Source organism: Lepisma saccharinum, chromosome 2 (assembly GCF_977018435.1).
Source record: "Lepisma saccharinum chromosome 2, izLepSacc3.1, whole genome shotgun sequence".
Taxonomy (NCBI): Eukaryota; Metazoa; Arthropoda; class Insecta; order Zygentoma; family Lepismatidae; genus Lepisma; species Lepisma saccharinum.
Window position 1 is genome coordinate 7,794,030 of NC_139230.1, and position 121,896 is coordinate 7,915,925.

Consider the following 121,896-nt stretch of genomic DNA (forward strand, 5'->3'; position numbering starts at 1 on the left):
GAATATGGACTGCGACCAACCGACGATGTTCCCAGTTACATTTCAATCAAGAAGTGGGACAAGTAGCTTTGGGAAATTGGAAGTTTGCTTTCGATGTCATGCCAAGCACGCAGTTCCAGGGGCTACTGTTGAATTAATCCGAGCATCCTTCCAGCAGAGCCCTCGTAAGTCAATCTGACAAGCAAGTAGGCAGTTACAGTTACCTCGTTCAACAGTACACGATGTCGTCCATAAAAGGTTACGCCTACTTGCGTACAAAATGCAGCTTCGTCACAAAATCAAGCCAGAGGACAGGCCACGACAGAAGAACTTCGCGGAGACAATTCTGGCAAAAATTGATGAAAATGAGGCATTCCTCGATTTCATCTGTTTCTCGGACGAGGCTACATTTCACACTTCCGGCAAGGTAAACATGCACAATTGCCACATATGGGGAAGTGAACCCCCCCCCACGTAGTGAAGGAGTGGGAACGTGACTCTCCGAAAGTGACTGTGTGGTGTGGATTGTTGAAGGACAGGGTTATAGGCATATTCTTCTTCGCAGAGCCTACAGTTAATGCAAGAACGTACATCCACATGTTGGAGCTGTATGTTGTGCCACAAGTTCCTCGTGAAGTGATCTTTCAACAAGATGCCGCACCATGCCATTTTGCGAACATTGTGAGGGATTTCTTGGATCATGAGTTCCCAGATCGCTGGATTGGGAGAGGTAGTCCATGGATTGCTTGCCCTCCTAGAAGCACAGATATTACGCCACTTGATTTTTTTCTGTGAGGGTTTATCAAGAATCAATTGTACCAGACAACAGTTCGTGATCTACCAGATCTACACCATCTCATTCGTGCAGCTATCGCTAATGTTACGCCTGCAATGCTGCAAAACACTCTGAGAGAAGTGGAATACAGATTAGATGTCTGTCGTGCCACTAATGGTGCACATATCGAGGTGTATTAGGTATGTAAAAAAACATTGAGTTAACATACTTGTAGAAGCAAACCGCCAATAAATATCTCAATTACTTCTTAAGTTATTAATTTTTCTTTTATTATACTTTTAAGCTGGACACCCTGTATTTTTTTAAAAATTATATAACCAGAATTTTCTTTTTCAGTGTATTTCTTTCCATTACAATGTCTACCATCAGTGATTTGCGAATATCCACTGAAATTGATGTCTCTGTACGTGAAATGACACATTCAGTCTGCTATCTACATAGTTTATGGCTGCAGAATATTCTCCCGACCTGTACCTGAAAATATCAGATTGGCGAGACAAAATTTCCAAGCATCCATCAGAGCTTCAACCTTTGCCACTGGCTTGGAGAATATGAGAAAGAAATCCAATAAGCCACCTGTAAGTGGAAGTGCAAATGGTCAAAACTGTACATCAAAGGACTCAGGACATGTGTCCCAGATGAAGTTAAACAAGAGCTCAGCGTCAAATCATAATACCCAGAATGATATACCAATCAACAACAGAGGATTTCAAGTTGAGAGTAATAGAAGAGACTCCACAAAAACTTAATAATGCCACAAATCAAAGGCAAAGGGTACCATCACTCACTCACTCACTCACTCACTCACACACACACACACACACACACACACACACACACACACACAAAACAAACAAAAATCATGAAATGGCCACATCTCCATCACCTAACGAAGAAAAAGTAAGAAACTAAAATCAGGTAGTTACATTTCACGCATAGAACCTAACATTTCAGTACTTTTCACAAGACATCAATTTTAGTGGATGTTTATGTATAACTGATGGGAGAAAAATGTATTGGAAGAAATACACCCAGACAGATTGTGATATCATTTTATTATCAAAAATATTCAACAATATTGTAAAACAAAACCAGGAAAGACATTAAAGCACATGGATATTCACCTTTCACTAACATTGCCAGAGGGTATATCATGGACATGTAAAATTGATATTGAAATATTCAGCAGTTATTCGAAAAACCTTCTTTTGCAACAGCCAAGAATTTTTATACATATACTCTGAAAAAAAGCTTATAATTTATGAACTTGTTGATGAGTGTCGAACAGAAAAATACAGAAAGAAGAGTAAAATCTATTACAAGGAGGATCATAAATGATCTTCCCATACTCAAAATTCAAGCAATTAAATGCCTTTTAAATGAATCACCAGGAAATGGTACTACTACTCATATCCTTGAATTAATTAAATCAAACCAAACCAAACCCCACCCCACCCCACCCCCACCCCCTCCATCTCAGTTTTCCCCAGTTCTGCCCCCTTCCTTTCCAAAAACCACCCATCATCACTAACCTTTCTGACCCCAAAAACCCCATCTCCCACCACAACCTGACCCCAGCCCAACAAAAAGACCTCCAAAACAAGGGTTGTTAAAGGTCCAAGAACCCATAAATTCTAATGGGTTCTACTGCACGACTGGAACCTTTTGAAATTAACAATCTCAATTTGTGTATATTGTTTCATCGAAAAAGCAAGTTCATGAACGGTATTTAACTTGATCCGGAAAAAATGTTCCTGGACCATATTTAAATTCAGCCAGAAAAAAGGTTCAGTGGGTTCCATAACAGGACCAGAACAATTTTCTCGCACAATTTAAATTTGGTCAAGTTCCACATTGTTTCATTTCAATGTGGAACTTGGACCTTATTTAAACTGATCAGAAAAATGTTTCCTGGACCACATCTGGAAAGATTCCCAAACCCTCAATAAGAACACCAATATCTAAATCCCCGTTGCCAACGAAGATTGGAAACCTCACTCACATCAAGCCCACCAACATATTCCAATATCCCCAGCTCTCATCCCTACAACACCAAAAAAAAGCAATTCCTTTGTCCCTAGCCCTCAGAGCAATGCCTCAACCCACCCCCTCATCCTAACGGAACTACAACCTATGCCATCCCCAATCAACTTTAGGAGGAGGATCATAAATGATCTTCCCCATTCTAAAAAATATTTTCATTAATGCAATGAAAATAAGTTTGCAGGAAATGATCCTTTAAGAGAAATAATATCAAGCCGAACACCCCCACCCCCCCCCCCTCCCCATAACAACATACACCCCAGTCTTCCCCAGTTCTGTGCCCCTCCCATCACTAACCTTTCTGACCTCCAAAACCCCTTCTCCCACCCAAAACAGAGATCACCAAACCCTCCATAACAACCCCAATATCATAATACCCCCCTCCCAGCCCAACACAAACACCTCCAAACCCTCCATAACCCCAATATCAAAATTCTTCCTCCCAGCCCAACACATATCTCCAAACCCCAATATCAAAATTCCCCTTACCAACAAAGGTTGGAAACCTCATTACACATCAAACCCCTCCCCCACCCACCCTCATCACTAGAGATACCTGCACCAAACAATCCAGAACCAACCCCATCAACCAATACCATCCTCCCCTCATCCTGCACATCCAAACCCACAGGTGCAATAAACCCAGATGCAAGACCTTCAACCAAAGGGCACCTGCCACTCCTCCAACACCCTTATCTGCCAAATCTGTGGTAACTTTCACATTGGCAAAACCTCTTCCCCAAGAATGAATCATCACCTTTCAACCCAAAACTCAGACCTCATTGTCGACATCCAAGAATCCCCCCCTTTTACTTCAAGAATTTTACCCACCACAGATATTGTAACATCTTTAAAGTGCAGAAATCATTTGCAATGGACCTCAACCTAAATTACCTTTGTTTTACTTCCTATTAGTTCTAGCTGATTATTTTTCAAACAACTACAAAATATAATATGATAACATTTATGCTGGGAACTGCCAGTATCATAAACACTCATCACACTAACTATATCTAGCAACCATAGTTTACAAGTAAGGATTTAGTTATAGTTAGGTTACAAAGTTGCTTAGCACTGGTTATGTGCCTGATTCTTTCCTCAAGTGGTTCTTGATGCAAGAGATCATAGGCGACGCTGGGCACCAAACATAGGTCTCTCGAGCTATCCAAGGCCATCCAGCTTCATTTACAACAACTGCCATTACAGGTAATTTGAAGCATGGAGAGTATCAAATTCTGCAATAATGCATCCACAGGAAGCATCTCCACTTCTGAGTCTGGTCGGCAAAATTCTGCACGCAAAGCACATCCTAGGGACAAGCCATTTTATTGGTCCACAAGGCCTGAAAAGTACAATTTTACTATACTTGACTGAAAATTAAGATTTAAAAAAACATACGATTATACCATAACACTTAATGCTGGCCAGTGAGTAGGAGTAGAAGAATACTGGCTCGCTCCTACTCCCCCTACTTCTCTCCTGTTTTTTCAACTCCATTTTAACCTTGACAATGCTGATGAGGAAGCTGTGTCATATGGAGTGTTTGATTTTTGTTCTTGCTTACAGACAAGTAACATTAAGGCAACAGTTTTGTGATGCAATAAGATAAATCAAGCTTTGTGTCAGTAACAAATGGCACAAGGGGTGCCCTAATGTGTCCTTAAAAATATAAAAACAAAGCAAAATTCTCATTAAAATAGTGAAAATAATATCAATGTTAAAAAGGAGCATGGGATTTAATTTCACTTGATACACCATGCTTTCTCTGTGCCTCCCTCCTCAGAAGAATGTGATATTTAGAGCCTGAAAGTGCAGGCATTTATGTCAAAAATTGGCACAATAGACAAGAAATCGGGCAAGTTTCAAGTTCTATCCATAATTTCATTCATACTTCACTACTTTACACTACACATACAAACCATATGGGTATTAAAAAATCCCCTACTCCTGGTAAATAGATTCTCTTATTTATTATCATGATTCCAGTCATTGATAATTCTGATAGCAGTGTTACTTCAGTTACTTATTTTTACTATAGTTTTTGAGAATACCATACCTATACAAGTGGCATATCAATTCAAATTTGATATATGAACATTGAAATTAGGGTGTTGCCCAAATTAATTATTACAACTAAACACAAATAAAATTTGGTAGGATTACGTATTTATGTTCACATCAACATATTTTTCTTGAGAATAAATATTTCATTTTTTATAGACTGATATGAAGTCAGCATTTTGAATGAAAAGTACCTGGAGCTCTTTCACTACAAAAGGGCCCCAGGTTTGATACCCAGTGGAGGCACATAGTGGTTAGGATCCAGTCTCGATCAGCTTATCTATGCATAAAATGGACTCAAAACGAAAACTAGGAAAGATGTCAAGTTGGGAGGATGAGATCTTCCTGCTCCTCCATTCCCCACACTGCTAATCATTCATCATTCTTCCTCGTTCTCACAATTAGCAAAAAGTGATTATAGATAAGAGAATAATTAAATAAACCATTCATCTTCATTGTCATGATTGAGAGAAGTGGAAGAATAGATGAGGAGGTAAACAGAAGAGGACAAATTGGTGGTGGACTATATCAAAGCGTTCGAAGATTAATATGGAACAGGGATATACGTACCTATGAAATGCAAGAAGTTAATATATAACACATACTATGTGCCAATAATTACGTATGGAGCAAAGACTTGGACAATGACATAGAGAGACAAAGAAAAGATGCAGGCAGTGGAGATTAAATTTTTAAGGAGTCTTTTCAGGAAGACTAGAAGGGATAGAATAAGAAATGAGGAGATCCAACAGACAGTGGGTGTGGTGAAGCTTCAGGACAGAATAGATCAGGCACAGATGAGATGGTTCAGACACATGAAGAGGATGGATGCAGAAAGACTACCAGTAAGAGGTTACAATGCACAAGGAGTGGAAATAAGGCCAAGGGGGAGACCAAGATGTCGGTGGAAGAATGTTAGTGGAGAATGTTAGAAGAGGACAAGTTTGGAACAACATGGAAAGAGGACTGGTAGAAGACCACAAATAAGAATAGAGAGGCTTGACTTCTATGCAGACCCAGCCAGAGGCAGGAAACAGCGATGGATGATGTCATGATTAGCAAAAGTGACACAAAAGTAGGAGAAATATATAAAATTGAAAACTATGTATATTAACTACAGAAAGTTGTCATTTCTGCAGGAAAGTCAATAACTCGTACATACTTTTTGCAATATGATAAAATTATTGAGGAAACTGTCATGTAAACCCGAGTGTTCTAAACGTATTGTAATTTTAAAATTTGTGAACAAATACTATCGTGAAAATAACTGTAATTCCAGAAACTATAATTCTTGTAAGAATAATTTCTTGCTGGCGAGATCCTATATACTGACGATGATCAATGCTGTTAACGTACTGAGCCATTTATTGCTGGCACTATTCCCTTGTCAGTGCAGTGGAAAATCCATCGCTCGTTTTTGCACTGCAAGTTGTGTCTTACACAGCAATTAATGACATTTTGGTGTCTCTTATACCATGGATATCCAGAGGATTTGTTCCGGGGGTGACGCAAACGAGGCACTTTTTTCCAGTGGTGCAGCAAATGAGGCATATTTCTCCCCAAAATAGCGATGCATCTAAAAAAACGTAGCTGTTAGCAGGAATATATTTATATATGTCAGTTAGTTATCTGGATATCTGAATTATTCAGATATTAATTAAATAAATTACGCAGATATCTATAATCTACAGTCTAGATAATCTGTATCTCCATGTAATAGACTGTCTTTACGAAGCTCCTGCAAAATTAAAGGTTATTGTCGATTTTTTCTGATGCTGTTGCCACATTCAAAATTCAAAATGCTGAGAAAAAATGTAGCTGTACCGAAATTTTCGCTACAACTACAGGAATTTTGTAGCTTTGCTACCGCTACAACTACAATTTTGAAAATGTAGCATCGTTACAGGTACAGCTACAAATTTTGTAGCTAGCTACAGTAGCGACGCTACAAGTAGCTCGCTACTTCTGACCACTGGATATTAGTATATTGTATGGTGGTGAATGAGCAATGGTAGGTCAGTCGATAGGCCATCTAAATGCCACACAGGAGACCCAGAGTTTATTTCCAAGGGTGGGTGATGTAAGGTGGAAATGTTTTTGAAAACATCCATGCATAAGTTGAATGATACCTGGGGACAACCCAGAGATATGAGGCTGATCGCATCACCACCATAGCGGATATCAAGAATATGTGGGACCCTACACCCACACCCCCTATGTGCATGGTTATGAAACATGTTGTTGGTCTAGTGACATGCAAGAATGCTGGTTCTAATGTCAGGACATATGAGGAGTTTTGTATATTAGCCATTATTATTGTCCCATCAGACATGCACTCAACTGTTTCCCAGCATATACTATACTTTATTGCTACTTACCTCCTTAATACAGTACCTCCTCTAGGGCTTTCTCCTTCTCACTGTCCTGCCCTTTTATTAACAAAAGCCAGCTAGGATTGCACTTAAATCAGCCAGTGCAATAGGTACGAAGGTTCCAACATATCTCGCTACCACAGCAAGCTTCCAAAAGTTCCCTACATTCTGAAATGTCAAAATAGTTTTAATAGTTTCAAATTCACTTCATTTTGCAGAGAACAAATGATATATGAAAATACTACTTGGCGTAAGTACAAGTCATATTTATTGATACGATCAACCAATTCTCTCTGTGTGTATGTGTGCATTTGTTTTATTTCCAAAATTTTTAGGGTTGAGCCAATATAAATTTGCACCAATACTCGCAGCTATTCATACGAATGCTTGAAAAAAATTGTAATAATGTAGTTTAAGATTTAGATTAATGCTAGTGTCTAAAAGTATTCCACTGTAATTACATGGTTTGATTCCACTTTAAACCGTAGGTCCAGTTCAGACTAGCCTTTCTACGCATCAAGTGAACTTAAAAACTTGAATCATATCCATCAATTTACCACAATATTTGATTTAAAAATTTAAAATCAGAATATTAAACTAGATGTTACATGATCACAAAATGTATACAAAACTGGTGCAAAATAACATGAAACTTCGAATTTAGGATAAATAAGACTGCAAAAATTGTCGTGCGGCATTTTCGCAGATTCCGTAAAAGACCAAAGTGCCAGTAAATAAATTACAACCAATACTTTCGGACACAAATACATAGGCATCGACTCAGACCTAAAATTTTCCTTATTCTAGCAGCATGGAATGTTACATCACTAAAAATTAATTACGCTCTCAGTAGATAGTATGCCCAGGCCTGGTTGGGAAACACACTTCAAATAATGAGAGGGTTGAATTAAAGATAATTGTGAAAAAATTAGCATTAACCCTCCATTAGTAAATGTGCGAAAGCGGTGCTCATTTTGGGAAATAATTATAAGGTTCTCAGGACCAACCAGTGATATCACTTTCTGTTCTTGTGTAGATGTAATTTGGAATATCTGTGGCCAGATGATATCAGTTATATGTTGTGGCATTACTCTCAGTCTGCACACACACATCACTTTGATGAAGAGTCCGTGTTTTGTGAGCGACAAGCTCACACATATACCAATCACTTATTACAGCTACTATTTCTTGTTAAATGAACTTTAGAATATAATATTCATCATGAATGAAGAACAGCAGTTCCGTGCAAGGTATCATAATAGGTAATCAGTAACATTGCAATACACAAATATATAAATTTATTATACGATAAGAAAAAATTAACTTATAAGTGATAAACAGGGTGAGGCAGTCAAACTGGAAGATTTAAAATAATCACAAAACATAGAGGGCAAATATTTATTTATATTTTTGAACAGGAATGTACTGTACATGAGTGGAAATTACTAGTGTAGCTGAAAAATGTTCATTTTTTGAATATGGTGTCAGTAACATGGCATCCTTGGTCTTGCACATTTTGTCGGAGTCTAAGACTAAATCTGCCCATGACTTTGCGATAGGCAGTCCAAAAATAATCCACACACTCTCCATTCAGAAAAAGTAACAGTGTGGTGTGCATTATCATCTCATGGAATAATCGGCCCCTACTTTTTCGAAAATGAACACTGTAACACGGTGCTGGTAAATGCTGGATGTTATGCTGAAATGGTGGTAACCTTTTTCCTGCCTGCCCTTGATGATTATGACCCACATGAAGAAACACTCTTCCAGCTTAGACTCGCATTTCCTGGTCATCTCATTAGCAGATTCGGCGATATTCCATGGCCTGCCCATTCACCAGACTTGCCGGCTCCTTTGGGGTTACCTCAAATCCAAAGTATTCAAGGACAACCCTCCAAGAACCAAGGATGATATGAAGGAGCGAATTCAGCAAGAGATCCACAACATTCTGTTGGAGATGCTATGCAACGTCATGGGCGGATTTACTCGGACTCTGACAATTTGTGCAAAACCAATGAATGTGGCACCATATTCAAAAAATGAACATTTTTCAGGTACACTAGTAATTTCCACTCATGTACAGTACATTCATGTTCAAAAAATAAATAATATTTGCTCTCTATTTTTTGTGAATTTTTTAAATCTTCCCGTTTGACTGCCTCACCCTGTATATTAGGCAATACATATTTATAAACTATATCCAATATGATTAACATACAAAAATATTTGACAAAATTACAAAAAAAAAAACAATAAAATTCATGTGCGAGCGCCACACTCACTGTATACCAACAGTGTTACTCTGGAACACGTATAACAATGAACGGTTAAAAGACTAGGGTTGAAATGCATATTTTTTAATATTTTTTCCTACAATTTCTAGAGTATTTATATGTTAGAATATGTACTTGAATAAGAAAAATAACTTTTCTCTTCTTAGCTGGAGAGGTGGTTTCTGTCCCCTTCCCCTATGTTGCATATTTCATTAAGCACTAATTAATTTTAGAGACTTGTGCATCTCATTTTCCACAGGTTGATGGTTTCTCAAAGACACGTATTATCATTGTGCAATTTACAAACAGCACCCGGTAGTGCAGATTCCTGACAACAACAGGGTGGCCACTGTAGGACCATGATAAAATTCAAGTACAATTCCCGGTTTTCAAGGAAAACTTTCCAAAATTTCCTTGGGAAATTGCAGATGCTCTTTCTGTTTCAACCTCACGTATTACTGCCTCTCAAATGTTATGGGATATACTAATCTACGAAAAATTATTAATTGTATACGAATTTCAAACTCAAATTTATCTCATCAACTTCAAGATATCTTACAATGATCTCTCATCTGCCTAATAGATTGTTCTGCAAAGGATACTAACAAAGTAAATGGATTGCATTATGTTTATTTTTCATGTCGCTTTCTTCTCCTTCCTCTATATAAATAATAGCTAAACGGTGAAAATCTTGTATCAGTGCATTTATAAATATGTATAAATTGAATGAGATTTGGATTAGTAAAAGTTAGTTTTTCATGTCTATGAAGAAATATTCACGCGTAATTCCCGGAGCAAATAATTCAAACTTAATTCCTGGAATTCCCGGTGAGTAGCTACCCTGAATAATAACAACAAGCAACCCAATGCCCTTCAGCTAACCAACCAGCACTTTGCATCTACCAATGTTGCCAAGTGACAAAAAAAAACAAACACAACCAATTAAATATTGAACAATGATGCTACACAACCTGTGTTTGAGAAGCCATTGACCTACTGACATTTTGCGCAGCTGTGCCCTGAAACTATTAGTAGTTTAGTCAAACATAAAATATTTCTTCTTACCTTATAAAACTGTCATTTATCTCTAATCACAGCAATCATCTTGGACTTTTCTTTTTTGACATGATTCTACCATACTGCAACCTGAAGCCACAATCTGCTCCAGCCAGAATCGCATCATCTGCTTCTATCAAAGCTTTAGCCCTCTGTTGGCAAACAAAAAAAAATTGGAGATTTTCTTCGCAGCAAACCTCTAGCCATACCATTACAAAACCATGGGATCTCAGTGATGACATGGCTCTCTGAAGAGATTCTACTGGTGTAGATGGAAGAACAGCTTCACTTCCTACTATTACGACTGGCTTTTCGTATACCATTTCTTCAAATTTTTTAACTATGGAGAAATGAAGAATAAATATTAAATATGAAACATCACCCATCAAGAAACAAGGAACTTAATTAACCTTCATGCGGGCGCGTAGGCGGTAGTTTACCGCCCACGGCACAAAAACAATAATATCAACAGCCTACGAGTGTCCCGAAGCGCGGGAGGTATTTGTATTCTCTATTTACTCTATATTACGCAATATGGCACTGAAGTCACTTGTCAGATCGGCATATCGCGCGTGCCAGTCATCATCAAAAGGTGGAAGGGTGAGGTAGTTGGTAATCTGCCGCCGTGCGCCCGGTACTGGGACAATTTCTCAGACCTTTCGAAAAAAATGTGAGTATTCAATTTCGCTTTTTTTCTTGTTTTATTGCATGTACGAGTATAAGCAATAATAAACTATAGTTTTACAGTGCTTTGCACCATACTAGGGCCCAACAGGATCACAATTATTATGTGCTATCACCAAGAGTTTTTTTTACCAAAATTACATTCTTTCTATCGTCAATTTCATGTTTTTCTCTCATAATTTTCATCTTCTTTATTATTCATTTATTATATGATTCTCTCCCAAGCATTACCAATTATTCATTATAACAAAATAATGACAGTATAATAGTTAGGACCTACCTACCCAATAATTATTGTAGGTAGTACCTTTCATACCAAATATACTTACAGTAGGTAAAATTATGTTTTTTCCCATATTAGAAAAAGTGGGTTTATTTTTTCCACTTTTTCAGGGCACGCTTCACAAACCCTGAAGATGTTCGAAGAATCCTCCTCGAACTGGACGAGGAAGATCAAGCTAATGGAGTTCAGGAGGATGAAGTGGACTTCCCTGATGATGTTGATTACGAACCCCAATTTGTTGAATATGGTACCCACAACAGTGACACCGAGGAAGAGTTAGAAGAGGCAATGGAAGACGACAACCAGAGTCTTGAGGAGGGAGAAGAAGACGACGAAAGTCCAGGTTTGAGATTTTACATCGGAAAGAATGGTGATACGATTTGGGCAAACAAACCTCTCACACAAACCACTAAAACTAAGTCTGCAAACATTATAAAAACTCTTTCGGGTCCCAAAGGGGAAGCTAGAAAATGTCAAACAAGGCTCGAATGTTTTCTGACACTAATTTCTCCACAAATGATCGATGACATTGTCAAATACACTAATATACATATTGCTCAACGAAAGACTGAAAGGCAAAATCTGTCTAGCACCAGCTTTCGGGACAGGGATTACAGGCCCACCTCAAGAGCAGAAATAAAATCAGTTTTTGGAGCTCTGTTCATGATGGCAGTCAAACGTGGAAACCGCGCAGATATTTCCGAGTTTTTCACAAAAAATGGGACTGGTTTGATTATTTTGCGGGCTAATTTTAGTGAACGCAGGTTTCGAATGTTGCTAAGATCTCTTCGTTTTGACGACATACATTCTCATCAAGTGCGATCTGCTACCGATAAATTAGCTCCTATACGTGACTTTCAGACAGCCTTTGTAGCAATTTGTCAAAGAGCCTACAATGTTGGTGAAAGTGTAACCATCGACGAAATGCTGGTGGCTTTTCGTGGTCGATGTAGTTTTATACAGTACATGCCGAATAAGCCCTCAAAGTATGGACTGAAAATATATTGTGTATGTGATTCTCAGACATATTATACTTATAATATGATGATTTATTGTGGAACCCACAGACCTGGCCCCTACAGCTCAACCTCCAACAAGCCATTTGATATAGTGACCAATTTGTGTGATCCATTGAAAAAAAGTAGTCCTAACGTTATAACATAACTGGTTTAGTAGTTACTCCTTGGCTGAACATCTGTTATCGGTTGGCTTGACTTTCCTTGGGACTTTGAGAAGCAAAAAAGCTGAACTTCCGCCCGAATTTGTGAAACAAAAATCCCAACCTCATCCATGGCCATCATTTATTTGGGTGTAACGACGTCGCAACTTTGATCTCGTATGCTACCAAACAGAAGTAATTTTTGGTTTTGTCAATATTGCACGATGGACACGAAATAGATGAGGAAACAGGCAAGCCAGTGCAGATAATGGATTATAACGCCACAAAAGGAGGGGTCGACACCGTTGATCTGATGTGTTCGCGGATTACGACATCCAAAAGAACACAAAGGTGGCCAATGGTAATTTTCTTCCGAGACCTCGATATTGCTGGGATAAGTTCCATGAGGATATATGAAATGAATAATCCATTGAAATCCTTTAGACGGCGGCAGTATATTTTTGAGTTGGCACTGGAACTGATGGAAGAAAACCTGAGGCAACAAGCAAATGTGAATACACTTCCCAAAGATCTGGAAATTTTTCTAACCCAGTATCGAGAATAAGTAACTACCAGCAATGAGGTTGTGAATCCAAACAGACGAAGTTTCTGTTACATTTGCGGTTCAAAAAAGAACAACATAACTAAATTACGTTGTAGTAATTGTAACAAAAGTGTATGTAAATCACATTCAGTACCAACATGTGTTAATTGCCTCAGTAATGATTCATCCAAATCAGATGATGAATAGTGCAATATTTTACTTATTTTGATGTACTTAGTACAAAATTATAATAACGCTACTTTCATGTGACTGTTTTTTGTTCCTTTTTTATAATTCATGGAGATATGCATCTATTATTGATTGTGTAATGAATGCCTTCCTATTTTGATATACCTAGTACAACATTATGTTACTTGATTAAATTAGTGAGACGAATAACTACTTTCTTTCAATGTTGAATACTTTTGTTACCTAAATACTTAAAAGACTGAGTGATATTTTTAGTTCCTGCTGTAAGATAAAATAAATTGTGTGCTGTGAGAGAGTTTAAAAACCTCAATGAATATTGCACTTTATTTTATATATTGATCAAGTTTTAATAAATGTTTTCATGGTTAAATATGTGTGTTCACGATTCTATTAAAAATATCCCCGATTACAAAGGTTTATGGTGAGATATAACCGGTAAAATACGTGAAAACGAGGTGGCGGTAGATTACCGCCCCGCGCCCACTAGTGTTTAAAAAAAGGCGCGCCCGCATGAAGGTTAATCTAACAGACATGCATCACATGATGAAAAACACATATCATTGAAAAATGTAACATGTTCTGTAACTTTCAGATGTATCTTTATTTCTCTCTAACAGTAAAACCACAATATCGGGTTTTAGGCAACCTACTTTTAGTTTAGGGCCTCCACATGAACTTCAAATGCATTTTCCATGAGTTTTTAAGAATCATATTTTTTCAAGAGAACTCGCTACACAGTGCATTGCTATTTTACACATATTTTACAGTGACCTCCCCCTTTCCCATAATAGCCATACCAATCTATTTTTTACTATTACAGTAGTCTAGTTTATCCCGCCTTCGCATATCTGACATAGCACTTTGGAAAAAAAAAATCAACTGGCAACAAGAACTGCAAGTTGTGAGAGTGGTCTATTTTTAGTTTACGTACTGTGTTTAACTTCAGACAATTCTGTAACTGTAAGTTCATTTTTCCAGTTAACTTTTTCAGTATTGTTGTAAAACATGATTACTGTATTAGGTTCGTAATGTGTAAAATTATAACATTAGTTTGACGTTTAATAGGCTTTTCTTAACACCTCGCTATTATCAGACATTTTCGCTTATCCGATTTTCTGCTGGCCCATTTATGTCAGATAAGCGAGACTCTACTGTATTAGTGATGGGACAAATTAATATAGCATTTGGTACTGGCCAACACAGACTTAGGCCTATGGTGTATCTGTTTTACTAGGTCAATCAAATATGATCGGGACTGATTTTTTTTTTCCAAACAACCTGCCATGCACTGCAGTTGTGCATCCTTGGGAGAATAAAGCCACAACACCCATCCTCCCTCCCATGCAGGTTAGAACCTGCTCAGTCTAAGTGTTGCTACAGTGATGAGCAAACAGAAGGTGCCGCTGAGCATGGAACAATGCATTGTGATCAAATTTCTCCGAGAAAATGTCAAGCTAATCTGAAATTTTGCAGACTCAAACAACAGTGTCTCTCACAAACCAGTGTGCTCAAGTGGTGTAAATACTTCAGAGGGGGAAGAGCGCATGGAGAATGAGTCCGAGCAGTCATCACGTGAGTGGCAGCATACCAGTACTCCCAGACCCAAGAAAGCACAAAGGACCCATTCGGTAGGAAAAGTGATGGCAACGTTTTTCTTTTTTGTTTTTTTTTGGGACTGGCAGAAGTTATCCATGTAGACTTTCTTATTAATGTCAGAACAGTCACTGCAGCCTATTAATCAGAACTCCTGACAACAGAAGTGAAGGAAAATATCCGATCCAAGTGAAGAGAGGTGGAAAACTGGTATCCTTCCTTCAAGACAATGCACGGCCTCATAAAGCTAAAAAAAGTATGGCAACTCACAGCAAATTGAAATGGGACCTTCTGCCACACCCACCAAACAGTCCTGATTTGGTCCCAAGTGATTTCTACCTGTTTGGAAGGCTTACATCAGACTTGGAAAGCACGCGGTTTGCAGATAACTATGCAGTCATCGATAGTGTTCGGGAGTGGATACACAGCCAACAGAAAAACTTTGATGAAAAGGGAATTAAGATGCTTCCAGAACGTTGGAAAAAATCTAAGGACTCTGGAGGGGAGTACTTGGAAGGGTGACATGTGCAAATAAGTACTTGACAATAAAGGATTTGGTAAAAAAAATATATATATATATCAGTCCCGGTCATATTTGAATGACCTTGTATCAGCAATACCATCAATCTGATATATTTATAAATAGTCTGTACTTTAGTGTAATAATCCATCATTTTGTTATTACCGTATTTACGCATGGATAATGTTCACCCTGGTTTTTGATGGGGAAAAGAGAAAAAATATATCTCGTATATAATGTACGGTATAATCCATGTTCAAAATATGGCTACCTTAGTTGTAGGTCGTAAAGCTGTTGCTATACCAATCAGAAGTGAATGATATCCTACATACTCAATGAGTCACCTGTTGCTATGTGGACCAAGAGTAAGGAACCAACCCATGCCACATCCCCCCCTCTCCCTCCACTTTTCATTATTCTGTAATAGTAGAAAGACACACCAAAATTAAGTTATGATTTATTTCTCAACCAACAATTAAATAACGCTGATATGCATCCCATGTAATGGGAGGTCCATGCTTGTATTTCACAAGTACGGCACTGGTTTTCTTCATATCATAGAACATTACAAATTGAAAAATCTTGGGAAATTGCCTTTAACCCTTAGTACGCCGCGCGGTCTGACGAAAGTAAGCCCAGTGTCGCCGAGGCTTTGAGCGGGAAATTTGAATTCGTATACATAATGGAGAAAAATCGTAATAACTCTGGCACTATGGAACTAACCTACTTCGAATAACTTTTGTTTTGCAGGCAATACATCGGTGCATGCAACCATGTAAAATTTGGATGCCCCAACCGTAGGGGGGTTACGGGCGGGGGCTGCATCCCCCGAATTTCAATGAAAAAACATAAAAATGTGGAGTTTGCCCCCTCTTCTCCAGCTACTTTGGGGAGAAAACCGGAACTTTTGCTTTTTTTTTTTTTTTTCCAAAGAATAGACCTTCCGCAACAGAATGAAACTTGATTCATGTTCGTGGGTGCAATACAATTTGAATAATAAAGGCAAAACTTAAAACTCGATCGAATTTTAGCCAATTTGCATATTATTCATAAAATTGTTATAACTGACACCATGGGACCAATCTACTTCGGATAACTTTTGTTTTGCAGGCAGAAGATCAGTGCATGCAACCATGTAAAATTTGGATGCCCCAACCATGGAAGGGGGGGGGGGGGTTACGGGCAGGGGCTGCATCCCCCGAATTTCAATGGAAAAATCATAAAAATGTGGACTTTGCCCCCTCTTCTCCAGCTACTTTGGGGAGAAAACCCGAACTTTTGCTTTTTTTCGTTCGTACTTGCATCTTGTGTAGCTACTGTGAATCTTTCTTCCCTGTTGACTCGGCTCTTTGTGGAAATATGTTAGGAAGGAAAGGATTGTGCATTAGGGAAATCGATGAGCTGTTATATGATACGAACTGTTTTATGGTGAGGCCTTTCCTAACAGAGGAGGGAAGGGAGCCTTTGCAATCATTTGTTTTGTCTATACTTCTGGATAGACGCACGCTTTAGACTCATGCTTCTGGCCTCTGGCTATCGTCAAGCTTCATTGCATTTCTAACAGAGAGGCGACAGAAAGCTGACACCTGCCAAACCTCATCCAATCCCCTCTCTCCTTGCCCCCCCCCCCCCCCGCCACTACTTCAGCTGGATCACCAGAAAGAAGAATGTGTGCCTTATCAGTACTAAATCACAGCGTTGGAAGCTTGGAGGAAAACAGCATCGTAAATACCAAGCATTTATTGTGTCTGTCAACTGAAGAACACTTGCAACTTTATATTGGATCAGTAGAAGAATTATTAGTACATTTTGTATACTAGTTTATCATTATTAGCCAACAACAAAACTAATTCAAGAATAAAACACAGGAATTCCACTAGCTCATGGATGCAAACACAAGGAAAATTAACCAGCCACACAACCGGATTGAAAAGAAAAAACTGATCAACCTCCTCCAGTATCTTCAAAAAAACATTCTGGCTAGGCACAATGTTGCGATACAAGATCAGCACCCCCCCCCCCCCCACTTTCCATAGACTCCCACCTAACACATTTTAAGTGATACTAAACAAACCCCAAAGAAAGGAGTGGAATCTACATTATCACCTGCACGTGTGGAATCAAGTATGCAAGTATGAGGAAATTCTGACTGGAGGATAGGCTCAAGGAACAAGATGCAGACCACCAGCTCGGAAGAATGGGAGTTTGCCTGACACCTCATCGATGAGAACCACAATATAAACTGTGCTAAAGTAATTATGCAGGTGAGATCCATATTAGAAAGAAACTCAACAGAAACACACAAAACAGCAACCACCACCGCAGACAACATCAAATCCCATGGCTCTCAATAAAACCTGGCTTCCTGCCATCAGAAATATACGCGACTGCCCAATCCATTCTCCCAGCATGCCAACCTAAGAAAAATAAAAAAAAACAAGCGCAAATCATAAGCCCACCGGTGAAAGCAAATGCCTTCCCACAGATGCAGATGAGGAGACAGAGAACCTGCCGTGACAAAATTGCGATGCATGCTCGAAGGAAGTACCATGCCCTAGTGTGGAAGTAGCAAGAGCAGAAAGAAAAAGGCCCACATGAACTAGTACCACCACAAATGCGAGTAAAAGAAAAAGTAACCACACTACCCACAGCAAGACAGCCCTTTTTACATGCTTTTCAATAAAAATTACGACGTTTTAGAATACTGCTATTGGACAAAATAAATAATTTTTGAAGCCATACATGGTAATGGTTCAAATTGTTTATGATTTTTTCAAATTCTCCTAGCAAAGATTAATTATCGTAGAATTTTGGCAAATTATTGTCACACGAATTTGAACTTTCCTTAAAGTAATGAGCACTGTTTAAATTACGAAAACTAATTATGACGAAAAAATGTTTAAAATAACCTTATGCAGGCATGCTTCCTCCCCATGGACAGGGCTTTCTTTGTTATTAGAAGCAACAGTAAATATTATAAACTAGTGGGAATGAATGTAGAAGTAATGTGGAACCTGAAACTAATCAGTACAGTTTTCATTTTGAAAAAGTCCAATTTATGGCTAAATAAGATGTTCGAGGTACAGAACTTCCGTTTAACACATTACACACTCCGACAGTTATTCCTCTCTTCCTGAAAATTTACCAAGAGGTTCAAAGGGGTTTCGTGTTTGAGAACAGCAGTGGTGCGATCAGTAATATAAAGCATTTAGGGATCTTATTTCAATGCTAAGAGAACTAAACCTAACCACAAAAGCATTTAGGGTTCTTATTAAAATGCTTGACCCACCTAAGTTAACCATGTAAGCATGTATTGGAAAAAATCTTCAAACATTTTGCAGCAAGAACAAAGTACACATCTGAACACAACACTGTAAATGAACAGATTCCGGAAACCCCATCGTACCTCATACACATACATGTGACCTCGGAAGGAGGGGCAGATCATAAGCAAGACGATAGTAAATGAATGGTTGTTGGCAAGTATAGAATTATATGGAAGTGAAAAACCAGCATCAAGAAACATGTAAAGTAATTGTTAAAACTCCGCAGTGTGTGTTAATAGACATAAATCGAAATCGGACAAGTAAAAATTGCATTCATAAAATGATGAAATCACAATAAAAGAAATAACTTGGGCCCAAATTTGTAATTATTTAATGTTGCTTTTTTAACCTTGTTTGGTTAACTGCAGTGATAAGAAAGAATGAGGATTACATAAAACCAGTGATCAGAACGCTACATTTTAAAACTAGCTTTGCTACAGCTACTCTTCCAAAATGTAGCTTTGCTACAGCTACATTTACCAAAAAGTAGCTCACCATGCTACTCTTGTTCACTACTTCTGAATGAAACAACCGTATAAGAGATGTGTCCGGAATGAAATGTTACAACAGCTAGTATTCATTAAAAAAAATTATTTGACAACACATCCACTACAGATTATTTACAGTTACACGAGTTATATCTCCACATAATTTCCAGCATTGTCCAAACACTTGTTAAGTCTAGGTACTAGGCTTTGTATCCCACAGTCATAGAATTCTGACACTGGCTGCTGGAACCACTTTAAAAACTTTGTTCTTGATTTCTTTATCGTCCTGAAAGTGTTGACCTGCAAAATGTTTAAAGTGAAGAAACAAGTGGAAGTCGCTGGGCACAAGGTCCGGGATGTATGGCGGATGGTCCAAAACTTCCCACTTCAATCCTTTTAGAAGCACGTTGGTAACATTTGCTGTGTGAGCCCGAGCGTTGTCATGAAGCAAGTGGGCACCTCATCAACATTCCCCTGAGTTTGTTCTGAATGACCCGTTAAAGGCATTGCAATATGCAGCAGCATTAATTGTGGTGCCATTATGAAGTTTCCAAATCTACTAAATAAAGCACTTGCCTTTTGGATGGAGAAAACGTATGACTGAGTGCACTTCACATTTGGCGGCATTCTGAACCAGTGCAGCTATTGTCAGTATGCGTTACTCGCACCAAAACATCACCTTTCGGCCTATATGGGCTGTAACCTTTCTTTCTGGATACGTCTCGTAGATATTCAAAAGAAGCCACTACTAGAATGAAAGTTGTACTTACTGGAAAATAGATTCTGGCATTTATTTTCATGAATCCTGTAATTCGAGAATTTTGATAGCAGTGTTACTTCAGTTACTTATTTCCCTACTAATTGGAACTTACTTTCTGGATGCCCTTTGTGTATGTCCATAGATGAAAAGTGAAAATTTAGCATGGCTGGCATGAGAAATGCCAATTACTGAAGAGAGTGATATGCTATTAGGATTAAATCATTCAAGTAGTTATTGCATTACATATTTATTCAGGGTTGCTACGATTTTTTGATTGTGAAATTCCCTGACCTTTACATGTTTTCCAGTCCAAAAATGAAATTTTTCCAGACATGTTCATCATCATGATTTTTGCTTTCGATTGATTCATTGATTTACTTTATTTTACTTCACATTTTGTGCCTCTTGGCTAATTTGCGAGGATGGGGATGAGTGATGAATGGACATTCACAAACAACAAAGCCCGAGTGAGATTCGAACCCGGGACCCTTGGCATCACAGTGTAATGTGCTAACCACTCAGCCACAGGGTCCGGCTTTTTGCTTTTGAACCTTGTGTTTTTCAATTAAATAAAAAATCCGGTAATTATTATTAATATTCAGTTTCACAAACTTTTTTTTAGCAAATTTCATTCTACACACACCAGAAATCGACATCAAATGAATTGGGTGCTATAATCACGTGCATCTAGTTTCAGGCTAAGGTAACAGAGGTACAGTTTTCACCATAACAGATCTCAACAATATAAAAACAGAACAAATTCATAACCCAAATTTTTCATTTTCTGGCAGATTCACAGTGTCGCAGAAAATGCTGCTTTCTTGCATACATTTATAAGTACACAGCATCTGGAGAAATTTGTGTTGCATATAAGAATTCTATAGGAAATGACAAGGCAGTGGTGAAGCGTTACATTTTTATGTAATCATCGCAAGACTTGCCAAATGTCAGGGTCAATCTTTCAACCCAGGAAGGGGCATTCCTACATTGATAATGATGTGACGTATGAAGTAGAGATGGCTAAATCTATTCTTAAAAAAAATGGAAAAAAAAAGGAAAAAAATTTAAACTTCTCTCTCCGAAATACGGATTGTTTCCAAAATCTGGGTAGTAGAACTTTGGAACAGAGATTTTTAGATTTTCAGGAATCCTGATATTTTAGGCCATCCCTGGTGTGAAAGTAAGATATGTTAGGGAAAAGGTTCTGTTTGACTAAGTATGTCTATCACCTCGAGAACAAAAATCTTGATCAATCTTGTAATTTGTAAGCATAGTGAACACAAAACAGCAGGAAGTACTTCCTGCTTTGTAAACGAAGAACATTTTTTTTCTTTCCAGAAATCTATATTTCAACCGCAGGATTTAAAAAAATTAAAAGAAGAAATATTATGAAGAAAATAGAATTGATCCAGAACTGCTTTTTTTTTCAGTTCTTTCTAGCAGTAACCGTGGGGAAATTTATGCTTTTCTTTACTTATATTTTTTCTATGCACCATTACTTTCATGTATTCTGTGTAAGTTGCCACAGAAACCCTGCTGTTCTTGTAAACAAGGAGGCTGGAAAGAAAAAGGTATCTTATGACCAGACCTTCAAAAGCGGGGGAAAAGTAAGGACCTTGGATTCGCAGACCTGCTGCGATGAGTTTGCCCGCCTGACACCATTGCACTCAACAGAAATGCAGCGGGACGGTTGGGCATGGGGGGGAGGGGGTGTAGAACTGGGCTCTCCTCTCTTTCGTATTTCTAGCTGTTTAATGGTGTTACTTGACTAATTTCTCTCAAATATGTGAAAATTCTGATTTATTTTTTCTTCTTCTCTAAAATATTTAAAAAGACAATATTTTTATTATTTTGCTTTGTCATTGCCGCATCTCTCGATCACCTAACGCCTTGCCTCTGCAACAAGACTAAGATCTTGAAAACCTTTGATGATTATGATGATATTGTCAATATACTTTAGTTATCAATCAGATATCTGGACAGCAATTTTACTTTGATATTCTATCTAATATCTAGTATAAATTCCAGACGATCTGCAAAATTCCATGATATTTCCCTGACATGTAGCAACCCTGTCATTCTTATTTTATTTCATAACATTGTACATTAACTTCACTCGGTGACATGAATGGTTAGTGCGGCTACCAGTGCATGGTTCATGGCAACATATATATACATAAGTGTACAATTTTTTCACATGACAACAGATTCGTGACTAGAATGCCAAATTCAGTTAGTATACCAAAAATTAACGACATTCTCTGTATTCTTAATTCTTACCCACAATTCTAATGAATGCATCTTAAATAAAAAATCTACAAAATGTACAGTATAATACTTACATCCTTCCAATGTTTTGAAGGATTCCAAAGTTGAATAATTTTAACTCTAGATTAATTTCACCTGCAAAATAATTAAAAATTGTTTACTTTTCAATCGAATATATCAATACACTAAAGAAAATGTAACAAGTTGATCAAACATTCTAAGTTATTCTATTTCTTTTTATTTCTCAGAACATAAGTTTTAACTAAGCCTCGCGTCAGGTCAAATTTGCAGCAGGATTTCGCATATGTAGATCCAAACGTGCACGCAGAATATAGTTCCGCTGAGATGGGTTCCATTCCGACACAATTGCACACTTGCAAGAAAACAGTTATTTAATGTGTAATATATAGACAAAATGATACATCCATTAGCAGGTATGAACTTGATCGGTTGCAATCACTGTGCAGACGAACTTGGATCTGCACTTTCGCCAACTGGAGTTTTGAGTTTGTATAGTGCTGAAGGATCGCAGAAGATCAAGAGAGAGTCGAGCGAGACTGAATATGTTGAGAGCACGTGGAATCCGTGATACCAGTGTTGCACATCCCACCTTTTTAACCCTATGTTTATTGTGATTCATAATCGTGCTATACAGCAGCGAAAATGGCTGAATCGAGGTCTCCTGCAGTGCCAGTGTTATTTTGAGAATCATCCGAAGGAAAAAGTTATTCAAAATCAAACAAGATGTTTTAAATCCATCTTCCTCCTCAAGGCAACAAGACCAAAATAAAACAGGGCATGACATGATTTGCCATCAATGTGCGCACAAACTGTGTCTTGGATGTTGAATGATTTACTGTTCAGTTTAGGAGTAGGAAACTATTGTTTGTTGTTTGACTACAAAAGAATCCCGGCGGTATCAAAAGATATCGCCCTGAAAAAAAAAAAAACATGTTAATTATTTGGAGAAGGCATGCGTCAACGCATTGATTTGAGCATGGGAGAGTGCAAAACCACCACCAGGGCTGAAGCAATCAACGGGGGAGGCTTATTGTTTCACCCACTGGCGGCAATGAAGGCTTTGTTGAAGATGCATGCTTACTGTTCCATGCAAAGGAAGGGAAGAAATGGACAGACCAACATTTTGCTCCTGGTTTAGCGAAGTGGTTCATAAGTTGAAAGCAAACAGAGTAATATTAGCAGACAATTCACTATATTGTACATACCACCAATAATAAATCAGGTTTTGTTAGTATAGACTTGAAGGGCGTGTATACTCTAGTAATGTATGTACTGCGAATGAAGCAACCAAGATTTTCATAAATTTATTATTTCTAAATGAGAAACAGTAAGTAGTCTTTAAATCCAAGAGGGGCATGTTGTTTAATTTTACCTTTGTTTTGGTTTTTTTTGTGCGTGATCGACATATACACACATACCCTATGTTTCAAAGATAGTTCACGATTTATATTAAGTAACTACAATTATTACATAATCTATGCACAGGAAGTACTTAAAAAAATGTATGGTAACAGTTCCGTATATCGGACACACATTAATATCAGATATTTTGTGTTTCGCATGGTTCGTACTTACCAATTGTGCATTGCGGAACCTAGTTCAAGGTGCCAGTATGCTCTTTACACAAAAACACACAATTTCTCGCATACAGACTAATTTTTTGATTCCTTTCTTTGCTTCCTTAACAGACAATACGGCGGCCACATCTTGACTCACATTGTGGTTATGCAGTTTTTCCAACCCTCTTCATTGAAAAATACTTACTATCATGTTCGTCACTGGTTGAAATTGTACACTTCTGTTCACAAAAAGTGGAACACTCATTTGAGTTGAAGTCCAGCTTCATGGCCAGAAGTACAGCCGAAGTAAGTGTTCGGAAAGAAGCAGTGTTGCTTACTATCAATCAATTTAACCATATGCAGGAAATTTTGTCTCAGTCTCAAAGAAAAGGGCTAACGGCAAGATTGCAGTGTAAATATTATTTGACTGGATTTTCCACATTTACAATCAAAGTAATGCAAATGTGAAATATTCCTGAAATTTATGTTAAAAAAAGAAACGTGTCTTCAATGTGCATGACAAAGTAGTCATCACAATTCGTTATAATGCAAGGGCTCCCCGGTTCAAATTTGACCCGAGCTTGGGTGTCCATCATCGCGAGTAGCCGAAAATGGAAGAAAAGCAACAATAAGTAACAAAAAGGAAAAATGCAATAAGAATAAGTGAGACAGAAATAGTGCTGTTGCAATTCCTGAAAATGAATACAAAAAAAATATTTCCGAAATAGTGTTATCCTAGTTCAGGAGAAGGCCAGCAGAATAAATAAACCCGGAACGACTTCAGATGACTGGACCCCTCTCAGATTTTCTTCATATTTGGCAATACTCACTAATTGAGGCTTCCTAATCACGAATCTGAAGTTAAAATATGTCAGAAACGTCTAGAAATTGCAAAATTAGCGAAAATAAGTCATTTGTTTTCAGAATTGAAACTGTCTATTTGTGAAATTTTTTGTTTCACAACCAAATATATATACCTGAATATATACACCAAATTTTAACTATGTTTGCCTAACCTAACCACGTGCCAATGGTTCGCAATTATTTGCAATTTCTAGATCCTGATACTACCACAACATGAAATTTTAACTGTTTGCCTAACCTAACCATGCGCCAATGGTTCAGCAAGTATGAGCAGTACTATAAAAATCGGAGAGCGGTCCGGTCGCGAAAATTGATTCGCTTATTTTGCAATTTCTAGAAGTTTCCGACAAATTTCAACTTCAGATTCGTGATAAGGAGGCCTGAATTAGTGAGTATGTCAAATATGAAGAAAATCAGAGAGGGGTCCAGTCATCTCAAGTCATAAAAGAAACCCTTCCCCATACACTTTGGCAAACAGAATCGCAAAGTTGGCACTGAATATGCGATGCGAAAAATAATAGAAATCCTAAAGGAAGAAGAGTTTATGTCACAGCCAGGGGGGCACATGAGAGGAGGTACACCCCCCCCCCACATCAGTCATCCAGGCTATTAAAAATAAGTCAATGGTTGTCCTCTCATTTAACTTTAACAATAATTGGAATTTTTGTAAAATAAAAATTGTCGGGCTTTACTTGTTTTACACGTGTACATTGGTTTCGTAATGGAGCACAAAAATAGAATTGAGATTCTTTTAAAATTCTTACTGAATGAATGAATGTCTCCGTAGATTCCAGAATAATGACTTTTCATTTTGAAATAAATAGTTTAAAATAAAGAAAATTATGTGCCATTGGTTAATGAGATTCGTTGTCTCATAGCAAAATATGCTATATTGACGGAAACTAGAGAATGGGACACCTTCCTACATAATCACGCGTCGTGCTTGTCTTCAAATTTTTGACATTCGTACTTACGTATCTGCCTCGCGGAACATTCCTGAAGGTTTATTGATGTTGCTTTGATCAAACTAATAGCAATTTTTCACATTACGAGTACTTCTTTCTCCTACCTTTCCGCTTGCCTCACACTCAATATGGAGCGGATACAGTCGTAAATAATGATGCGTCGGGATGACGCATCGGCCTTCTCTTTTCTCGATTTTCAATTGTTATGCAGTGTTTCAACCTTCGGAACCCAAGAAATGCCCAACAACAAATTTTAAGGAGCGATTTTACAATACCGGGAATTTCTTCATTTTGTTTGAAATTCGGTATACTCACCAATTTTGGCCCCATAATCACGTATCTACAGTTAAAATTTGGCGCTCACACGTGGAACTAGCAAAATAATCTCAATTAAGTTCTTATTTCCACACCCTCGATTTCCGAATTTCCCGCCGTTTCCGGGCTCCGCCCCTGGGGTAATTGACCTACCGCCCCCAACCACTATCGTGGCCCCACCTCCGCTCCAGCTCCCCGCCTATATCTATAGACTCCCTGTTAAAGGCGTTAGAAATTGGCTGGATTCACCTGCCCCCAAATAAGCGCCAAATTTATACGTGAGCACCAAATTTTAAGTGCAGATTCGTGATTACGAGGCCCAAATTAATAAGTATCCCAAATTGGTACACCCGGTACAAACTTAATCACACATCCAGCACACGTCATTCTACCTCCCGTTTCACCGTTCTAACGCTCGTAGCAAACGCAGACAGTTCGAAACACTGCATACCAACAAAACACAATCACGACCCGTCATGATAGTCACGACAGTGTACGAACGTGATGGTGTCGGAAGATGTACGCGCCAAATGCTATCTCCGTCGAAGAATTAATTTTCAACGAGCAACATGAATTTCAGCTCTGAAACATTCCCAAATCACACAAAACACCTTCCCGATGTTCGACAATGCTACAGGAACTTATTACGGTAAGTAGTTTCTTCTGTAAAAATAAATAAATGTGTCCGAAGGATAGTAAACTAGTACCGAAATCAGTTTCCAGGATACTGAAAACTTACCTGAATTACACCATGCATCCACGACACGTCATATTAGGCACACACCCACAGCCCATTCCTTCTAACTAGTAGCTCATATTTACTGCCACACTTTCGATATTACTTTCCTTTCTTCACGATCCCGTGTTCAATTAAATTAAAAAAGTCCACTGGATCTTCCACACGCGGTATGAATTTCACCATGCATCCACGACTCAGACAGTTCGAAACACTGGATACCCAATGAACATGAACAAAACACAATCACGACGCGTGATGTTCGAAGGTGTACACGCCAAAGGCTATTGTCCGTCGGAGAATTAATTTTCAACAATGAACCTGAATTTCCCCCATCACACAAAACACCTTCCAGATGTTAGACAACACTACAGGAACTTATTACGGTTAAGTAGTTTCGGTAAAAATTTACTATCCTTTGGACACCTCTATTTTTTTGGTTTCGTCAATTTTTGACATTGATACTTACGTATCTGCTTCGCGGAACATTCCTGAAGGTGTATTAACGTTGTTTTGATGAAATTAATTGCAATTTTTCACATTACCAGAACGTCTTTCTGGTAGGTGTTTTCCCTTGCCTGAGACACAATATCGCGAGTACACCTTCCTACATAATTGCGCGTCCGGCTTCTCTTTTGCCAAATTTTTGACATTCAAACTTACGTATCTGCTTCGCGGAACATTCCTGAACTTGTATTGACGTTGGTTTGATGAAACTAAGAGCAATTTTTCACCTTACGACTACTTCTTCCTCCTACCTTTCCGTTTGCCTCACACACAACATGGCGCGCACACCTTCGTAAATAATAACGCGTAGGAATGACGCATCGGCCTTGTTTTTTCTCGATTTTCAATTGTTATGCAGTGTTTCAACCTTCGGAACCCAAGAAATGCCCATCAACAAACTCAGATCTATTTCTTTTCAACTTTATTTTTCGCGTTCTGACACCAAATTTTAACTATGTATCCCAACCTAACTCAACTAACCTATCCACGCACCAATGGTTCGTGGGGCTAGCGCCAATGGTTTGTGGAGCTAGCGCCAATGGTTCGTGGGGCTAGCGCCAATGGTTCGTGGGGCTTTCTTTTTCACTATTGAAACCTTTGCGTGGCCTACTAACCTATCCACGCGCCAATGGTTCGTGGGGCTTTCTTTTTCACTATTGAAACCTTTGCGTTGCCTACTAACCTATCCACGCGCCAATGGTTCGTGGGGCTAGCGCCAATGGTTCGTGGGGCTAGCGCCAATGGTTCGTGGGGCTAGCGCCAATGGTTCGTGGGGCTTTCTTTTTCACTATTGAAACCTTTGCGTGGCCTACTAACCTATCCACGCGCCAATGGTTCGTGGGGCTTTCTTTTTCACTATTGAAACCTTTGCGTGGCCTACTAACCTATCCACGTGCCAATGGTTCGTGGGGCTCTCTTTTTCACTATTGAAACCTTTGCGTGGCCTACTAACCTATCCACGCGCCAATGGTTCGTGGGGCTAGCGCCAATGGTTCGTGGGGCTATCTTTTTCACTATTGAAACCTTTGCATGGCCTACTAACCTATCCACGCGCCAATCGTTTGTGGGGCTAGCGCCAATGGTTCGTGGGGCTATCTTTTTAACTATTGAAACCTTTGCGTGGCCCTACTAACCTATCCACGCGCCAATGGTTTGTCCACACCCGGCACAAACTTTACAACACACCCACCACACGTCATTCTCCAAACCCTCGATCCACAGTTCTAACTCTCGTCGCAAACGCAGGGAGTTCGAAACACTGGATACCAACAAAACACAATCACGACACGTCATGATAGTCACGACGGTGTACGAAGGTGTACGAACGTGATGGTGTCAGAAGATGTACGCGCCAAACGCTATCTCCGTCGGAGAATTAATTTTCAACGAAGAACATGAATTTCAGCTCTGAAACATTCCCAAATCACACAAAACACCTTCCCGATGTTCGACAATGCTACAGGAACTTATTACGGTAAGTAGTTTCTTCTCTACAAATAAATAAATGTGTCCGAAGGATAGTAAATTAGTACCGTAGTTTCTTCTGTAGAAATGAAGAAATCTGTCAGAACAATAGTAAACTAGTACCCGGATTTCTTCAAATTTAAAAGTTGGGGGCAGGTAACTCCGGCCAATTTCTAACATGCCTTGAACAGCTGCAGTGGAGGCTGGGCCACGGTAGTGGTTGGGGGCAGTAGGTCAATTACCCAGGGGTAACTCAAACTAATTTTTTTTCTTTAGTTTAAATTTCCCATTTATTCTGGGACAGATAGCCCCAAAAACCATTCACGGATAGTGTCACGAAATATTACAATTTTCTTCGTAAAACAATGCGAAAAGTTTTTAAAAAATTAGATCGGATGCGCTTTGTTCACGGGCAATTCTTGGGTTCCAAAGGTTGAAAAACTACATACCGATTGAAAATCAACAAAAGACAAGCACGACGTGCGAATATATAGGAAGGTGTACGCGCCATATTGTCTCTCAGGCAAGCGAAAAGACTACGAGAAACAAATACTGGTAATGTGAAAAATTGCAATTAATTTCATAAAAACAATGTTAATACACCTTCAGGAATGTTCGGCGAAGCAGATACGTAAGTACGAGAGGGCAAAAATTGAGGAAACCAAAAAATTATAGATGTCCGAAGGATAATAAATTTTTACCTTGCAGAAACTAGTTTCCGTAAGTAGTTTCTTTCGTAAAAATGAAGAAATGTGTTTCAGATATACTGAACTGTTACCAAATGTATGGTTCAGGAGACAAAAAGCATAAATGCATTCCGCTTGACATGCATGTACGGATTTTGATGTGTTAAGGGGTTGGCAATACTGCCGATTCTCTCGTCTGCGATATGAAGAGCTCGGCGGTTCAGGCAAGACTGGCACGGATGATTCTGAACTCCATTCTCTCGCGGATTTATACATAAAATCTGCTGCAAACTTAACCTGACGCGAGACTTAGTTAAGAACTGAACAAATATGTTAGAAAGCATTCATAGCGTAATGTTAATTCTTTGCAATGATAGTGATACTTCATGCACACATGACATCAGTCAGTTCTTGAACTTTGAAAAACAAAACTTGTAATATCATTACTTCAAACTAAGGTAACAGTTCAACATACATAATTAACGATATTTGATACAATTCGATGCGATGGCCGAAACCCACAATATATAAATCAATGCATTTGTAACACGTGGTTTGGTACCTTCAAAAACAGCTTACGATCGAAATTGTAGCCGGGTTTCTGTACAAAGGAAGACTTCCCAAAATTATATTTATGCCTTCATTATATGCATTTCTCTTACCTTAACACAACTTGAATTTCCGAATATAACACCTGCTCCAACGTGGCTTAGAGAAACCACCACAAGTGGAACCAAAAATAAGTGTCCAGCAGGACGCCATGCATGGACACTCGGCGTCTCCCTCCCTTATCGTACCCCAACGGTGAGAGAAACAGCAGGCGAATTGTCCACCACCATTTTCATTCGGTCTGAGTTACACGATATGATAACAACGAATTGAAATTATGACTTCAATAAGCAAAGGATAATGCCTGCTTCGAACCAACATAGTTTATTTCCTTAGAACAACACAGGATGAAGAACAAAAAAGTAATGAGAATAGCGGTGGACAATTTGCCTACCATTATCTTTGCAATTGAATACAACACTTGAGCAACCTTGTGTTCTGACGTCACACGGCAAAGTTTCTGGTGCGTTCCGAAAGTCTTAACTAAAGGAACGCATTCAACGAAAATAACTGGGCTCGTGAATCTGGTGAAACCAGTTATTTCACAGACTTATGGGACACTCTAAGCGAATGCGCAGGCGCAGCGTTTTGTTTAGAGAAAGTTTCCGCATGGCGTCAGCGGAAGGAATGTTCTTATGGCAAAAATAAACTCTACTGTGGACGCTGTTACTCATTTTAATCACATTCTAAGAACGGTCAAGGCATACTCATCTTGTGCATGTTGCTTCATATCGGTCTCTTAAAATTATAATACATTTCCCGAACTAGTGCAGTTTGAATCCATCAGCACGCTCTTTATCAGCAAGGAGCAGACGATTCTCACGAAACAAACCAGCCTCCTGGCTCGTGCGTTTGGTGAATCTCGTTCTTGCACGAAACACACGGAATGCGACTTTTGGGACAGCATAATGAAACTCATGAAACGCACGGAAGCACTTATGGAACAGCCAGTTTAAACTCGTGCGACTTTCGGAACGGGCATTTTTGGGCTAAATGCCTCTAAAAAATGCCTAAAGGCTAGTAAGGTTTAGTTCTTAGTATAAATAATAAATTTTCAGTGTATTTATGCTAATATAACCAAACCTGACAACGTAGTAATTATCATCTGACGTCAGTTGGTTGCACGGTGCAACACCGTGTCGTCTAGTTCGTTGATTTTTAGTGGGTGCGTTCCGAAAGTCTTAACGAAACGAACGCATTCAACGAAAATAACTGGGCTCGTGAATCTGGTGAAACCAGTTATTTTACAGACTTATGGGACACGCTAGGCGAAAGCGCAGGCGCAGCGTTTTGTTTAGAGAAAGTTTCCGCATGGCGTCAGCGGAAGGAATGTCCGTATGGCAAAAATAAACTCTTATTATGGCCACTGTTACTCATTTTAATCACATTCTAAGAACGGTCAAGGCATACTTATCTTGTGCATGTTGCTTCATATCGCTATCTGTTAAAATTATAATACATTTTCCGAACTAGTGCAGTTTGAATCCATCAGCACGCGCTTTGTCTGCAAGGAGCAGACGATTTTCACGGAACAAACCAGCATCCTGGCCCGTACGTTTGGTGAATCTCGTTCTTGCACGAAACGCACGGAATGCGACTTTTGGGACAGCATAATGAAACTCACGAAACGCACGGAAGCACTTATGGAACGGCCAGTTACCATAACTCGTTTAACGCGTTAAACTCGTGCGACTTTCGGAACGGGCCCACTGTGTGTGCGGTATTCCGAAAAGTCGGGACAGACGGGAAAGGGTAACACTTTCATCTAGTCAAACCGGATTTCTTCATTTTTACAGAAGAAATTACTTACGCAAATCACTTACTGTAGCATTGCTGAAGTTCCCGAATGTATTTTCTTTCATCGTTTCATCTTTTATAGCAATGGACATTTCCACTCAATTTTTTTTACAACAATTTTAAAAACTTCACCCTGGAAAAATGACCCCTGCAAGTTCTCGCGTTTCTCTGCGTCCATTTTAAAGCAGAAACGAGACTTCCAAAGTTGCGAGGCTAGCGTTGCGCTGAAAACACGCCGCCGCCATGTTAATACGTCACGACTTTGAGAGAGCTCATTTGTCGTCTGCTTCAAGCTTAAAGTTTACTGCGGGTAGCCCACGGTGAGCCAACATGTGCAGCAGTTTTACAAATCTGTACAGATTTAAATAATTGAAGAAGGAGCGATAGTGGAAAGGAAAACTATGCTTTGTAATGATCATTCTTCCATAAAATATCCCTGCTGCTCACGTGCAAGATAAATGAAAGGGTTCTGCTGCGTGCGTGTTCTCAGGTCATGCGATAAATATTGCTTGTAAAATTGGTTGCTGACCAAACTTTCAAAAATATATATATTTTAAACTTATATTTATCGAAATTTACCGTAACCTATGTAGTGCAAAATAAGAATTTTCACATTCTTCACTTTATCTATAAAGCCTATTTGACTTTCTTTTCCATAAAGCAATTTCAGTTTGTGTTTCATTTCTGTTGCGCAAATTCAAATATTTTTGGGCAATTAGGAGAAAATACACTGAGAAGATTGCATCAGTTGCACAGTACATATTAATACTTAGTTTATGTATAATTATTACAAGGAAATAATGTGTATAACCAAGGGTGTATTTAAGGGGGAGTTCAACGGGTCCACCCCCCTTTTGTTCAGTAAAATTACCAGAGTTACCTGTTCTATCCGGTTGTTCATAAAAATTTCTTCGGACTTATTTTATTCCTTTAAATTAGAGACGTAGGACGGGATTCGGATGGGAAGGAAATTACGTAATTCCACACACCAGATGGGACTGCAGACCAAATGTCTGCAATTTCTTGATAGTTTCGGAATTTCTGCGATAAGAAACTGCATTGAGACTGTCAAATCAGTTATTTTTCCCCCTCGAGTCATCTTAAAGATGACACAAGATGAACAGAAAAGTATCAATACTATAACTTGACAAGTTTAAAAACAAGACGCTGCAATCCATTGTTTGCGCACCTCGCATCACATTTCCCCACCCCATTGTCTGCAGCGACTTAGTTCGCAGTGTTGCAAACCTGGAGGGAGAGGAATCGTCTGTGAATTTTCAACGAAATTTGAATGTGAAAGGCATGAATTAGTATCCCCTAACCTACGCTACCTATTGTTTACTCTAAATTCTAAATACATTTTGATATTTTCCCTTTAAACCATAAATGAATTAAGTTATATTAGGAATACTTCTTACCAGCTTAAGAAATGTAAGAAATAAAATGATAGAAAAATGAAAAATATATAAACGATAGAACTGAGCTCACCTTCTAAAGGCTTTCCAGTTCTCCTTCTTCAGTTTCACTCTCCCACTCATCCGAGTCTGTGTCTACCGATGAATCTGTGTCCGTGTCTGAATCGGCTTCACCAAGTCTAATTATCAGTTCATCTACACGCTCGTCCATAAGTCCATCTCTTTCAAGTAAGAATCTTCATTTTTTTTTCACGTGTTCACAACATTTAATCCATTTCTGTACAGAATATTCACTAAATAATTTTCCCAGCAATTCTTTCTTTGCGTCCAGTGAATCCGAAATGAATTCCCTTGCCTTACCCTTGATTTCCCCCCAGACAAGTTCAATAGGATTTAAGTCTGCGTGGTAAGGCGGAAGTCGTATTATGGTGTGCCCCGCGTTTTTAAATTTCATGTCAAGATACCATTTTAATAAATGTTTTCCCATAAAAAAAGCACGAGTTCACAACAAAAACAATTGCCTATGGATAACCAAGGAAATTAAAAATCTTAGCAAATTAAAGCGATCATTGCATAAACAGAGTAAATATGCAAACAGCCCTACCCTTAAAGATCATTACAAACAGTTCAACAAAAATTACAAGAAAACATTAAAACATTGCAAACAATTATATGTTGATAAAAAGTTGAATAATTCAGAAAACAAAACTGCAGAACTATGGAAAATAGTTAATCATATTACAGGTAAAAAAACGAACACGAATCAAGATATCATATTAGAAACAGGTAATGTAATAGAGACAGATCCGCAAAAAATAGCTAATACTTTTAATAATTATTTTGTTAATGTAGCACTTAACCTGCAACGTAACATCAGCGTAACGGACACATACAAAGAAAAGTTAAATAACGTCAAAAGATCTTTCACGCATTCCTTTTATATGACCCCTACTACAGACGAAGAAATTTCCAACATAATTCGAAATATGAAAAACAAAAAGTCAACAGGGCTAGATTCAATGCCGATTAACGTGATCAAAGAGGTTTGCACGTACATTAAGGAGCCCTTGGCTAAATTAATTAACGAGTGTATGGAAAATGGCAGCTTCCCAGATTGTCTAAAAATATCAAAAGTAATACCCTTGTATAAGAAAGGAAATAAAACAAAAATTGAAAACTACAGACCAATTTCCTTATTGTCAATTTTTTCAAAACTTTTCGAAAAATTAATCTATAATAGGATAATAAAGTATGCAGAAGATAAAAAGATACTCATAAAGCAACAAAATGGGTTTGTGAAATCGAAAACAACAAAAAATGCCATTTTTGATGTAATTGATAATATTCTTTCCGCCATAAACAAAACGTATTCTGTTGTTGCAATTTTTTGTGATTTATCAAAAGCGTTTGACTGTGTGAATCATCACTTGCTACTAGAGAAATTAAAATACTACGGAATCCGCGGTGTATCAAACAAATTAATAGAATCCTATTTATCGAATAGAAAACAGAGCGTTGCAATAAATAGCATATCCAATAATGAGACGCAAACAACATATTACTCCGAATTGAAAGATGTGGTTATTGGAATCCCCCAAGGATCGATACTAGGACCCCTGTTGTTTTTATTGTTCATAAATGACCTTCCAGCAAATGTTGATACCGCCCAAATTACTCTTTTCGCTGATGATACTACGGCTTTGGTAGATTCTGTTAACGATGTAACATTAATTCAAAAAACGGAAGAAGCTCTTACTGAACTACAAAGCTGGTTTTCAGCAAACAAACTTTCTATGAACAACGAAAAAACTAATATAATAAAATTTGGTGTATCTAGAGCCAAAAACTCTTCTATTAAGCAATATAATTTCACAGTAGGGCATGCCGTTATAACAGCTACTAACAATACAAAATTTCTTGGAATATTTATAGACGAGTGTCTAAACTGGAAAGTTCACATAGATCATTTATGCAAGAGGCTAAACACCGTATGTTACCAATTAAGAACCTTAAAAAATAGTTTCAATACAGTATGTTTGCTAAATATCTATATCTCAAACTTCGAAAGTATTTTGAGGTACGGTATCCAATTTTGGGGAAACTCGGCTCAATCGCAGAGGATTTTTAAAATTCAAAAAAGAGCATTGCGTATTTTGGTAAATGCACATAAAACTGACATGTAAACCGCTTTTCAAAAAATTACGTATATTAACACTTCCAAGTCTGTACATACTTGAAACACTTACTTTCATACACGAAACAAAATCGAACTATCCAAGGAACATAGACACTCACGATTACAATACCAGACAAAAAGATAACTTCCACATTCCCAAAGTGCGGCTAACTGCATTCCAAACAGGACCTTTTTACTCAGACATCCAGTTATACAATATATTACCAAAAAGTTACAAAAATTTTGAGAGAACCACAATCTTTAAAAGTAAAGTGAAAAAATTGTTATTGGAATACACATTATATTCAGTTCAAGAATTTCAAGAATTAACTAACTTTATAAAATAAATTTAGATTGTATACACTATATCATATTACAGGTAAAAAAACGAACACGAATCAAGATATCATATTAGAAACAGGTAATGTAATAGAGACAGATCCGCAAAAAATAGCTAATACTTTTAATAATTATTTTGTTAATGTAGCACTTAACCTGCAACGTAACATCAGCGTAACGGACACATACAAAGAAAAGTTAAATAACGTCAAAAGATCTTTCACGCATTCCTTTTATATGACCCCTACTACAGACGAAGAAATTTCCAACATAATTCGAAATATGAAAAACAAAAAGTCAACAGGGCTAGATTCAATGCCGATTAACGTGATCAAAGAGGTTTGCACGTACATTAAGGAGCCCTTGGCTAAATTAATTAACGAGTGTATGGAAAATGGCAGCTTCCCAGATTGTCTAAAAATATCAAAAGTAATACCCTTGTATAAGAAAGGAAATAAAACAAAAATTGAAAACTACAGACCAATTTCCTTATTGTCAATTTTTTCAAAACTTTTCGAAAAATTAATCTATAATAGGATAATAAAGTATGCAGAAGATAAAAAGATACTCATAAAGCAACAAAATGGGTTTGTGAAATCGAAAACAACAAAAAATGCCATTTTTGATGTAATTGATAATATTCTTTCCGCCATAAACAAAACGTATTCTGTTGTTGCAATTTTTTGTGATTTATCAAAAGCGTTTGACTGTGTGAATCATCACTTGCTACTAGAGAAATTAAAATACTACGGAATCCGCGGTGTATCAAACAAATTAATAGAATCCTATTTATCGAATAGAAAACAGAGCGTTGCAATAAATAGCATATCCAATAATGAGACGCAAACAACATATTACTCCGAATTGAAAGATGTGGTTATTGGAATCCCCCAAGGATCGATACTAGGACCCCTGTTGTTTTTATTGTTCATAAATGACCTTCCAGCAAATGTTGATACCGCCCAAATTACTCTTTTCGCTGATGATACTACGGCTTTGGTAGATTCTGTTAACGATGTAACATTAATTCAAAAAACGGAAGAAGCTCTTACTGAACTACAAAGCTGGTTTTCAGCAAACAAACTTTCTATGAACAACGAAAAAACTAATATAATAAAATTTGGTGTATCTAGAGCCAAAAACTCTTCTATTAAGCAATATAATTTCACAGTAGGGCATGCCGTTATAACAGCTACTAACAATACAAAATTTCTTGGAATATTTATAGACGAGTGTCTAAACTGGAAAGTTCACATAGATCATTTATGCAAGAGGCTAAACACCGTATGTTACCAATTAAGAACCTTAAAAAATAGTTTCAATACAGTATGTTTGCTAAATATCTATATCTCAAACTTCGAAAGTATTTTGAGGTACGGTATCCAATTTTGGGGAAACTCGGCTCAATCGCAGAGGATTTTTAAAATTCAAAAAAGAGCATTGCGTATTTTGGTAAATGCACATAAAACTGACATGTAAACCGCTTTTCAAAAAATTACGTATATTAACACTTCCAAGTCTGTACATACTTGAAACACTTACTTTCATACACGAAACAAAATCGAACTATCCAAGGAACATAGACACTCACGATTACAATACCAGACAAAAAGATAACTTCCACATTCCCAAAGTGCGGCTAACTGCATTCCAAACAGGACCTTTTTACTCAGACATCCAGTTATACAATATATTACCAAAAAGTTACAAAAATTTTGAGAGAACCACAATCTTTAAAAGTAAAGTGAAAAAATTGTTATTGGAATACACATTATATTCAGTTCAAGAATTTCAAGAATTAACTAACTTTATAAAATAAATTTAGATTGTATACACTATATAACATGTACTTTTACAGCACTAGTTCACTTCAACAAATAATTTGTCATTGTGTGTTTTACTATTATATTATGTTATATTATTATTAAAAAAATTGCCAAATTGATGTATAGATATATACATATGTGCGATGTCAACATGTCTTTTGTAATGTACATGCACCAATGCCCCCAGGGGTTCTATCGGTGTGAAAATTGCTCAATAAACTCATACTGTTTCGCGTAAGGTACACTTTGAATTTTTAAGTACAATTGCCTTTTGTTCATTGTCCACAATGCTTTCACTCTATTCTCCGCATCAATTTCAGTTTCGTTTGCAGGTTTGTCTGTCGCTGAGAGCCACTGTACCATGTCGCTTTTAAGTGAAGACATAGATGGTTTTTTATTGATTTGAACGTTGTGATAACTAGCATTATCAACGACAACAACGCTGTTTTCTGGAAGATTAGGTAACAGTTTTTCATCGACCCATTTTGAAAAATTTCTGTTATTCATGTCATCATGATAATCTCAACTCTTTTGCTTCGATTTGAACACTAATAGAGCATTATCAACAAACCCAAGTTCTCCTCCTGCGTGGACGACAATAAGACGTGGCCCCTTTCCAATAGCTTCAGTTACCCCTATTTCACACTCACTTTGCCAACATGCTGATACTGAATGCGATGCGTGAATGTAGGTCTCATCAACATACACAATTGACCTACCTTGTTTTCTGTAGTCACGAATGTCCCTTAAATATTGTGCACGCCACTCAGCAATGTTGGGATTTTCAATCAGAATCTTTCTCCTTGACTGACATATTCTCCATCTAAACCCTATACACCTTAAAAGACAGCGTAAATATTCACTGCTGCAATCTAATATGTCGTCTTGTCTTATAGCTGTAGTGAGTTTTCGTAATGTTGGAACTACTTTCTTTAGTGTGTAAAATTCGTGGATTTTTCGCCTAATTGCACCTTTAGCAAAATCATCTGCTTGTATTCGCTTTTTTCTTGGCTGTTTTCTACCTGTCGGAGTACAGAAATTCAGCTCACCTTTCGCCAACGACTATTTTCCTTCTTTTAAAACTTGAGAAACCATCCATTTAGATACTCCCGTGGCGGCGCTTGTGGACTCGACAACATTATACTTAAGTTTATTTAAGTTCTTCTGATTTCGCAAATATGTTGCAACATTGTAAACAATTTCTCTGGCCTGTCCTCTAAGGGGCTTTCCAGAGCAGATTGTGGATTTCGTTGGACCCGGCATGATTTGATTTTCAGAGACAACAGTCACATAATTCGCCTCACGCACTCACCATTGTTCTCACACGCAAACACACACAAGAAACAGACCAGTTCAACAGCAGAGAAACGCCTCCGAAAACAAAAACCTCTTCCACACGAATGATGGGGTCAGACGGGGGTGAAAATAGTGCCTGCAGTTGTGACGTCAGATAAAGAAAGATTGGGTTAAACAACGGTGAAATATTGTTCGCATACTGATATCGATAAGATATAAAAGAGGAGCTTGTATTTAAAAAATATGCAGCCAAGAGAAGAGCAAGAACATTTCAATGCTTTAAAAAAGAACACAGGCAAGCGTGTTAGCAGATTGCCTTCTCGTAGTGATTGTTGAAAACAAACGAACAACCACCCCACTCGGTAAAAAAAAACAACAACAAAAAACGCCCACTGCTCGATGTCGCATTCAGAAAATGAAGTCAATCGCCCTGTAGTTTCTCTTCGTTATAAACCTTAACGCACGTGCTTAATACTACAGTTTACGATCGGCGCACCGCACGCCGGATTAAATAAAATGAACCACTGATATAATAAGAGCCTGCATGCACCGTCACCCTAAACAGTGAAAATCGTTTGTCATATTTGTTTTAGCTTAATTTTGCTGAGTTGGCACACTGGTACTCTCAATGCCAGACCAGTGAGTAGAAGAGTGGTGGGGAGGATGACGTAATAGGAAGTGCTCCGCAGCGATCTGCGCATATCGGGACTTAACTTGTCAGGCTATAGCGTGACTTCATGACTACATACACACAACTTTGTCGGGTACAGACCCCCCTGCTCGCCAACAAGTTTCCTGGGTTTTCACTTACGAAATAAAGCAACCCTAATCATACCAAAAGTTGATCCACCCCCTCCCCCCACGTGATATATATACGCCCATGTGTATAACAATATCCCATACTGAAATGGTACGATATATTTTGAATTTTGTACTGCGAAAAAAGCCGCCCACCCCGAACGCATTAGTTGGTTGGTTCACAACTTCACCACTAAGGATCATATCGAGACGAGATATGGCAGCCTTGGTCTCGTTCTCGTTGAGAGTTGTAAATGTCTGTCTCGTGTTTATTTGTAAATGTCTCATTGAGAGTCTCGTCTGGATTTATAAACATCCGTCTCGGTTTGGAAGGGCAATTCTACTTCTCGTCTCAAGTCTCGAAAAATATAGAATTAACAACGTATGCAAAGACTTATTATAAATACAAAAAAAAAAACTTTTATTTTTTTACTCCTCGTTTCGACGATACAAGCCCTCGAAAACTGAATATTATCCTGGTTATATATGCAAACCAAACCGCAGATTCAGAATTACCAGGAATGAACTGGCGTTGTAATTATTATACACAAAATTCATGATTTATCTGAGGAAGTCGCATGTTCCAGGTTTGACTCTCGACCTGGGCATGACTGTTTCCTTGTGAGTGACATTTCATTGAACTGGAAATTGTTACATGGGAGGATGTTTGCTCGAGACTTTGGGGACAGCTAGGGGGATGTTTCTATTGATTATGTTAGTATTGCTCACGAGAAGATACATTTTCCGTCTCGTCTCATAAAAGGAGATGGGACAAGTGAATGTTTTCGAAATGAGATGGGACAGAAGAAAAAGTTCATCTCTTATCGTGGCAGGTTGATACTTAGATTGTGCTTGTTGGTGGTGGTGGTAGTGTATATGTGTGTGTGTGTGTGGGGGGGGGGGGTGTCCTCCTGCACCCCGACTTCGAATACTGCTTGTAGTCATTAATCTTCATTGTAGCGATTAGCCAAAAGTGGGAAGAAATGTGATGTTAGAGAAGATACATACTAAATTAACCATGCGTTATCATCGTTGCTGTTAAACAAAGTGACGGAGAAGCGACGTAAAAGTAGGCTAAATACAAAAATTTGCAATATATATATTAACTGAAGAAAACTGTCATTTACTGCAGGAAATTTAAAAACTCCCCATACTTTTTTATGCCGTATCACCTCTTATATTGCAGAAATTGGCGTGTAAACCAGAGTGTTCTAAACGTATTATCTTAAAATTTGCGAAGAAAATATTATGACGAAAATAATTGTAATTCCAGAAAAGGCATTCCTATAACATTAAGTTCTTGCCAGTCAGAACCAACCTATGTATTCGCAATGAACAAGGCTGTTCACGTGTTCAGCCATTGACTGTTTACAAGGTTTGCTTTGTCACCCTAATGGGAAAACCCTCTACCGAGTGGCTGAATAAAGCCCGCATCACACGGAACTGGATTTCCAGTAGGTATGCCCTATACCGCGTTTGTTACAACCTGTCCCCTTTCCCGCGCTAAGGAGCGCTCGACAGTTTCGGTGCCAATGAGAAACGAGGGAAAAAGTCGTCTGCTGGGCAGCGAGGAGCGAATGCAAGCCAGAAGAGAGGCGCTTACGTAGACGCTGTTGCGACGTTGAGTATTTTAATTGGCTGCCTGGCTTTGACTTTCCCCAGCACCGAGAAAAGCCAGGGAGCAACTAGCGCGGGAACCGGGACAGGTTGTAACAAACGCGGTATAGTTGGCGCTGGACTGGCTACCAATTTGCTAGTTATCGCCTCACGCGATACTTATCAGCGTACTTGTCGATAGACTTTTGTTCCCATACGAGGGAAGTTGTAGTGGCGGCCTCGTGAGATGTAAACAATAAACTTCACATTTTTAAAAGCCGATAACTATTCAACCGAGAGGAATAAAGTTTCGTATAAAACGTTATTAGGTACAAAACAATGGCGCTGCTTAAATACATACTTTACAACGTTTACTGTACACGTATAGAATAATATTTTAGTTGTTTCAAATGATGCAGATGCAGCATAGATGGTGTAACTCAACGCTCCTTTTATGCTCTATACGTTATACATTGCTGGAGTAACACTCGGAAACCACAGACAAAAGCGCTCCTTTGCACACTCACAGATTATCTTCATATGGCGAAACTTTGATCTGATTGGCTGTTCCACAGAATCCAGTCGAGGAAAGCAAGTAGCAATTAGAACATGTCCTATTCCTCCAAACCAGTCAAGCAGTCAGCCAGGCGGCCATGATTGCTACCTAGAAAGTTAGTTCAGCGCCAACTAGGGCATTCCTACTAGAAATCCAGTTCCGTGTGATAGGGACTTTATAGTAAATACTGCTATACTGCTAGGGCATAATTCATCTCCAAGAAATGGAGCACAGATTTTTGCAATGGAAGTTACAAGATACTTGTTTTACACAGTAACAAGTGACTTGCTGTCGCTTCCGCGGCTCATGCTAAGTTGACGGGACGAGCTGAAGCCCTGCCTGCGCACATTTCTAAGTGATGACGTCAGAGGACCTCGTGCCTGTGGAGAGGACGTTTTCAAATCCGTGACGTAGGAGGTGAATTTCAGCGGTGTTTGAAGGCGTGTTTCTCGAGAACCAAAACAAATATCGCCAAGATATTTTGCACATGTCATGTTTGTGTCATTATCTGCAAAATGAATGGATTTAAAACGTTTTTCATGTCAAAGTGGAAATGTCCATTGCCTTTGCTTCCATGTACATACTTCCTCTACGAGAACCGGATGTTCCGTGCGTTTGATGACCTAACCCCCTGTCACTGTTTCCAACCACCCCGTGTTTTTTCAAGAAAATGACGTAACCCAAATTTTAGCAATGCTTGCCTAACCTAATTTAACCTAAACTTACCGTGAATGGTTTGTGGAGTTATCCGAGAATGGTTTGCATGGTTCTACGTCCCCAAATTTTAGGTATCATAATTTCAAACCCGGGAAAAAAATAGAAAATTTCTAACACGGAAGTAGGCATTTTTTGGTTTAGAAGGTTGGAAACACTGCATACCTACTCCAAATCGACAATACACAAACACGACGCGCGATGATGCAGAACCAGCGTTGCCAATGTGTGTGTAATTACTCGAAATGGGTGTATTTTCGGTGCTTGTGTGTAATGGTAACTTGTGTAGATTGTGTGTGTATTCTGATAGAAATGCTCCAATATCTCAAATTTTGTTGACACTATTTTTTCTGTCGTTCGCAGATCATGTTTTTCTTATATCAAGAAATGAACAAAACAAATAGATTCTCATTTGCTGCTTCGGCTTTCCTTAGACAGACCCCCTGTAACAGTTTAAAATATTGCCTCTCCCTGCTGCATTCACAAAGGAATGGAAGGGACAGGAAACTTGAGAAGGGCAGGGGTTGGAGGCAGTGATGTGCCGTAGACTATAAGATGCTATAAGTTTACGTCTACATGCGTTGTCTACACGTAATCTACGCGTAGATTACATTGGGTTGTAGTTTACATAGACTACGTAGACAATCTAAAGTGCATTAAAATTAATTTTCAAGGCTTTCACAAAAGGAAAGTGCCATTTTCAACTATATTGGTTCCTAACGAAATGAAAAGAATCCTATTTACAACAAAATTTCTCTTCTCTTCTATTATCAACTATGGAAGAAGATAAATAGTATGCAAAAAAACAACAACATATGGCAGTCGTGATGCAAGAGTGGTCTTTTGGATAATAAACCTTTTCCTGCTCCCACAAAAATAGGCAATAATTAGGCTGGAGAGTTCAATGAACTAGCCGATCTCTAACTACGCACTGGTAATCAGACTGGAAAGTTCATACGAACTAAAGCCCCTATCACACGGAACTGGATTTCTAGTTGGAATGCTCTAGTTGACGCTGGACTGGCTACCCATTTGCTAGTTTTCGCCTCACACGGTACTTGTTATACCGTACTTGTCGATAGTCTTTCGTTCCCATAATGGCGGCCGCGCGAGATGTAAACAACGTATCACTTCACACTTTTAAAATACGATAACTATCCAACCGAGAGGAATATCGCATCGCATTAAATGGTTTTAGGTAGAGAAGAATGGCGCTGATAAAATACATACTTTACAATGTTTACTGTACACGCATGGAATAATATTTTAGCTTTTTCAATTGTAAACATGCCTTTCGTGTTGTATGCACTCGGAAGCCACAGACAAAAAAAAAGGCTACTTTTCAAACTCACAGAATATCTTCACATGGCCAAACTTTGCTCTGATTGGCTGTTCCACAGAATCTAGTCGATGAAGTTAGGCCCCTATCACACGGAACTGGATTTCTAGTTAGATGGCGATGAACTAACTTTCTGGGTAGTAATCATGGCCGCCTGGCTGACTCCTTGACTGGTTTTGAGGAATAGGACATGTTCTAATTGCTACTAACTTCTTCGACTAGATTCTGTGGAACAGCCAATCAGAGCAAAGTTTGGCCATGTGAAGATATTCTGTGAGTTTGTAAAGTAGCCTTTTTTTGTCTGTGGCTTCCGAGTGCATACAACACGAAAGGCAAGTTTACAATTGAAAAAGCTAAAATATTCTTCCATACGTGTATAGTAAACGTTGTAAAGTACGTATTTTATCAGCGCCGTTCTTCTCTACCTAAAACCATTTAATGCGATGCGATATTCCTCTCGGTTGGATAGTTATCGTATTTTAAAAGTGTGAAGTGATACGTTGTTTACATCTCGCGCGGCCGCCATTATGGAAACGAAAGACTATCGACAAGTACGGTATAACAAATACCGTGTGAGGCGAAAACTAGCAAATGGATAGCCAGTCCAGCGTCAACAACTAGAGCATTCCAAATAGAAATCCAGTTCCGTGTGATAGGGGCTTTAGTAGCAATTAGAACATGTCCTATTCCTCAAAACCAGTCAAGCAGTCAGCCAGGCCGCCATGATTGCTACCCAGAAAGTCAGTTCATCGCCAACTAGGGCATTCCAACTAGAAATCCAGTTCCGTGTGATAGGGGCTTAACCGATCACTGATGCTTGCGATCTCAACCCATAAAACACTAGAATATTTCCTAGCAGGTTTCTTCCTAGGTGAGAAATTGTTCGAATTTGGAAGGAAGAGCATGAAAAGTTCTCCTCACACATCAGTAACTGATACGCAGTATATTTTTCTATTAATTCCACGGCACCCTTTGTTAAGTTATCACCTTTCGCCATGTTGTTTACATAGATTACGCCATCTACGTGTATAAAATTGTCTACGTGTAGAATGTAGACTATCGTTGTTTACGCGTAGACGCACATCACTGGCTGGAGGATGGGAGGTCCTTGGAGGGACTGGCCGTGGTGGGCAGTGCTGACGACTAGGGGTGTGCTGGATCCCGAAAAGTAGGGACCGGGATCGGGAAAAAAATTCTCGTCCCGATCCCGACTTCGGGAAATGATTTCCCGACTTTTCGGGATCCCGAGCAGTCGGGAAATACCGAATGGTCATTTTAAAAAGTCGTAAATTCTCGACGTTTTCTGCATTGTAAGTGTGTGGAATTTATCGGAAATTGTTAGTTTTTTATTCCAGAAATGCAAAAACAATCACTTAAGGTGAAAATGACTTGTAGAATTCGAGATTTCCAGAGCTTTGGGAAATTTCGAACATTTCCAGTCCCGAAAATTTCCCGACATTGTCGGGAAATTGCGAATAATAGAATATTCTTTGATATAAACCCACGCCCTAACGACGATATTCTAATTAAATTGATTGATTGAATGATTTGGTTTATTATACTCAGTCTTTCAGCCACTTTTGGCTAATCGCGAAGATGAGAATGAGTGATGATACAATTAAATTGATTAAAGGACAATGACAGTAGATAGCGTCCACAGAGCCCTGTGAAGTCGGGATTTTGGCTACCCCTGCTTCTTGCCTGGCGAGAACATGTTTACCTGCTCGCCTGCCCACGGCAACTAGTCGACTTGGGTCTTTACCTGGTATCTTCGTCTTCAAGGCGCTCTGCGCTTACAAGATAACTGGGCATTCAACAAGACCCGGGCGCCTGCAAAACTTGCTGCAAGGAAACATCCCTCCGGCAGCGTGTTGCTCCAGGCCACGTGGACAGCTGCAGCCAGTGTTGCCTACTTACGTAGCTCTAAATCCTTCGAAGTCCTAGAAGGAGCTTTCTCTCTTCCAAGAAGAATTTATATACTTAGCTATTTCAGTGTAAGCAGTTTCTATATTATTGCCAGCAAAGGCACACAATATTACAGCTTCATTTATTTAAATGAATGATCAGGCAAACAAAAAATCTCTTCATCGAAAACCAATTGCTTTTCATTGCATTGTGTCTTAACGAGCCATGCAGTGGCGCAACTACAGGGGGAAGGGGGCATTGGTCATTAACCTTGAATGAAAATGAAGTTTGGGTGTGGGCAAAGGGGACAAACATTAAAGTACAAGGAAAACCAGGCTAGCAGAATTTAGGAGTAGCAGGACTAAATGATACTCAAGATGGTATTAGTTTTCATCTTTTTCTTGTATTTTCCTTCCAGACGGCCAAGGGCACCTGCAGAGTGGAAACGGAGAGGCAATTGCAACCCCTTGATTTCAAATTTTATGAAAGTAGAAATATATTATACAGTCTCATTAAGTTCAATGCAGTAGCTAGGGTGTAGCGGGAGTCGACCCTGGGAGCCGAACGATCTAAATGAAAAACCTTTTAAAACAGAGAATGCCACGTCGGCCCATGATATTATTTGCTTTCAATGTTGGTTTGTTATGAGATGGATGAATTGATTATGTAATGTATTTAAATATGCATTAAAGAAACTTTGAATACGTACACAATTTAGTGTTAGCATGTTGCATATGTGAAAATAAAATATTGTACATGAAAATTTTACATGCCATATGTACATTCAGAATGCATTTATCATGCACTCTCTTTCTTTCAAAAACAGTTTGTGTGCTTGTTTTCCATTATTAGCTAATGTGAAATTAACGTGTTGAAAAATATTTCAAATCTTTTGTTTCAACACAAATGCTTTAGAACAGACTTCTACCCATCCCTTTTTGCATGATTTCCGAGTATAATAATGCCTTTGATGTTACTTTATTACTATTATTGTTATTGTTGTTGTTGTTGACACGTTTATTCAGGTACTTGCCCCTCCAAACGAAAATTCGTGGTTGCGCCTCTGCAGGCCCATAGTCAGAATTGATTGGCAGGGTGGGCGCTCATGGGTTATCAGGGAGGGTTTCATAAACCAAGTCCATTTTCAAAGGTTTAATAGAATAATATGAAAGTAAATTGTGTGTGTGTGTGTAATCATTAAGTTAATATAGGATAGAAAATCTAGAAATATCGTTCAAATACTTACAGTATATTTTCAATATCTTCCCACTCATAGCTGAAGCCGAGAGTTCTAATTACTTCCTGCTACTTTGACTTCAGTTTGTAAATCAGATGAAATAATTTTACACCTATCTGTACTTTGTATTCTGTGAATTTAACTATCACGTTTTGAGCAAAATAATATCTGCAGTCTACATTTTCACTCGTCACTGCAAACAAATTTTATAAAGTAGTTTACCAAACTTCAGAAAAGGGGGGGAGGGGGTAACGGCAATGCGCCTAGCCCTTGTCTGGCTACTGCTCTGGTGTTCACAGTAGTGCCCTGGATTATTGGTTGTTTACAACATATTCTTATGGAGCCTATACCACGGAAAACATATTTCAATGTGTGTTGGGGGAAAAGTAGCAACATTCTTAAATCTCATATCATTGGCTTACGAATCTTTGAGTTCCATTTCTAAGTAGTGGGAATGTATTGCAGTTGGCAACACTGCAGACAGGTTCAGCTTCTACTCGAAGCAACTACGTCATGCAGAGGGAGGGGCATGCAGTTGATTGAAAGAACTCACTGAGACCTCATAGGTATCGTAAGACTGCGGGAACTGGCTGGTCTATTAGGATAAAATTTGGACATAATGAATGTAAATAGAGAAAATGCAATTTGTATATCAACATTGCCATATCCAAATAATCTCTGAAAGTAGTACTTAGCACGTGCCGGCCACCGCGGCAGAGTGGTTAGCACATCGCACGACGACGCCAGGGGTCCCGGGTTCCAATCCTGGCCTGGGCATGAATGTTTTTGAGTGTCCTTTCATCAATTTCATCATATCATCACTCATTCATCCTCATCTTAGCAAATTAGCCAAAAGTGGCACAAGACTCAAAGTAAAATAAAGCAATTCAATCATTCCATTCAAGTATAGGTCATGATTGTATCTGGTATATGAACGAGAGGTGTCCCTCCTCTCAAACAATACATGGCTTGTCCCCACTGAATGAAGTGTGGATTAATGTCTTATAAATTAATTGTCCGAAAGCAGGCATTAGGCATGAACAGAACAAAAAATACTCCTGAGAAATTACAAATGTTATAAGCCAGTTGACGGTCGGGTTCTTCCCCAACCTATCCGCATTTGTGGATTTCAGGAAAGTTTGCTCTATGCTCCTAAAGCGTCTTATCAAGAATGCCTTGGTGTTCGCAGCATTGCCAACATATTTTCAGTCTGGAAAATCTTTTTCCTCCTAGTTAATTTGCCGTTCGCTGTACAGGAACTTTTTCATTGTCATCATGTACAAAATTTGTATTTTGAAAAAAAAAAAAAAAAACTCCATGGTGTGAGGACAAAGATTTACCAAGTGGCTTTTCATTGGGTTGCATGTGGTCATAGCATCACTGCTGTTATCTGGCTCCCTTCAATTACTTCTATGATGCAGTGTCAACAACAATGTTTTGAGGACCCCACTGGAAAAAGATTCAGTGATACTTCACTTTTCTGCCACTTTTGGCTTATCACGAAGGTGAGAATGAGTGATGATTTGATGAAATTGATGAAGGGACACTCATAAACAACAGCCATGCCAGGCTGGGATTCGAACCAGAGACCCCTGGTATCATTGTGCACAGTGCTAACCACTCCACCACAGAGGCGACGCAATGGAAATAGAGCCTTGGACCAGTAGCAGCTTCTGCCTATTTGCACGTGCACACCCAAATAAATCTAATGCAATTCATTATTATTATACTTATTCATTGAACTCTTTATCTCCTTCAAAACATCAAATGTTCCCATGCCCCTTCACCAAGAAGCAATCAGTGATATCAACCATTGTAGGTCGTGGCGCACTTCCACAATGCGAGTTTTGTTCACTCACGCTGTTTGCAGCATTGCGTAACGAGGGAGGCAGTTTTTTACTAAGTATTTTGCAAATCGACAATAGTGTTCATATTGACTACCAGCCACCACTGCCTTGGACCACTTGTGCCAAAGGCAACTGTGCTAACTATATAACTGCAAATGAACACTCTGAAGTATTGGCCATTGTTTCACTGCATTTGCTTGTCATTTTAATCATAGTTTGTATTCTACCCAATTTTAATATGAAGTCACAAATTGTAGTCCAAGAAAGATAGAAAAATTAAAACACACCATATGTTAGAAAGAATTTAAGCAATAATAATAATAATAATAATAATAATAATAATACTATAAGCAATACCATGGCCCATGCTGAGCCATTCTGTAAAATTTTTAAAATGGGAAGTGTAGGAGAAACAAAATAAAAGAAAAAAAATATTATTAAATATTTACTTCCAGTTTGCAGAGTCCCTTATGCCCTGTAGCATTTGGGATTACATGGAAAATAAATTTAATTATAAATACAGAAATGAATTTAAGCACAAACACGTAACTATATTACTGAAGGATGTGGACTTCTGGCATGTCTTCCTTTAAAACAGTACACCAGGAAGAATACTCAATGTCTTATAATTATGTAAAAGTACTTAAAACATATTTTATAAAATTTTGGTTTGAAATTCTGCTACTACCAAGCATATTCTGATAGCAAATAACACACTAGCCTTAGTAAATACCCCAACTTTGAAATTAGCTGATATTCTTATTATTCTTTTTGGCCACTGATGTAAATTGTATAATAAATCATACCACACATTAATCAAGTGTTGACATACATACATAAGTTGATATGTTGTATAATGATGTTTTTTTATGCCAACCCTCCTCCCCTCCCTATTCATGTATATTCCAAAACATGACCTTGTAATTTGTATCCAGGAAAAACATTTTCAATCACATTAAAACCATGTAAATATCTGGCATAGATCACTGACTTGTAAGCCTGGCAATTCTTATTATAAATTTATACAGAGAATTAAAAAAATACCTTAGAAAATATAAAACGAACAAAAATCAAAAAAACGTTTTCTTTCTTGAATTAGGGCATTCATTTATAATGTTGGCCATCATTGCAAGAAATTTATTTCACAACTTGCTTACTAGGCTACTGGCTAGTACTCCATACAGTGCTGTGTTCTGCACATTTCAATTCCAGCCTGCACATTATAAACTGCTTTGAATTTTTCTGAACCACGTATGTAAAATATTTCTCTATCTCTTTACAACTCAACATTACAGGAATGAACTTCTAAAAAGCATCTGCCGAAGAAATTTGCAATTTTTCCTTTAATTTGTTTGGAGCACCACCGTTAAGTTACGAGAGATGTATTTACTTGCACACAGCCTTTAAAATTACATAAATACTCAAATTTGCAAATACATAAAATTTCATGAGCAATGAATTACAATCAATGACAACACAATTTCCGATTTTCAATAGATCAAATTTCAATTTTCTTTTAAATATTTATCAGTTGCACAGTCATTACATGGTTACTCAAAATGACCAAGTATATCTCAACATATCTTGTAATTGACTCTTCTTGTATCTTAAAATAATTAAATATACTTTTATAGATACTTAAAACATATATTGGTGTAAATTACTGAAACATTTACATCAAGATATTTAACATGGAACTGAGGGAGGGGACTATTGTATTAGGACAAAATCAAAATATTCTGAAACAGATGATCTTCATAATATTCATTGTGCTATTGGCAGAGCTTATTCATGACCATTGCTTCTTACTATCTGTCACATAACACCTACATGTAAGTTTCCATTATACAAAATTAAATTTGCAACAGATTTTGTAATAACAATCAAAAACCATAAAAGTCCTTAAACATTAATTGTATCACATAAGCAAATGAAAATTATGAAATCTTGCATTATGTTTATCCTATTTTGGACTCCTGAGACAAAAAAAAAACACCATTCCCATTGTGACTAGCATCTGCTTACAATGTGAGCATTAGAACAATTCACTATAGTGACATACAGTGAACTGAAACTAATGTAACCCTGATTTTGATCATTACAGCATGAAAAATCATAAGTTATATTCACACTGGGTTTCTTGCATCATCCCATCAGATAATTTTGAATACTTTACTTTGCCAGGATACAGGAATGTCTAAAATTGTATGATTTACAATATTTGTGTAACTAAATGGCAAACAATTACACATGTATCCTGCATATGATCTCCTTTTCCTGTGTTGGTTTTGAGGAGGGGGATGACACACTCTGACCTGTATAATTTCAAGACATGTCTGCAAAGTAAACACTTCATAATTATCTAAATGGACAAGGCTTTACAGATTTTTTAAAAAAAACCTGCAGTGAATATTTCTTTTTTAAAAATATCTTCATGATATTCACAATCAAAGTTAGATCGAGGGCCATTTGAATCACCGTAATACCACCCAAGTTTCATTCAGCTGCATAAAGAATGATCATCCTCTGTTCAACTTACTGTCAAAACAGATGCTGAGGACGATGCAAGAATGTTAAATTTTACTTGCCTAAACAGTGCTATCAGGCATTACTTTGGAATTTTACATTTTTTATTGGCAATATTCACCACAAGAACAGGGAATATTTTGTGAATGCAAGATAACACTGTAAAAATAAATAATTTATTTTTGTGTTATTGCCTAAAAATATGAACAGTTTTCTAGTCTCAGTTGCTTCTTGGAATATATTTGTCCATTACATCTCATAAAATTCAAAAACACTTTTTTTTCCACTGAACTAGGATTTTGATTTGGATTGAGCATGCTTCAATGGTAAAACTTCAGTATAGACAACTCGGCTTCTCTGACACCAAACCATCAACAATTTTGACACCAGAAGTTACAAGTATACCACCAGCACCAGAACAACAAACCATTAACACAAAATCAAGTAAAATTTGTAGTTAGTACAACCTGCACACCTGCAAGTAATTGTATCTGAAGTGGAAATGTCAACAGCACCTTATCCAAAAAATATTGGATATCATTTGTAAAGATTTTAATTTTGGAATGCACCCATGACACTTCCACTTTTACATTTATTCTTGCACATTAATGCCCAATCTTAGCCACATCTGCAACAAAGAGTATCACACCCAGACACATTTACCATTTTAATTGCAGATGAAAAAATTATAAGTGAATACTGCCCTGTTGTCTAATCTGAAATTTTACCTACTTGTATCATGGAATGTTCCATTAAGACTTCACCTGTCCTAGGAAAAATATCCGAACTTATGTTTGCAAAAAAAAAAAAAAAAAAAAAAAACCCTTGGTTATACCCGTGACTGAAGCTGAGTTTCATTTAAAACTTAAAGAGCTCAACTCATACGTATATATAGAACGAAAATACAAGCATGAAAAGTTGCATTTTTCTTTACATCAAAAAATCTTTTCTCCATTAATCATCAAGGTAAGACAAATGCCTGAAAAATATATACAATGAAAAAGAGGGCACGTGACTTCCCTTTGTTTTTGTTTTTTTTCATTTTCTTTTTTTTGCTTGGCAATCACTAATATCAGTGTGATTGTTTTACCAATATATTGCTTGCATTAATGCTTCCTTCTTTCTGTTCCCATTGGAAGCTGTTGGTTTGAAATTTGCATATCAAGAAAGTATATTTAAGAAAGTGATAAAAAATTTAAAGAAATGACAACACCTATCTAAAATCATAAAAAAGTGGATTTAGCAATCAACACTCAATAAAAGTAGGTGCATAAAATAAGGAAATGAATAATATACACATCTGCATAGTACACATTACTTTGAAGAAGTATAAACTAGTAAGGTAAAATATATTCAAATTTATACCAGAAAAGTAAAAGTACCAAGACATAGCTTCTGAGCATTATGTTACTTTAAAAACTTCTACATTCATTTGAATGGTTCTCAAAGTATGTTCTCCTCTTCACATGTTAAATCTTTATGTTGTGTAGATAGTACTCGTGAACTAATCACAGTATTTCAGACAAAAATACAATACATGTGAGTTTATATATAAAATATGTATAATGTATGCCAGGCTATCTTTACAAAAGGTAATAAATAATTCGTTTTAATTAATAACTATGCAACAGCATATATAAAAAGGTTGCCACATATCGTACTCAACATAAAATCCAAAGGATCTGATACAGGGCATTCTTCTACCACTCACTGCTCATTTGACTACAATCATTCTACATTACTTTCTAGCAGGTTGCAAGATATCAATTACACTTGATCCACCTAAGTGACTTTTACCCCCTCCCCTACATTCATGAAAAATTCACATTCAAGAATATTTTAGCATCAGATCCAAGTATCAAATATCAAGAATATGCAATTCACTTAAATCATTCATTCACATACACAACCAAAATACATACATATAAACAGAGCACTTGTTAACAGTCAACACTTAATTTTATGTACACTTGCAGTCTTGATGCAGCAAAAGGCCTTCCAAATTACACACGCAATATCTCCAGTGCTTTGTTGTAACAAATTGCTATCCAATCTGGCTGTGTAGCACCCCATTGGATCTGGTTGATTTCGCCCTCTGCTGCTGTGTATGCTAAAATTGGATCTTCTATTGCACGAGGCATTTGTTGTATATCCCATATCAAAGCCTGATGATCATCCCCTACAAAAAAGATAAAGTAAAATTCCATTTCACTAAAGGATAAAGTGACTGTTTAATCATTGAACATTGATTACTAGAGCCACATATTTATGGTAAATACAAGATCAAGATTTTGGTACAAAACCTGGAGATATTTCAGGATTAAAAGAGGTACATAAAATGCATTTCAGTGTTAAAATAATGAATAAAAATCTAAATTTGATTTAAAAACTATACTTATTGAACAAAATTAACATTTCACTTCTAACAGCACATTTGTATAATTTTCAGAGTATTAAGTTTATTTCTGTGTAAAGGAGTCCATTTTTGCTTCTTAAATATTTACAGCAGAATTAATCAACTTTCCGTCATTTGCATAACTCACAGGATAATTCAGATGCAGTGTTGGTAAATAAACCCCAAATTTCATGTTTTAGACTTTATTTCGCATAATTTCGTGGCAAAACATGGTAGCAAAATGCACCTGACACTTTTCAAAAACATGAAAAATTAAAATTACAATGTGTTACTTCACATTTTGTGTTCTCATCAAAAAAGAAATATGCATGCCTCTAGTGATTACGTTAGTAACTTGTGTTTTTTGTTAATTCCAGTCAGTGGAACCAAAATTTTATATTTTTAGAGACCTACACATAAAAAAATCATAAAATGTTGGAAATGTAAAAAGTGGGAAAGTTTGAAGAAATAAAAACTAAGTAAGAAATGGCTAGCACAATAAATTATTAAGCATATAATGTTCCCAAAAGTATTTCAACAATAGGAAAAATTAATTATTATGAAATCATGAAAAAAAAAAATAAGGCATACCAAGCAAAATTGTCAGTGCCTCTTGTAAACCAATTTCTCCTCATATTTTATGTTTTGTGATATTTTTTGTGCATGAATGGTTCTGAAGAAAGCACATCGATTATATTACACTCAACATTGTATAAAGATGTATGAGAACCCAGATTGCAGCTGCTAACTTATATCTCAATGATAACTTAACCCCATACTTTGACCACCTAGCGGATATAATTATTATCAGATATACAATAACTTTCAGTTCTGTATAATATGATTCAAACTATACAACACTTCTTGTTATCTCTACTCATTTCTTTCAACAACTTATAGCTTAGCAATAAAAACAATGTACTATTACATTTCTTTCACTACTTCTGGGAATGGACATTCATATCCTGCACAGTACAGAGCTTGCTACACATTCCTCCTTCCCACTGTCCTGTATGTATTCCTGTGAGCAGAAAGTAGTACACACACTTGCAGTACAAATTTCACCCATTTACACAGTTTTAGATGGGTTAATAACCTTCGTAAAGTTAATAACAGTCCACAGTCAGGGTGATTCAAAAGTCTCTTGCCATTTTAATCAAAAAGCATTTACTGACAAAATTGACAGTACTGCTGAAGAGTACTCTAGAATAGAAGACAAACACAGTACATCTCAATGTGGTGGCCCTGTAAGTTTAGGCATATCAACCACCTCTCTCCAAACCCTCGTTGGTCCACCTACTGGGGAAGGTGTTCACGAGGTAGTCCAGAGCGATTATGGCAAAATGGGTTGGTGCACCATCTTGATGGAAAACAACAATGTCTTTTATCCCATCCTGAACACCATTCAATAGCGATATAAGGAAAATGTCATGATACTTTTGATTCACCCTATATTAAGCATGGAAATGATAAAATGCAAAAATTCTAGAAACCAAAACAGTAACCAACTTATTATATTACTGTTATGCTTACCTGCAGTACAGATATGACATGAGGAATGTGGTGCCCAAGCGATCCCATTAACGCAAGCACGATGATTATTTAAACGTGCAACTGGAGTGCATGGTACTCGGACATCAAGGATAATTACCTGCCAAAGATAGAAAAAAAAATAGATTTCATTTTTGATTGATTGATTTAGTTTATTTTACTTCTCACTTTGTGCCTCTTGGCTAATTTGCGAAGATGGGGATGAGGGATGAAATGATGAAACTGATGAATGGACATTCACAAACAACCAAGCCCGAGCGGGATTCAAACTCGGGACCCTTGGAATCGCAGCATGATGTGCTAAGCACTCAGCCACAGGGTTCAGCAAATTTTACTTTTTTTATGTAACGAAGACAAAGTTTATAGAAAAGACACTGCAAGACAATATACATGAAGAAAATGGTAGAGGAGCAGGAAAAGCATAAAGACAGTTGAGAGGTCAAGAAAAGAGAGTGGGAAGTACACATGATGGAAATAATGAATTGTAGAAAGGCGTTGAAGGAAGTGAAGGAATGGTGGGAAAATAAAAACAAGCTTGATCTCTATGCTAACCTGTATGAAGATTTGAAATTTGTATTGATTTTTCTTATTTAGAATCACTTTTCTGCTAGTTTTGGCTAATCACAACAATGAAGAACAATGGTGATTAGATAAGATTGATGAAAGGACACTCAGAGAAATGCTCATGTCCATACCAGGACTCAAACCTCCATCAGTGGCAAGTATTGAAACTACGGGATAATAATTAAATGAAAATACAAAAATTTGACACATGATATCCATTTCCATAAAGATGTAAGGTCTGTTGCAGATTACATATACAAATGTATGAATGTTCTTAAAGATATGAGAAATGTATATATAAGACACACAAATATTACTAATACGTATACTGAAGAGACACTTGTGTGTTCTAGCTAATAAAGATCTTGCAGTCAGCCTAAAACTTACAGAAATTTCTCAGCAAATGAAAATTCAATATCTCTGTGCATGCTCACCACACCAGCAAGTTTACTAATGGAGGAGAAAGTTCGACAATGGCCTCAGTTTGCAGGCAGATGGGTGGAAAGGCATTCGCAGGGGCTCATAAGTGACTGCATGTGGACCCCAAAGACTTGTTCTTCTTAAGGTATACAGGCACTAACTCAAAGTTGAAAATATATGTAGATCAGCAATAGCTCTGTGCTAAAATGCAGACATACATGTACAAAAAAGAAAAAAAATCTTGAAGCTTTCCAGCTGGCAAAATTAAGAACAGGTTTTCTCAGGATATAAGAAAAGGTTTTCTCAGGATATCAGCCAGGTGATTTGTGGATAGGCTTCCGAGCTTTCGAGAGCTAATGTCACTTGTTTAACTAGTTTAAATTTGAAAATCCAGAAAACTTGATACTGAACTTACTACCAAGACAAGAGGCACTGTAAGATTCGAGATCTAAATGGCAGCAAGTACAGTGAAACATAAATTTGATGTTCTTCAGGGGACCAAGCTGTAAAAACTTAAAATGTGGAAAAATGTAAAATTGAGGAAAACTTTGTAACATTTTGCTATGTTGGGACCATGAAGACTGAATGTATAATGTGGGAAAATGTAAAATCCAGGAATGTAAAATGGGGTTCCACTGTATAATTTTGTGATGTCAAATGAACAGAAATAACAGCAAAACATTTTCTCAATTTGGAGCTTGAAATAAGTTCATATTGAAATGAAGTTATTGAATCCTGAGGAACAGAACAGCAAAATTTGATACAAAACTCAAAATGTACAACCACAATAACAGTTATTGATGTATCTGTTACTATTCATAGCTGACTAATATTTACCTCACATGCATCCATGGCAATTGTTGCTAAATAATTTGGATCTTGCTTGTTCCACGCCAACCGAAGTAAAGGAGTATGCTGTGGATCTTCATATATGATTGTGGAGTGCTCCAAATGCCTCAAATCAAACATTCTGACAGAACCATCAGCTCCTGCAAAAATAAACAAATAATATGAAAACTACTTTCCTACTTAAATATTTCAACAATTACAATGAGTCAACATATTTTAGATCAAAACACTGACAGGTAGCATGGCGAAGTTGCAATCTGCAGATTTATGCCAATGAAGGTACAAAGTTTCTGGATGGGCACCCCCATAAGTCATGAATCCTAATTTTCGCCCTTGAATTCTCAAAAATTTGCCTCACAGGTGCTAAAAGCAGAGTTGGTGATCTACCATACCCTCATGAGAAAGCTGAATTCTACATGGTTCATAGTTTATGAAGAACAGGTTTTATGTGAACATAGTCTGGAATTTTTAGTTAATTTAGATGCATTATAGTGAAATATTGAGTAAGTTTTGGTTTTAATTGTTTCGATATATGTGAAATGGTAAGTTAAAAACTTCTACTTGTGATACACATACCAATTTTTTTTAAGTTCTAGTTAGATAAGTATTCACTACATGACCAATGCCCAGTATTTCAACTGAGCAATGGTTCAACATTCACTCGAGACAGAAACCATTTAAGCTCCCCAAATAGTGTAGGAGGAATCAGACCATCACTTGGAGTTGGGCAGGTGAGTTTAGAGATTGGAAAACATTGGATTTTGAGGTGGGGCAAGATGAAGAGTGAGCAAGCCCTGTATGAAGTCAATGACCAGTGAGGTAAGAGGTCTTCTTAGTGGAGAGGGAAACCAAGACTGATCAACTCTGTCCCAAAAACAAGCAAATGTAATAGGGATGGGCCGATATGAAATTTTTGCCGATACTGATAAAGTGTCAATATAAAATTTACCGAAACCGATAACAAATCTGATATAAAATTCCAAATGGTCCTTGAAGAACCTTAACGGTTCACTGACGTCTTTAATAAATGGGTTTCTTGAAGGTGATTGCAGTGCAAAAGAAGTTGCACATTTAGACATTTACTTTGTAAAAGGTAGGGCATGGAGATCGTCCATAAAAATTATAACAAAATGGCAGAATTTTGCACTAAATTATATTTAATAATATATTGGGTTGGTAAAATAATTGATAATTTTACTGTTAAAGTGATACACTGATATGCCTATATCAGTTGATACCAATAGAGTACCGATTAACCTGTCCCATCTCTAAAATGTAATGAATCCGAATGAGAAGGAAGCGAGAATTTTTGGGCACGATCGAGAATTGTAATCGAGGGGAATGCAAGACTTGATTGCCTGGTATCCTACTGGCATCCGAGATTGGATGGTTCCTTTAATAAGACTGTTGATAACACTTGCTAATGAACAGTCACCCAATGTCATGTAAATAATGTATATAACTTACAATAAATACATAGTCGAATAGGAATTGTTTGCCTTTGGAATCCATAAGAACCAACAGAGTACATATGAGTTAGTATGTACCACTACTGGAATTATGTACAATTTGTTCTCTTTTGACATCTGTTTGTTTGTTTCCAGGAGGAGTGTTGGTGCAAGACCACGGTAACAGAAACAAATTAGATATTTTTTAAGGCTAAGCCAGATTAGCCACAATAACATGGAATCGTATCGAAGAAAGACATTTCAGGACCGTAGAAATGGCTAGGGCTAATGACAATAAAACAATAATGAATAAGATAGCAAAGTTAATAAAAAACAACAGGATGACTAGAGAATCAGGAAATAACGAAGGGAGGGGGAAAAGTGAGGATAAAGGGCAGAAGTTCGCTATGAAAAGTGAAAACTTTGAGAAGGAAGCATTTATTATAGCAGCGGAAAGGATCGTGGCAAGCTTAGATGACAAAGATGACAAAATGGAAGTCAGGCAAAAAATGCGTAAAGTAATCGAACAACAAGTTCGAAATGAAAATATAAGGAAAATGGGAATAAAAGATAGGAGTTCAGGGCAAGAGAAAAAATACAAAGACCTTAGGGAAAGATTACATAGGGTGAAAAAATGGGTAAATGATAAAGGGGTATATATAATCAGATCGGATAAAGAAAACAAGATGGTAATAATGGGGAAGGAGGAATATCATAGGAAATTGAAGGAGAGTTTCGAAAATGCCGATTTTGAGGAAATTTCAGGGAACATGATCAACAAAATCAGGAATGAGATTAGGAAGGGGATTGAAACTAGTATTACCTTAGGAAGCGGGGGAAAAAAAGAAACTCCTTAAAGATGTTAAAGAAGGAGGCATTCCAACAGCATTTGGTATTCCCAAAACTCACAAGAAAGGTATCCCTTTAAGACCCATAATTCCAACATATGAGCATCCAGGATAAAGTTTAGCCAAGGTATTAGTTAAATGGGTTAGGAAAATGAATGAAGTCACCCAGTTCAGTGTCAAAAACTCCTTGGAGGTTAAAAAAGCTATTGAAAAGTTAGAACTCAAAAAAGAGTTCTAACTAATTAGCAGTTTCGACATGGTTAATTTGTATCCGAGTGTATACAGGGAAAAAGCCGCTGGTTGCCTACAGAGATGGTTGTTAGAGAAAGGGGTCAATATTTTGACAGCATGGGAGTATGTTAGATGGTTCACCCTGGTAACCGGATATAACTACTTCTATGTTAACGATAGGATATATAGGCAGAAAGAAGGGATGGCAATGGGTAATCCGGTATCCAGTATCATAGCCAGCATTTTTATGCATTACATTGAAAAGGCGGCCCTGGAGCAAGTAGGGGCTCATATCAAATTCAAATATACGTTGATGACATCCTAATAATATGAATGAGGGGAGGGCTAAATATGGTATTGGAAGGGTTAGGTGTGCAAGATGAATGGATCAAATTCACTAGGGAAAACCTTGTTGATGACAGGATCAATTTCTTAGATCTTAGCATAACAAAAATGGGTAAGAGATTGAGAACGGGAGTATACCATGAACAGTTAACCGGGGACCTGTACATTAACACCCAGAGAGGATTAAAACGAACGTATTCCTTAATTTCTTCATTAGGGCAGAAAGATTATGTAATGGAGAGGAGGAAAGAGAAAAAAAAAAGGTTTCAAGAACCACGAAATGGAAAGAATACTAAGGAAAGCACAGAAAATTATCAATACACAATCAAACATAGATAAGATTGAGAAAACAACGAGGGAGGGAGAAAAAGAAAAAGTATGGAGAAAGTTAGTTTTGTTGGGATTCTGTACTTTAAAGGGGTATCAGAAAAAATTGAGAAAACAGTAAGAGAATATGGGATTAGGTGTGGGATGAAGCCCCCCCCAGGAATATAGAGAAACATTTCACAGAATATATAAAGGGAGAAAAAAGAAAAGGAAACCCTGAGGAATCTAAAGGTGTATACAGAATTAAAAGTGAATGTGGCAAAGAGTATATCAGACAAGCAGGAAGAAGCATGCGTGTAATATGGGGGGAACACGAGGATGACATTAGAGAAGGAGTCTCCAAAACTGGGTTATCCGAGCATATAATCATGAGCGGGCATAAAATAAAGAAAGAGGTTATCAGAAAAGAAAACAAAAAATTGAATAGACACATCTACGAGACAGCGAACATTTGCACCGGGAGGAATATAAAACTTAACAGGGATGATGGTAACTTGGAGGAAGGATGGGCAAAACTTTTCAAAAAAATGGGACAGAGCAATGAAAAAAGAACGAAAGATTGGATTTCATGTTACTCCGGAAGTTGTCCGAGCGGTCGGTGTGGAACCGGAGTTCGAGTTGGAATGGTGATGTAATGGAGGGGAAGGTGGATCAGCGAAAGAGGGGAAATTTCCTTCACGACTTCTCAAACAGGAGTTTTTCAACGGTGCTGGCTGTGCAACTGAAAGTGTTTTATCAATTTTGTAAGACCCTGGTTCTAAGAGGTCACTTAGGAAATGGGGAACTTTTTTAAAATGGGATTTTTAACTGGTTGTTTTTAGACAGGAATGTTGTCAGGGATTGTTTCAAGTGTTTCTTAACCAATACCTTTAACCTAATCCTTTTTTTTAACACTTAGTGAAGTGGCATTATGATTAGTGCCTAAAAAGTATATGAACCTGATGAAGGGGGCAGTTGTACCCTGAAACATTGTTTTTTTAAATCTTCATACTCACTCACGTTAAGTAATTTCAAAATTTTATACTAATTTAGTATTGCTTATATTTACCATAAATATGTGGCTCTAGGTATTGGCTAATACCAGTGGTGTTGGAAAGTACCGGTTGGAATATATTTACCAAAACCTGCCGATATGTCTCCACCAATTTGGTCTTTCACACATGTCTTAAAACATGTCAATGACATTTCTTTCCTTTCCTCCTCATATTACAGCTTCAAGTGCAAAACTGCTGCCATGCATGGAACACAAGTGTGTCCTCCAAAATCAGTTCTTGTGCTTTCTCCTAAAATGCCAGCACTCCCAGTATGGGCCTAACAAGCTTGAACCGAAGTGATTTACTGTTCTCATTTTCTGCTTTCCAGACTTTGCAAGCAGCCTTTTCTTTTACCAGAACCTGCCAAGCTTGGCAGTGTATCCCAATGCAAAATGGCTAATGCTGTAGTCGGAACCTTTTGTTAAATAAATAAATTAATGCAAGTCATGTATTTAGGTACATTAGATTTTGATTTGATTTGATTTTAAAATTTTTGGGTGCGTCAGCACTAAGGCTATTTTGCACCCGTTACACTATACGGGGTCCAACCCCTTACCGTTACACGTAACAACTCTAACGTTGCTTAATTAAAATCATAAAAGATTAAAATGTTCTGACTGTTGTTAAAAGCCGAGGCTGCAAAGAACACTCAGCACATATAAGGACAAAACACAGGACAACACAAACAAAATTATACTGGCCATGGGGCCAGTCGCCAGAGTCTCGTTAGTCTTTAGTCCAGGGTGCACTACGTGGAAGTGAGGTTGACTTTTGGGCGCCTACGTGGAAGGTACCCCCTTACACCCCAGGTACATTAGATAGAAAAGGATCTACCAACATATGATTGTCTATAACTATATTAATAATAATTTACACACATGTCAAGAAACATGTAAATGAGCTGAAAAGTAGGAGCAGTAGGTAAAATAGGATAAATAGGACTTTTGCTACAATCATTCTTCCACCAACATCAACATTGCCAGTGTAGATAACTCAAGCACTGACTTTTGCCTACTACATAGACTTTAGTTTAACACTGGTCTCCTGATTGCTGATCAGATATCAAGCTTGAAACAAATTTTAAACATTAAAGCGTTTATTACAAATAAATGAAATAGCAAATAGGGCAAACAATATCCTCATAACAACTTACCCACAGATGCAAACATATCACGACCACCACCAGCCCTGCTGAAGGCAATGTCATACACTTCCTTGTCGTGTGCTATAAGCTGGGTTTTGACATGACCAGTCACCACATTTACACGACCAAGAACCTAAGAAGTAATAAATGCACATTAAACATTTATACTTATAATGTTTTTTAACATACAAAAATATACCATTTTAATGCTTAAATTGGTTCCAACATGTACAAATGTTATGAAATTTTTCCTGAGTTACATTTTCCTGCATTTTAAGTTTTTCATCTTGGTCCCCTGAAAAACGTAAAAACAAAGTTCCACTATTGACCTAAAAATAAAATCGTAAGGATGGATGAAAAGCACAGTTTAACATCTGTTCCACAAAAGTAGAACATTAATATTTTACAAGCTAGGGCCTTGTAATAGAAATATGGAGACAATATGGAAAAATTAATTTAATTAAAACTTTGGGACATAAATTATCTTCTTGAATTGGAAAAATCTGGCTTAGATAATACACAGAATTTCTACCTGTTATCTGCACAAACTTCCTGCTGAAATAATTGATTCTCAGTTATATCCCCCTCCCACCTCGAATACATGAAAACAGAGAAAAATAAAACAGACAAAAGTTGCAGCTCTTGCTTGGAAACTTAAATTAATTAAAGTGTGGAAATCTTAATTATTGAATTCAAGTAGTTACCTACATGTATGTTTTTTTTAAAAAAAATAATCATCGTATTTTTAGTTTTACTGACAAAAAATGTATTTCTTTTTTTAAAAAAAATATTATGTGTGATGTTTTGAACTGTACCAATATTTCACTTCAAAAATTTCATAATTAACCTTTAGCTGCCAAACCTCTCGCGTGCCTGTATTCTCATTCACGCCGGCACATTTTCAAGCTTGCGCTTTTCAAACTTGCTGCAAAGTACAAAAAAATCGTAACTGAAAATCTAATTGTCATAGGCAGATGAAATTGGTCCTGTTTTCTTTCTTAAAAATCCACTCCCTAGTTATAACCACACTGCCATACCAGTCAGAACAAAAACTTGACACATAACTGCCATAAATAAAAATCAGAATTTAAGTAGTAAAATCTTAGTTTAAATTTTTTTGAAAACTAGATAAACATACCTGACCAGTTTCCAAGCCCCATATTGTGCATGTTGTGTCAATGCTAGAAGTGCCTATGAGATTCGGATCAACTTCATTCCAATCAAAAGAAGTTAATGGTGCACAAAAGTCAGAATTCTTGTTCTGTAAGTAGAAGACAAAATGAGGTCTGTAAATCAAAGCGTGAGTGGCACATAAAGGTGTACATGCATTCTACCTACATCAGTATTTCCAAACCTTTTCTTTTTTTGGCAAACATACTTCTATGACAACCTGTTCATGATAACACATCTACAAATAGAATATCAATACCTATATATCATAAGATTAACAAGAGAATATATACCTGCGTAGTCTTACACACCCTTCCCCTCCAATTCTGCTGTTGATTGATTGATTGATTTGCTTTATTTTACTTCACTTGTAGTTCCACTTTTGGCAAATTTGTGAAGATGAGGATGAGTGATGACATGTTGAAATTGATGAATGGACACTCACAAACATGACCAGGTCAGGATTCAAACCTGGGACACCTGTCGTCATAGCACAATGTGCTAACCACTCCGCCACTGGGGCCGGTTAATTCTGCTGTTAAAACTTCATTTTTGCCTTTCATATTTTGTGATTATCATTGACCTCTGCAGCAACATACCAGTTTGATAGCACCCAATCTATGCTGTATTTATGAAACATTGAAAAATGCTCTTAAGATGAGGCATTAATATTTTGTAATTATACCAATTTGCTTCTGAATTTAAAATCTTATGTGGCTAAATAAATTGAAAACTCTCAATATTTGGTATATCTGATAAATTTCAACACAAGCCATGTTAACAGGTACTTAATATGAAAATTACTTTATATTAAAGTAACAGGCCTTGGTAATGTAGTGGTTAGCATAATACAAAACAATAAAACAAAGCCAGGTTAGAAATTCAAGTGATGAATATACCGGGTGGTCCAAAAGTCACAGAATGGTCAAATATCATGAGAAATACACATCAAATCAGAAAACGAAAAAATACATGTTTAATAAGTGAAAGAAAGCTATTCAATGATATCACACTTGATTCCCCACCCCTGCCCCCTGGGGGTGGGGCAGGGGGCAACTGTGAAATTTGAAATGGAAACCCCCATTTTGTATTGTAGAATCGAATTCTACGTAAGAAAATAACCGGGTTTCTATACTACATTTCGCACAACCCAGGAACAACGACGTGGACGTAGTAGTATTTTGTTCCCATTGGGGTGCTTGTTTTAGGTGAGTCTCCTTGCCTCTGTGGTGACCGGAACTTAATTACCCGCACACCACCGCCTTTTCTCCGTTCCCAATGTCGAAAAGCATAAACATCTGAATTGTTCATTGTTTACATCACGGCCCATTTTTTGTTTTTCTTCCATGCTCCCATAGGGCCACTCGAAGGCGATTGGTCTGCCATCTGGCGACTCTATGTGGGCATGCAATTACCTTGACGTGTGTTGGCAGTTTGCTGCATGAGCAGTTCCCAACCAACAACGATACACACACAGTGGGCTTACTCATCGTGCCACCAGGTCAGTTCAGCATGAGGAGCTGCCTGTAATCTACCATGGTGAAGGTCGCGTGCTTAAGGCGATCGTTGTTTAAGAGCTGAGATCTTAAAGAATGTGAAAGTGGGCGGTCAAATTTAGTTTCAGTAACCCTGTGTGCATTCATACTGGAGTATTAATAAGTCTACGAAAGAATAGAAAATCCATTACTGTTCGTATTCTGTCAACGATGGCATTGTCAGAGAGGGAAAGGATAACAGTTCTCATGATGCTGGGGTTTGGTGATAGGGAACGATCATACGGAGACGTTGCGCATTTATTCAACGATACGTTCCCAAATCATGCACCTATTTCCAAATCTACTGTTTATCGAACCGTTGATCGCTTTGAAAGAACTGGAGCAGTCAGGGATGAACCACGATGTGGAAGACCTAAAACTGCTACAAACGAGAAATCTTTGGAAGTTCTAATGCATTTCCAAGAAAACGCCCATATTTTGAGTCGAAATGTAGTTCAAGAGACCGAAGTAAGTAAAACATCTATCCTTAGAATTGTGAAGTCGCATCGGTATCATCCGTACAAAACAAAACTAGTGCAAGAACTCATCGGAGACGACTATGATCATAGACTTGAATACTGCAAGGAAATGATGCTACGATTCGACAGAAATAATCAATTTCTGTGGTGGACTTGTTTCTCCGATGAAGCTACCTTTGAGTTGAGCGGATCTGTCAACCAGCATAACATGAGGTATTGGGCCACAGAGAATCCCTACTGGATGAGGGAGCATCGTACACAGTACCGGCAAAAAGTTAACGTTTGGGCTGGAATATTGTGTAATCATATTATCGGGCCATACTTCATTGATGGCAATTTGACATCTGAAAAATATGTAAATTTGTTGACCAATGAGATAATACCTGAAATACAAACTATCATTGGGGATGCATTCGCGAATGTTTGGTATCAACAAGATGGAGCTCAAGTTTATTTTGCTTTAATTGTTTGCAATGTGCTGAACAACGTTTTCCGTTACAGGTGGATTGGTAAGAGGGGCACCATAGAGTGACCACCAAGGTCACCCGATTTGACACCTCTTGATTTCTTCTACTGGGGATACTTGAAAAGCAAAGTTTTTGAAACCCAACTCGACTATATCGAGGAATTGAAAGACAGAATTCATACAGTGTCAAATGCAATTAGTCTGGGAGATGTTACAGAATGTTTCCAATGGTGTGTATCTTCGGTTGGGACTGTGCCAAGAAAAGGGGGGATACCAATTTGAGCAGGAAATGAACTGAGGTTGGCGAGAACACGAAACGGTGAGAGGTGAGGGGACTCACCTACAACAAGCACCCCAATGAGAACAAAATACTACTACGTCCACGTCGTTGTTCCTGGGTTAAGCGAAATGTAGTACAGAAACCCGGTTATTTTCTTACGTAGAATCCGATTCTACAATACAAAATTGGGGTTTCAATTTCAAATTTCACAGTTGCCCCCCACCCCACCCCCTGGGGGTGGGGGTGGGAAATCATGTGATATCATTGAATAGCTTTCTTTCACTTATTCAACACATATTTTTTCGTTATCCGAATCGATGTGTATTTCTCACAATATTTGACTGTTCCGAGACTTTTGGCCCACTAGGTATCTTTATCTGTGGCTGTTTTGTCAAATATTTCAGCAGTTCAACCTGCATCTTCAACATCATAATTATTAATTAATTAATTAATTATTAATTAAGCAGATACGTGTCAGGAAAGAAACTACGAAATGAAGTGGAACACAAACCAGAAGAAGAGTATGCAATATTTTAGAAGATTCGTCAGACAGAGGATCATATATTTGACAAGTTACTGAAAGTCTCCGAGTAGTTGGGAAAGAAATCCATGTAGCCTTCCTAGATTTGAACAATACAAACTTCTGCAAGTCCTAGAGGCCAAGTCAGAAGGAAAGACAAGGAGAGGTTGACCACGTATTCAGTGGGAAGAGTATGTGGAAAAGATTTGTAGAAAGAAAAATAAAAACATACTGGAAATTTGAAAACTTGTCTCAACAAAAACAGCAGCAAACAAAATTTGTATAAAGGGACCCAATGGGACAAAAACAGCAAACAAGAATTGGATAAAGGTATCCATTGTCTAACATTAAAAGGTTCGTAACTGTATTTTTGTTACATAGATTTGCTTTTCTGCCACTTTTTTCTAATCACAATGATGAGGTAAGTGATGATTAGACAAAATTGATGAAGGAACGCTCACGAAGTGCAGAGATTCGAACCTTGGAACTTCAAGGGAGAGATCAAAAGTTGACAATTTAATATGCTTGGCTACCAAGTCAGCCAACAGCAGATGGCAATAGTGAAGAATAAAGAAGAAAAGTAACAGAAAATAACTAAATAAATTATGCAAAAATTAAAATCTTTTAGCATTCTTAATGTTGTATGAACTTTTGGTTCCCTAATGACTGTTGTGAAAGCAACATTAAAATCAATCAAATGAACAAAGAAAATCACTTATCATGCGCCATTGAATATGATAGAATAAGTGCACATCAATTTAAAATTTAGTATTTTTATACAAAAAAGAGCTGCTAAAATAAATTATTCAGTAACATACACAGAAGTACAGCCAGAAACTTTATTATTGTTGTTATTTATTGATTTAGTTTATTTTATTTCACTTTTCTACCAATTTTGGCTAATCATGAAGATGAGGGTGAGTGATGATATGATGAAATTGATGAAGGAACTTTCACAAAGAACACCCATGCACAGGCCAATATTCGAACTCTGTACCTCTGACATCAAAGTACAGGTGTGACAACCACTCTGCCATGGAGGCCAGCACAGCCTGAAACACCATCCAAATGCATGTTTGTATTTCAGCACTATGTGACTGTATAAGTGTATAGTGATCCCAATGATGTGAGAAATTTACATATAAACAACACTTGTCAAAGAACACATTAGAATACTTGGGAAAACCAAAAAAAAACTCACATGTGATCATTGATCACTTCAAATTTTTCACTCTAAGCACAAGCATGAGAATGTGTGCTAATATTAGAAACCTTTACTCTTATTTACAATGAAAAAAAAGAACTTACATTATTAAGTACACATTCTAGTCTGGTTTCTGGTTCACCTGCTCGCCAGACACGCAAATAATCTCCACTAGTTGCCAGAAGATCTGGATACACCCCTTTCTACAATAAAAATTATAGAATATTATTGGAAGCAAATTAAACTTCTAAAACACTTAAGCAAATATATTATAAGATTCTTTGATTATCCCATACACATAATTTAATATAAAAAAATATATTACACAATAAGAACTATTTAATCTAATAAAGATTAACCAATTTTATTCCAAATCATCATCATCGCAATATCCAGGCAGAGACTTTTCAACTTAATTTATCAGATGAGAAAATATCCAGCACAACTGTTTTTCATTCTCTTTTTACATTTCACACATTTATTGTACTGAAATGCAGTTATGGTGTTTTGTTCTTAAGTTTACATACATCATTCAAGAAAAAGCTTAAAAGCTATAAAATTTTTAGTCATAAAGTTTATGTAGTTTGACATCTCACATAAAACTCCAAGTTTTGAAATTTTAAAAACAGTAGAACCATTTATTCTTTACATTAAATGGAAGAATATGACCTGGTACTGCATTTTACACTATTTTTTTTCAATCTATGGCAGTTTTTACATCGGTTATTCAATTTGAATACAAAGTAACCAGATTTCATTTCTGTCATTAACAATAAAAATAACAAGCTTTCTGCTTTTTTGTAACCTGAATGAAATTATGTGAATTCCAGGGAAGGGAAAATTTCTTCTGGAAATGATCAAAACCCTCAGCCATTCCATTCCTTTTCACATGTTACAAGAGAGTAGGACTTGGGCATTGTTTTCGGTGTTGTCTCAGTGCCATGAATCACAGCAGAAAACAGTAGGAACAATGTATACAAAATCAAAGGAATAAGCTGCCAATCAACTCTACAGGGCTCGCTGCTTACAACAATCTGCAACATTGATGTCTCCACTGGTGCAAATGCCACTTGACACTTTGACACGACTGGGAGGAAGATAAAGATCAAGTTTGGTGGATGGATGTTCAATACATAGATAACTATACATGATATTTTAGTTTTATCTGTTTCGTTCATTAGCATACATATGAAGGTGTAACATACTCAAATTACAAACCAATATAACAATTGTTACTATAATTAACAAGAAGAGTTTGAAAATACCTTTGTTATGCCTGCAGTATTGTGGGATAGATAGGAAAGCCCTGTCGTTAAATAGAGGTAGGGTAAAGTTCCCCATGCATATAGCACCTTGCCATGAAGGCACATTCAGGGGCCCACATATTCTTGATCTCAGCCATTTTGGAGGTGATGTGATGAGCACCACACTCTTTACACCCCCCGTACTCATTGATTTGAGGCTGGGTGAGCCCCGGAGCCACTTTATGCAGGGACAAGGCCAGGGGAAACAAACCCAGGTCTCCTGCGTAGCAGTCAGCAAAACTGATTTCATCTTTCTACAGCAATCAGTTCTTGAGCTACAAAAAAATAATTATAAAAAAAATGCAGCAAGTTTTAAAAGCAAGTATGTGTGAAAAGTTCCTGTCCTCAGAGGCTTTACAGACGCACACGGCTCCACCCACTAAAGGTTAACTGGTATGTTCTTACAAAGACTACGCCAGATGTACCATACTACATAATGAGAGAATGACTTCCTAACACTTAAATTGAGTAAATGATAAATCCAATTGTCATTGGCCATTCTGCTATTGCATTCTTTTCCCTTCTCATTCGCCAAAACAGCCCCACTACCAAAATCTTCTATACTTACATTATCTGGAATCCACATGATTTTTGTGGTAGGATATGGATGATCAAAAGTACTTTTTGGGCTGAATTCAGAAGTATCTTCATCCAAAGACACAATTTGGACCTTATTATTATATTCCTCCATAAAGCTGCCTAGAGCTAACCTGCACAATTAAATTAAAATACATACAATGTGTTAAATTTCTAGATCAGATGAATGACAGTTCACTATTTTTATTTTATTTAAATTTAAAATATGGAATTACAGAATGTCTATTTTTTTTAAATCCACAATTAATAAAAATCATAAAGTGAATAAGAGAAGTAATCACATGATCCATTTCCCCCCTTTCCTTTTTACCTCATAAAAAAATAATTTTATGCAACACCTTTAAGAGTTAAAAGTTATCTTCAAATTTACTGACATGTCCAGAGTACCAAGTATTTTGTCCAATCCTTATTAAAACTTGAGGTATCTAATTATCAGCAAATGATGTAAGCCATATTTAATCAAATCAGGTAAGAGCATGTTTGAAGAAGAAAATATTTTTTCACCTACCTGAACCTTTTGTCTGGACGAACAGACCAGTTCATACTGTACAAAGGCCATGGAGCTTCATATTTGTAAATTTCTTTTCTTTTTGGTGGGGCCCCGTGGACAGCCATACTCAAGGCTCTTTGCAGTGGTTCTGTAAGGCATCAAAATTACGGGGCATATTCATAAATTATTTCTGCCACATCATTTCTAAATGAAAGCTAAAACCACACAATTCAAACCAAACTAAAAGTAGTAATTATCTGAATGATAAAAAAAACAACAATCAAATGTTTTTAGACATGAAACATAATGATACATAATATAGCATTATGGATGCTGTGTAAAGCAACATGAAAATAAAAAAGAATACTTCAATTATAAAAAAGTCTAAATGCATCCCTCGGAAGTGTCAGAAAATATTTATTAAAACACAAGACTGTACTTACTTGATAGTTTTCCATTTGCTTCCAAATTTTGTTTCCATAGCCAAGGAGGGAATTCCAAGCAGTTTGTACATGTGTATATTTAAAATGGTGTGCTAAAAATTTCAATTCCCTTGTAAGTTACAGCAGCCATTCCAATTTGCCTTTACACTTAAAGTCACTAGATGTGGGCCTTATTTCACACATGTGCTTTTCCATTGATACATGGGAGTTGCTTTAGTGATAATGATCTGTACATATGATTCTAGGGAGCCTTACTGATGGCATAGTGGTAACACTGTTACCTTGAATTCAAGAGATCCGGAGTTCGATGCCTGGTTCGGATCCCACTTTAAACTGTAGGTCGAGTCCCGCTTAACCTAACGGTGCATCAAGTGGACTTAAAACAAAAGTCAATAAATAATAATGATTCTAAACTTACACTTAAAGAGCACATTGTTGCATGTGCCAGAAAGGCAATGCATATGCAATACTTCGCTACACAGATGTAATGATGTAATCCAGTAGCATTCTCTCTGTTTTGCATATTCTCTTTTCTTTCATCCATCATCTAGCATTGCTCTTCCACCTGCAACGTGGCAACTCTTTCTCAAATTTGAAAGCATTCTAAATCATTTTTCAACTATCTGGGCTTCATTATGTGCCTCAGAGACATGTCTCACAGTCATGTTACTATCCTTTGCTACCATTGACTGAATTTGTCAGGCTTTTAGATTGGTGCACAATAGCACCACCATGCTCTCCCTTTAATGAAGATAGAACTAAGCTTTTATCTTTGCCACTTATGTGCAATACCAGTCCAGTCCACCTCTACAACAGAAAGCAAGAAGCAAAGAATGTTGAAACTTTCAAATGCCTGTGACAGATTGGAGTTCAGCATACCATTCAATTTCAATGGTGAAAATAATCTGAGGGATAAAAAATGCCCCCCACCTAGTGGTTGAAGGACCTTGTAGTTGGTGGTGGGACTTGCAGGCTCTGATGATCCCCTAGGCTATACCAGCGGTAGCATAGCTACTGGCAAGGTCTCCATGTTGGGCAGGCTAGTGGGTGAAGAGCCAGACTAAGAAGCAACCTAGCGGTCAACGGCTCCAAAGGTGGAAGAAGATGGATGGTCATCTCAAAGGCTGAGAAACCTAGAGGAGTATTACCTCTTTAAAAAACCTTGGTCCATCTCACTTCGGATGGTAGCACCTTGTAAGGGCCCCTTACCAGGGATACAGTGAAGACCTCACAAGGCATCTGTAGCGGAGAAGGAGACCTTCGGAATGGCAGAGATGGCGGAAGAGGCAACCCACCCTCTTGGGATAAGAGGGAAACCACTGCCTTGTGGAGAAGGGAAACTTCAAAGGCTAAGGTAGTAAACCCTGAAAGAAAATCCTGGTCCCCCAGGTTGGGGGTTGGGCACTGTACTGACAACTCAGCCCTGGGAAAATCCAACAGTTACAAAACCTCAATCAGAGCCTGAAAAGGATGGACATAAACTAAGACGACCAAGGTGAAAGGATGTGGATATTGAGATGGGTACCTGGAATATCAGAACACTTCTCAAACCAGAAGCCCTGAAAATAGTCATGGACCAACTGATTAAATATACTATAAAGATAGATGCCACACAGGAAACAAGATGGACAGATAATGATATATGGGAAACATATATCAGGACAGATAATGATATATGGGAAACATATATCATAACATAACAAAAAGAAAGGAAATAAAGAAGCAGGGGTGGCCTTCATAGTAGAGAGAAGAATGAAAGAGAACATAATTGATTTTAAACCCATAGATGAGAGAATATGTAAAATAATAATGAGAACTAAATTCTTTAATATAACTATTATAAATGTCTATGCACCTACAGAAGAAAAATAACAACTAATAAAATATGACTTCTATGATAAACTAGAAAAGACCATAGACAGTGTATCATCCAGCGATGCGAAGACAATAATGGGGGACCTGAATGTACAGATAGGCAAAGAAGAAATTTATAAAGAAACAATTGGAAGGCACAGCTTACATGAAAATTCCAACGATAATGGTCATAGACTCATTGGCCTGGCAATTGGTAAAAAATATGATAATAGCATCCACAATGTTCCCAAGGAAACAAATATATAAAAATACATGGAGATCACCTGATGGAAAAACCAACAACCAAATAGACCATGTATTGATAGACCCAAGGAGGGGAACAAGCATTCTAAATGTATGATCATACAGAAGGGCCACTTGTGGAACAGGCCATTACCTAGTCAAAATAGTCTTCAGAGGACAAATAACAAAATCACCAAGAAACAAAACAGAACCAAATCACATCTACGATATTAAGAAACTAACAGAAGAGAAACATAGTGAGAGGTTTAAGAAGGAATTAGCACATAAACTAGAACAAGTAGACACAACCAACAAGAAAACGACAAAAGATTGATTGATTTTGGAGGGGAAAGATCAGTGGGGAGAAGCGGTTGGAGCAGATGCAGTACAACTGCTTAGAACTAGGAACTGGAAGAGAGGAGTTTTGGATAGGATGTAAGAAGAAGAAGATGATAAAAAAAGCCAGTACTATTCCAAATTCCTCCCTTATTTTTATATGAAAATTTAAAAACACCCTTTGCATTCCAACCCATGATGTAGCAATAATTAAATGAACTCATACACCAGCCACTCCATGAATTCCATTCTGGATCCAATATCAAGCATTGAGGATAATTGCAGAGCCACTTACAAAGTTTGTTTTATGTTTAATTTATGGGTAGAGGATAATCAGAATTGAGACTATAGTCTTACATGATCTAAATTGAGCATTCACTGTAAATCATACAAGTGTGTAGGTAAGTTTAGTTTACAAGAAAAGAAATTGCTGAAACGAATGCTAAAGTTTCTCTACATTTCAGAGTTTTAAACCTTTTTGCTTGCTGGAAAGTTTTAGTTCCTGCCTCAATGGTCTTTACAAACATCCCTTCAAATAGTACATTAAAATTTTATCAAAGTTTGAATGCATGCAAGGTAATCCTTGCTTGAACAAGAATATTACAACACAGCTTATATTTTTTTAAATAGTACATTTAATCAACGCATAGATGTTAATGTTTGTCAATCAACTTGTACAAGTGCTCTTGCAAATATGTTCAGAGCAAAAGAAGTGCCAGTGAAGTTGGGTTCATTCACAACCTGTATGATAAATTGGACTTAAACCAAAAACTCAACAATCTGTATGTCTATGAAAAAAGCAAAGAGCACCTAATTGACACAGTGAGCTTTTACACTGTTTTCATACCTGTGGCAACAGTATATACTAATATTTATGTGTATGTATGTTGGGTCAAATCACCTGGTGCATATTAAATGTTTAGTAGATTAGTAAAAATACTTTGAATTTTGATGATGTTAGAAGTGAAACACTTTCTAGATCCAACAAAGTGTTTGACAAGATGCAATCTATTTTGAATGGTTTGACAATTTAAAAAAGAAAATGAAACTTATTTATTGTCTGACGTAAGTAATTCACAGCAAAGAAAAAAATATTTGTAATTATAAAGGCCATCTACTTTAAATATGGTGAATGTTTTGTGAAAGCAATGTAAAGAAAACAGACAAAGTAGTAATTTCTTTCCTCAGAATACTCATATATAGATGTCCAGCCATTGAAAGCTTTTGCAACACGAAATTCTATCTACTCACCATCAAGTGTCAGATCTGACATTTCTTTACAGAATTATGAATGGACAACTTTTCACAAACCAACTCTTGCCACTTTTTCACATCTGGATCCCATGTACCAACAGCAAATGCAACTATTTATTTTACACTAAGCTTCCAACGTTATCCATAGAACAAAGATCACTTATGTATAGGCTACAAACCATGTACAATTCATTCCAGGCTTCCATCTCTCCAAGCAGGCTTTCAGAATGGCATGCATCAAGCAACTGAAGAGTTATCAATATTTGTTATACCCTAGTTATTGTTTTTATTCTTGTTTTATACATATAGTGTATGTGTGTGTGTACGCACGAGAGTGCCTCTCATTTGTTAATATATTTTTCTTTCTCTGTTGATATCCTGATATAAAGTGGATTTTCTCTGTATTCAGGATTATTCAAATAAATAAATAAATATGAAGATTCTGAAACCAGCTGCCTTCTTGCACATAAGCTCAAGAAACCAATTTGTTCCACACTGAGCTACTGATGGGAATTTCCATGTAACTGACCTACTCTGTTTTCTGTATTTCTCATCCTCAACACTTCCTATCAGAGTTGTTTTACTGTGTGAAGCTATAACAATGAGGAAAATGTCTGGAAATAATTCTCCACAACTTTGAGAAGCATGAACAGACTTGTTCTACAGAAAACCTCAATTGAACTATCACATATTATCTCATGTAAGAGAACAGCACTGCACTTGAAATAAGAGCTAATTACTAAGTTGGACCACCCAACAACAAAGTGTTTGCACTAAACTCAGCAGTAGAATATGTAACCAAACACTAAAGACCTGGATCAGAGCTTTTCATCAAATAGAAGTTAATAATACAAGGTAAGTGGATACACGCAGTTTTGTTCTGTAAGAGTAACTAAAAATACAAAAGGTAATCACTCAACTATCACACTAGTATACAATAATGAACTGCACAAATAATCTGACACTGCTTTCCAATATACTGTATTATTCTAAAAATAGTATTAAAACTAAGGCCGAACCTAACCCTTTACAGCAAAAGCATCCAGGCAAGTACATTTCAAATAAACCACCACCTCAGGACCACCACCACCATAAGTAATCTTATCCCTGAACCTACCCAGCTATGTATTCACAAGAAGCAGCATGTTGAAAGAGAGTATGAACCCGAGAATTAAAGTTCTGTGATAGCAGAAAGAAAAATCTTGAAAGACTGCATTACTTTCTTCTTTTTTTTACTTACATTCCAATATTAACCTCATTAAATAAATACTAACCCATTCTAGCTGATCTCTGATATATGTTAACAAGGTTATTTTTTGTGTATGTACTCGGAACTTTGTGGTAGGCACTGCTGAGAGTAATCTGTCATGAGGCGCACCCCTACGAAAAATGATAAATCACAAGTAACAATGCTGTCACATATTAAGTACATAGATAATGTTATCTATAAAAAGGATGTGCACTGGATTACATTATGTAACCAGGATCCTAAAACCATCACATACCATGATGAATGAACAAACTTGAAACTTATTTTTAAATTACTATGACCATGATTTCAGTATTCACTCCTATTTGTCATGAGTACTTTAGTTATGACTGCTAATAAAGTAAAAAAATGGAAACCAAGACACAAGCATACACATACAATGTCCAGTGATCTAGGATTCCCTTCCTTTAACAGTTATTTTATGCCTTATTTCAAAAACTAAAAATAATAGTAATGAATTGATCACACTGTTGTTTGATAGCAGTTTTTGAGAAACTACTAATGGCATTATCATCGTTCTTGTAAATACCCTTCTACAAATAAATGATAGTTAGAGTGGAACAAACTATTGAATACAATAGTCATTTGTAGCATTGCTGAGACAACATTACAACTACTAAAATTATGAAACACTCAAATCTCAAGATCCATTTCATCACAACCAACTTCAGAAACTGTTCACATCGAATAGATTACATTTAAAGACAATCTTCACCACGATCTACGTTTCCATATTAGAATTTTAAAAAAGGAATTTTCTGCCATACACTTGAACTGTTTCCATGTCATCTAAGGAGATTTTTATATAAGATGCCAATGTCTAAGAAATGTGACAATAAACATGAAAATAATTTGATTGTAGCAGGAAATACAAAATTCACTTCTTGGACAGATATTGGATGTTAAAGGTAAGAAGAAATTGCATTCAATATGCCAGTCCTTCACTTCCACATACATACAATTCAATCTTTCTGTCACACTACAAAAGTAAATTCCATAAAGAGATCAAATAGCATATACGAAAACACAAGGTGATTTCATCAGTTCATTTATCATAATGATTTTATCCTCTTTTGCTCTTATGATAAAAAATACACTATGCGAGCATAAATTCATTGCTATATTGGATAATATCTGCACTCTGTATTCAAATGTTGGCTCTTTCAATTAATAATTCTTCTGCTTTATACAATGGTACAGAGTACAAAATATTTATTTTGCTTTATATTTGCATTGGCTGATACTCTTTGGTCACTAGTACCAAATTTCACACAGTTACATATGAAACTTGAAGCATTAAAAAATTGCACTTCAGTTTACAGTTGCAAATTACATCAAGATCCATATTTAACCCGGGAGAATGTACGTGGTGGGTATTTCACCGCAATTTTCTTCTTTGCTCACTTTTTGCGCATACATGTTTGTTTGGTTCCTACACCCCACCCTATCCATGCTGGACATGAAGAAGACGCGCTGGCCAGCCAACCATTTTTACAGTGGCCTTCTACCATTTAAAAGGCAGAGTTTAGTTTATTGTGCGGTGTTTTTGACCATGCGCGCCTTCTCGTGTTCTAGATTTAACAATAGATCTTTATTGTATTTTCCATTTTCATTATGAACCTGGAAGAAATTTATAGACTTCTTGAAGTCGAGGAAGAGGAGAAATATGATAAAGAGCTTGGAAGGCAATTCGAATGAGTCAGGCGATGAAGAATGTGAATCAGTAAAAGAAGGAACATACATCCACTGTTCACTCTGCATGTGCGGTGAGCGCAGTTTTTTAATGTACGGAATTTGCAAATGGAAATCTTGATGGCGATGAATGTGGAATAAAGAGGTGAAATAAATTTAAAAAAGTAGTAGTAAACGTAGAAAACATACAATTGTAAATACCATTTAGTGTCATAATTGTCTTCTTTCTAAAAACTTTGCATCAAAGGTATATAAAATTCTTTTTCACAATTATATTGTATTCTTACAATAAAAAGCAAATAAAAGCAAAAACAGTTACCTAATAAATTTTGGTAAAATCGTGTTTTCTTCGCCTATTATATTCTTACAAAATGAACAAAACATTTTTTTAAGTGCGAAAACTCATACCAGCTTTATATATTGTATTAAAAAATGAAAATGAATGTAAAAGAAAGAAGGAAACAAAAAAATACAAAAACTAATTAAAAATATGATGAAACAAGTCCAATAGACCTAAATATTCGATTGCGGTCATTTTGACTGCATGCGCCTCCTCGTGTAAGATGTCGCCGCACGTGTTCTCCCAGGTTAATGGCTCTTGTCAGCAGTCAAAAAACCACTGCCATAAAGCATGTGGAGTGAGAAGCAAAGAACCAGTGACAAAACCAGAATTATAAAGTCACATTTTCTTCTTCAGCTGTGTGTCTGGAGTGAGCACATGAGAGCAAGTCTCTGCACAAGTGGTGATTCAAGAGGGCTCTACAGTGAGCTTGTGAGAGAATGTGAGTGAATTTGAAAGTTTTGATGCATCAGTACTTAAGCTATTTTGCACCAGTCACATTATACAGGATCCAGCCCCTTACCAAAACTAAAACTTAACTAATATAACATAACTGTAATGTTGGAGGACTAAAATATTCTTACTTTGGTTAAAAGCTGAGGCTGTGAAGGGGCACTCAGCACAAATTAGGACAAAACACAGGACAACACACACACAGCCCTACAAGGATTACACTGGCCGTAGGTCGAGACGTCACAGCCTCATTAGTCTGCAATATGCAGTCCAGGGTGTACTTCGTGGAAGTGATGTTGAAAATTTGGTGTACTACGTGGAAGGGTCACCCCTTACACACCAGCTTGTGAGAGGGAAAGTGAGTGCTGTTACTACCCATTCACAGCAGTGCTTTGCTCTATAACTCATTTCCTTCCCTTCTCTTCCATTGGGTAATTCCATGTCAAATCAACCAGTGCATAAACCTTTGATGTCATTGATTTGGCTAAATTGTGATATACATACTTCTTATCATCTGAAATATAGAATTTTTTTTTCATGTTGCCGGTTTTTGAATTACTGAAATTTGAAAATTGACAAAATTGCCCAAAAACCGCTCACCACTGAAACTTTAAATACAATTTATAAGATACCTGTTTCACTACAGGGCTTGGCATGGTCTCATTTTAAAGCTTATGAAGAGGGCTTTCATTTGATATACAACATGCTTGGTATGTTGCAAAAAAACAAATTTTGAAAGTTTTTTTTCAAAATGTTATTTTACAATTTCCAAAAAACTAAATTTTCAAAACTTTTATGCATATTGGTACACATCTACTGAAGGTTTAGTCAAAATTTCAAGGTGGTATCTCTCTGGTATCATGAGTGAGACAGTGTGTGAGTCATCCCTTTCCTCCAGTGACTTGTTTATTCCTGCTCTCCTATGCTTCTTTGTCCAACTGGATTTTTACTGCACTGATCAAATTAGCAGGCAAATGCCTGGCAAGAAAGACTATGTGAGGGACACAGATGGTAAATGTATCCACATTAAAAAAAGATTGATCCTGGGAAATCTGAGAGAAATATTCAGACTTTTTAAATCTAAATACCTGCTACTTAAGATTGGGTTTTCAAAATTTGTAGAATTAAGACCAAAGAGTTGCATAATAGCAGGAGCCAGTGGTACACACACTCTATGTGTTTGTACCACTCAAAAGGTAAAGTGTTCCCCTGTGCATAGCACTACGCCATGAAGGCGTATAGGGGGTGTGGGGGTTAACGCCCCACACTTCCTTGATCAGGTCGTGAGTGGGGGTGATGTGATCAGCATCACGCCCCTGACCGCCTTTACCCCCCAGGGTTTCCCCCAGGTACCCATGTTATTCGACGCTGGGTGGGCGCCGGGGCCGCTTCCACAGTTAGAAAAGTTCCCAGATTTGAACCGGCTGGGGATCGAACCCGGGACCTTTAACATGGTAGTCAGACGCGTTACCGACTGAGCCACCGCGGCCGCGTTTGTACCACTCATCAAAAACTAATGATAGCTGGAGCTCACTTAAATAAAATAACTCTCTCAGGACATGAAAATACATTAAAAACATACCAAGATTGTCTTTCAAAAATAATGTGTAGGGTACCATAACAGAAGTGTTTTCTAGATGAGTGTGATTCCTGTCCCAGCATAATTGATTTCAAGGAAGCCTTGCTAACAAGCCTTGAGGAAGAGATGATTGAAAATATAACCTACAAGCAGTGGATATCATCAGTGGATCGTTGTTCTCTTGAGACAATTACTAAATCCACAGAGGAATTTTTTCAAGATTTTTCAAATTTGTTGATCAACTTCAAGAGACACGATTTTATAGCCAAACAGCAATCACTATATATTTCTGAAAACAGAAGTTCTGTAGTGCATTATGAAGCTGTGGTGACGTGATTTTGCTGAGAATTACTAATTTATTTTGCAGGATGAAGTACAAGGGTTCAATTGCAATATCTCAATGGCAACAGTTCATTCATTTGTAGTATATTTTAAGGACAATGAAGATATTCTAAAACAGAAGAGTTATGTCTTTATTTCAGACTGCTTGATTCACAACACAGTGCTTGTCCATGTTTTCCAAAGAAAGCTTTTAGATTTCTTGAAAATTGATTGTCTGCCAAACTTACAGAAAGTATATTCTCTGATGGTTCAGCAGCGCAATATAAGAACCGCAAAAACTTTGCAAATTTGTGCAACCATCATTGAGATTTTGATGGCATTGCGGCGGAGTGGCATTTTTATGCAACAGCACATGGCAAGGGAGTGTGTGATGGTGTTGGAGGGACAGTAAAGAGGCTGGCAGCCAAAGCTAGTCTCCAGAATCCTCTTTCAAACCAAATCATGACACCATTCCAGCTATTTGAGTGGGGAAAGGAGAACATGCCATCAATAACTTTCTTTTATGTGACAAATGACGAATATTTGGAAGAAGAGAGACTTTTACAGTCATGTCTTGATGAAGCTGTAGCTGTAACAGGGACTCAAGAGGTTTCATGCATTCATACCAGTAAGAACACAAAAAGTGGAGACTAAAGTGTTTTCTGCATCTGAAGAAACTTTGGTGCATTGTGTTCCAGTTAATGCAGATGTTGAAAATGTACCCTTTGAACACATCACAGGTTTTGTAGCGTGTGCATATGATGCTAATTGGTGGGTGGGATGTATACTTTCGAAAGATGATGTATAACATGAAGTGCAGGTGTATTTCTTGCATCCTTGTGGTTCAGCACAGTCATTTAGTTATCCAAGGCAACCAGATATTCTTAAAATCCCTAGACATGCAGTCCTTTGCAAAGTGGACCCTGTAACAGCCACAAGAGGAGATGACACAAGCATCATACATTTTATCAAAGAAAGACTTTCTGTATCACTAACCCATTTAGTGGTATGTATGCTTCTGTATTTATAATGTGATTAGGTATGTAAAATATCTTAACTTAAATAATCGCATGGTCTTGAAAGGAATTCACTTTTCATATGATACCAAAAATATATCACCTTGAAATTTTGACTGAACCTTCAGTAGATGTGTAAAATTCTTGAAAATTTAGTTTCTTGGAAATTGTAAAAATTTTGAAAAACTTTTAAAATTTGTTTTTCACAACAAAACAAGCATGTTGTATATCAAATGAAAGCCCTCTTCATAAGCTTTAAAATGAGACCATGCTCAGCCCTGTAGTTGAAACAGGTCTCTTGCAAATTGTACTTAAAGTGTCAGCGGTGAGCGGTTATTCATTTTTTCTTGGTTGATTTGACTTGGAATTACCACATCATGTGTGGCCTTGCTCCACAGAGTATGGGGTACATGTACAGCTCACTGCTCAGGAGATGATCCCAATGAAAATGAAGTGACGTAGCAACAAGCGACTCCACTATTAGGGTTGGGGGGTGCACCCTGAGTGAGAAACACACATGGGCTTGCTGTAACCGGTGCAGTGATGCAAGTCATTTAGGGTTACCAGATGACCTCTTTTACTCAGACAAAACCTCTTTTTTGGGTCCTAAAAATGGTCTGGGTGGGTTTTTAGGAAAATTTGGAAATATCCTCTTTTCTGGGATAAAGACAACTGCTTAACTTCAAGATCTGTAACAAAATGTTATTAGTAAATAATTGTTAATATTGTTTCAGTTTTCAATTTCAAAGTAAAGAAAAACAACACACTCAGTTGCAAGCGAAAAGACAAGAAATTTTTCTTCCAACAAAGAAAAGATGATTTTTTGTGTCTCTTCTGTTGTTTCCACTTGCAATGTGAGGTGTTGATTTCAAAGCATTTGCAACATCTACCATGGCTTGTGGTGAGCAGAAAGTTTCTAACAATAAGTAAGAATATGCAATATGTTGCGGCTTACTTTGATTTGAGTTTCATGACAGAATTCAGAAATAAACGGTAATTTTTAACTGCTGTACTCTTAGCTGTTACATGGTAGTGGAGAAGTGAAGTTCTGTTGATCAGCAATCTGAACCATTCCAAAACGCAAATGTGTGTTTTAGGGACGACTTACAAATATGTATGGTTTCTTGACTTTAGGCCTGAAAGAAACAACTCTGAGGCAAAATGTCACTTTATGTTATTCTTTAAAAATAAGTGACCAAATTTCACAACCGTATAATATTACGGGCATAGTAAATAAATATTAGAATATTCAGACATTTGCCTTATTGAGGCCTATTATTAGTTATACAGAAATGGTGTAAAATTGTTTTACAGGGGTGTGTGATCTATAAGCTCACCAAAACACCAGTAAGCAGAAAATGTGTGTTCGAAGTGTTGCATCTTCACTGAGAGCAATGGCGTAGCAGCCGCCCCCGCAACCCTCTTTCTGCGCTCCTGAATTTTTATACAATTTCAGAAATTCAACAGATACTGTCGGTTATTTAAGGGAAAAGAATTGTGAAATAGACAAAATGTGGGTCAACAATGACAAAATTTGAACTCAAAATTCACTGAGGTGAGCACTAAATTAAAAAACCCGATCAATTTTTTTTTCTTGTCGGTGAACATAGAATACGTATCAACAGAGTTACTGTATTGTACAAGTCAACAGGCACCACAAATAACTTCTTCACGAATGCTGATTGATTGATTTGGTTTATTTTACTTCACTTTTCTGCCAGTTTTGGCTAATCGCGAAGATGAGGATGACGGATGATATTCTGAAATCGATGAATGGACACTCACAAACACCCATGTCCAGGCTGGGATTCGAACCCAGGACCCCTGATTTCATAGCATGATGTGCTAACCACTCTGCCATGGAGGCCGGCTCTTTATGACTGTTTTTATTACTTTTTTATGTGTGAGGTGGTCGAGTGGGTTCCCAGTAACATATAAGACGATGTCTGTGATAATAAGCAGGGGCATGCTGGCTCAATCAAAGGTGTCCCTGGCAACTTAACCCGTGGGCCCTCAGAAATGCCATATTAATTTTACTTGTGCTCGGATTGCCTCAAACACGAAAAAAATACCTCCTCTCACACCTTTAACACATTGACTGCCACCGTGTAACTGAAAATGTATCTCTTCTGGGCCAATCCGATTTTCTTGTTACTGACCGACTGTGAATGAAATGTGTATGCATAATATCTCAATACAATTGAAATTAAGCCCATTGTTGAGGTTTTTGTGGTGTGTATGCATTTCTATACACGCGGCGTAGGTTTTCAATTTGACGTTGTATGCCACGTGTATATGATTTCATACACGTAATTATTCGCTTAGTGTTACCACATTTTGTCTTGTTCTTTCCAAATATCACGCTGTTTTAAAATTTTGTGGTGATCAAAGTACCAAAATTATCAGACTACTTGAGCACTAGTGCTTTGTATGTTCCTCTTCCCCGAAGTATAATGAGTAGAAACAGATTTGAACTGCTTTTACGAATGTGGCATTTTGCAGACAATTCACATGCTATCCCTAATGATAGATTACATAAAATTACGAACATCACCAACAAACTCATTTCACAATTCTAAGAAATATACACACCAGGGGGGAAAAATGTGTCGACGAAAGTATGATACCATGGCGGGGAAGACTTTCATTTCGGCAGTACATACCTTCCAAAAAGAATAAATACGGAGTGAACGTTTTCAAGTTGCGTGCCAGCAGGAGCTATACATGGAACATTATTCTTTATGTTGGAAATATAAACGTCCGGTAACATGTCAGTTCCTGAAACTGATGTGTTACAGCTTGTAAGAGATCTTCTCGGTGACGGCCGGCGCCTTTACACAGATAATTATTACACCAGCGTTCCTCTTGCTTACCTTGCCATTGACAATAATATACATCTAATCGGTACAATTAGGTCTAACCGTAAATATTTGCCAGCAGATGTTGTTCAAGATAAATTGAGGAAAGGTGATATTGTAGGAAACTTAGGAAGGTGCGACTATTCTGAAGTGGACAGATAAGAGAGTTGTGTTAGTCCTATCTACAGCTCACTCTGCTGAAGAGGTAACTGTAACAGGAAAATGTGGTTCAGAAATTAGAAAACCTACCGCAATTGTTGATTACAATACTAGCAAGTCCTTCATTGACGTAAGTGGTCAGTTGGCTTCATATGGGAATGCTCTGCGAAAGACTACAAAATGGTACAAGAAAGTTATTATTGAATTTATATGGGGAACGGCTCTCATGGATGCCTACATTCTCTACAGTGACTGCATCCAGTCCAGTAACATACACATAAATGAATTCAGGAAACTTGTAATCCTAAATATTCTTTCTGAACAATTACCTCCTGGACAGCAACTCACTTTACCTGTGCAACAAGGCAGAAAAACTCCAACTCATCACTTGATAGACAAAGTAGGGGATAATGGAAGAAAGAAGCAAGGACGCTGTGTACATTGCTACAAAATCTATGGCAGAAGTGGAAATTCTGACTCGACAGGGAGGAAGTTTGCCGGGGGAGGTGAAGACAGTATGTGACAAATGTCCCAAAAAACCTTTTATGTGCCGGGAGTGTTTCAACAAAAATCATTGAACTTTCAAAGTGTACGGTACAAAATATGTCATCCTTATATCTATCTATATATCTACAAGGAACATAAGTTTACAAAAAAATATTATATAACGAATCGTTTTGTAAGAATTATGATGTACTAGCAATGTATTCCATAATGTATAATCGTTTGCTGTGAATTCCAACCAGAAAAAAATTTGTATTTACACATTTACCCTTCTTTTTTAGTTGTCAATACATTTGTACTAGTGAAAAGAATACGTAAGCGTAAATAAAAGTTTTGAAGATTTTTTTACTCCTGTAAGACATTGCAGAAATTAAAATTATTACTGCCCCATCTTAGCTGTACGCCACGGCTATTTAACAGTCATATAGTTTTGCTTGAACTGTGTATACATTTCCATACACGCGGCCAAGAATCAGGTTCTTGTTTGTGTATGGAGTAGCATACACGTGGCCCAGAAGCAAGAAGCCATGTGTATGACATATCATACACACGGCAGTCAATGTGTTAAAGATATACCATTTGTGGGAATCTTGTAGAGTATAAATTGTCTACAGTTATGAATCCGGTAGGAACATTCCGTTGCTCGGTCAGTCTCTTTTCTATTGGAAGATTCAGTTGCTCAGTCAGTCTGTTTTCTATGTCCACACGATAAACAATACACCTTGGCAATTCATGAACTTTTACCACTAATATTAGTCTTATCTCTTATGTGTGGTATTTAAAATGTAACTTCCCAGCTATAGAGTGACAAATTAGTTCAATTTTGTTTTATAATTGTTAAACACTTGTTTTTTGGACTGAAGGCCCATCCACTTCAAAGTGCAAAATACAAGTATTTATTATCCTTTAAACAATTCACCAAAAGAGTATTTCTTTGAATATCTGTGTATGAAGGCCTATATATGTAACCTAATTAAATAAAAAACACTATCAAGCAAAAAATACAAAATATGCACCACATATTTTGCTGCATGAAGCAACCCCCCCCCCCTCCTCTAAGAAAGAATTCTGGGTGTGGAACTCCGTTGAAGTAAAATAAAATAATTCAAATTCCTTCTTCTAGTTGTTTATCGGAGATTGAGACCATTATGTGGGGGAAAGAGTCAGATAATTGCTGTACGTCCGTTACCCTCAGATGTCATCGATGATATGTACATTTAGTATTTTTGATATTTTTTTTTGCCAAGGGGCCCCCAATGTATAACTTGCAGGGGGGCCCCAAGAAACTGCGCTACGTCACTGGTCAAAAGTTAACTTTTTGCAATCTAAAAATGTCCTCTTCTTTGAAGTTTGTCATCTGGTAACCCTAAAGTCATTCCCGTATATTATTTTTTAAATTCTCTGAAATACAGTCTATATAATACACAGGATAAGCAATACAAAAAGTATTCTGGACACTGGAAAAAAAAGCAGCAACCTGTAGCATGAGACACACGCTCTGTGTGATTCATGCAAATAAACTCCTACGCACTTCCAAAAGAACACCCATTGCAGTGGAAGTCTTTCTGCTACCCCTAAAATCTGCAAATGGACAGGTCCTTTCCTTTACTCTAGCACCCCATCTCTCCTCCTTTGGAGATCTTCTCGTGAGCTGACTTCTGTACCATGCATATGGTCTATGACCAAAAAAATTCATCAGATCAATTCAACAAGTATTTATTCAGTCTAAATCACTACATAGTCATAACTAGACCTTGGATATTAGGTTTCTAACCTATTTTTCCTTTGCAGGTAAAGAAGAAATAACAAGTCATTAAAAAATGCAACAAATGACAAAGTTTTATAGTACTTAAAATAACCTATTTTGATTGTCAGAACCTATTTTAGATTTATGCACCTAAATCAAACCTTTTTTTAGGTTTTTATGGGTTTCTGTATCACACAGAGGTATTTTCTTGCTTTGGTAATGGAAAAAGTCAATGATTAATGTGTTTGAAACAAACTTTCTGTCCATGATGTTTTCCAAAGCTCTAAACCAGTGGTTCCCAAAGTGGGCACTGTGGCTGTGTACCAATATATTCAATCAATGACATGATTGTTCCAAATATGTGCTTATTTAGTACTTTTACACATGAAATATTTGTGAATTTGAAATATGCGTTTATTTTTTAAGTTAAGGCAAGCAACCTGACCGCACTGATTGAGTGCTGCAAGTGTTAGAAAAGTCTACATTCTGACTTGGGCACCACAGAAAGATTTTGAAACACTAAGGGCAACGTGAAACAATCGTCCTGTGCTTTGTGGCATTCATGCCTTACAAACTAACGTTTCAACATTCAAATTTGCACCACTGACTGTTTTTGTTGAAAAATCATGTTAAATACGTAAGATGATCCTCACAGAAAAAAAAAGCAAAGTTTGACTGTGGATAACATGAAAAAAATTGTTACGTATTCAGGCTGGTCACTCTAGGATGATGATAAAAATTCAACTATAATTATTGGTTTTCAATGCGAAATTTTTCAAAAATTCAATGTTACAGGCAGATATTTTCTCTATTTCAACCTTACGTATTACCGCCTCTCACCCCACACACACACACAAATATATGTTACAATATAAAGGGTCTGTGCGATTCCAATGTTTCCAAAAATGAAATTTTTGTTTTTAACGGTTGTACCTAATCAGTATTTTTCATGAATTTTGAACCATTTTACATTTTTGGGAACCTACTTCAGGCTTTTTCTGAGTCTAATTTAAGATGTTTTAGAACCTATTTTCGGAACCTAAAAGCACTCTTTTTAGAACCTAAAAACCCAAGGTTTAGTCATAACTAGGGGGCGTGGATTGTGGATTACTCTGGCAAAGTTTTATAGTGCATATAAATACATATTTGGGACGTTAGTTCATATTTTACCTTGATGTGCATATAATCTGCATATATTGGGAGTAATTTTCATGTAAAAGTTAGTTTCATGTTTGTCTGCTTCATTTTCCCCATCAGCATTTAAAAATAGCCTACTTCCTCTGGTCATAGGCACTAGTTGGGTCAAGAACATTCCAAAACTCATCTCATACCATTGCAGGTAGTCTGGTTGCGAAGATAGAAAACCAGCGACCTTTCAGAGATGTGTCATTTCCAAATTCCAGCGACAACACTGGGGTCGCGTTATTTGAGGATTATCTGTTAATGTGACATTTTGTTAAATCTGTGAATGTGTCTCTGTGTACTGCAGAAGTGACAATAAATGCCGAACAAGAGAGGAAGTAACAGCTCTAAACATGTAATACATTAATTGGAAGGAGAAAGATGGCAGTCCTATAGAAACTGAGATAGCATCTGTGGGATTTGTGTACTTATTGATTTATTTAAGCCGTTTTTATGATCGTATAGTACAGTCCCTGATTTTGATAAGGAAAATGGTCGCAATTATTTCTCGTATATAACCTGCAACACAATTTAAGTTTTTAAAAAAATATGCTTTTATTATTCTTTGGTCTATCGTTGTGCATTCTTTTCCATTAAATCTCGTGTGACAAATAGCGTTTGTTGGACTCCCATGTTACGGTAAGTGCGAACCACGGATTCATAGTGCAGATGGTTTGCTGCCAGAGTTCAATACCTGCCTATAATACATTTATCTCTGTGCAAACTATCGCCACCAGAACCGCACGATAAATGTAGTAATCCAGCATTGCTTGATTTGAATTGACGGTTAAGGTGATGGATTCACATTCGGAGTGTTGAATCACCACATGAGGTCATCCAGACCATTGTTGTATGTCTGTAGTTGTACCATGTGCAATTTATGATTGTGTTGTTAATTTGAATAAAAATGCAGTTAATCTGAATCTTAAATGAAGTATTAAAAATATGGGAAAATTTCGTCGATAGTTTTGAATGGACAAAAATTAGATTTTTTCTTTCCTTCTCCATCCAATTTCCTTTCGATGTTGTTCAAAAGAAAATAGTACCAGGAGAAGTTGAGATAGCTGAATTGGAGAAGCAGTTAGCAATAGCTTCTAAAAACCCAGGTTTGCAGTTCCCGAGATGAGTGATCTCGGTATTGCATGGGGAACCTGTCCAGGACTTGCCTGGGTATTCCACAACAAATACTGTCCAGTGGCATCATGTAAAATGGGAAGAACATTTTCAAAATGCAAAGAACTATTTTCTGACAATCGCAATACTCTGCTACCTGAAAACATTGATAAATAACATCTAGTATATTGAAATGCTAATGTAAAAGAATAAGATATTGATTAATGCAACAAAAAAAGCATAGTGTTTCCAACAAGATGCGTATATTATTACAATTGCAATATTGCAATTTTTAGAGCAAGCCTCCAGACAAAGGAATGCACGTAATATAATAATTTTGTTTGAATTTGAATTAAAACTTTTTGGGTGCATCAGTACTGAGGCTATTTTGCACCCGTCACACTATACGGGGTCCAGCCTCTTATCATAACAAAAATAAAAGCGTGTCTGAAAACTAAAATTTTCTTACCTTGGTTAAAAGCTGAGGCAAAAAGGGCACTCATCACAAGGACAAAACACAGAATTATACTGGCCATAGGGTGTCGCCAGACCCTCGTTAGTCTGCAAAATGCAGTCCCGGGTGTACTACGTGCAAGTGTGCAATGGGCACCAATTGGGAAAAATTTTTAGTAGGAGTAAAACAAGCAGATGGATTGCTAACAACATAATTTAGCCCTCTCACTCTGTCCTGGGGTCCGTGTGGACCCCAAACACATTTAGCTAGTTGCCAAAAGCAATAGATTGTTCTCTGGGTTGTCATATCACATGACATCTCATCTTAAAATGTGTATATGGGGTAAAAATTTCACTATACATATACCAGGGGTTGTTAGAATTTTTTAAATTTTGTGCATGAATGTCACATTTCTAAGACCTTGGGTCCACACATGAATTTCGCACCTCACTGAGGTGTTCATGTAAGAATTTGCGAGAGCCATCTATGATTCCTGACAAGAGGGCACTGATGGTTTCTCAAGAGGTGGTGCTCTATAAATACATCATTGCAACTGTCATCTGAATGCACTTCTCAATTTTGAAGACCTATGGTCTCCTGGTCCAACATGCTGGACTGTGAAGACACTATTTGGATTTTGAGGTACTCAGATTCGGACTCTTGTAAGCGCCAAGCAAAAGTTCATCAACATCATGTTTTTCTGCAATAACTTTTTCAAACTTCATAGATTTAAGTGACATTTTTATATGTTGGGCAGAAAGGTATGTACATCTGTACCAACAGGTGGAGGACCAGATCGGACTGTTTACAAGATTATTAAAAATCTTTATTCGATTTTTCAGCCTGGCAAAGAAATGACACTTTTATTCTTATCACCATAATGCATGAATGCTTTGAGGATCAATCACCAAATTAGTCACTGGTATCAACCCATGCTAGTACTTGGTTTCAAAGCCCTTATCATCAATTGCAGCCTGGCACCTGCATGGCATGGAGTTGATCAATGTGTCGTTCACCGACTAAGGGGACGACTTCAGCTGGACGTGGGCATTCTTGGCTGTATTGTGCTTGAGGCATAGCTGCAGCTCATTCTACATGTGCTCGATGGGATTTGTGGAGTTCACTTATTATAGCCTACTATATTAAAGTTCACCACATCTTCCTCTTTCGTTTCATTTATGAGGAGATTTTTCGTTGATTAAAATTACTTGTTTTATCATGTAAGAATTCTCGACGCTCAAAAATACTGGCAACCCTGCCTCCCCTAGTGGCAAAGTTTTGTACTTCATCTGAGAAGCCACGCCCAATGCTCCTTACAGCCAAGGCTTATCAGATACCTTGAGGCAGTTGTGTTCCTGTCAAGTTGCAGTAAGGAGGCGTCTCCTCCCCTCTTTGTTCAATTAGCCAAGTGATCGGAAGGTTTCACGAACTTCAAGTGCATGCATTTAACTCTCCATGTTTCGACTCGAAATTCATGGTAATAGAATATTCATTTAAATTTCTTTAAACCAGTCCTTTTTTCTATTAGAACAGAATTAAAGTAAGAATTAGTATACTATCTTTGCTCTTATAATTCCATGCCATTTTTGGCAAAAAAACCCAAACAAAAACGATTAGACAAGTTTGTTTGTTCTCCCAACACTTCCGATCAACCTGGGCAACGGCGTTGCTGCAAATGGGTGAGATATCAATGTTTTTAATGGTATGTATTGTTGGTCTATATATGAATATGTAAAAAAAAATAGTTCCGTATATACAACGGCAAATCAAAAAGTCTTTGCACCTAAATATTTATTGACAGATTACAAACCATAAAAGAAAAACAAGATATACACAATCTTCTACGTACTCTTTGCTATTTTTCCACATAATCACCACACCTGTTGAGGCACTTGTCCCACCGCACCACAAGTTTCGCAATGCCTGTTGCATAGAAGGTGGCCGGCTGATCACGGAAACAATGATGAACAACGTTCAGCACTTCGGTGTCGTTCGTGAACCTCTGTCCTGCCAGGAACTTCTTCAGTGGACCAAAAAGATGGAAATCACTGGGGGCTATGTCTGGGCTGTATGGGGGATGCTCCATAATCTCCCACCCCCATGACTGAAGTTTGGCGATTTTTTTTTTTTTTTTTGCCACGTGTGGTTTCGCGTTGTCATGGAGGAAGACCACATTCCTCACTTGACGAATACCCTGACGTTGGCGCTTTTTCCTAATGGTAGCTCACAGATGGGAGAGTGTGAGACATTAGCGTTCTGTGTTGATGGTTTCACCTCTTGGCAGGAAATCCAGTAGGAGCGGTGAGCATCAGTTTACCAGTCGATGGCATTGTTTGGAATTTCTTCATTACTGCAAGCTGGGACCACACCATGCTCTGCTGTTTAGACTTGGGAGTGTAATGCAGTATCCATGTTTCATCGCCAGTGACAATGAGGTCCAGGAAACTCACCCTCGTTGACGTAATGCTGCAAATGGTTCAGTGACATGACCATTCGCTTGCCCTTGTGGACATCATCAAGAAGCTTAGGAACCCACCGACATGACACCTTGCGGTATTCCAACGAATCATGAACAATGTCGTAAACACTACCATAGGAAATGCCAACTTCAGTGGCAATGTCCTTCAGATGAACACATCAATCAGCTTTCACCATTTCATCAACACAGGAAATGTTGTCTGGTGTCAGCGAGGAACGAAGTTGGAGGAATGCTCATTGTCCTCCACATTTTCCCATCCATTTTCAAACTCCTTGCACCACCACTGCACACTTCGCATTGACAAACATTTGTCCGCACACACTGGCTCCATTTCCCTGTGGATATCTGTGGCTATCTGTCCTTTGCACCATAAAAAACGAATAACACTTCCCTGCTTATATGGCGTGGACTTCCTGAGCACTCCGGCCTTGTTTGCCAACTGATAACAGCGCCATGCCGTGGAAGAAATCTGAAGCTACAAGAAAAGCCTACTGCATTGCTCGTATATCTTATTTTTGTAATAACACTTATAACAAGCTAGAAAAAAATTAGGCACAAAGACTTTTCGATTTGCCCTCGTACATCATGACTGTTTACGCATGTGAATGTAATTGTTTAAAGTTGTATATAGTTGCTAGTTGTGATCTTTTACTTATGAAAGGAAATCGAGATATTATTGTTATTGTGGCCACTTGTGAAAATTGTTGCAACAAATTATATTGGTGAATGAAATAGAAGAAAGTGGGGGAAACACTTGTTAATCCTGTTACTGTTTGTTATGTAAATGTGAACAAGGGAATGGACAAACGTTTTGTTGGAGGAAAGATTATTGTAATAAATCAGAGCTTTTTTCAATATTAACAATTTGATTTGATCCTTTATTATTTTTTTTTTTAATAACTGTCGTATTTTGTCTTCTTCTTGGGTTACATTGGGGAGGAAGCAAATATCGAAGGAAGTTAAATGAATAGAATAATTTTGAGTTACTTGAACAATTCTATATTTGTGGACCTGGTCTGCGTGTAGCTAGATTACCACAAAACATGGCCCAGTTATCCACAATTATAGAAAGGGGGGAAAGCAAAAAGGTCCTAATCTATACTAGTGATCCACGTTGGGTATCAGGTACTGGATTCAGTGAACCCCTCTGCATCTCTGTGGTAAGGGTAGGAATTCTAGTTTGTTTTTAAAACAGTAATTGAATTGTCTCTTCGTGAATTCAACTACCTGCCACAGAGACTCGGGAGGCTGGTAATAAAGGGGGTAAGATTGCTTCTGTCTTTACAGACGTACTTACATGTTTAAGTTTGTTTACCTTGCCCTCTGCTTTACCAACGCTGATGTGAGGTGGTCGTTTACTTTCATAAGTAGTGAAAATGTGCCGCTTCCATAGCACCTAGTTTTATGCAACGACCACATCACAGATTCAAGTCTAGACTCTGGCTTGGCCACTCCATACGAGTCATGTAATGGTGGTCAACCCACTCCTGGGTGACCCCCAATCGCATCCGCAGTGATGAGGAGTGAATGCATACTTAACATTTGCGAGAATGTCCCTGTTACCGGTCCATGTTGCCCTTGATACGGTGGACGGGACCCATCCCAATTGCAGAGAAGCACCTTCACACAATCGCATTCCCACCACCATGCTTGATGGTGGGCAGTTGCTTCTTGGTTGGTTCTTCATCACACGTGGCTGCCTGGACTTGGGCATCTTGACAATGCCTCCCTGTGCCTTGGTCCACTGTAGAACTCTGCAGATGGCCAATCTTGAGGTGTCAAACAGCCTCCCAAGCTGAAGCAAGAATGGGGAATGAACCCTCCTTCGGTGATCGACTCCATGCTATGCAGGTGCCAGGCTGTGATCGATGCTAAGGGCTTTGAAACCAACTACTAGAGTGGGTTGATACTGGTGACTAGTGTGGTGATTATTCCTCATAGCATTCATGCATTTCAGTGGTAAAAATAAAAGTGTCATTTTTTGCCAGGTTGCAAAAATCTAATAAAGATATTTAATAATCTTGCAAATAGTCTACCACCTGTTGGTACAGATGTACCTAAGTACATTGCTGCCCAAAAATTTCATTTGAATCTATGAAGTTTGAAAAAAGTTATTGCAGAAAAATGTGATGTTGATAAACTTTAGCACGGCACTGTAATAGCTGGTCAATGACCTCATCCAGAGAAGACTTCAGAAACCGCAAGTGGTGCAGTCTGGAGTTTGCCTTTCACTTAAATCATTTGGGGTGGATACTCAGAAACCACATGCTGCAGTGACTGGAACAGGTATTCAAGAGCCGCATAAAAGGTATGTTGCCAGCTATGTTCATGTCCTTTGAACAGAAAGGTCAAGACCCGATGCACAAATTACCATAGCTCGTGTTGCCCGGAACACCAGCAGACCATTAGTGATGTATGCGTAGTGAACATTACAAATGTCCAAATGAGTTTTTGTTCTTTGTGCACAGAAAGGCTAATCGCAACTATATGTGCAATTTGATTAATCTACATCAGTTAATAAAGAGGTTATGACCACTTTTGCATTACTTTCGGTATGGCCCTTGTAACAACAACCCAACTTGTAGAGTACCGAAAACCTTCTTTCCAGAAAAAAAGCACTGATAACAATAATAAATATTTGTTTAATTTTGTCGGAAGCAAAGTGACTTGTCGTGTCACTTTGTGTCCCATCGTGGCTCATTGTGCCTCATCGTGTTGCATCGTATCTTGACTCGTGTCAGATCCGGTGTGCAGCTAAGTGCAACAAATTCATTTTTTTCTGGAAATATACCAATCCATACTACACTCCTATAGATCGTCCAGCGAAAAGAATGAACTGTTGGGTATATGAGAACTGTCGCTTGCCGCAGGGGTGAGTAACGGAATAGCTGGCAGTGAAAGTACAAGACCGAACAAACGTGAATGGCGATAGAATCGCGGGTACGTCCAAATTTAAGAAATAAGTTCACAGTTAGCTATTCCAATATGGTCGCTCTATGTAGGATAAATCTTTGTTTACATTCAGTAGTAGTACACATAATAGCAGCGTGTTGTCATTGCTGGTATGGAAGAAATATTTAAATTGCACGATATTTTTCAATATTGCGAATGCGATGTGAATTCCAGGAACTATAACGAAGATGAAACTGAGAGTGAAGCATTTAATTATGATAGGCAAAAATAACATGGAAAACGCAGACAAAACTAATGTATATGCACTGGTTCTTTAAAGCAGCACTGTTTCATCTGCAACTCAGTTGTAACTGGGATTCTCAGAAATGATTTGAAAATAAAGCAACATTAGCTTGTCAATTTCCTTTTTCTGCCTTACCTTTATGATTACAGACATTACTTAATTCTCAAACTACTTTCATCTTTGCACTTAATCGACTTGCATCAGTTCCAAATTACATACATAATAATACATTGTTTTCGAAAAAAAATATTATATTCATAAAGAACAATTTAAAACTTACTTTCATGGTAATAAAATCATCTTTTGGAAAATAAAGTGAACAGACTCGTGCATTCTTCGTAATTTCCTTGCCGCATTTCAGTTAATCAGTTCTGTTTTTCCTGATTTATTTACAAATTCCATTTTGTTGATTCCATGGGGTGGAAAACACATGTAAGCCTTTCACTTGTCCTGACCCACAAACCGATTTAGAGCAAAAACTGAACAGTAGACGTTTCTTTTTCGCTTGTTCCTCATGCTTTGAACAGCTTCAACACAGCGAAGTGTCCTACATGGAGTGGTTCCTGAAAATCTCACCAGATGGCATATCGGATAATTTTAATCGCGAATTATTAAAAATAAGAAACCAATTCACAAAATTACATAAACTGAAAGAATAATTCTTAATGCTTGTGGCTATGATAAGAGGCATTGTCAACAACAGCAGACCCTGGAGAGAGATTGCCGAGCAACTGTTCCCGAAAATACACTTCTTTTTGCACTGAAACTCAAGTTGGGCATTTTGCAGAAAACCACTTTTTGTTACCAGCATACACTAAAGAGTATCGCGCTCCGCGAGATGAATTTTTTAATCCAGTGGAAAGACATGCCAGAAATGCTTGTTTTGCAGTTGTAATTGTCTTGCCTTTACATTCATAATTGACTGAAGTTCAGGTGTTCACCCAGGATTCATCAGTGTAAACAATATTTCTATTTTCACGCCTAAACTTCCTAATTTCTCTTAAATGTTTATAGTGAACATAAATTAAATCTTCTCTTTCCATTAACATGGATTTGTTACCCCTTTTCTCATATAAAAAGCCAAGTTCTTTGAGAAAGACTTGAAACGTTGATCTTTTAAAATTAACAGCAGCAAGAACCGAATTAAGTGTTGGGGGTTTGTCTTTAAAAAAGAATTCGTGAACTTTACGCCACACAGCACTTGACAAAATCATTATGTTTTACATTTCTACTTGTAATTGACGTTCTCTTCCTGGGTCGTTTCTTACCTTGTGTTTCAAGAGGACTTTGAGAAACCCCACCCCGAACTAGTTTGTAGCCCATGAAACTCCCATTGCTTTCATTGTCTCACTGGCTAACCAACTTACACAGTGATCCGGATTTTTCTGTTTTAAATATTCAAAAATATTAATTACTATTTGCCTTTCTTTACTTTTGATAACCTCACCATGCCTTCTCTTCTTTACACTACTTTCGCTCATATTTCACTATTAAAACCAACAGATTTTTACAACACAACACAACCCAATGCACAGATCCGCCACAGTCAATCCTCATCTAAACCAACGGTCAGTCATCCTCCCCTTCCGAGAAATTTTGTCTCCCGCTGTACTGGCTGACAGGGTGGGGGTGGAAAGCAGCCGATAATGCTGGGCTCGCTGTTTCTCTCCATGTACATGCCCCTGCACAAATAACATTAAAAACACGAACTGCTGGAAGGAAATTTTGTTGGTCTGAAAGTTTAACCAGCTCCAGAAAAGCATTTTACATTCGAAACAAAAGCAAATGTGTTCACCTTTGCACTCAATAGCTAACTAACTAACTAACTCTCTAGCCTTCTTAAACCTGAAGGTTCATGGCTGCAGCAACACAGGCCTTCCATCTTTCCCTATCTTGAGCAAGTTCTATATACTCTTTTCCATCCCTACCGATTTCCTTTAGGTCCATCTCAACGTTGATGGATGCACTCAATAGTGATAACAAAATTTAAAAAGAGGGAGGAGGTAAGGAAAGTGAAAGCCCATTTGAAGCAACAGTCTATTCTTTTCACTGGATGACCAGTAGAGTACCTTCAATGCAACAGCTGTTTATGTTAATCTTAAAAAAGCTTTTGAAAAATAGGAGAAAAAATTAAATTCCAATAGTCAATAATAGTTTCAAGCAGCGGCGGCTCAAGGGGGAGAGCCGCCGTGCCATGGCACTACCCTCAGAAGAAATCCATACCTAGCCCAAGTATTGCTAAATTAATACATTGATAGTTTACAGACAAGGAGATTCGAATCTTGCAATCGGTCAAGCTGATTTAACGACCACCCCAACCACAGACTAGATATGAACTGCCACAACCTCTTCACTGCATCGCCAGCTGTTCCGTACCCTCGGCGAGGCAGATCTGTGCCACCCAAGAGCTGGCCTAACCAAGTTGAAACATGTGCAGAGGGTTGGAGAAGTCTCAGCGAGTAACATTTCCACCATGAGCCGGAAAGAAGGTGGCAGGGGGTGGTGTTAGCCCATGAGACACCAGCCATGCCCGCTTTCGCCTGGCACAGCGAGGGAACTTTCGCAGTGTTGACACAGTTGCCATCTTCAGAGATAAGTCGCTAAATACGACAGATTTGTAAGACCCGTTGGGGAAGTAATTCGTGAAAAAGGTAAATCTACTTTTCTGCCAACTTTTGGGGAAACGAACCTAGTATTTTTCCAAACTTAAATGAACATTTTGATAATAGATAGATGAGCCTAGAGGGCCATCCAGACTTTTTAAAAATATAAAAGTAAAAAATTCTATGGTGATGTGAGTTTCCTTTGGCATTTCGACAATTTCTTTTTACATCAAATGTCTAGAATATTTTCAACATCCAGTTGGAATACGTGTGCATGGGGAGAGAAGGTGAGAAGATTTGTTTTCCCTTCCTCTTGTAATTGTGTTTTTAGTGAAGTGCAGTGGCATAGCATGGGCATTTTGGGTGGGAACGCCAAGTCTGAAGGAAGGGTCGGCCCTTTTTTGCTTAATAATTTACTTATGGAATTAGTCGCCACAGGTATTGTTTATTTGCCTGAAGCCAGCTGGGTTTTCAATAAAACATCATCTATGCATGTTTTAGCTAGAAAATGAGATGCCTCACTATGCCACAAATGTTTTGAACTCTGGTGTTTTATACTTTTCAGTCATAAGAAAACCTACCTGAATCACAAGCGCCTCTGAACAACAGTAGACGTCATTGTTGTGGGCAATCCAACTACTGATTGATTTGGTTTATTTTACTTCACTTTTCTACCACTTTTGGTTAATCGCGAATATGAATATGAGTGATATTTATGAAGTTGATGAAGGGACACTTACAAAGAACACCCGTGCTTACACCGGGATTCAAACCAGGGACCTCTGTCATCTTGACATGCTGTGCAAAACACTCTGACATGGAGGTGGGTGGATGATCCAACTATCATACACTCTACTGACGTAACAGTGCCGATTAGTAATTCAGACCACTGTTTATTGCATCTTGGAATGGTGATAAACATTTTAAAATAATTTTGTCCACAGACCATTCGATGTTAAAGAGTTTTCAAATGAATGCTAAACATTTCCATTGACAATATTAAGCAGTTAGATACTAACAAAAAAAATAATATTAATAAAAAAATAATAGTTTAGCGGGTTAAGTGGTAGTGCAGGCACAGGTTGAAAGTCTACCACGAGGACTTCACCAACTTATTTGACAAAAACTATGTTGATCTTTTAGTTTTTAATACACATCGCTGTTCGTGCAATAAATTATACAATGCAAATGTCATTAAGAAATGGTATATTTGAGTTTGGTAAAGTTACATCAGTCAATATTGCGTATTGTAGCATCACATAGCACGAGTGGCACGAGCACGAAGAACCGGGTAGGAATTCTACCGCTGTCGTCTGCTTCAGAAGGCAGGAAGGGTCACATGAACCAATCACGTAGCCCTCTGCTCCATACGCTGGCGTATGAGAGAGCATTTGCGCCCGTGCTGTAGAGATCCAAGCTTTCCCTCCAGAAAGGCAGCAAGGAATATAGAGTTCTTTACGCCAAACCTGCCCGGCGTCCAGACAGGGAAAAAAATTCTGGAACGAGTGTTGTTAGTGGAGCATTGCAAGCGGATCATGAAAAATAGTTATTATAATGCCATGAAGGTCAAACATATAAGAAATTAGTCAAGATTTACTTTATATTTACAGCATTTACGTATTTTTGAAATTTTAAATCAGGGAACGCCGGGCGTATGAGCGTACTATAATGCTACGCCACTGGTGAAGTGTTCTGTAGTGTATAAAGATAGGTTAGTGAGTGAAGATGAATCATATTAGTGTGTTATTACTTAAACACACACTGTTTTTCACGTTACCAAACGAGGATAAACATCTTAGCCAGTGGCGCCATCATTGCGGAGGTTTTTTTATCGGTTTCTTGGTCACGTTGGCACTACCCATCATACTTGCCGCCGGTCGCCACTGGTTTCAAGTGCTTCAGACAGTTCCTGAAATGTATTTGTTATTAACCCTGCGTTAGGTGTGTCACTTTCTGTAACACACTTAGGCACATGGTGTACACCTGTCAGTGGCGCAGGAACGTTTTTCATTTGGGGGGGTACAAAATTCAGCCTCTCATATTGTACATTAATTAATATTGTATTATTATTACATAAATAGGTACAAGATAGTAAAATAATAGAAATATAACAGCAAGTATTCATTATCTAGCGTACGTGTAGTTAAGATCGCCAAGATTTGAACAAAAACAACTGCCCTGGCAAGGAATTTAATGTCAGATAGAAAAAGAATTGAATATTTATTGAATAACAAAAAACAAAAAAAGAAGGTAGATCCAATTAACGAAAAGTAAAGTTCCTGATTAATATTTTATGGATATTATCATTAGTAGTGTGCATAAATCTTTGGAATCCTTCAAAGCCGTATGAGCCAAATTCTTTGCCTTCCAATAAGTTCAGCGGAGAAAACCATCGAGTATACAGGGTGCAGCAGAAATAACTCCCAGATTTCATTCGTGAATAACAAAGCAACGATAGATGTTAGGCAAAATTTTATTTCACAGTTGGAAAGAACAAGGATTACCACTTTGTTTCCCATATGTACCGAGACAAGTCCACGAACGCCCCTACTTTTTTGAGGAAGACGGCACGCAGTTAATGTAACGTCTGACAGTTATGTATGGATGTTACGCAACTTCCTGCAGCCGCAATCGAACGAACGTGGCAAATTGGCTGTGTGGTTCCAACAGGATGGTGCCACAGCACGCGTATCGATGAACGTGCTACGTGAAATGTTTCCAGGGCGTCTGATCTCACTTCGAAGTGACCTTCCATGGCCAACTCGTTCCACCGAGCTCGCACCCTGCGACTTCTATCTGTGGGAGTACCTGAAGGCTAAAGTTTACCAAGGAAGGCCGAGGACAGCCAATGATCTGAAAGATGGTATCAGACAGGAAAGAGCGGCAATACCGACCAGACATGACTAGGGGGGTAATGCAGAACTTCAGGGCGAGACTTCAGAAATGTGTACACTGTGCAGATCGGCATTTGGACGATATTATTTTAAAACAAAGTCAACTATGTCACACAAAATGGTGACTTGTGGCAATTTTGACAAAAAATAATTGGAACATTTTGTTCTTTGCAAATGTGCAATAAAGTTTTGCATAACATCTATCGTTGCTTTGTTATTCACAAATGAAATCCGGGAGATATTTCTGCCGCACCCTAACCTTTAATTGTTACGCTGTTCAAGCATGGTATTGGCATTGATGGAAATTGAGTATAACAAATGCTTAACAATTATATTTTGATAAATTACTTTTACTACTTGGTAAGTCTTTCGTGGGGAAGGGGTCCGGACCCCCTGGACCCCCACGAAAACGTCCTTGATACCTAGTTACAATGTGAAGCCATGAGAAATGTTCTCTTTTAGAACAGCACACATGAATGTCCTGTTATTTAATGCATAAATATTTTTCATTTTTTTTGTTAGAATTTAAGTTTAAAAAAAAAACAGATTTTAAAATCAGATACCAATTCTGAAACATATAAGGCTAAGCTCTGGACCTCATTCTGGGCTTATTTGGATTTCACGGAATGGAAAATCAGGAGTGAGGGGGATCTTGAGCCACCCCAACCAGGAATAATCATCTCCCACCCACTGGATTTAGAGACTACATTATATAGAGTTCCACTTCAGTTCCGTTCATTCTAATTTTAAAAGTCTCATAGCTACGCATAAAAATATCTTTAAACAACTTATGGCAGATGTGTACCACATCCAATGACTTTTAGAAGCCATGTATTTGGTATTTTCTCAGACATCTATAGGGTGTTGTATTAAAAAAGAAAATAATGAGTTCAGATGGTTCCCAATCAACTCGTAAGAAGTCTAACTTTGAAATATTTGTGAAAAATTTGACAAATCATTTATTTGTAATATATAATAATTATCTGTACCTAATGATGCTCTTCAAGTACTGGAAGTAATATCATTCGGTACATTTACAAAACCGAAATCCTTCAGCTCTCAGAAGTAGCAAGGAAAGCCATACGCTCAAAAGTTTATTCTTTCTTTTCAATTTTTGGTGGACAATGTGAAGAGCAGGCCAAGGTTTATTTTCGTATGTAGTGGTATTAAATGCAGATACATGCGTGTGTTTTAGGATGACATGTCAATTTCTCGTTTATGTGAAAAGGTAAACTTTAATGTAAGCAGAAGCATGTGCGCGTCACAGTTAAAGATTTTCGCATCTACAAAGAAAATCCTACACATTCCCACCTAGCCGGACTTCGTAGCGGAGGGGTTAGCATAGCATGCTATGACTCCTGAGGTCCCAGGTTCGAATCCTGACCTGCCCATGGGTGTTATTTTTGAGTGTACATCAATTTCATCATATCATCATCACTCATCCTCATCTTCGCGATTAGCCAAAAGTGGCAGAAATGCGAAGTAAAATAAACCAAATCAATCAATCAAATATTCCCATCTTACTCCCAGAGACCTTGTGAATCCAATCCAAAATCTACCAATAGAACCTGCAGTGAGTCTCATTTATCTCGTGCATTCATCTGACTAATGTAATTTTCTTACAATTTGACTTTAGAGTTTAACATAAAATGGCGTTGTGTTTGTGTTGCATTCGATATCACAATTAGATTTTAAGCAATTAATGTCCAATTATAAGTACACCTAATACATAGGTAAAAAATAGTCCCCCCTCTGATAAAATCGCAAATTGCACCCTGTTTAAATGTCTAGGAAAGATTTCATTTCACCTAGGAATGATACTGCGGTGCGATGAGTCGAGAATTGTCACAGCCTCATCTCGTCTCCTGTGTGGTGAGGTCCTTCTCGTTCTTGTTTGTGCTTATTTTTCTTTCGGTTTCCACTCTGAAGTTATGAAAACTTATTCCAAATTCAACTCATTCTCAGATAGGCTATTTTTTTAAAAATATATATCTTAATATATAGGTTTAAGTATAGTTTTCCCAACACCCTCTTACAAATTTATGAAAACTATGGGTGAGGTACAGGAGTGCATTGTAAACCCCCCCCCAAGTTGGTCTATCGTGTCTCGTATCGTTCGTGTAAGTGTTCCGTTTCGGAAAATTCAATTATAAATATTCAAAAGAAAATGGGGTCAGTCATATACTCTTCTGATGAAAATTTGTATCTTATATTCAAATCGACGTGACCACTGCATTAGAAATGTGTACCCCCCTTACGCAAAGCAGCAATTGTCTGCAGCGTAATTGTCTGAGAGTCAATCTGATTCCATCGTTCCACACACATTTTAAACAATTTTCATCTCCTTAAAGAGGTTTCCAAGAACTTAGGTCAATGAACTAACTAGTAGCAAGCACAATGTAGTAGAAAAGTTTACAATTAAATCTTTTGAATTTCTGTGGTAAGGACTATAATGCTTAAAATGTATAAACAATAATACATTTTTTACTGGGTGAATTGATAATAGGTAATTTTAACAATAGCACCTTCCGTCTGCTGTCAAATTACCAAAGTGGGGTACAGGGAGTACAACTCGATTTACGGATTTAGGGGGGTACAGTACCCCCCATCAAAAATGTACAATGTACCCCTGTACCCCCTGCGCCACTGACACCTGTCATCCAACCCTATAAGTATATTCAAGTAGAGTTGCAAAAAAGCAGGCTTCTTTGAATGGACAGTTTTTTTGTTTCGAAAGAAGGCTGGTTTTTTGGTGGAAAAAATGGAAATTTTGGCTTTTTACCAATTACAGCTAACCTATTTCACTTGAAGTTACTATTTTGAGCTTACAGATTTGTACTAACATTTCACAACTAGCTTAAAAAATTTACATGATGTAGCAGTCAAAGATAGATATTGGACAATCCCAGCGGACACACATTGCATAGTGGTTCATATACAATTTTAACCCTAACTTATCTAGTGTGTGTGTGTGGGGGTGGGGGCTTGCATGTCCACCACCTGAAGTTTTTATATTTTTCAACTGTTTTTGTAATAAATTACATTGTTCCCTAGGGTGCTCCCAATATTTTTGTATTATTTTTGTTCATAATAACATAAATGCAATGCAATTTGGAGGCAAAATGCACTTGAGGAGCATATCAGGTGGCATCTTTGAACGTGTCTCATTTGCGACACTCATGCCAGTGACAGTGTACACTTGGTTGGTAATGATGGTAATTATTTTAATTATTACATTTAATAAAGAACTACACTTCTATAAACAAAAAACATCAATAAAAATTATTATGGATTTTGTGAATTTTTTAGTAAATGACAAAATATATGACACACACTCATGCAATTATTATTTCTTGTTAATGATAGTAATTTTGTGATTATTATAATTAATAAATAACTGCACATATATAATAAGAAAAGAAAGCAGTAATTCAATAATAAAATGGTTTCTTGAATTTCAATGAAGAAAAAAAAGTGTGGGCCTGTGAGCCACCCCTCGGTATATAAGTTTCTCATATGGCATGGGCGAGCTAGGGTTAACTAAATGTGTAGTTCTGATGAGCACATCTCACCATGAAATGGACTTAAAACAAGCTTTTACATGTTTGTGTCTCAATTTAAAAGTTGATGTTATAAAATATGAAACAAATGTTAATTTCAAAATATTTGAAATCCAGAACTATATGTATTACATGAATTTGTGTATATATCCTGTTTAACAGAGCTTTGAGATGGAAGCGACACGTAGCTTAATAGTAAATGCAACCTTTCGAACCGAAGCAACGTAAGCTGCAAGTGTTGTCTGTCACTTCGCCTGTACAGTTTTCTCAGTGAACTTTCAGACTAGAGTTGCAAAAATGCCGGCTTTTTGAATGGACAGTTTGTTCCGATAAAAAGCCAGCTATTTTGAAAAAGAAAAAAAATGGAAATTTTAGCTTTTTACCAATTACAGCTAACCTATTTCACTTCAAGTTACTGTTATGAGTTTACACGCTTTTAGTGACATATTTTACAACTAGCTAATAGAAATTTACATGATGTAGCAGCCAAGACACAGATATTGGCCAATCCCAGTGGACACATATTGTATAACGGTTCAGATACAATTTTAATCCTAGCTTATCGAGAGTGTAGGAGGGGGGGGGGCTTGCAGGCCCACCACCTCTATTTTTTAGATTTTTCAACTATTTGGAAATAAATTACATTGTTTCCTAGGAAGCTCCCAATATTAAATTATTACTTTTGTTCATAAAAACAAATGTAATGTAATTAGGAGGCAAAATGCACTTGATGCACATATCAGGTCCCATGTTTGAATGTGTCTCATTTGAGACACTCATGCCAGTGACAGTGTACAATTGGTTGGTAATGATGGTAATTATTATATTTAATAAACAACTGCACTTCTACAAACTAAAAAGCATTAATAAAAAAATATTATAATTTTGTGAGTTTTAGTGAATGATAAAATATATGTGAGACACTCATGCAATAATTGGTTATTATTTGTTATTAATGATAGTAATTTTTGTAATTATTATAACTAATAAATAACTGCACATATACAGGGTATACAGAAATGAAAGGTGTGGTTATAAATGTTAATGAATCATTAATTTTCAACTTATGTGGTTGCAGCAAACACTGTTAGAGGTGGAAAATGTTTCAGATTTTGATATGCGAGTTAAAATGACAATCTTTTTGATGCACTGATTCCAAATATGGCCTCATCACGTAAGTATTTTCCACAAAAAAATCACATTCTCCATTGGCCCCCTTGTTCCCCAGATCTTACGCTGTGCGATTTCTTTCTATGGAGGTTTATTAAAGACAGGGGTTATCCACGACCAATGCCAACTTCCATCCAGCAACTTCGTGATCGGATAATGCATGATGTGCAGGACATTACAATGGACATGTTACACCATGTCTGGAACAAGTTAAATTACTGCGTCGATGTGTGTCATGTGACCAGGGGAGCCCACATTGAAGGATTGTAATTTTAACTTACATATCAAACACTGGGACAGTTTCTGCCTCTAACAGTGTTTGCTGCAACCACATAAGTTGATTTTTTTTTTTTTTATTCACATTCAAAACCGCACCATAAATTTGTGTATACCCTGTGTAATCAGCAAAGGACGGAATGATTCAATAATAAAATGTTTTCTTGAATTTTGGTGATAAAAAGTGTGGGCTTGTGAGCCGCCTCCCGGTATTAGAGTTTCTCGTATGGCATGGGTAAGCTAGGGTTAAAACTAAACATGTAGTCTGGATGAGCATAGGCGTGCACACGGGTAGGCAAGGGGGGCAGTCGCCCCCCCCCCAATCATGGACGTTTGTATATTTTTTGCCACGAAGGGATGACGTTCGTATATTTTTTGCCATGAAGGGACAAACAAGGTATTTTTCCGTGAGGCATATTACCCCCATAACAGTGTTGCCCCCTCAAAAAAAAAAAAAAAAAAAAAAAAACACTTGAATTTGAAATTATAGCATAATAATTGATGTAAATTACAATGACTGAAATCAAATTAGATGTGTAAAATATATACTTTTAGGTTGACATTAGTTTTCAAAGGGGGAGATGTGGCCATCCTTGCCCCCCCCCCCTTTCCAGACGTTCCATGCCCCTATATTATTATAATTTCACTTAAAAATTTATTTATTTATTCTTATTTATTTACTTAAAGTTTCAGATACAGTACTGAAAGACCATTTTATACTGAAACTGTAGCAACAAGAAGAAAATAAAAATAATAATAAAAAAAATAACAACAACAAAACAAGACAATACAAGATGGCAGACGAAAAAAAGAAATTGTTACACGTACATTCTTAGCGATTGTTGGAAACTGTGTTCTGACAAGAAAATATCAGTATTTACAGGCAGGTTATTATATAAGTGGGGGAGCCTATAGTAAAGAGATCACTGTAGGAGAGAGAGTCTTGTAGCGGGAATGTGAAAGTACTTTACGTTGTGGGTTGGCCATGCGGGTACTCATAAATGAAATTGGTTGACAAGGAATTCAGTTTCAATTTTGCCTATAATGATTTTATGCAAAAAATTCATGTCTGCTAGTTCGTGACGAGTATGTGGTGACTGGATCTTCAAAATAGACATAATATCTGTTTTATGGAGGTGTCTGAGAGAAGGAATTCTATGGCGAGCAATTGTAAGGAAAAAGCTGAGGACAGAATCAATCCTGGAAAGATTAGTTTTAGAAGTCATAATCCAGATAGGAGAGCAGTATTCAAGAATGGGAGAGATAAAGGATTTGAAAAATATGCTAATGGCTGATTGGTTTTGGATTTCAGGGAACCTGTACAGAATACCAAGGAGAAGCATGGCTCATTTAGTAGTATATGTAATGTGATCATTGAAGTTTAGCTTTTCATCGATGATAACACCAAGATCATTTTGAGAGAAAACATTTTTGATGGGACAGTTTTCGAGAGTATAAAGAGAGATCAGTTTGTTCCTTTTTAAGGATATGGTGAGGCAGGAGCATTTCTGAGGATTCAATTCAAGTTTCCACTGGCAACACCACACATGTAGTTCTGTAAGAGCTTGTTGTAGGATTAGTGAATTGTGTTCCGATTCTCTGAAGAGTTTACAGTCATTGGCAAAGAGAAGTACATTTACGGGAAGAGAAGACAGTCTGTCGGGCAGATCATCCATGTAAAGAAGGAACAAAAGTGGGCCTAAGACACTCCCCTGGGGGACACCGGACAGAATGGGTAGAAAGCTGGAAGAGGAGCCAGAGAGGATAAAACAGTGCTCTCGTGCATGCAGATAGTCTGTTAGCAAAGACAGAAGTTTACCATGGATGTGAAATCTAGATTGTAATTTATGAAGAAGGAGATTATAGTTAATTTTATCGAAAGCTTTTGAAATGTCCAAACATATAACATCAAGCTGGGAATTGTTTGAGATAGACTGAGTAGTCTGAGAAAGTAATACCGATAGATTGGTCAAGCAAGAGCTGCCTGGAAGAAAACCATGCTGAGTAGTATTTATAAGGGGAGATGTGAACTTAAGCAACCTGTCTTTGATTATTTTCTCACAGATAATAGAGAGAGGTGACAAAAGAGAGATTGGTCGATAACATTTTACAGAATGTTTGTTTCCAGATTTATAGATCGGTACAACATTTGCACGTTTGAACAGTTCAGGAAACATACCTGCATAAAAACACTTGTTTAGTAAGAGACGAGCCAGGCTGTCAGCAGTTTTGCGAAGGAAAATTGTCGGAATTTCATCAGGGCCTAAGGAACGGCGCAATGGCAAAGAGGTGAGGAGAGATTTGACTTCTTGAGGGGAGGTTTTCACCGAGGAGAGAGTGTGGGAACTAACAGACTTAATATGAGGAAGAGGTTCGGAAACTGTCTCTGAGGAGAAATTTTCATGAAAAAAAGTGTTAAAAAGTTGTGATCTTTCGTCTACAACAGCGGTGTGAGAATTATTTACAATTTCCATAAGCACACGAGGATTCTGTTTTTCTCGAATTTAATAATGAGTAGAACTTCTTCGGTTCAACAACACACTCTGCTGTTATGTTAAATACATATTCAGTATACCTTGTTTTAGTCAATATTTTGAATGTCTCCGAATATCACTAAACGTTTTGTGGGTATGTTCATTCGGGTACTGCTTCCACAAGTTCCAGGCCAGATAGTTAGATGTCTTTAGTGTCACGTTTGGGTGCCACACTTTAGTCTTGCCTTTCATCTTGACATAGGTTGGCCACTCTGGAACCATGATAAAATTCAAGTATACTTCCCAGTTTTCAAGGCGAACTTCCCAAAAACTGAAGGGTACAAGTAGATGTTTTCTCTATTTCAACCTTACGTATTATCACCTGTCATCACCCATACACATTGACAATATAAAGGGTCTGTGTGATTACAACGTATCAAAAATTTCTAATTCAATTCAATTAAATGGTATATATATTTAAAATATTTAGTTGAAAGTGAGGAGTTTACATTTGCCATTTCACATACTCAGACATGAAATACATCTACAAAGACAAGTCACAAATGTTACAGGATACACTAATCCACAAAAAAATGTTAAGTGTATAAGAATTTCACACTCAAATTTACCTAATCAACTTTTGAGATATTTTATTTCGTAATAGTGTACCATCTGTCACATTGCTCTGCATAGGACATTAACAAAGTAAACAGATTGAGAGAATTCTGCTTTATTTTTCCATGCAGCATTTTCCCCTTCCTCAATAAAAATAAAAGCTAGACTGTGAAAAACTTGACTCAGGGCATTTATAAATATGTATAAATTCAAAAGGATTTGGATAAATAAAAGTTGCAATTTTTCACATCTACGGTGAAAAATTCAGGCAAATTCCAGGTGAGTGACCACCCTGATACAGCATTTCTCCGAAATCTACATGGAACTTCCTGTGCTAGACCCGAACCCCCAAGTCACAAGGAAGGGTGAACGAACCTTTGAAAAGGACAAATCTTGACAAATGAATTGTTTCTATTGGCTGCTCTCCTAACCACTCAACATCATTGGTATCAGTGAAGAAAATTCAACTGATATTTACCGATACCACTAGCATTGGCTGATACCGATATATCGGTATCAGATCAGCTCTAATGTTTTCATGTGACATTGAAAGTATGCTCTTTCTTGCATCTTTGTAAGCCTGTAACTTTTATCACAAACTACAAGGTAAAAATATTTCGGATTTTAATGCATGTCTGAACATTGTATTACTTAAATTCTTTTCAAATATCTGGCAGACATCATAACCGCAACACTTTAAACATTGAAGGAATCAGTCAATTACCAAAGCATGAATATAACTAAAATACTGCATGAAATATTACATTAATTTACAAAACTCTACATCCTTGCACAATGCTGTGATGAACCCCTTTAAATGAAATGAGGCATATTTTTTCACACGTTCAGTATTTTTTCTTTTTTTCCAGCATTAATGATTTAAATAGAAATCACTTCTTTTTGTAACTGATAAACAGGCAGAGATCCTTCATTTGAATGGAAATTAATGCATCTGGCATTAACAGTGATGATATGATATAGAGAATGGTATCACATTGTACCTCTACAATTACGCATCAGTAGAGGTATGCACATTTCATTTTTGACAGAAACACGAAATGTGAACTAACACACTGCCATGTTCATTTTTCATGTTTATGAAAGGTGGGAGTTACATTTTCCTACCATGTATTGTCAGGAAAAGATGAACATCAAAATGCAAAATAAACTCAAACATGAAACTTAAAGTATATAATAACACTACTATAGTAATAAGTAGGGCTCAGATTTTTATGACATCATATATTTTCCCAGGGGCTGGTTTTCTGTTTGTTAAGTTAGTTTCTTGGTGTTTTGAAATCAATAACACTGTTTTTATTGGTCATATAAATGCATATTTCTACTATATTTTCGGTTTAGGGCATATTATGGCCCAGAAGTGTGGAATAAAAGCATATTTTCATGTTCAACACACAGTACTTCCAGTGTTCAAAAATAAATTCCTGGCTTGTTTCGCAAACTTATCTAAACAGCGGATTTTTTTTTTCCAGTTTGTTTTATACCTTGGTTGGAAAATAACCAACGGTGTATTTTTCCTAGACGTGCTTTAAAAAATAAACAGTGAAATTGCTTTCCAATCGTTCTTTTCATTGTCTGCAATCGGCTTAAAGATTGTTAGGCTATTGTTCATTCCATATCGTTAGCTGTTCTGCCCCTCCATTTCTATACCAGGTAACCAGACAGCATTGGACGTGTACATTATTTTCAGTGAGGGAGCGCATCAGTGCCAAGGAAGGGGAGAAAGGAATCCAGTTTAGACTTTGAAACTTCCAGTTCGCAGTGCATCCAGAGACCATCTTTGATCCAGAAAGTAGGGGAACGAATTTTGCAGGTAATGTGTACCTTGTTATAATTTCAAAGTGAAGTGCCCAGAGAGTGTGAAATTTAAAAGTTTTGTGAGAGAGTTCGGTGAAGTGTTTTTCAGTACTGATGGCCGAATTTTTATTTTGTAAATTGTGTTTCATATATATTTTAAATGTTAGTCATTTTAAATTTTACATAGGCCTATATCCTATTTGTCATATTTTCAGTTTTTAAGGTCATATTTTGCTAATTTTAAGGGCATAAATGCATGCATATTACAGAAGTTTTTAGGTCATAAAAATCCAAACCCTAGTAATAAGTATAGTTTTGGTAACTGCTCCGAATGTTTAACGATTTTTCACAAGTTTTAGGAAGTGCTTTAGAATAATGGAAATATTTGTGGGAGTAAGCTCGAAGCTTGGAGGAACTAATTATCGGAGTTAAAAGCCTCACTAATTTTTATTAAAGTAAAAAGTAAAGTGCTCCCCTGTGCTTAGCACCACGCCATGAAGGCATATAGGGGGTGTGAGGGTAACGCCCCACTAATTTTTATTAGTTACTGGAGAAATTATGATTTGAAAAGTAGCTTGCATGAGCAGGTGTTCTTGGATTCAAGCCGACTCAGACATGAGTTTTTGGAGATCACTATGCAAGGCATGTAGGAGGTTTTGTGTTCGAGACCAGGTATTTAAAGCATTTATGGGCATTATTTTAATGCTGAGGGACCTAAACTTGAGTCACCTAAGCTAACAATGAAACCTTCAGCAATGAAATATCCCCTTCACACCCAATGCAGATGAAGTAGATGGCAGCAGCAGTCCATATCCAAGATGACAGTAAAGGAATGTCTGCTCGCAAGAAAAAAATCATATAGGAGTATGCACAATGGGAAAAGTTGTTCTCCAGAAAAAACAAAGTAAATTATCACTGAAACTCTGAAGTGTGATTTAACAGTTTTGATCCCGAAATGTGTCCAGTTTTTGTACCGAAATCTTGATATTTTATTCACCAATAAACATGTGGCTCTATGCATTAGCAGATGATTTGCAACTGTAAATTAATCATGTAACCAACACAAAAAACATTATTGTGGCATTTCCTTACAGACGTATCATGAAATATCATGGAATGTCTAGGGTGACCCGGGGTAATTATTGGACAAAGACCAAAAACCATGTTGTATCATAATTTGTTACATCTAACCAACCAAAATTTGCTAATTGCACATCCAGCAATGCTCTCATTAATTATTGGGATGAGATTAGTACATTTTCTCAAAAAAAAGTATATTAATAACCCAAAGCACTTGAAAAAAATGGTTTTAACTTTTTTCAAATGAAACAAAATTGTGGATATGTGTGTTTTCTTTTACCTGGTCTTGAATTTTGTAATGCCCAGTCTTGGAGATGTGTATGAAGGTAGTTTGTGCTGAAAAACACCATTGTATGATGAACAGTAACAGTGTGACATGCATGTTTAATTATGTGGTAATTATTGGATGCAGCAGGGTAACTGGTGGACATACTATGGGGTAATTGGACAGCATATTGTCTCTTCTATTTTTTATGTAAGAATAATGCAAAAAATAACCCCAAGAGTTCTGAACAAGCCAAAAAAAAAAAAAAAAGTTAGTCCTGCATACGCCTATTTCTTCAGATTCTGAGAGTGAAGACATGGATGAAATTGAATTACAGGACTTGACGGATATTTCTTTTGGTGAGTATGATGATGAAACCAGTGTACTAGCACAATATGGGAAACATACACCACAAAGTGTTTGACAACTGAAACTTCACATTCAGTGTGTGTGTGAACATATTGAAGATGATGGTGTATATATGCTGTGTACTATTATCGAAAAGTACAAAATATGTTTTATGAAGACAAAGAAGAAACCTCAGACAAATTACTTAGCATTGAAATGAAATTTCTTAAATGGTTTGGAGACAACAGGTACTGGTGGCCAGCGCAACCACAGATTGAAATTGTGAAAACACTGTATGTGTTTTATAGTCCTGTGCCAACCATATCAGTTAATCCATTTCAAATAACTTGTAATGATGAAGTAAGGTCAATGTTTCAAAGCATCTCTAGACTCAGGAATGAAATATTCCCTACTCCGCAATCTGATCGTGTAATTATTGAAGATGATGTGGAAAGTGACAACCTAGTGTAGCCTATAGCATCTCAATACAATTTGTTGCTGTGTGATTGATTAAAATACATTTGTGCAATATTTGTAGGCCTACTTGAATAAAGAATCTGTCTAAAAAAAGTTTAGTTTTGAAAAGTTATGTATTTAGTTTTTAGTTATAACTGTATTTAGCTCTAATCAGTTCAGTTAGTTAGTTGTAGTTTGGTGACAGACAGCACCTAAATATGCTTAAATTTACTTGATATAGTTTGTGATTAAAAAATACCATTTGTGCGATGTTTGTACTTGAACAAAGCAGAAATTATTAAAAGGTTGCACGAAAAATTAAAAGTTTTGCTAATTTTTACTAGATTTCACTGTTATAATTTTTTTTTTTACAACAGTCATGTGGTGTTCAATAATTGCTCCACACACAGCACCTATAGTACACACCATTGTTAGGGTTACCAGATCGCTGTAAGGCAAATGTAGGATATGCTGTCGCAAAATGTAGGACATTAAGTCAAAATGTAGGATGCAACACATTCTCAATAAATAATCCATATTTCTATGGAACATGTTGGGAAGTAGTTGAAAAATGACACTTTTCAGTTTTTAAAAAAATATTTCCCAACAAAATGTTTAAATGCAAAATTTCAAAACTTGCAATCATACTAATCAATGCACCTCTTACTACTTGATTTAAGTGGTACTTCTCAGAGGAGACAATTTTTATCAAAATTTCAGGTTTTGTCAAACTATATATTGATGTTAAGAGTGGACAGTCAAACTCGTTGAAATTATAGAGACCAATACCAAAAATTTTATAGACTTTATGAAAAAATAATTCTCTCGTGAGTCTGTTGTGCTGATGGCAATGAAAGTACTCTCTCAACATGTGAATTATGACCTGTAATGGCAAACAAATATTCAGCTATTACTGTAATTTAAAATGGTCTCATCTTGGGCAGTTTTTAGTTCAATAACAGGGTGTCTACCAAAATAATACATCCAGAAATCTTGACTTTTTAGGGACTTTTCTAGCTCCTACTTAGGTAAAGTTGGAAATTAGTAATTAAGAATATAAATATTTTTTTAATGAAAATCCCTACCAAAGAGCCAGTTAAGATGAAAACTGAAGCTGAATTTAAGAAGAGAATTACATCTGCTATTTCGTATTAATGCATCCTGAACTGTGTTTGGCAGACAAGCGAGGCTTTGGCGTCTGGACTCACAGCCAGTATAATCTTATGTGGGGTTTGTGTCGGTTGTCCCTATATGTTTATGACTATCCATTCATCCATCTTATTTTACCATCATTCATCCTCATCTTCACGATTAGCCAATGGGACAGAAAAAAGTGAAGTAAAATAAACTAAATCAACCAACCAATAGCAAAAATTCTTGACCACAAGAATAATTAATTGCCTTTTTAGTGACTTCTTGACCTGACCTACTTGTTGATTTTTTACTTTTTCTTGCCTTCTATGACTTTCTGGACTGACACCCTGAATAACTTTGTTCTCTATACCACTGCTTTACAATCAAATTATATTGAATAAGAATGGGCAACACCTTGTTCCATCAGTATAAACCCTAAGGCAAGAAATTCTGCTCAGGCATTGAACAGTGACGTTATCAGAAAGTGGTCTCAAGACTTTGTTCAATTGCTTCCATTTTCCCGTTTGTTTAATAGCAGGACAAACTTTATTCTTCTTGTGCAGTGACTGAATCAAAATAAATTTCACTATTGAGTTTGGAAGCGCAGTCCTTAGACTTGTAATTTGCATGACTTTTTTTCTGTTACGTATTTTCCTATTAATATTATGTGACACTCAAAATGTAGGACACTTATGATATTTTTCAAATTCCTCCCAGACGCCGGACATAAGGCTAAAATGTAGGACATGTCCGGGAAAATCCAGACGTCTGGTAACCCTAACCATTGTCCAATATTTAACCTGCAGCTCATCTTTGTACTGTGCAGAACAGTCTGAAAATTAATGTCCCATATTTACCCTGCTCTGTCCAAGGGTAACAAGGGACACACTTTTATTTTTATTCTACTCCTGAAAGGAATTAGTAAATTTCAACAATGGTACCGACAGATATATCAAATACCAAAAAAATTACTGGTTAGGAAAGTACATAAATGTGGGAGCTATGTTAAAACTTTGAATTTTGTCAGATATTTACCCTGGGTTACCCTATCAGTGTCTCTCAGAATGAAAGTGATGAGAAAAGAAATTCTTGGCAGAAAGGTCTGGTCACTGCTGGGGTGAACCTGGTTGGGATTGCAGAAGTAAGAAGGAATGGGAGAGGACAGGGATCAGATCAAGGAAAGTGTCACACGGAGACACTTATCTGTCGTAGGATTCTGCATTCTTGGATGGGGATGTTTCATCTTCGCTTACCACAGCTACACATTCTCAAAAACATTCTAGCTTCATAAAATATAGTTTTAATGATGGGTAATTGAGATTTCGCATACATTGATACCCTTACCTCGACCTTAACATAGAGATCTATGTCCTTAGGTGTATGAGACAATATCCACACACACATGTTAATTTTCCATAAATACAGATCTACAAATAAAGCTAAAAAAAAATTTACCATCTACCAGCAATTCTATGTAATGTTTGGATCAACACAAAATTAAATTTTGAGCCAAAAATAGGCATGATAACTATTGACAAAAATAGTTTTAAATCCATTTAATGCTCAGGCTAATCACAGGCGGATGGATGGTTTCAAGTGCAGTGCAATCTAAACTGCTGCACTATGTGCCTCTGGTAAAAATTGAACATGAGACCCCTTGCTTGCAAGGTGATAATGTTAGCTACTAGGCTAATTAACATGTTCTCTGCCAAGTTGGTCATAATGACCGAAATATGTGGCTTGACTTTGCTGTTCCTAGCATACCATCGGTAATGAGTATAACAATGAGGTGTATAAGGCATGACCGACAAGGTGTGGGGAGTCAAGTGCAGATAAAGGTGTTCAGATTATTCAATTTTTTTTTCTTTTACAGGAAAAAAGCAAAATTTTTGAATTTGCGAAATAAAGTCCAATAACCACTTTGGCGCAGGAGGAAAGAATTGGTGAAACCACCTGGCAGAGAATGTGTTAATTAACCATGATAACCAATAACAGGCAATTATAGAACATGACAAGTGCAACTTTAAAAAGGAACAATAAAAAAAAGGATATGGAGTAGCTATATAAAGTCTTTCCGTGGACAGTCTGCAATAGACAGTCGCACATAGCACTTCAAAGACCTCTAAGAGAAGTGTGATTTTTACCTTATCATGAGCATATTACTCTTGTGCAGGGGTAGAAAAATACAGGGTGCCCGGCCACCATGGCACCTGCTATTTTAAATTCAGTGCTAAAAAAATATATATATTTGCAATATTTCGAGTTTGCTTATGGAAATTTCCATTATGTATTGTTTAAATAATGTGTTTCTTAATGTTTGTGTGTTTTCTGTATTATATGTGTCATTAAATCAGAATAAAAACATCCCATGTTACGTTCTTGCACTGTTGCTGACGAATTTTAAAATCTGCAGTGATATGGTAGAGTTGGCCATATATTAGAATGTACTGCATAGTTTTTCATGCTGTTAGCAGCTGAGCCTTCTTTAGGAATGCCACTCTGGTGCAAGGATTAATTACTTATAATCCAATCTTGCATTAATAAATAAACTAAATGTTTAAATGTCATATTTCGAAATGTGTAGCTTTATCTTATTTATATTCATGGCTTTCTTAGCTAAAAAAAAAAAAGCTGGCTCCTGGCCTGACTTCTCCAACCACACATCAGTATGGAAAGTGGTACAGTAGCATTACACAAAGCACATGTCAAATATGTCACACCTGAACACATCAGATATGTGTATTGAACAGTGGTCGGAAGTAGCACTCTACTTGTAGTGTCACTACTGTAGCTAGCTACAAAATTCCTGCAGTTGTAGCGAAAATTTCGCTACAGCTACATTTCTTCTCTGCATTTTGAGGAAAATTTTGAATGTGACCACAGTGTCAAAGACAAATTCGACAACAACACTTACTTTTGCAGGAAGTTTATAAAAAAGTCTATTACATGTAAATACATATAATCTAGATTATAAATATCTTGATATCGCAGATTATAGATATCTGCGTAGTTTATTTCAATAGTTTAGAATAAATGTAATATCCAGATAACTAAACTGAACTGGCATATATGAATATATTCTGGCTAACAGCTACTTTTTTTTAGGTGCATCGCTATTTTGGGGAGAAACATGCCTCATTTGCTGCACCCCTGGAAAAAAAAAAGGCACACCAGGACAAATCCTGTGGATATCCATGGTGTAAGAGACAGGTAAATGTAATTAATTACTGTGTAAAATGCTTGTTGCAGTGCAAAAAAGAGCCATCAATGGATAGACAATAACAATGCAATAGTGACAGCATTCAGTGGCTCAGTACGTTTATAGCAATGATCATTGTTAGTACACAGGATCTCACCAGCAAGAAATTATTGTTACAAAAATGATAGACATACACTTTCTGGAATTACAATTATTTTGGTCATAACATTTGTTCACAATCAGGTTTACACTTCAATTTCCTCAATATATTTTATGATATTGTAAAAAGTATATACGAGTTATTGACTTTTCTGCAGAAACGATCATTTTCGGTAACACTTTACTATACCGGAGACGGATTTCTTCAAATTTACAGGAGAAAGTACTTATGCAAATCATTCTCTGTAGTGTTGTTGATGTTCGGGAATGTAGTTTTGATCCATTTTAATGCAAAAGCATGTGGTTTTCTATGAAAATCTATTTCCGACGTGCTATTGCTGCTGCCGCCATTTGCTTTCTGCACGAGAGCACAATATGCTCTCGTATTGTCTGTATATGCTAAATCGAACGAAAGGAGTGCTAATAGAACCTAACCTAACCTAGTAGGCATACCTCGTCCCTGTGATGGTTCATGGGGCTATTGTGAATTTTTGGGCTAACGTCAATGGTTTTTAGGGCTGACCGTGGATGGTTTGTGGGAAATAAGGAACAACAGTAAGTACTCGTTAATGTAATAAATAGACATTATTTTAGTTAGAAATTCATTATTTCACCTAAAGAAATGTTCCTCAATGCAGAATAGTACGTTAGCAAGGTAAAAAACTGCGAAATAAACCATTGATAGGTGTCTCTGGTATAGTATAGTAGTACCTCAGTTTCTTTAGTTAATAAAAAAATAATATACAGTTTCCAAATGTATGCATTTCTTCTACTTTTACGTTGTTTTTCTGTAACTTATTCTAATCATGACAATGAGGAAGAATAGTTTATTTTGTTATCTAGAGTCACCTTCTGACACTTTTGGGTAATTGTGAGAATAAGGAAGAATGATGAATGATGATGATGAGTAGTGTGGGGAATGGAGGAGGATCCATCCTCCCAATTAGGCATCTTTCCTAGTTTTTGTTTTGAGTCCACTTTATGCACAGATAAGCTAATTGAGACTGGATCAGAATCACTAGTGCCTCTGCCAGGTATCGAACCTGGGGCCATTCGATTACAAGGTGACAAAATTTCCACTGTCTCTTCAGGGAAACATTCCCAACAGGAAACTTACGTAAAGCATCCCTCCACTTGTTGCTCATTTAGCTATAGCAAAGCAGCATCCCCCAGCTATTCGAAATGTTAGAGCAAACATCTAACGAAATACGGAAATTATTATAGTAAATAGCAATCTATTTTCCAGTAAGTACAACTATCATACTCCTTTTGAATATCCATGCGGTTGTTTCAATTATTTTTTTATGCAGAAGTTGTGAGTAGCGCACATGCGTAGCGTAGTGAGCTACTTTTTGGTAAATGTAGCTGAAGCTGTAGCGAAGCTACATTTTTGGACGAGTAGCGGTAGCTGTAGCAAAGCTACTTTTAAAATGTAGCGTTCTGATCACTGGTATTGAATTTCGTTACAGTTTCTCACTTGCAGTAATGCTTGGTAGGGTAAGATGGGGTAACTGGGCCACCAAAATACCAGGATTCAACTTTGATTGAGTATTACACTTGACATGAGACCAACACCGACCAGATTATTAATTCATACATTCTCCAAAGCTTTATTTTTCTGACCATGTTGAAATTTCTAAAAATAAAATTATGAAGTACTGGTAATTGAAAAAAAATATCAAAGGTGAGTTTTACAACAAAAAAAATCACTGAATACCTTTAACATTTATCATGTTACAACTTTTCTCTCATGCAAGATGATAAAAAAATATGCAGCATTTCAATAATGTTATTTGTTAAACATATTTCTGTGTCATATGTTTCACTTTAGTATTTCCAAAAGACCCTATGAATCACAAAAATATGATTTGAACAACCTTTAAAGAGCTCAACATGAAGTTTCTATACGATTGAATGCCACATAGGGCAAAAAAATATAACCAACTTTAATCATGAAAAATATACTAAACGTAGCATTTTACAGGCAAATATCGAACCAAAACGATTTCACCCTGTGTAATAAGAAAAAAAATATAAGCCTGCAACTAGGTAAAGCAAACGAAATACATCTTGACTGTGTACTTCTCTACAGGCTCTGAACAGAATTTTTATTTATTACCATGAAATGAATGCTGAGAATACTAAACTTAATTGGGTAAATTTCTCGTATCGGACAAACAGCTGAAATATCATAATTCTTTTCATTTCAATATTCGTACTTACGTATTCTGCATTGACAAACATTGCTGAAGGTTACATTTCGCTAATTTCACCGAAAATAGCTATATTTGCGACATATCGAGTAAGTTTTCTTGGTTGCTTCTTCCCTTCCGTAACACGGGAAATGGCCGTCACAGTTTCACCACCGTAGTCCATATGCAATGTTTCAACTCCACCACGCGTAGAAAGTGCAAGATTAGCGAAATTGAGTGATCCGCGATCGGCACAATTGCTCATTATTTACCGGTGAGGAGGAATGTCGGAAATGTGTTCGGGAATGTAGTTTTGATCCATTTTAATGCGAATGCATGTGGTTTTCTACGAAAATCTATTTCCGACGAGCTATTGCTGCTGCCGCTATTTGCTTTCTGCACGAGAGCACAATACACGCTATTGCTGCTGCTGCTAGAAGCCGATGTTGTCCGAATGTCGGAAACATGTTCGGGAATGAAGTTTTGATCCATTTTAATGCGAATGCATGTGGTTTTCTACGAAAATCTATTTCCGACGAGCTATTGCTGCTGCCGCCATTTGCTTTCTGCACAGGAGCACAATACACGCTATTGCTGCTGCTAGAAGCCGACGTTGTCCGTATATGCTAAATTGGACGAAAGGAGTGCTAATGGAACCTAACCTAACAGGCCTAACCTAACCTAGTAGGCATACCTCGTCCCCGTGATGGTCCGTGGGGCTATCGTGAATTTTTAGGCTAACGTCAATGGTTTTTGGGGCTACCCGTGGATGGTTTGAGGGAAATAAAGAACAACAGTAAGTACTCGTTAATGTAAGAAATATACATTATTTTCGTTACAAATTCATTATTTCACCTAAAGAAATGTTCCGCAATGCAGAATGTTACGTTAACTACATTAACGAGTACTTACTGTTGTTCCTTATTTCCCACAAACCATGCACGGGTAGCCCCAAAAACCATTGACGTTAGCCCAAAAACTCACGATAGCCCCACGGACCATCACTGGGACGAGGTGTGCCTACTAGGTTAGGTTAGGCCTGTTAGGTTTGGTTCCATTAGCACTCCTTTCGTTCAATTTAGCATCCGCGCATCCTACACACGTCATTTTCAAAACGTTGATCATGTTCAACTGATCATACGTATTTAAACGTGTGACCAGTTACATAAACGTATGTTTGGAAACACTGGCCCGGATTACGTCATCACGCACAGGCTACATCCACCTGGAAGTAAATGGATGCAAGAGCTCTCGTGCAACGGTCACACATTTATATCGAAAAAAAGATGATTAACCGGCAAAATTGAATGAACGATGCGAGAAAACACTTCCCCGAACTTCCACAACTATAAAGAAACTGCATTCGGTAAGTAATTTCTCCTGTAAATTTGACGAAATCCGTTTGTCCGATACGAGAAATTTACCCTTAATTGGTCAGCACATGCTAGATCATCATACAGCATACGGCAGGTGAGCCAGTGATTCCACGTACGCACATTTAGCATCCTTGCACCGCCTATTACTTTTTAACAATTCATTTTCCATGGAGAATTGATTGAAAGAACATATCACATTATGTATTAAACCTACCTTTTTTCTCTAGTTGACATGTTTTGGTTGTTGCACAAGGCTTTAAGGCCACAGGTTTTAATACTGTAGGTTGTACAGTTTCTGTTACAGTAACTTCTTTACATATAGGTTCGAATTCTGTTTGACAACGATTACGTAGATATGTTTGCCTTCGTCCTCTTCCCCTTCCCCCCATGGTGTACCTTATATCTTGGGTGAAAGAACCGTAACACCTTGCGTATCCACAACAGCCTTTTAATGTTTCCCAGTCACAAATCACAAACTTAACTTGGTAACTTAAAAGTATGTGTATTACAAAACAGGCCGAAAGACAGTGCAGTGGCTCTTAATGCTTACCTTTGCAGTGAAGTTAACGCTGGAGTATACTATTGATTCTTCACTTCTACATGTTGTTTATTTCAATAAATGCTATTTTTTGATGGCGATATATCATCTTCCATTAAAATCGAATAACTTATACCTAAATTGATCTCCAACACTCAACTTCCATGTCTGAAAACAAACACTCTTCGATATATGAAAAACACTGCCATCTGTTGTTATTTTGGTCAAGTGATGAACTTGATTGTGTCTCACTTATAGCACACTTTTGAATCACCTTTTCGGCCAAGCTCCGCCTTTCGACTTGTGATGTCACAAAAATTTTAGTGTCTTAATGCTAAGAGCCCTAAAACTACGTGATTAAGTAAGCTTTGCATTAGAAAGATGTATTTCCCTTCCGTAGATCATTTAAAGAGCAAATTAGGATTATACGGAACGTAAATTGGCAGCGAAAGGAATTAGAGAAATCCTGACGTTGTGGAAGGGCTAGGCTACTGATTATGTTTGTTTAAAGTTATAGCTTTCGCATTCATGCAATTGCAA

At 37.3% G+C, this 121,896-nt stretch overlaps 1 protein-coding gene and 1 long non-coding RNA gene across 3 annotated transcripts; both read right to left on the minus strand.

Moving 5' to 3' along the window:
* Positions 1-3,378: 3,378 nt before the first annotated feature.
* Positions 3,379-30,304, minus strand: LOC145984354 (uncharacterized). Its single transcript, XR_014441299.1, has 5 exons — positions 30,195-30,304; positions 22,490-22,550; positions 10,590-10,920; positions 7,258-7,419; positions 3,379-4,160 (listed from the first exon to the last, which is right to left on the minus strand). It is a non-coding gene; the product is annotated as an uncharacterized LOC145984354 (long non-coding RNA).
* A 19,110-nt stretch (positions 30,305-49,414) lies between these two features.
* Positions 49,415-121,557, minus strand: wap (DDB1 and CUL4 associated factor wap). Of its 2 annotated transcripts, XM_083117011.1 has the most exons (10): positions 121,369-121,557; positions 76,114-76,219; positions 70,728-70,857; positions 70,191-70,332; positions 68,423-68,521; positions 63,803-63,925; positions 62,674-62,797; positions 57,276-57,427; positions 55,437-55,554; positions 49,415-53,687 (listed from the first exon to the last, which is right to left on the minus strand). In XM_083117011.1, the coding sequence occupies exons 2-10, from the start codon at positions 76,115-76,117 to the stop codon at positions 53,512-53,514; spliced, it is 1,068 nt and encodes a 355-aa protein (XP_082973137.1). In that variant the 5' UTR covers positions 76,118-76,219; positions 121,369-121,557; the 3' UTR covers positions 49,415-53,511. The 2 variants fall into 2 exon arrangements, with proteins under 2 accessions (XP_082973137.1, XP_082973138.1); XM_083117012.1 differs by lacking the exon at positions 76,114-76,219.
* Between the last annotated feature and the right edge of the window lie 339 nt (positions 121,558-121,896).

Coding starts and splice junctions, on each gene's coding strand:
- wap (XM_083117011.1), bottom strand. Junction 70,333..70,727: donor CGTCCAGACAAAAGGTTCAG/GTAGGTGAAAAA, acceptor TTAATTGTGCAG/GTTAGCTCTAGGCAGCTTTA. Junction 55,555..57,275: donor TTGCCATGGATGCATGTGAG/GTAAATATTAGT, acceptor TATCTTTGGCAG/GTAATTATCCTTGATGTCCG.